The 142,306-nt window shown below is 53.6% G+C and overlaps 1 protein-coding gene across 2 annotated transcripts; it reads left to right on the forward strand.

Moving 5' to 3' along the window:
• Positions 1 to 42,628: 42,628 nt before the first annotated feature.
• Positions 42,629 to 87,941, forward strand: SIRPA (signal regulatory protein alpha). Of its 2 annotated transcripts, none has more exons than XM_056121401.1 (8): positions 42,629 to 42,822; positions 62,948 to 63,310; positions 69,354 to 69,674; positions 70,200 to 70,529; positions 73,007 to 73,117; positions 76,333 to 76,357; positions 82,697 to 82,748; positions 85,117 to 87,941. In XM_056121401.1, the coding sequence occupies exons 1-8, from the start codon at positions 42,744 to 42,746 to the stop codon at positions 85,381 to 85,383; spliced, it is 1,548 nt and encodes a 515-aa protein (XP_055977376.1). In that variant the 5' UTR covers positions 42,629 to 42,743; the 3' UTR covers positions 85,384 to 87,941. The 2 variants fall into 2 exon arrangements, with proteins under 2 accessions (XP_055977376.1, XP_055977377.1); XM_056121402.1 differs by having other exon boundaries at positions 82,697 to 82,736.
• Positions 87,942 to 142,306: the final 54,365 nt, after the last annotated feature.

A 142,306-nucleotide genomic window follows, 5' to 3' on the forward strand; every position in this document is an offset into this window, starting at 1 on the left:
TACTGACGGAGCAAACGGCTCTGTTTCCCAGGCCTAATGACTTGCAAGGAGTCTACAAACTTAGAGAAGAGTTTCCAAACTGGTTGGGGTGACTGCAACTCCCAGAGGCCTGGAGAACTGCCCATGTATCCCTGGAGGAAAGAAGGCTGACACCAGAGGATGAGTCTGGGGTAATACTGTAGCACTGATCTCAACATCACAGAGGAAGGCAGAGGAGGAGCTAAATTAGCAATATTCTGGTAGAAAATCATAGTGAAGTGTCAGACTGCCTGAGTTCAAATCCTACTTTGCTGTGGGACTTTGGGAGTTGTATGGACTTCTCTTTGCTCAGCATCTTTGTCTTTATTTATTTGGGTGCGGGGTGGGCTATACAGAGCTCTATTTAGGACTTACCTCTGGTTCTGTGCTTAGGAGTCACTCCTGGCAGGGCTCAGAAGATCATTTGTGATGCTGGAAATCAAACCCAAGTTGACTCCAAGCAAGGTAAGCACCTGAGTCCCTGTTCTATTTCTCTGTGAAAGCAGAATAGCATCCTTGCTGTTATAGCAGAACAGTAAGACTAAACTCATTACTTTATTGTAAGTTTACACGAATTAACATATGAGGGATTGGGGGCTGGAGTGATAGCACAGCCGGTAGGGCATTTGCCTTGCTTGTGGCCAACCTGGGTTTGAGTCCCAGCATCCCATATCGTCCCCTGAGCACCTCCAGGAGTAATTCCTGAGTGCAAAGCCAGGAGGTTACCTGTGAATTGCTGGGTGTGACCTTAAAAAGCAATATATATATATATATATGTATATATATATATATATATGAGGGATGTTTAGCAGAGTGTCTGGATCATGCTAAGTCTCTAAATCATTAACTCTTATTATTTTTTTTTTTGGCTTTTTTGGGTCACACCCAGCAATTCTCAGGACTTATTCCTGACTGTGCATTCAGAGAATTGGAGGTGCTCAGGGGACCATACGGGATGCCGGGGATTGAACCTGGGTTGACGGTGTACAAGGCAAACGCCCTACAAACTGAATTATCACTCTAGCCTCAAATCATTAACTCTTATTTTCAGACTTTTCATGAGCACAATTGAGCACAATTGAGCACACTGGTACAGACAAGGACCCAACCATCAGTGGAGACTGCACCATGGAGCCTTCCTTGATCACCGTCCACTCACTGTTCTCTTTACCAGACTGAAAATCATCTCACCAGACTAAGAAACGCTCCCCACCATTTTCTACCCACACCAGCTATATTCCTTGACCACGCATGCCTACAAGCTCTCTCTCATAACTATGCATATGTTTTCCTGGAAAAAAAAAACTACTTCATAGAGGTTGTTACATCACCCAACCTCTACCAGGCCTGAGACCAGAATCCCACTTCCTCTCTCTGAAGCTGCCTCTCTCGTCTGGGAAGCTCTGCCTACCCTACTAAAGTTGTTTTCTGGTAAAGCCATTCCCCTTGTGTTCTGCTGTCTCTGTGCTTTGGGAATGAAACTAATATGAAAAGCTCCCCCTAGAGTTGTCGAGGGTGGGGAACCCAGGAACCTGTCAAACCTGCCCCACCCCAAGAGAAACGGTCCAGCTTCAGACTGATCCCAGAGAGAGGTCAGCCGCAGAGTTATCCCAGAAAGGCCTGGCCACCATCAGGCCAAGATCTCTGGACCCTCAGCCAGATGGGGGCAGACGGAGTCTTTTCCCTGGCCAAGTTTACACCCACCCACATCGGGCTCCCACTGCTGCCAGAGAATCGGCCCAGCTTCAGGGCTGGTCTCAGAGAGGCCAGAGAGACCCCTGCAGTTGTCCCGGCTCCAAAGCCCCTGAAACATGCAGCCGCACATGTGATGGAGCACTCCAGGCTTCACAGAGCCGACAGCCCAGGGAAACCAAGAAAATGAGACGGGAACATTGAGCAGAAGCCCACTAAGCTCGTAAGTGAAAATAATAACCCAGAGGGCCCAGTTCGCATTCAACAGCTCAGTAAATCCTCAGACCATGACTTTAGCAACACCATTTCGAGATATATGTTGTAATAAGCAATATAAAGTCAATTAATTAGTGCCTATTGGGGGGGGGGGGTTGAAACTAGGGACCTTGGTGGAGGAAAGGGCACACTGGTAACAGGACTGGTATTGTGGTATTGAATACCTAAGGCAACTGTAGTGTGAACCACTTTGTTAAAATAAAGCCAAAAATTTTTTAAAGAAATACCTGCCTCCTCCCTGTCATGGTCTTCACACAACATCCAGGGCCTGTGGGAGACTGCAACCACCTCAGACGCTTCCTGCCGTGAGCCCCTGTCAGCTTCTCCAAACAAGAGCACTCGGCTGCCACCTTGGCCCCAGGAGACACTTGAGGTGAGGAGCTGCATGCTTGGGTGACAGAGAGGAGTGAGTTTGCCAAGGCCACCCTTCAATGAAAGGGCAAATTCCCTCTGGAGGTTGGAGGGGGTTTGTGACACCCCCCCCTCACTCCTCCCTTGCCAGAAAACACCAGCTGACCCCCAAACTGGGCCACAGAGGGACCTGGAGAGGCTTCTCAGAGCCACCCCATGTGCAGGGCCTCCCCCCTCCCCCCACAGAAACTGGCTTCAGGGGAAAGCTGTTGCCTGCAAGAGGAAGTGACCTTTAAAGAAGGAAAGAAAAGTGGATGCCAGCAAGGGGAAGTGATCTTTGAGGGAGGAATGAAGGGTGGTGGGACCCCTGTCTGCAGAGAGTAAGGGGGAAGTGGGCAATGTGGGCCAGAGCAGCGCGGGCCTCCCAGAGACAGAAACACCACTTCCCCCCACACAAACCCAGCACCAACCCCCAGGTTGGGGTGGGGGGTGGGGGGTGAGGAAGGGGAAGAAGCAACAAACCTGGAAGAAAAACCTTGAATTTGAAAAAAAACAAAAGTCCCCTCCCCACACACCCCCAGCTCTCACAGGGTAATTACTGGCCATTGGAGTGGGAAGCGTCTGCTGGACTTGTGACTCCCGCCACAGAGGACCAGGAGAGACCCTCAGGAGACAGAAGGGGCAGACACCCACTGAAGGGAGCTTTGGGTGGGACCAGACTGGGACCCCCTTAAGTAGGCTCTTCCTATGTTCCCTGGCCTTGAAACCCCTTCCCAGGTGGCACTGCTTGACCAGACCTTCCGAGCTGTAGCTCCTTTGTTAGAAAGAAAGAAAGAAAGAAAGAAAGAAAGAAAGAAAGAAAGAAAGAAAGAGAGAAAGAAAGAAAGAGAGAAAGAGTGAGGAAGGAAGGAAGGAAGGAAGGAAGGAAGGAAGGAAGGAAGGAAGGAAGGAAGGAAGCTCATTTTCCCAACTTTTTTTTTTTCACCTAGGAGTATCATGTGACCCTGATCTGGCTTGTGAGATGGAGGTAGACAGTAAAGCTTGTCCACCATGGCAAAGCATCTCTTTGGCCCTTATCCCTTCCCCATCCTCCTGCATGGAACAGAGATGCAATGCCTGAGGTCTGGCAGTCACCTTGCACCCACAAGGCACAAGGAAAAGGACAGAGAGACACAGACTTGAGATGGCAAAGATGCTGGCAGGCAAGTCCTGAGGCCAGCGGTGTGCTGAGAGCCTTCTTGGTCCTGCAGGTCAGACTGGTCCCCCTGCCCCCTGCTCACTAGCAGACATTAGGTGAACCCTGGTGAGGGCTTCTGGTGGAGGCGACTGTTTCCTGAAAGGTGGGAAGGAGAGGGAACCCTGGCCCGGCCTGCGCCCAAGTCAACACTTCCTCTGCAGAATCACCATCTTCCTGGTGCTCGCTCTGCCTCACTGGCTCTCCCCAAACCACTGCACAGCGCCAGGGCCAGAGCTCAGCAAGACTCCTGCACCAAGGACCCTCTGCCACATGGCCACCAGACACCACACCAGCCCATGAGGGTTGAGGGACATGTGGGGCTGGCCCTTAGTTCACGTTCCAGGAACATCCCAGGGTCACCCATGGTACAGCCCACAACTAGCTGCCAAGCACACTCATGCTTCATTTGACTATTAAACAAATATTCTCAGAGGGCTGCCGAGTTCCAGGTCCTCATAGGTGAACCAAATAGCCAACGTTCATGGGCCTGGAGAGACAGGACAGCAGGGAGGGTACTACCTGGCCTTATACATGGTTGACTCAGATTGAACCTTGGCATCCCATATGCCAAGCATCCCTGAGAGTGATTCCTGAATGCAGAACCAGGACTAAGCCCCGAGCACTGCCAGGGGAGGACCTAAAAACAATGACAACAACAAAACCAAACATCCCAAATCCCTGCCATGAGGAAGAGGGAGACAATAAGCAAGTAAGCTCACAGTTTCCTCTAGCCACCCCCTCCTGGCCTTGACCGAGCGCTTACGACTTACATTACCTTTCTCGGGCACTGTGGAGTTCACAGCACCCAGTCAGGTCACTTGATACTTTGCATGATCTTTGCCAGGCCCGTCGGGGGTCATATCACTTTTACCAGGCACTTTGCAGTTTCTATGAACTTTCCAAGACCCTTCACAGTGCATGTTGCCGAAGTTCATTTCCTCAAAGACCCTGCAGAGTCGAGGCCATTTTTTTTTTTTTTTTTTACAAAACAAGCACAGATGCCAATCAGGAGCTGAGAGGAAGGTGGCTCAACATCACGGTCATACTGCTGCAGCGCTAAGGGTCAGTGTGGCTGTGAGTGCCCAAAGGACCCTTCTGTCCACTGGAAACCATCGAGTCAGGTCAGAGGAGCTGTTGCTTGGAGTGCCACGGAAACAGCCGTGAGCTACAACGTCCTCTACCCCCAAACAGAGTCAGGCTGGGACACGGTATTGTCAGCGCCACAGCGGCCCCCTTGTCAAGCTGTTGGCGCCTGATGGTTCTTTAATTATTCATCCCTGCTGAACACGCAGGCTCGGGGCTTCAGCCATGCTTTTTGGAGCTCACCCATGGGGGGGGGGGGACCTGGTAATGAGTCCAGACCTGTCAAGAAGTTTGGAATCTGCCTACCCACAAAATGTTCCCTGGTCCTCCCACACCAGCCCCGTCAGGCACTGGAGGATGACAATGAGCCAGGAGGCTTCTGAGGCACCAGGAGCAGGCGGGGGGTGCACTTTCAATGGCTAAAACCTCTTGGCCCAATTTCCACTGGGTCCTGCCCAGGTCTTGCAGACTCTGAGGTCAGCAGAGACTTTGGCAAGTGGTAGGGGTCATCAGGGGTGAGGGTTGGCGGAGTCTTGTCTTCAGGACAATGGTGACTCAGAGAAGACACCCAAAGGGGAAAAGATCTCTCTGTTCAAGTTGTGCAGGGCTGAACAGGACAGGCATAAATCATTGCACTGTGGTCCCTAGCTATGCGTCCTTAGAGAAGTCACATGCCCTTTCTGATCACACACCTTGAATACACAATGGAGTTTTACTCATCCCCTAATAGAATTTGGAGCTCCTAATGGGCACCAAGCACTCGGGATTCAGCAATGAAAATAATAGACACGTCCCTGATCTCCTTGTGGGGCTTTTGTGACGATCGGGGTCAATACAGATAGAGCACTGTGCCCCACATATAGCGACTCCACACAGGGCTGCTTAATTCCCCTGGTTACTAGAAGAGAAGCTAGACTTGGGGCTGGAGAGATGGGTGAAGGGCTGGAGCATACTCTGCATGCAGGAGACTGAGGTTCGATCCCTGGCCCTGCAGGGTGCCCTGAGTAATGCCAGGCATGGCCCCCAAAACAAAACAAAACAATACAAAATAGAATAAAGAGAATTTAGGTTTTATCCCTAACAGTGATTTTCTACCACCCACCCTGTATGATAATTTTTACTACAGCAGAAAAGAAGCTTCCTAGGCCACACCCCTCCCATACACACACATGCATGCATACATACACACACTAACACACACATACTCACCTTCCCTGCACACGCACACATACAAACACAAGCACACACACATACTAATGCACATGTACACAGCATATATGCACACCTACATGCACACATATATACATGCAGGCACATACACACACTAATACACATACGCACATATTACTTGCACACATACAAACATGAATATAGACATATGCACCCATATTCACACGTATATGCACATACAACACACGTGTGCACACAAACACATGCACATATACAAACACGAACACACACAAACCCTCCACACACCATGCACACACAAACACATACACACACTAACACATACAAATACCCTACATGCATTCATGTGTGCACACACATGCACACACGCACAACCATGACATACACATACCCATACCCTACATGCACTCACAAGCACACACAAACACACGCACACATACACACACTAATTCACACATACACACATCCGTGCACACACACAGCATGCACCAACCGTTTTAAGGGAATGCAATTTCTCTTTCAGAGTTGCCTGTGACGTCCATTTTTTTCTGACCGGCAAGGCTTTTGTCTCATTCATTCTCTCCAGTCCTAGCCTGTCCAACCTACCCTGACCTCATCAGGCATCTGGCAGGGGCCCACGGGCGTCTTCTTCACCCGCCCCGCTCGCTCCCTCTCTCATTCATTTCCTCAGTAAACATTTATTAAGTCTTATATACAGTCTGCCAGCCCCACGGTGACAGAGACAAATAAAGGTCCTACCTCCCAGATTGATCTGCAAGGAAAGACAGACGACAGTCTGCCCAGGAGCACATCCACCTTGGCTCAGGCGAGAGGGGCCAGCAGAGGGGGCTGTTAGGAGGGACTGGCACCTCCATGACAGGGTGTTATGGAACCCTCAGACCCTGGCTGGGGTGTGGAGGCTGGTGAACTTCGGGGGAAGGAGCACTCCAGGCAGAGGGAATAGAGGGTGTGGAAGGAGGGAGGAAGAAGCCTGGCAAGGAAAAGGGAGTTCTTGGGGCAGCCTGCCCTGGGGTCTCTCTCTCCACCACGGGATCAGGCAGAGGCAGAGAGATGGGCTCTAAGAATAAGTAGCTCCACAGACCCCCAGAATAGAGACCTGAAGGGCTACTCCAGATTCCAAGTCCTCTCCAGGAACAGGGAGAATAGGAAATGGAGGGGAAAGGGGTATTGCAAGGACACGTGGGCGGGGTGGCAGGGCTGGACCCAGATGTCGGATCTTCTAACTCCAGACAGTGTTGTCTCAGCAAACCTCCTGCTCTGGGTATCAGATTAAGGGATCCAGGGAGACAGTTAGGGTCACGCAGAGTCAGACCAGAGAAACAGAAGCGCAAAGGCTCCCTTCACCCCGGCTGCTTTACCCTCGTGCAGAGAACCACGGGCGCCCGCCGTGAGCAAGCGCAGCCCCCATCCCGGCTCTGCATCTGGGAACCATGGTTACGGCGGCTGCTTGATTGGCAGGGGGTCCGCAACGCCTTCCAGCCACCCCCTGGTTCCTAGGGGTTGTGTCAGCAACAGAAGCAAAGTCCAGGAGACATACTGAGGGTCCCCGGTCCCCCCAGGGAGACCCCAACTTCACCATCCCCTCCCGAGCCGTCCATCCGGGCACCTCGCACCACCGCGAAATCCTTTTTTCGAGCTCTGAATTAAAAATAAATTTGCAAGCACATAACCAGATGTTACATGGGGAAAAGATAAATAACTCAGCCTGTCAAGGAACTGCCTCATCTCAGTCAACCCTCTCTCTTTCACAAGGTTTTAATTTTTAATTTCACAGCGGTAACTATAGCAACCTGCAAAAATAATATATTCCAAAGCAAAACAACTTTCTTGGCTCAGGCTTGGCGTCTCCATGTTCCCTCCTTCCCTCCTCTCTACCAACTTCATGCAGGTCCTCACACCCAGGGAAGGGACGTTCTCGGCTTCGAACTCCCTCATTCATTAAGGAATTCATTCATTCACGTTCAAGCTCCTCTCGAGACCCAAATCCACACCCCCCTCATGTTCAGGGTGCAAGTGCCTGGTCACGGGTTCAGAATGGGGAGCTGTGCCCTGATGGGTTTGGGCCCACAGCTCCCTGTAAATCTGAGCGGGAGTTTGGCCAACATGGGGTGGCTGGGTTCACGGGCAGCCTCGGTCATCCCAGGGGCAGTGTCCGGCACACTGGGACAATGTCACGCAGTGGGGTGACCGATGCAGCTGAGGATCGAGTCTGCCTGGGAGTCCATGGTCTGGAGCGTGGGAGACATTAGCACATGAACAGAATTACAATAAGGTAAGCTACTTGGAGAAAAGGCAGGAATCATGCATCCAGAGGGTCTGGAGTGGGGGGTGGGGGGAAGGAGGCATTGATACCTAGGGCAGAGGGTCTTCATGCTAGGGAGGATGTCTAGGAAAGCTTGAGACAGAGAGGTTCCTGAGATGGGTTTTGCTGGACGATTAGAAGTTTTCCGAGCACAGAGAAAGAGAGATGGGAGACAGAATAGGACGTGAGTGTGGGATGGAGGAGGGGTCCAATTGCAAGATGCTGGAAGGGCAGCCAGGTACAAACAGAGCCAGGGGCACTGGGCGGAGGACTTCTGCCTGGAGGCGGGGGAAGTGGAGCACATAGGAGGGGTGGGAAGTTTTAAAAAGGCAACTCCAGGCAGAAAGATAGTACAGGGGCTCGAGCATATGCCTCGCATATAGCCAACACAGGTTCAATATCCTGCACCCCATGTGGTCCCCCGAGTCCCACCAGGAGTGATAGATGAGCACAGAGCCAGGAGTAAGCCCTGAGCACCACCAGAGGTGGCCCAAAAGCAAGAAGGCAACTCTGGGGACAGCAGTGGGGAGAGTGGAGGTAGAGTCTCCGGCAGTGGATGTGGTTACAGAGAAGAAGGGGAGCCGGAGGGAGGAATCTTCATCGGGCTGACCTTGACCCAGAGATGCAGCCTCAGTGGGAAGAACTGGAGCTGATGGAGAAGTGAGAACGGCGAAAGCAGGAAGACAGCCAAGGTTTAGTAGCCAGTCCCGGGGGGCAAGCCCTGCTGCGGAGTGGTGGGTGTCTCCAGATCATGCTCCCCTCTGGAGAAGGAGAAAGCTGGAATATTTCATGTCTATTCTCTTAGCAGTTGACTAAGGGCTGCCCCTGGGAGCTAGCAGCTGCCTGGCACTGCTGACCCAGCAGACTTTGAAGCCGGCCAGCAGGTCAGCAGCCAGTTGGCCATGTGCTGGCAGCTGGACACAGGGCCCATGGGTCCTGAGCTAGGGAGGAAAAATCTCAGGGCCTGGAAGTCATGTTCCACAGGGTGGTGAACAGGGCTTCGAGAAGACACTGTCAGCTGGAAGGATGGACAGACACCTTTGGGTTTGAGACAGGGGCCAGGGCCACCAGACCCAAGAAGGGATAGACCCAAGGCCATCCCAGGCGGGGCAGTGGCACTGACCAACTTCTGCCATCAGGGCCTGTCCCTGGGACAAGGTGGTGAGGCTGGAGTACAGATCTGGCCTACAGAGAGCCCTGTCGGTGGGGAGCTACCCCCAGAGACATCAGCGTGGAGCGAGGAAAGGTGCCAAGTGAGGACCCGGAGGATGTGGCCAGGCAGAGGTGTGACACCCACAGGTACCTTGGAGCAAGGGATGTTGCTTCTGGCCTCAGTTTCCCCATCTGCCTCGAGCATATAGCACTGTTCTCCCGTTGTTCATCAATTTGCTCGAGCGGGCCCAGTAACACTGTGAGACTTGTTACTGTGTTTGGCATATCGAATATGTCGTGGGTAGCTTGCCAGGCTTTGCCGTGCGGGCGAGATACTCTCAGTAGCTTGCCGGGCTCTCCGAGAGGGGTGGAGGAATCGAACCTGGGCCAACCGGGTCGGCCGCATGCAAGGCAAACACCTTACCCACTGTGCTATCGCTGACATGGTTTGTTGGAAGATGAGACTGGACGATGCCTGGGAGGCCTGGAAGTCTCCTGCTGAACAGGACCTTAGTCGGAGGGGACCTTCAGCAAAGAGACACGAGGGAGAAGCAGTTGTCACACACCCTCCCCCACTGCCTCCAGCCTCAGGGACAGGCGGAAATGCTTTATATAGGCTCCGGGTGCAAGAGGGGTAGGAAATCATGCTCAAAGCACGATGCTAATTTTGTTTAAACACACACACACTCACACAGGCCCGAGGGATGGAGCACAACAAGGAACGGGAGTTAGCGGGAGACGCTGGTGCTGAAAGTGGTTTGCATTTGACAATCCTTTGCTGGGGCTTTCCCAGCCCCCCTCCCACCCTTGCATCCTCCCCCCCCCCCCATCCTCCTACCATCCCCCCTCAGGCTTTTAAATTTTCACAGTGGATTGCATTATTTGAATAGTTATTTTCCAAAAGAAAGGAAAACAAACATGCTTTCTTCACAGACTCCTGGGCCCCCCAACCCAACCCCTACTGCACAGCTCCTCTGTTTCCCTGGGAAGCAGGAGACCCTCCCTTTAGGGGACAGTGCCTGGTCTCTCGCAAAGCCCCCATCCCTGCCACCAACTCATGGTCTCTCCAGTGCACTGTGTTGGGTTGGGGGATAGTCTCCATAGTCCTGGGTGCCCACCTCATGCTGAGCAGGGTATGACCCTAGTCCTGGATCTTCACACAGGAAGGGGCGCCGTGCTTCCCTGGCCCGGGCAGGAGGTGCCTGGCTGATTGGGAGCTCAGTCAGAGCTGACCTCCAGACCCCAGTCACCTTCAGGTCAGAGCAATAGTACTGGGAGTTTGCTTTGCATGCCACTGACTTTGGTTCAATCCCTGGCATCCCATGGTTGCCAGGTTCTCTCTGGGTGCTGTGCTGGGGAGTCAGACCTGCCTTCTGGAGCCTGCCAGGAGTAACCTCTGAGTGCAGGGTCAGGAGTAAGCCCTGAGCACCACCGCTGTGGCCCCCAAACACTAACAACCACCCCCCCCCCCCCCAAGGCTTGTCTCTAAGCTAACCATTTGCCTTTTCACCCAACTCCTGAGGCTCTCTCTGAGCTGAAATGGGTGAAATGATTATACAGACTGTATTAAATCACATGATCCACACTTGACTTCTAGAAATTTCTTTAAAGAGGGACAGGGGGAATCTCCCAAGTGATGCTCAGGAGACCTTGGGTTCCCTCTTGATGACTCTCTGCCATACTCTGGGGAGGTTCAATACAAGGACCTAGGGGTTTTGTGGTGTTGTTGGAGGCCTGCAGGGAATTCTGGGCCCCTGGCACAGCTGGGGGACCATGTAGTAGAGGGCATCAAGCTGGGCCTGAGCCTTAACCCCTGTGCTAGGATGTCTCCATCCCCCCCAAATTTTTCTTTTCTTTTTGTTTGAAGCTATATCCAGCAGTGCACAGGGTTGAATCCTGGTTCTGTGCTCAGGGATCACTCTTGATAGATTTAGGGGACCATATAGAGTGCTGGGAACTGAATCAGGGCAATCTATATGCAAGACAAGTAGCTTACATGGTTTACTATCTCTCCAGCCCTAGACATTTATTTGTAATAAAGTCATCAGTCATCAGTCTTGCTCAAATTTCTCATCCCTTTTGGCAACTAGGATTACGTGACAGGCTCGATGTTCTTAGAAAGTTCTAGTAAGAGCCTCTGCTGTGGCCCTGATGGCATTATCATCCTGATCCTCTCGAGGAAAGCCCTTATGCCATGTAGGCATCTGTCGATAGAGATCACTCAAACCAGGGTGAACATGGGCGCCAGGCAGCATCAAAGTGACTTTCTGAGATTGATTTATGGACCTGAGCGTGGATCTGTGACACGCAGCCGACACAGACCCTTGCGGTGTGAGCTGATCCTGGAGCTCTGAGCCGGGCGTCCCCAGCAGAGGCCTTTTCCCTGGCCCCGGCGGCCGAGAGCCTGCCTGGAGGAGGGAACCATGCAGACATGTGGCATTGCTGAGCCCGCCGCCAGCCATTCTTAAGTCTGACTCCCCAGCACAGCACCCAGAGAGAACCTGTTTCCCTACGGGACTTGGAGTTTAACCCAAAAGCATCCTAACTAGTGAACCCAACACTTACTGGTCCAAACTGAACTTCCCAATTCACACTCCCTTCCTGAGCAGAGCCATTTTTAGGACATTCTCTCTCCCCCATTGAAAAAGCCTAGAGGAATTCTCTTTATGTCTTCTTCTTTTTTTCTTTCTTTCAGATAATTTTTTTTTAATTTAGGCACCATGATTTACAAATGAGTCCATAACAGAGTTCCAGGCACAAAATGTGCCACCACCAATCCACCACCAGTGTCCGCTTCCCTCCACCCTGTCCCCAGACTGCCTTCCCATCCCCAGCTTACCTCCTTAACAGGCACATTTCTAAGTTTAATTACTGTGGGTTTGGGTCCCCTGCTTATAGTATTGATGGCACCGTGGGAAGGAGGGAGGGAGGGAGCGGTAACCGGATAGGGGTGGGGTCAGGGGTCAGGGGCTCAGGACAGGGACTAGGGGTATCTGGAGGGGGGCTGTCTGCATCTATCTAAACTGTAGCACCTGCAATTTGAGCCTCAGACCCCCCCTCCCTCCTTCACTGCTGTGTCAGCTCTGAGATCCCCTCAGAGCTCAAGCGGATTGCCAGGCTGGATTGCATAAGCAACCACATGGTCCTCCAAGCCCTTTCTTCCTCCCCCTTCCCTGAGGGATGCAGAAGGTCCAGAGAACCAAAGACTCCAGAGATGACAGAGTGGTGGGACGGGGAGGGCTGGGTCATTGGAGGAACGTGAGGTGTTGACCCACAATGGGCTCTGCCAAGGGTGAGGCATAAAATGATTGAATTGAGCCTCTGGGAGTCGGGGTCTGTGTGTTACAGTGGTTCTCTGACCTGGTTAGTACCTTCGGGCTGGGAGGGCAGCACTTTGGCATGCACCCAGGCCTCTGTTATCCTGCGGGAGCCTCAGAATGTCTCATTCAAGCGCGGATCTTTATGGAGCTCTGTTCCCTGCTTGCAGAGGGCCCCTGCCTTCTCCACTTTCTCCGGCTCTGCCCGTGATCCCTGCTCTCCCCATCCACGCCTTCTCTCCCTGCACCACATGCACCACGTGTGGGTCTGGCCTCTTCCTGCATGCTGGGCCCTCCCGCCCCCGTTCCCTAGATTGGTGCCAGACGACACGTACTAAGTACTCGATCAATATTGATTGAAGGGCTTGGCCAAGGGGGCAGGTTTCACAAAATGGTCATGGGCGTGAGTGATGCTGCAAAGGGTCCGGTGGGTCCTTCGGAGTACAAAGAGCTCAGTCATGGGGCAGGAAAGGGAGAGGAGGATTTTAGCCCCGACTTCTCCCACCCCACACTGCTTCCAAAAACAGGTACCCTCTGTACCCCGACTGGCCCCACTTCATGCGTGAAGTGAGCCTGGCAAAGTGGGGGCAGGAGAAGGGCCCCTCGGAGGGAGCCCTACCTCTCCCGTGCTTGGGCCATGGTAGGGGTGAAGCGACATGGAGAAAACCACCTCCCAAAGGTTTCTGCTTCTGCTTGAAGCAGATGCCTCACCCCGGGCTGGGCGTGGGGGCGGGTGTGAGATGCTGCTTTGCTTCTGGGGCAGCATCTCACCAGGAAGCTGAGATCTCACCAGGAAACGTTAACTCCTCGTGCACCACCCTGCTGCTGCAGACAGGCTCCCAGGACTTGGGCCAAGACGCTAGGGAGAATATCTGAGCTGTGCCCTGGGCTGGGCAAGTGGAGGAGGGGGAGGGACAGTGCCTGAGATCTGGAGCCAGCAGGCCAGGGTCACATCCCCACTCTGCCTCTTTAGTCCTTAGGAGACTTTGGACCTTGGAGTTTATCCAAGTCTGTTTTCTCATCCACCAGATGCTGGGGCTAGAGCAATAGTACATTGGGTAGAGTGCCTGCCTTGCATGTGACTGATCTGGGTTCAATCCTTGGCACCTCATAGGGTCCCCCTGAGGACCACCCTGAGCACAGAGCCAGGAGTAAGCCCTGAGCACCATCAGGTGTGGCCCTAAGACAAAAACAAGTGGAAGGATGCTGATGAGAACAGGAGTATGGCTGGGAGGCTGGGATGGGTGAAGACATCCAGATGTTCTACCTCTGGGCTGGGCAGGCAGAGATGACCTAGCCTCTGCCGTCCTCACGACACAGTCTGACAGAAAGTTCACCACCCCATGAGCCCCCCATTCTTCATGGTACCCACAGGATATCAGGGAGGCCACTTGCCATGAGGAGGGGTGTTTGTTTGTTATTTTTGGGGTCTTCCAAATGTTGTTCAGGTCATCTTGGGGTCCCCTGAGACTCTTGACCAACTGGTCCCACGTCAATGCAAGCGCTGGAGGTTGTGGTGCTGCTCGAGCCCTGTGGTGCTGGGAATGATCCAGGACACCCGGCTGTGCTCTGGGGGGACCTTGAGTTGCTGGAAATGACGCCTGGCAAAGACTGAGTGTGCTGGACACCCTCACCTCTGTGTTCCCTCCTGGTCTCAACAAAGAGGGTATATCACGGCCAGAGTGATAGTACATGGATAGAGGGCTTGCCTTGTGTGTGGCCAACCCGAATTCGATCCCCAGCATCCCATATGGTCCTCTGAGCCCACCAAGAGTGATCCCTGAGCACAGAGCCTGGAGTAAGCCCTGAGTACTGCCAGGTGTGGCACCCCCAAAATCCAAGCAAAATAATAACAACACATGTATGTCATAAAAGAGTTTTATGTACAGCAAAAGTACAGCGGGTGAAGTGCTTGCTCTGCACAGAGCTGACCTGGGTTTGATCTCTGGCGTCCCATATGATCCCCCAAGCCCGCCAGGAGTGATTCCTGAGCACTGCCGGGTGAGGTCCTCACCACAAAAGGGGTTGTTCATAGTCTGTGATCATGCCCCAGCAAGGAGGTACAGGGCCTCTGCTTCTCAGGAGCCCAGACCTGGGCCTGAGCCGGCCTGTTGGAATCCACAAAGCGGGGAATGAGGGCAGGTCCGGCCGGGCTTCCCAGAAGAAGGGGCAAGGACTCAAGAGGAGAAAATAAGACACAAGGTGTCAAGACGGAAACGGAGTGGGAGGAAGGGTCAGAGAAGCCCAGCTCAGCAGTGGTCAGGCGGGTGTGAGGTTTGTGGGGGGGGAACTCGAGTGTTGAGCCCCTCTCGTCTTTGTCCCAGCTGTTCAGGGAATGAAAGTGAGGTCGTGCCCTCCTCGCTCCACCAGCTCCTCACGGCATGACAGGAAAACCAAAGCCCCAGCCTTGGGGCCTGGGAAGCCCTTCCTGCTGCCCTCGCTGCCTGCTGTCCCCCCCTCCGCCCACTGCCCGCTGCCCTGCCAGTCTCGCTGGGCTGCCCGGCTCCAGCTTTCCTCTCCTCCTTGGCCTCCTGCCCACGATACTGGCCTCTGGGTGGGACAGGAAGGTGGACACTGGCCTTGCCACACTCTTTGTTTTCCAGAGGCCCTTTCCGGGCATCTGTTTCTCGGGGCACTTCATCCTCACGGCCTCACCTCCTTTTGAAATCCGCAAGGTGGGGAATGGGGGCAGGGTGGACAGCTTCTGTATAGCTTCTCCTCCATCCCACCCCCCTGGGTGGGTCTGTTTGGTGTCTGGCCACCTCTTGGCTTCCTGTCACCTCCACCCATACTAGGATCTTGTTGGGGGTCAGGTTGCGGGGTTCACACTGGTCTCCGCACAGCCTCCTGCCAGGGTGGGCAGGCCCTGGGCACTCCGAGAGAGGACTCTTAGGAAGCACGTGCATCGCAGCCGCGCCCCCGCTGTGTGTCACGGCTCTCCGCCAGTCCCATTTTCCCCTTTTGCTGATGAGGAAGAAGGCAGGGAGACTTTCCAAGGTCACCCAGGAGCGAAGGAGCGTGGAGAGGACCCGGCGCCCGCACTCACTCAACTGCCCAGATGCTGGCATGTTGCAGCAGTTCACCGTCCAACCAGAGGCTGGGGACAGGGCAGGACTGGCTGTGCTAATGAACAACCAGAGCCATCCTGGAACTTCCCAAGGCCGAGGGAGTCCCGTGACTGACGGCTGGGTTTCTGGGTGCTTCCCAACAGCCAACATCCCAGTTCCGCTGCACATGCTCCCCCCTGGCCAGCGGCCCAGTAGGTTCCTGACCCCACAGCAACCTCACTCACAGACCCAGTGATGCCTCCACATGCAGGGGAGGGAACTGAGGGCCACATCCACAGGTCTGGTGGGGGAGGGAAAGCAGAAACGCCATCATCCACCACCACTGGCCCAGACTCCACCCTGGGGCGTCGGAGTCCACCCTAAGTTTGGGGGTGGCTGTTCCCCTGGATCGGAAGTCTGACTCTGCACCACTTTTCTGCTCTCTTCATGATGGCATTTGACTCGGAGGCAACTCTGCCCGGAGGTGCAACCCGAGCGCTCTCCTGGAGCCTAGAGTTCCCTGTGTTTTCCAGTCCTCAGTTTCTCCTCCAGGAAATGGGGCAATATGTCCTGACTCTCAGGGAAGCTATGAGGGGCTGCATTTTGGGTGGTGGTCCTGGCTGTGGCGGGCTGTTCCCTTACCTCTACAGGCATCTTCCTGGAGTCTCTGCTACGCTTCTCTGCTCCTCTTCTGAGGCCTGTCTGTCTCGCTTTGAAAAGTTTCTCTTAGCCTCTTTCCCACTTTCTCTGGGTCCTAAGCCTTAGCCCAGGGTTGACAAGCTGCTGAAACCCGATGTAAGTCTCCACGTCTCAAATCAGATGCTCCAGACCTTCAATCTCTGGAAAATTCTCTCAGGAGCAAGGGGCTCACTAAAGGCAGACTTCCGACACTATTCTGATTCTTAGAGGTTCAAGGCAAGGCCAACGAATCTCATTTTTATTTATTTTTATTTATTTGAAGGAACTGGAATAGCACAACAGGTAGGGCATTTGCCTTGCAAGCGGCCGACCCGAGTTCAATTCCTCCACCCCTCTCAAAGAGCCTGGTAAGCTGTCGAGAGTATCTCGCCCACACGGCAGAGCCTGGCAAGCTACCTGTGACGTATTCGATGTGCCAAACACAGTAACAACAAGTCTCACAATGAGACGTTTACTGGGACTGCTCCAGCAAATCGATGAACAATGGGGGGACAGTGCTATTTGAGGGGATAGAGGTTGGGGCCACTCCCAGCTCAGAGATTACTCTTGGCTCTGTGCTCAGGGATCACTCCTGGCAGGGTTGGGGGACCATATGGAATCCCAGGGATGGAATTCTGGATGACAGCATGCAAGGCAAGTGTGCTTTACTGCTGTACTATCATCATTCCGGCTGGGGATTCTGCATTTTCACCGGCACCCTCCCTTCTCCACCACCCAGAGGAGAAAGGCTGGCTCAGGAGAAACTTCTACACCTGCCCTCAGTGTCCCTACCCGGAAAACGGGAGGAAGCAGAACATCCAGTGTCAAATCCGGAGGGAAGGATTCTCTGCTGCTCTACTGGGTCTCTCTCTCTCTCTCTCTCTCTCTCTCTCTCTCTCTCTCTCTCTCTCTCTCTCTCTCCCCCCCCCCCTTCTCCCCCACCTCTGTCTCTCTCAGCCTCAGCTTTTGCACCGTCTCTTTTGTCTCTGTCTTCCTCCTCTGCCGCTTTCGGCATTTTCCTATCTCTCTGTTCTCCCCACTGCCCTCAACCTGAAAGTGAACCCCAGAGCCGAGATGGAAGAATTGCAAAGGGGGGAATCTTCCGTCAGGGCTGCCAGCCCAAGACCATCGCTGAGTCTGACCTTCTCCTTCCCAGTTGGCACCCGGCTGTCCCCCAAGACACCCCCCCCCCCACCCCGGGCCCGGCAGCCTCCTCCAGCGCTGCAAAGCAAAGCCCGGAGAAGATGGGGGGAATCCATTGTGCGGGGAATGGTCCTGCTGCCATGGAAACCGGCGCTGAGGCAACACTCAGGATGATCCATTCCAGGGAGCCGCCTGGCCTTGGGGGAGGGGGAGAGGCCAAACTGGGTGCCTTGGACTCTGCCCTCCCATTACCAGCCCTTGGGATGCTGGGCAAGTCACTTAACCTCTCCGAACCCTTGGTCCCTCCCGGCCCGGGAGCTGCAGCCCCCATTAGCAGTGGGCAATGACGGTCGCCAATGACTGAGCACCGCGCGGAGGCTTTCGAGCCTGAAGACACGCCAAATTGCCGTTTGCTTTCATTAAGCGAGCCCGAAATATTCTAGTGCCAGCTTGCTGCGCGACCCCGTGCCACCTGAGGGCCACCAAACCATTTCTATGATAGAATTCCTACTCGGAGGGGCATGGGTCTGCTCTGATTCAGAGCAGAGAGAGAAAGAGAGAGAGAGAGACAGACAGACAGACAGACAGACAGAGACAGAGACAGAGGAGACAGAGAGACAGAGAGATAGAGACAGAGACAGAGGAGAAAGTGTGTCTGAGTGTCTACGTGTGTCTGAGTGTGTGTGAATGTGAGTATGTATGAGTAAGGGCTTGTATGTACGTGTTTGTATGTGTGTGAGTGTGTGTATACGTCTATGTGTGTCTGAGTGTGTATGTGAGTGTGTGTATAAGTCTGTGTGTCTCTGAGTGTGTGCATGTGAGTGTACGTATATGTGAGTCTGTGTACTTATGTGTGTGAGGGTACCTGTATACATGTATGTGTGCCTGTGTATACCTGTGTACCTGTATACATGTATGTGTGTTTGTGTATGTACGAGTGTGTGCTTTTGTGCATATGTTGTACATTTGTTTGTGTGAATGTTTGTGTGAGAGTTTGCGGATGAGTTTTTGAGTAAGTGCATGTTTGCGTGCGTTTCTGTGTGAATGAGTGTGGGAGTGGGTGTGTCTGTGTGAGTGTGTGCATTTCTCTGTGAGTGCATGTGTGCACACACTGGCTGAGCTAAGCTTCTCAAACCCCCTCCTGACCTGACTTGGGAAATACTTGTGCTGTGGAAATTCTGCAAAAAAAGGGAAGGAGAAGTGGCCGAGGTCAGCTGATGACACCAGCTGTAATGCCCACAGTCAGGTGACTTCTGCCCCCCACCTCCCCAGAACCCTTAGGACTGCCCCTCCCCCTAGACCTGACTTTCCTCTCCTCTCAGCCCCCCAGGACCCCTAAGTCTCCAGACTCATCAGCCTGAACTTCAAGGCCCCCAGAACCGTTTTACAAGGTGTGCCTTGGATGCTGGGTTGGCTCATGGCCTCGAGTACAGGCTTCGTACGGGCAAGCCATGGGGTCTATTTCCAGCACCAAGAGCGACCCACGGCACTGTTGGACATGGCTACACATGAAAGCAGAGCTGGAGACAGGGCACAGGGGCTTAGGCGTTTGCCTTGCCTGTGGTTTACATGGGCTCGATCCCTGCTCCCACCTGTGGCACCCCCAGCACTGTCAGGAATGACCCTTGACCCCTGAGTGTAGCCTCCAAACCAGAACCCCAACCAACCAAGATGCCCACCTGCCTTCCTGCTCCATGTTCCTTGCCCCGAACTCTGGGCTTTATGAGGGGGCGGGAGGCACATGTGGCTGTTGCCTCCCCTTCCTCCTCACAAACAGACACGCGTCACACTCTGAAACTCCCAAACTCAACTCCCAGTTCCCAAGAAGGGCCAGCAAGGCAACTCTGTCCTGGCACCCGGGCTCTCGCTGACGAGGTCTCTCTCCCTAGCATCTGCTCTCACGTGTGTCCCCACTACCCTCCAGGGTCCCCGGTGCCCCCTCACAGCTCAATCTCCTTCACATTCACATGGAGCCACATTCAAGCTCCATGGACATGCAGTTGTGGTACCGGTGTTCGAACCCAGGCCTCAGGACACTGAGTCCAGCTGCTCCTGAGCGCCAACGTGTATTCCAGCCGCCAGCCGGGCATCTGCTTGTTTGTTTTCCCCACAAACATTTATTACACCCCAGGCAGGCCGCTTGGTGCTGGGGACCCAGCCATGAACAAGGCCAGCCGAGAATGAGCGCGCGCAGCCCAGAGAGGCAGACAGATGCTAAACAAGTAATTACAAGCCTGATGGATGCCACGGAGGAAAAGCAGAGCGAGCCCAGGGAGGGGAGGGGGGGTAGGGGAGGTGCCGTGACGCGGCCTTTCCTCACTCATGTGTGTCCTGGAGTTTGCAGCAGCCTCTGCCCAGCGGGGGTCCTCAGGCTGCTGCCGAACCTCCCAGGGAAAACCTGTCCAACACCCTGGGCCAGCCGGCAGCTGAGAATGAACAGGGGACCAGGGTTCAAGGCCTCGCGGGGGATAAGTAATGTGCGTGCGTGTGTGTGTGTGTGTGTGTGTTGTTGGTCACACCCAGCGGTGCTCAGGGCTGACTCCTGGTTCTGCACTCAGGATTCACTCCTGGCGGTGCTCAAGAGACCCTATACGGTGCATGGGCTTGAGCCTGGGTCAGCCACATTCAAGGCCAATGCCCTACCACTGTACTGTTGCTCCAGCCCATGGGGTAGGTATTTTCTAATACCTGCCCTGAGCTCATGGCCTCTACCCTTGAGACAAGTAACCTCAGTCCATGGACCAGCCAGGAAGCATAGAGGGGGGGGTCACAGTCAGGTGGAGGGACTCCAGTCACCATCCCCCTGCACCTCCCTCAAGAGAGACCCCAGAGAAGACCCAGCCCGTGAGTGCCACCAGCAAGCAACCCTGCTGACTATGGAAAGCCAAGTAGAGAAGGGGCACCAGAGAGCCCAGGTGAACTGGTGAAGGGGCCAGTGCCTTTCAGGAGAGTCTTCATGACGGGGTGAGAGAAGGTTCTGGCAACAGAAGTGATTGATTGGGGCCGGAGCTGTAGTATGGCAGGGAGGGTGCTCGCCCTGCACACGGTCAACCCCAGTTCCATTCCTGGCATCCCATATGGTCCCCTGAGCACCGCTGGGAATCATTCCTGAGTGCAGAGCCCGGAGTAAGACGTGAGCAATGCCAAGCGTGGCCCCCAAACCAAAAACCTAAATCAAAATAAAATCAAAATAAAAAGAAGAGGCTTCGAAGCCACGTCTCTCTCCCTTTCCCGCTGTGTGGCCCCAGGAAAGCTCTTTGAGCAGAGGTGATGGGGGGCAGGGCATGAGGGGCAAACACAGGCCAGCTGGTGAGACCTTGTCGCCTGCCTCCTCTCGCTGCATCCTCCATCCAGCCCCACTGACCTTCAAGCCCTTGGCCAGCAGACGGGCTCCTCCCCACACAGCCGGTCACTTGGCCGTGCCATTTTCTCTGTTCACGCGCGCTTCCTCCAACCACAAGTCTCTCTCACTCCCCCTCACACAGAGACCTTCCCACTTACCACCCTGGCAGAAATACACCCTCACTGGATGGTCCCCATCACCCGAGCCCACAGCACTGCCCTCTCTTCCCCCCACACACACCCTGCACCAGCTCCGGCGTTTGCTCCCTCCTCCCTATACAGGAGGGAACACAGGCTGCAAGAGGACAGACCTGGTTTGCCCCGACCAAGGCCTGAGACAAGGGCCACCCGGAGCCCGAAAGCACAGTGTCCCTGCAGACCCTAACAGCCAGGGGAGCGGGGTTATTGGGGGAGGGGCTGTCCTAAGCCTTCCTCCGCCTTGAGGCTGCAAAGCATCTGCAGACCTGCGTGGGCCTCCCAGCACAGCCTCTGCGCCCCGCAGTGAAGCCCTCCGGGCCCCTCCCTAGGGGCCCTGGAGGCGGCGGGTGGTGGGAAACCAGGCTGGGCTTGGCAGAGTCTGGGCAGAGGCTCTGTGCCGAGGGGCAAGGCCCTGCCAACCTCGCTCCCCCAAACAGCCACTGATTGTCCCAGCAGCCCTTCAGGCCCTTGAAGACCTCCCGGGGGCGGGGGGGGCGGGGTGTCGCTTTCACAGGGACAGTCACTCTCAGAGGGGGTTGGTGAGTTTGGCTGCTTTCTGCCCCTTTGGGCCAGGGTGGTCCCAGCCCCATAGGAGATGCTTCCGGCCCTTCTGTGGGGAACTTGCATCCTGGTGCGCTGGCGGAGGGCAGGCGGGGACAGATCCCGGGGGCTGCCCGTCCTCTTGGCATTTGTATGCAGGTGCAGGCCTCGATCATGAGCTGGAATCCATCACTGGAAAATAAAACACTCAGGCAGAGCAGGCCTCGGAAGACAAATGGCCGAGGCCGAAGGTAACAGCCGTCCTGGCTGGCAAAGTGTTCTCCGTGGCTCCCTTCTCGGGGCATCGGGCCCAGAACGGGGGCTTGGCCACCCCTCAGATCAGGGGCCAGGAGAGAACGGGGTCTTCTCTCCTCGGAAGGGGCAGGGAGATGGATGGGGCATGCAGAGGGGAAACTGGATTTTAACCCTGCCCCCCTGCCACAGTGGTCCACCTCAGGGATCATTTATCTAAGACCCAGCCTTCTGAGGTCCCGCCCCCGCACCACCCCCCCCAGAGCACCAAGGCTGAGTCTAAGAGCCTCCAGCCACCTCAGCCTGCAGCACAGAGCACTTGCTAGAGAGCTCCTTCTCAGCCCAGCCCCAACTCCAGGAGCTAGGCGTGGGCCAATTGTCTTCACCTCGGATCCGGGTTGGCTCTGTGCTCACCTGAGTTCTGAAACTGCTTTCTTGGACATAAGACTCACCTACACAGAATGAGGCTTCCGGTTTTGTTAAGGAAGACTAGACTTTTTATTTGTTTGTTTTTTGTTTGTTTGAATGTTTGGGGGCCACTCGCAACTGTGCTCAGGACTGACTCCTGGCTTGGTGCTCAGCTGGGGCTCAAGGGGACCCTAGGTGGTCCCTGAGATCGAGCCAAGATCAGCTGCATACAAGGGAAAATCCTTAATCCTATCCTACTCCTCTGGCTTGGGACTGGCCCTTTGGAAGAGCTGTTTGGGGGGACCCAGAAGGAGGCTGAGAAGACTGTCCAGGAGCATTACTGGGTACTAGGACCTCTAGTGTGACAAGCCCGTTTCATCCTCAAAACTGCCCCGCAGGGGAGGTAACACCATGGAATCCCATATTACAGGTGACAATGCTGAAGGGACAGTAGCTTAAGGTCCCTTGTACCAGATTGCACAGCTGAGGGTGGCAGAGACAGGACCATAAAGCCAAGGCCTTGAACAAGGGCCTCCAGAGCCCATATTATTGCTAACTTGAAGACAAGATCCTAAACCCCGGATTATTTTACTCATCTGTGGTATACAGGCACCACAAGGGAATATAAAATACTGAACAACGAAAGACCCTCGGCCTTAGATCCCTAAACTCAAATTACTCGGGCACATGGGTGGTGGTGGGGTGCAGTAACTTTGTGAGTGAACACCGTCCATGTGATAATCTTGTCGCCTAACACCAATGAAAAAGAAACTATCAATATTTTTAAAAGACAAAGTCCTGGGACCAGTCAAAAGACAGTGGGGAAGATGATTACTTTGCATAGAGTCTACCTGGGTTTGATCTGCAGCACCCATTTTTGGTCCGTTAAGCACCACCAGGAGTCAACCCTAAGTGCAAAGCCAGGAGTAATCCCTGAGCATGGTCACATGTGGCCCCCAAATAAAAACAAACAAACAAACAAAAAGCCAGGTCCTTCCTCCACCTGCCCTCTCTTCCTCCCATTTGTCCCAAAGGGGAGAGGAGGGAGCATTAAGCAGGGGTCATCATCTTCTTGGGACAATCACCAAGAGAGGACATGAATGGACTAGGGGAACTCAGAAGAGCAACTCATAGTCCAGAAGGGGGAGCTGCCTGGAAAAGTCTCTGGGACGGTCTGGAGTGCTGGGCTTTGATGGATGAGCAGGAGTTTGCAGAGCTGATGCAATAAGAAAAGTGCTCAAGTGACAGTCCCCTAGGGATGGGGAGCCCTTTGTGACCCAGAAAGCCCGGGATCCCTGGCCAAGGAGTTGTCCTGCACCCCGAGAGCTTCACATCAAGAAGCTGGAGCCAGGTTAGGGGTCCTCTTTCCTGGGTCAGAGGTGCATGGAAACTGCTGGGTGCTAGGAAGGCCCCCGCAGAGCATGGAGCAGAAGGCCCATGGGCTAGGTCCAGAGCTGACACTGGCAGCAAAAGGTATTTGCATCCAATCCTGGATGAAGCCTCCTGCTATTCTGTCAACGTGTGGCCGTGGTAGAGGAACTGTGGAAACCCTCAAAACGGAGAGGCCTGAGCTGGCTCACCAGCCACCAATCTGGATCTCCCAGGGCTCAGCCACCGGCTAGGAGCTTAGCGAGCGGCATTTTGGTGGAGATAAGTGAGTCAAGCTGAGCTTATTCGAGACTCTCAGCCTCAAGGTATGATGCTGAACTGGGGATGAAGGCTGGCCCCACCAGCCTTACCAGTCAGGGGCATCTCAGGAAGAGGAAACAGCTGGCTCTGAAGTCTGTTCCCATCCCACCCCCTGCCCCAGTAGACCTGACCCTCAAGTTCAAGACCAGGAAGGAGGCTGGGGAGGTCAAAGCTGAGCAAGCAGGAAAGAGGGTCCTATTCCAGGAGAGAGAGAGGGGAGAGGACAGTATAGGATGAAGGGGCGGGTCGAAGAGAGCTGTCGGCTGTGGAATATGAGCTTCAGTGCCATGGCAACCATGAGATCCAAAGGCAGGGGATGGGGCTAGGGGACAGTTCAAGGGCTGGAACACATGCTCTGCACGTAGGAGGCCTGGGTTCCAACCCGGGCACCACATGGTCCCCAGATACTCCTGGGAGTAGTCTCAGAGCACTGCTAGGTGTATTCAGAGCCAGAGAGAGAAAGAATAAGAAAGAGAGGAGGGGAGGAAGAAGGGAGGGAGAGAGGGAGGGAAGAAGGAAGGGAGGAAGGGAGGGAGGGAGAGAGGGAGGGAGGAGGGGAGGAAGGAAGGGAGGGAGGGAGAGAGGGAGGAAGGGAAGGACTTGGATTAGGCTACAGCATGTGCTTTTCATGGAGGAGCTCAGATTCCATCCCCAGCACCACATGGAGTAAAGGATCCATGACCACTAAGCTGGGGTACCCCCCATACACCACTAAGTATGGCCTTAAGCCCCCCAAAATAAATAAAAAACCAAGTGAAAGCAGGAGAGGGGTATGATGTACTTGAGCCATTCAAAGACTCCTGGTTGCTATCGGGGTGGATAGTAGGTCCCAGGGTATGGCCGCAGGAGAGATGAAAGGGGCTGGTGCAGAATGGACAGTCCGGCAGGGCAACGAGGCATGAGGCCGCAGAGATAGTACAGTGGTGAGTCACTCTCCATGTACACCACTGTCCAGTCTGAATCTCCGGCTCTCCACAGGGTCCCTGAGCAACACCATGATGGTCACTTCTGAGCACAGAGCCAGGAATAGCCCCTGAGCACTGTTGGCAGGTGCCCTGGTAGGGATTCCTTGAGGGCAGTGGCACTGCGTGGCCCAGACACCGCAAGTCCTGGGCCCCCGGGATGTGCAAAGTACCCCCGTCCCCGGGATAGCCTCAGCACCACCTCCTGTGTCACAGACTGGGAAACCCGCTCCCAAGGCTCTTTCCCACCCCTACTCTGGCCAGCCAGCCAACCTCCTGGCCTTGGCACCCGCTTTTCCCTCTTCCCGAACCTTCCCAGGACTGCCCACTGTGGCTGCCACATGTCACTTGGCCCCGCCCCAGCCCGGGCAGCAGTGGCCCCCACAGAGGTCAGCCAGGGGAGCAGGCAGCCTCCGCCCCAGCCCCAAGGCTTTCCCAGGACTGGGCAGCGTCCCCGATGGCCCCAACGGGCTGTTATTGCCCTTCCCTCCTCTCCCTCTGCACTCCTTTGGAGAGGCTCACGGTCCCTCTGCCAGGAGAGGCCGGCGGGGCTGCCAGCAGCCACTCCATGGCGCCACCGCCCCCAACGGCCACTGTCCCTGGCTCCCGGGGGGGGGGGGGGGTCAGGTCGCACAGGATAAACCCACCTTTCCTGCCGGGACGTGGCCCGGGCGGGTGGAATCCCCCTTCTTCCTTCTTGCCCAACTCGGATGTGAGTCAGAGAGGATCCCAGGGACTTTGTTCGGTTTCTCCTCTGACCCAACCCGCGAGGGTGTGAGCCGACTGGGTCCTGCACACAGGATGGAAGCAGGGTGGGGTGGGGGGAAGCCCACTGGAGCCGGACCTGCCCTCCAGGGCCTGGCTGGGCGTCCAATGGCGCAGAGCCAGGGGCACTGCTGCACCTGAGCTGAAGCCTCCTGTTGGCAGCTGTGCGCTGGCCCCAGACTCAGATTAGGAACCTTCGACTTAACCCTGCCACGGTCCCTGCTGCTCTCGGGGCCAAGTTCAAACGAGAGGCAATCAAGGGCCGTAAGTGTCTGCCAGAGGAAGACCAGCCGCCTGGTTATGAAATATTAAAGAGTGAGAACCTGGGAACGTGTACTTGCAAACGAGGCTTTGAAGCAGATGTTGCCAACAGCTTGGGACCGACGGGGGATTTCAAGTCACCACGCTGGGCTATGACAAGCGCCCCGCGTGGACTGGGCACCTGCTGGGCGCCGGGCGCTGAGCTGAAAGTGGCAGGTAGAAAGACGGAGCAGAAATGGGCTAGTTCCCGGGGGCTGGATTCTGGCGAAATTAAGGAATACAGAGGGCGGGGCATCTCCGAGAAACACCTGCCTGGGGCTGGGGCACGGGAGCATCTGAGAGTGGACGAGCTGAAGGACATGTCCACTCAGGGAGTCCTTCCACAAACAGGTCTGCGGAACCTACTATGTGCTTCACATGGTTACAGACTCCGAAGCTAAAGGATGAAAGAGTCCAGCTCTCCTCGTGGCTCTTAGAACAGGGAAGGAGGGCTGGAGCGACAGTACAGCAAGGGAGGGTGTTTTCCTTGCATGCGCCTGACCCAGGTTCAGCCTCCCGCAGCATCCTCTATGGTCCCCTGAGCATCATCAGGAATGATCCCTGAGTGCAGAGCCAGGAGTAAGTCCTGAGCACCCCTGGGCATGCCACCCCCCCCCCAAAAAAAAGCCCACGAGAAACAACAAACGAACAACAACAAAATCAGAGGGCCAGAGAGATAGTCCAGTGAGTGGGTAGGTTGTGTGACTTGCATGCAGCTGATCCGGGTTTGAGCCCCCAAACCACCTGTTATCCCCTGAACCCCACCAGGAATGACCCCGAGCGCAGAGCCAGGAGTCAGACTTGAGCACCACTGGGTGTGGTCACCAAACCAAACAAGTAGTGCAGAGCAAAGGGTGCTTGCATGTAGTCAGTCCCAATTTGATTCCTGGCACCACATGTAGCCCTCTGAGCACCATCAGGAGTGAGTCCTGAGCACAGCACCAATAGTAAACCTTGAATACCACCAGGAGTGATTCCTGAGAGCACAGCGCCAAGAGTAAGCTCTGAACACCACCTGGTGTGCACCCCCATCCCACCCCCAAACCAAGCCAAACTAAACAAAACCCAAAAACAAATACTTCTTTTTTCCCCCACATAGAAAACCCTCGCAATGCTTTGGAGGCATGAAGAAGTACAATACAGTGAAGGTGAGTAGAGTTCACTGTGGCTGGAGGCGTGTGGGAGGAATGGCAAGATGGAATCAGAAACAGCTAGAAAAGCTGCCAGCCTGGAAGGTTTCGGTGTGACCTGGAGGAGACCAAGGGTCAAGGGTCGTGCATGTCCTCATTTCTGAACAGCCCCTGGCTCCCAGGAGCCCTGGGATAAGACAGAGTCTGGTCTTATGTTTTTATGTTTTTTGCTTCAGCTGGTTTTTTTTTCTTTTTTTGGAAGGGAGTGTTTGATGTTGGTTTTGTGGCCACACCAGACAGTTCTCAGGGATGACTCCTAGCTCTGTGCTCAGGGATCACTCCTGGTAGTGCTCAGGGACCATATGGGGTGCCGGGGATAGAAGCTGGGTCAATCATGTGCAAGGCAAGCACCCTACTTGCTGTACCATGACTCTGGCCCTGTGGTAGTTCTTCTGTTATGGGGTTCCACCCAGAGATGCTCACAGGTTGCTCTCAGTGACGTTTGGGACCATGTTGTGCTGGGAATGGCCCCCAGCATGACACGCCAGCACTGGGCCCATTGAGCTCCCACAGTCTCAGGGCCCAGTCTTCTAGCTCCCATTCTGGAATATGTGATGAGGGAAGTCCCCAGCCCCACGCCCACAGGGGGCATCTTAAGGGCTAAGGCTCCTGGGTTAGCTCCCAGCCTACCCAATTTGGGGGGCTGAGTGTCCCCCACATGGAGGAACTCCCAGGAGCCCCGACCCTTGGCTCTCTCACACTTGCAACCTCTTGAACCTGGCTGAACCTGGCTGGGAACACATCCCCCCTTCTCTAGGGTCCACAAATGGCGGCTGAGGGGTGGGAGCCCCCAGACCCCTCAGGAGAGACGTCACAGGCCAGGGAGGCCAGGCTTAAGCTCCCTAAGAAAGGCTGAGTGTGGGGCTGGAGCCATAGCACAGTGGGTAGGGGGGCTTGCCTTGCACAAGGCTCACCCGGATTCGATCCTTGGCATCCCATAGGGTCCCCTGAGCACCATCAGGAGTGATCCCTGAATGCAGAATCAGGAGTGAGCCTTGAGCATCGCCAGATGTGACCCAAAACAAAACAAAAACAAAAGAAGGGCTGAGCAAGTGTCCTGGGCCCTTCTCTCTCTCCTGCCAAGTTAGAAAATGAAGCTGCCAGAGTCAAGGTCACTTCCGGCCGTGATTCCAGCCACAGCAAGGCGAGAGAACGGAGGTGGAGAGCCGGCCCAGGGCACTGCCGTCCCACGGGGATCAGCGCGCTTCCCGGAATAGGATTCCGAGAGTCTAGAGTTGCGCGGGGCGGAGATTCTAGACTCCTACAGATCGACATTTCTAAGATTCTAGAATCCAACCACTTAGGGGAGGGAACACCCAGCTGTCAGAATCTCTTAATAACACGCACGCCTCTGGGGGAGCCCCACACCCCAACTCCGAAGCCAGGCAGGATCATTCCCCCTCAACCTCCCCCCCCACCCCACATGCCGCCTTGAAATTGTCTTCTCACTCCTCGGTGTCTGCTCACCCGCACAGCCCCTGTGCCATCCCTCTTCTGAGCCTGGCAGCCACACATTTGCCATCTGCATAGAACCCAGTGATTAGCACAGCCCGAGCTGGAGAGGGGGTGCGGCACCCTCGTCGCCTGCCACTCCAGCGCCTTCACTCAACCAGGCTGCAGGGAGTCACTCTGGGCTCCCTAAAGGTGTGAACTGGGGAGGAAGCTCGCATGTGTGAGAGAACACACATGCACTCACGCATACATGCACACACACACACACACACACGCACACGCGCGCATGCACACAGAGCAAAGGAGACAAAGAAGGCTGGCCTCAGGCACACTGACTCACATAGGCATTGACAGAGCCACATACACGCCGCAGGGACTCTCAGACAGAATCCTGCACCCTGAGCCGCATTCACAGCCACACACACAAACCAGAGCAACGCTCCTGACACAGGGAGGGAAGACACATGGAGGAAGGCAGGCATAGCATGCAGGAGCCTTCACAGAATCGCACGCATGGACCTAGAGACTTGCCCCCACCAAACACACACACACACACACACACACACACACACACACACACACACGTGAGCCAGAGCACACCAAAGTCCCAGAGAAGCAGACACAGGCAGAAGGGACCAACCTGCCTCAGAGACGCAGCACTGAGTGATGCTCTCACCAGAGAATGGGTGAGAAGTCATCTGCAAATCACACACACACACACACACACACACACACACACCCCGCCTGCTCGCTGTACCTCTCCCCCGCATCGTCTCCCCCACCTTGGGACATAATTGCAGGCCCACTCTGCACTCAGCCAGGGCAGGACCCACAGCAGTGATATGGTGGAGTTGGGGAGTGGTTAGGCTGTGGGAACTCAGAAGTCGCTGGCACACGGGAAATGATGCTCTGGGAAACTGGTCCAGAGTGTTCCAGTGCCATACAAAACCCAAAGCCTAGAAGGTGGTGAGCTCCCCGTTGCTAGAGGCAATCTAGAGATGTCTGTGTGTGAAATGGAGATAAGAACATGGGGAAAACAGAAGCCTGAAAGATGATGTTTGAGCAAGAATGTCCTACTGGTTCCACTGGCTTCAGAAGACATTTTTTCTTATCTTATTCCCTTTCACTTTTTTGGAAATGAAGAAAGAGTCCAGGGGTTAAGGCAGAGGTTATGTATAAGGAACCAGGTTCAGTCCCCAGCATGGCTCTGAGCACTGCCCCCACAGCCCTGAGTCTCCAGTCCTGGGTCTCCGGTCCTGAGTGCACCCAGGGGCCCAAGCAGCACCACATCCTGGAGCCCCAGCTGGGGGGCCTGGGACTGCCCCAGGCCCTAGCCCGGGGGTCCTCCTGGGAGTCCCCCTAAAGCAGCATCTAAGGGCCGGCGATACGACTCTCTGAAACAGCTGCCTGGCTTGCATGAATCTCTGGGTTCAATCCCTGGGACCACAAATCAAAGAGTAAAACCAACACACACACACACACACACACACACACACACACAAAAAAAAAAAAAAAAAAAAAACGCGGGAAGGATATTCCCAAGGAGTCCGTGCATCTGTTGATTTCTCCGTGTACACTTTGGGGATGAGTGCACTGCATACTTCAGAGAACAGACACAGCGGGGAAAGTTAGGAATACGGAGATACACATACACGGGAGATTCCCTGAGAGGACAGAAGGGAGGGGAGACTGGGGCCGGGGAGGGGATGGGACCGTCTTCAAGAGCTTCTGAGTGCCAGGCTTGTAAGCATGGATCAGGGCTTCAGATCTTCCAGACAGTTCTGTAACTGCACGGCTGTGTGACTCTTCCGTCTCAGAGCTAAACAACCGAAACACGGGGGGATGGAGTCTCTCACCCAAAGTTGTGCCACCAGGAGCCACCAGGCTGGAATCTGGACCCGAGCAGGCTGGCTCTGAGGCCCAGGTCTGGCATCCCCATGACACAGGGAAGGAGTGAGGCTGGCATGGGGTAGACTTGTGGCACTGTGTCCAAGGAAGGAAGGGAGGAGGGGCATTCAGTGTTCAAGGCAGACAGGTGGTAATTTTTTTCTTTTGGTTTTTAGGTCACCCCTGGTGATTCTCAGGGTACCCTTGAATCTGCACTCAGGAATTACTTGTGGTGGTGCTCGGGGGACCAATGGGATGCAGGGGATAGAACTCAGATCCGCCACATGCAAGGCAAATGCTTTACCCACTGTACTATTGCTCTGATCCCAGGTGGTAATTTTTTTTTTGTTTGGGGCCACACCAGGCAGTGCTCAGGGATCACTTCTGGGGGGGTGGGGTGTTGGGGACCATATGGAGTGCCAGGGTTCAAACTCAGGTCAACAGCATGTAAGTCAAGCACCCTGCTTGCTGTACAATCACTCTGGCTTCAACAGGTGATAATATTAAGGACATTGCCCCAAAGCTCTTGGGCATTTTGGTGGTGTAGAGTTGAGGTAACTATGTATATTGAAACCATTAAGAGTTGGGCCTGAGAGATACGGGTAGGGCATTTGCCTTGCATGTGGCTAACCTGGGATCGATCCCCGGCATCCCATATGGTCCCCTGGTCCCCGCAAGGAGTGACCCTTGAGTGCAGAGCCAGGATTAAGCCTTGAGCAAAGCTGGGTGTGACCCAAACACTAAAAATAAAAATCTCTTAAGAATCAACACAAGTATAGACCTGTGACCCAAACTATGATGAATACAATTAAAAAGCAAAGAGGTTGCTAAAGACAGGAGAGGGAGGGAACCCTGAAGGGTCATTGGTGGAGGGACAGTGGCACTGGTATTGGGTTTGGAACTGGAACATTGCATGCCTGAAATTCTGTTATTAAATTACATTCATTATAAATCACAGTACTTACATTCAAAATTTAAAAACAACAACAAAGAACAACAAAATAATTTTTAAAAACAAATTTAAAAGAATTCTTTAAAGTGCATCTGTGTCTTTAACTGCTACGAGAGATTGTAATTCTTTGTGAGTATCAGGATCTTTTAATCTTGCGTTCCTGCACCATCCTGCCCCTGCCCAACTCCCAAATTGTACAAAAATGCCTGACCCACAATACATTTCTTTCCCTTCCTACAAGAGGACCTGATGTTCCAGGATGTTCTCAAAGGAGTAGGATGCAAAAAAAAAAAAATGAAAAGTTACATTCTGAAAAATAAATAACAACACTGTGGTCAGATTGGAAGGGAGGAGTCACAAACCTTATCAGAGCATACAATGAACCCTGAAGAATCTACTCAAAGGGACTTAGTATCAAAAGACCACCTTGCTATCACTCACCTTTACCTCCCCGGCAGGCAGTACACTGCCTGAAGCCTCAGTTGGCTCATCTGTACAAATGGGTTGATGCGGGTAGAATAACTGCACACTGGCGAGATGGTCCTCCCTGAAGCCAGCAGGGCCATGAGGTTCCTAGGCCACAGAGCTCTGGAAAACAGCTCTGGGGGACTTACTTATTCACCCACCACCCCTGAGTTCCTTGTGGTCTAGGTGTGTGTGTGTGTGTGTGTGTGTGTGTGTGTGTGTGTGTGTGATGGCTGGCAGAGACAGGTGTGGCCACCTGCGGCCCGGCTGTGAGCTGGAAGCAGAGAAAGTGGTGCATGAAGCTTCCCTTTCCCTGAAGCCACGCCAGTTCCTACAGGCACAGACGCTTCCTCTGGGAGCAGGAATGAGGCCCCAGCGGAAGCTCCAGCCGCCCTGCCAGGGAAGGAAATGTGTGTTCCACGCAGAGGACGTCTGTCTGCTCCTCGAGGAAACTCAGGCGGGGACAGGGGATAGGGCCCTGGGCAAGCCTTGGGGACCCAGCTGCTCTCTGCCCAGCTCCTTTGCTTGGTCTCGGGGTGGGGGGGGGGCTGTCCTTCTCTGAGCCCCCCTCGGGTGCTGGACAGAAGGCAGAGCTCAAAGAGCATGGGGAAGGGGGGAAGGTAGAGAGGGCAGTGGAGAAATACACGCAGAATGACTGCACTCATTTGTGGGATAAACAACAACAACAACGACAACAACAACAGTACGAGACTAACACCCAAGGACAGTAGAAACAAGGGCAGGAGGATTGGTCCACAGTTGGAAGCCTCAAGGGCTGGGGGAGAGGCAGTTGGGCTAGAGAAGGGACCATTATGACAGTGATGGTTGGAAGGGATCGCTCTGGATGGGAGATGAGTGCTGAAAGTAGGTAAGGGACCAAACATGATGGCCTCTCAGTGTTTGTATTGCAAACCAGAATGTCTAAAAGAGGAGAGAGAGAAAGAGAGAGAGAGAGAGAGAGAGAGAGAGAGAGAGAGAGAAAGAGAGAGAAGGAAGAAGGGAGGGTGGGAGAGAGGGAGGAAGAAGGGAGGTTGGAGGGAGAAAAAGAGACTGACAGAAAAAGAATGAGACAGAGAGAGAAGAAAAGTGCCTGCCAGAGGCAGGCTTGGGGTGGGGGTAGGGGGTTGCGGGAGGGATATGGGGGATATTGGTGGTGGGGAGTGTACACTGGTAGAGGGATGGGTGTTGGAACATCGTATGACTGAAACCTGATCACAAAAGCTTTGTAACTGTATCTGACAGTGATTCAATAAAAATAAATAAATAAACCCACAACAACCAAATTTTAAAAAAAAGAAGCTACTGGAATAGTATGTGTGTGTGTGTGGGGGGGGGGGCAGAGCACAGCCCTTCCCTGTGCAAGGCCCTGAGTTCAAGACCTATCTAGACCCCATTGTCATCAACACAGGGGGTGAGCCAGGTAGCCCCCAGCACCACCAGGTGTTGGCCTCCACCCCCCATCTCCCATTCATAAGTGCAGAAAGAGGACGAGAAATGACCAAGCCCCTTTGGACAGAGTGGTTGGTGCAGCAGGCTGGGGGCCCACTTTGCCCCCTTGGCATCGTTCTCCTCAGGCCTTCCCATTTGTACAGATGAGCCAACTGAGGGTCCAGGCATTGCCGTGCCTGCCTGCGAAATATAAGACCAGTGACCAGCAAGGTGAGACCTGAAAATAATCATATCATTTCAGCCTAAAGAAAGAGAGCCACAGGAAGAGAGGGGGGAGCTGGGCACCTATGTGGAAAGAGAGGAGCCGGCATGGGTGGCAGTAAGTGCAAAGGTCCTGAGGTGGACATTAGGGTGCACAAGCACAAGGAGTCTGAAGATGAGTATCCATGGAAGGGAGTGGGCCGGGAGGGGAGAGGGGAGGCCGGGTTAGTGCTGGGGCAGTGGATGGGATCTGATAGGTCTCAGGACCTTACTCAGCACAGAACAGAAGGATGGAGACAAGTCAAGTGAAGAAATAGGAGAAGTTTCTTGGGTGCGTTCCCGGGCAGACCCCAGAGACCTCCAGTGAGGCTGGAGTAGAGCCGAGCCCTGGGAGACTCAGGAAAGGTACAGACCAGTGCAGGTGGCAGGCCGGATGAGCAGGGAGCGTAGTCCGGGTACCAGGCTGGGGACGGGCCCTTGGGCAATCAGCCCTGGCTTCGGTGCCGGAGGGGGAGGGTGATCCTTGATTCCGGGAATGCCATTATTTCATCAGCCAGCCGCCAACTGGTTCCAAGTAAACCATCATGATTTATGGGCCACATTGAAAAGTTGGGGTTTCATCAAGGTATAGGGAGAAGGATAGAGAGTGGAGGGAAAGGTGGGGGGGATAGATAGATGTAAGAAGCAACGCAGGCAGGGGTCGAGGAAATTCAGGGACATCAGTGGTGTTAAAGAATAATGAAGCTAGGAGCTGGAGAGACAGCACAGCGGGTAGGGCGTTTGCCTTGTACGCAGCCGACCCGGGTTTGATTCCCAGCATCCCATATGGTCCCCCGAGCACTGCCAAGAGTAATTCCTGAGTGCATGAGCCAGGAGTAACCCCTGAGCATCACCGGGTGTGACCCAAAAAGCAAAAATAAAACAAAAGAATGACGAAGCTAAATATTCAAATCACAGGGTTCAACAAGATTGAAATCACGAGACCCAAACTTTAATAATCAAATTTGAAAAGGTAACTGTCAAGAGGGCAGGCTGGGGCTGGGGTGGGAGTAGGAGGGGGGGTCCTGGGACACGCGTGCGGGGAAGTTGACTCTGCTGGTGGTAATGGGTGGTGGAACACTTGATGTCCAATACTCAACGATGAGTACCTTTGTAACTCATGATGCTTTAATAAAATTGGGGGTAAAAAAAAAGACAGGTTGGGGTTTCATTCCATGAGTTGAAAGGGAAAGATCTCCAGGGAGGTCTTAACGAAAGAGGAAAGTGGGGGAACCAGCGAGGAGGTGCAGAGGAGAGAGGGGTGGGAGGGAGTCCAGGCTATGAGGTGGTCAAGAGTGGTCAGAATCTTTAGTGTGAGGTTCGCTCAGGACCAAATGGTGACCGGCTGATGAGACAGTGACATTCCCAGAAGCAAAGATCGCCCTGCCCCCTTCAGCGTTGAAGACAGGGCTTATGGCCCATCCTGAGCCTGCCAGAACCCAGGTTATATCCCCGGGCTTACCACCAGGAGGACCATTCCCACTGGTCTTTGTTACCTTCGCCCTCAAGACAATTTAAAATCCCGATTAGTCTTTTCCCAGGGCGTGGCTCTCTCTACTCTAGCCTCACCAGAGGTCAGTAGCTTCTGCCGGGAGCGGGAGCGCACCCCAATCAACTTCCTGTTTCTTCACTTACTTGCCTCCGTCCCTCTGTCTGTACTGGCCTGCCACTTAGAAGGGCCCACCCAGGGAACAGATAAACTGGGCCATGAGAGGGGAAAGAGAGACAGGAGGAAGGGGCAAGCCCTGGCATCTACAGAGCCCAGGAAGGCAGCGCAGCGACAAGACAGAAGCAGGAACCCACCACCGTGGTTCTCTGCCACTCTAGGCCCTTCCTGCCTCTCCCGCTCCCTCTCCCTCCCCCTCTCAGCGACTGACATTTTTATTCCATAAATCTTGCCCTCAGGGGTCAGAGCCTTCATACAAATGGGTAAGGCATTTTGCCTTGCACCCCTGACCTGGTTTTGATCCCATATGAAACCCTCTCCCCAACCCCAACACCTCCAGGAGTGACCACTGTGTGCAAATAAGCCTTAAGCACCACCAGGTGTGGCCCCCAAACAAACAAACGAACAAAAATCCTGCCCTCAACCTATTTCAAGACGAAGAAACTGCGGCTGAGACAGCCCCCCCCCTCCCCAGACCAGCTGTGAGTGAGGGGTCCCACCTGCAACGGGCCAACCTCTCAGCCCCTGGCCCGTGCTGCACACCCCAGGGCAAAAGGAATCTTCTGCTCACAACCCATTTCATCCCTCTGACCTGCGCAGACCAAGCTCTGAAATCATCCCGCCAGACTCTTGAGAGGACGGACACACAGGGGCCATTCTTGGAGGGGTGGGAGTGGGGGTTGGCTCATAAGACAAAAGTCTGAAGGTATAGAACTGGGCACAGGGGCCTGAGAGGCCATGAGTATACAATCCAGGTGCTCTTGTAGGCACCCCTAAGGGTCTTATGCCTGTTTCCTCACCTGGGGGCAGTGGGGATAAGAACTTTATTCACTGGCAAGCGCGAGGATCTTGACCTTTAGACCCTGACAAGGACTGGCTGGGGCAGAGTCAGCACTTGATTTCCGGGTCGCTGAGGTGATGGGTTCTTGCTCAGTCTTGACACCAGCCCTTGCATCACCAGCCTGCAGGGCCCCCGCCCAGAGGTGGGGGTGGGGGAAGGAGGGAGGGGAGGCTCCACACAGCTGGGCTCGGTGCAGCCAGATCCCGGGAGCCTGAGAACAGTGTTTAGGGCCTGACAGCCGCAGTCCCACCCCTGATGCACTCGGCAAGCCGCCTGCCTGCCTGCTTGCGAGTCACTTAGTCACTGACTTCCCCAGGAAAGCACTAATTACAGCACAGCTCCCCCAGGCCCTGGCTCTGGGATCTGTCACAGTCCCTCAGCTTGGGGCACTGGCTGTAAGTCTCTGGGCCAGCACTGCCAACCGACCCCCAATCCCTGCCTGGGCTGGGAGGAGGAGAGGAGACGGAAAACAACGGAGAGATAAACAGACCAACCAACAGGAACGCCGGGGCTGGGCTCACAGGCACTCCGGCCTGTCTCTTCAGAGCTTTTCAAAGTGTGGTCCCCGGACCAGCAGCATCAGTGTCACCCAGCTGGGGCCTCATTAAAAATGCACCTGCTCAGGCTGGAGAGCTAGAACAGGAGGTAAGGTGCTTGCCTTGCGCGTGGTGGTCACCCCCACTTCGGGACCCTGCTCCCCTGCACCAGATATGGTCCCCTCAGCTCCCTGCAGGAAAGATGCCAGATCATAGAGCCAGGAGTAAGCCTGGAATATCCCCCACTCCCCCCGTGGCCCCCAAAACAAACAAAAAGCACATTTTTGGGCGGGAGAGGCTAGTTCAAAGGGCTGGACCTTAGGCATCGTCTTTTTTTTTCCCTTCTTTTTGGGTCACACCCAAAGATGCTCAGGGCTTACTCCTGGCTCATGCACTCAGGAATTACTCCTGGCGGTGCTTGCGGAACCACATGGGATGCTAGGAATCGAATCCGGGTCGGTTGCATGCAAGGCAAATGGCCTACCCGCTGTGTTATCACTCCAGTCCCACCTTAGGCATCTCGTGTGGGAGCCCTGGGATTCAATGGCCTCTGGTCCCGGAGCACTTCAGGATATTGTCCCAAACAACCCCCCACTGGAAAAAAAAAAAGCCCACTTACCCACTGATCCAGCAACACAAGGGTGCGGCTGGCCCTGTGTGACTTACTCCCCCTGGTGAAGGGGTGCTGACTCCCAGATAGAGACCCAGGGCTGGGGTTTCCATGCAGTCGATGGAAGGATAAAGGGGTCATGAGGGGGTGATAAGGGGGGTGTGCAGAAGCCAAGCTCAAACCCAGGCTCTGCAGATCTCCTCCCCGAGCACTGAACTCCCCAAATGCCGCTGTTGTCGGGGGGAGGGCTTGGGAGAAAGCAGCAGGAGAGCTTCATCTTAGCTTCCATGAAGCCCGACCAGGATTCTCTTGGGGACAGTGCTCCTCTGCCGGATCTAGGCACAAAGGGGCCAGTAACTTGCCCCATGGCAAGGCTGGGACCTGCATCCCAGGATGTGCCTCCAGGGCCAGGCCCTGGGCCATCAGGCAGGCGGCCGACCAGGGAGGGTCAAGGAGGGCAAAAGCAGCATCACATCAAGAGGGACCATATGGAGGGCATGCCGCAGGCCACGGGGATGGGGCGGCCACGGCGGGGGCTGAGCACTGGAGGCTGTGGCCTGAGAGCAGAGGCTGTGGGAGAGTTTTTCTGGTAGGAGGAAGGACCTAGGCTCCTCCACCTCCCAGAAACCCTGCAAACGGCAAGAACGAGCCTCTCACGTGCAGTGAGCACATGGCAGTGTGTTGGAGGACGGAGTTGTTGGAGGACGGAGTTCAGATCTTGCCCGGAGCCTGGTAGGTCCTCCAGGCCTCCGAGCATCTGATGCTGCCTGTTATGTGGTGGCGGAGGGTATGAACCTCAGAGAGGGGAGTCACTGAGCAGGACCCAGGAGGACAGGCCCTCCACGGCCCCCTGGCCGCTCCCTCTCCAGCCAGTGTCGGGGGACGGGCCTTTTCCCAGGTCCCGGCTGCCCGGGAGTCCTCGCTGGTTTTATTTTTGTTGTTCTGGCTCCACAGCTGAGCCTCTAACTCCAAAGGACTCCTCTTGCCCAGAAAAATAGGTCGTTGGCAGCGCCAGCCTCCTGACGGCCCCACACAAAGGCCGCCTGGCGGGCCTGCCTGCCTGCCGCCCGCCAGCCTGGGGTGACTGGGAAGAGGGGGAGCCTGGACAGGGCCACTGCCAGCAGAGCTGGTCCCCCCACGGGGTCCCACAGACCCCCACAGCTCCTCTCTGCCTCACAGGCAGCTCCTGGCCACTGGGAACAGCAGAGATACAGGGTGTTGGGTGAGAGGACACTGCTCCAGCCTGGCCCACACAGAGGCCCATCCCCCCACAAAGGGGCCCATCCCTCCACACAGGGGCGCCATCCCCCCCCCCCACAGAAGCACCATCCCCCCCAGCCCTGGTGGCCAAACGGGCTCCCTCCTGGATGGGTACCCGAGATAGGCCCCCTTTCAGGGGGCAGACCCAGTTCTTCCTATTTTACAGATGCAGAGGCAGAGGCTTAGACAAACGTCCCCTCCCTGGTCACATCAGTCAAATTGGCAGAATCTTGACTCCCTCCTGGGGCTCATTCAAGATTGCTCTCCCTCCCGCAGGTCCCAGGGACAATAGGGAGGAATGTGGCCGGCTTCTGCAAATAGATCCCTCTGGTTGCAGAGCTGCCAGGCCAGCTTGGAGCCCCAGGAGCGGGCCCGAGGATGGAAAGAGGACACGGGAGGAGGCGAAGGTGACCAAGGCTCCGCAGAAAAGGGGTCGGGCTCTGGATGAGACAAGGGGTCCGCAGGGCGTGTTGACGGCCCAAGTACAGAAGAGTCCAGACACAAAGCAGATATGGGGAGGTCCCAGGACTGCCCCCCTATAACCTGATCCCAGCAGACAAAATATTTTCTCTCCCTCTGTTGGCATAGCCCCCCAAAAGTTTTGCTCCTTCTGAAAGGTTTTTTTTTGGTTTCCCACCTGCCTCACTGCTTTCTTTCCCCCAGTCCCCAGCACCCCAGGCCCTGACTGTCGATGCCGCAGAAATATTGTGGGGTACACGAGTGAATGGTTGCTGCACGAAGGCAATTTGGCTTTAATCCAGGGCAGCCCAGGACGGAGGCTGATTCACCTCAATTATCTGCTCTAATCTGTCGGTGTGACCTCAGGCAAATTGTTTCCCAACCTTGGGGTATTGGGTTCTCATTGGTCTTTGCTGTCGCCTAGCTCTGAGGGACAGCCCAGGGGATTTCTACATGAGCTGGACCATAGTCCACAGGGGACCGTGAAAGCATCCCCTGGATTGGAGGTTTACGTTGGGCGCCTTTGCAAATGGGGCTGTATATAAATAGCAGGTGCTTCGATTATCCCACCCTAATCCGCAGGTTCCTAATCCCAGGCTGTGTGTGTGTGTGTGTGTGTGTGTGTGTGTGTGTGTGTGTGTGCGCGCGCGCGCGCGCGCGCGCACGCGCGTGCTGGGGAACAACGTACAGCAGAGCCTTCTGGAAGCACAGGTCAGGGGAGATCCTGTCTCTGACCTTCACCAAAGGACCCTGTCACAGCAACCCTGGGGGACAGGGCAGGGGTCCGGTCTGGGGCAGGGCTGAATTTTCCCCAGGAGGCTCAGCAGGTGTTCTTGGTGGTCTCAGGCAGTAGCGGGTAAAGAACTGAAAACTCCTTATGCTCCATCTCAGATCCAGAACCCAACCCCCACCCCCCACCGAGACTCTGGACCCAGGCCTACTCCCTCCAGCCCGGTCTCCACTTGCAGCCACAGAGGCCTTTGAACAGGTGGGTTCCACAAATCCGACCACAGGGCTCCCCTGCTTAAACCACATCGGCGACGGGGCTGGAGCGATAATACAGCAGGCAGGGTGCTTGCCTTGCACAGGGATGACGTGGGTTTGATCCCCAACATCCCATATGGTCTCCAAACCCACATGGTCTCCCAAGCCTGGCCAGGAATGATCTCAGAGCACAGAGCCAGGAGTCAGGCCTGAGCATCACCAGTTGTGGCACCCAAACAAAACAAAACAAAACAAAACAATAATAGGCCAGCTGATTTCCGCTGAAGAGGAAAGGGAGTTTCTTCCCCAGGATCTCCAGGCCGGGCAGCTGAGCCCCCATCTTCCTTTCTCATTCTCACACCATGGCCAACAGGGCCTTTCCGTGTCTCTTCGGCTTCCTGCTCGCCTTGGGGAGCCTCACCCAGGGGCCCCTACTCCCTGCAGGGAGCCCTCACCCTTATCTCAATGCTCGCTCTCTTTGCGCAATCTTCTGTTGTTCATTAATTATTCCTGCCCGTCTACTTATCTGTCTCCCCACCAGAATGTCAATTGCTCACGGACAAGGAGCCCGATGAGGGTCTCAGCCAAAGGAAACAGAAGCCCCGGCCCCAGCCACTTCCCAGCCCCTCTGGAACCCTGCACCTCCCAGGACAGTGCTCAGGGGCTTCTCCCATGATTTCCCCCTGGCTCGGACAGCACACAGTACATGCCAGGTAGCTTTCGGAGTGTTGTACAAATATTAATTCATCTAATCCCCACACCAGCACTTCCAGAACGACACTTGCATGCTCCTCCGTTTCAGGCATGTAGCTGAGGGGCGGAGGCTAAGATATTTTTCTCCAGCCTACACAGTTGGTAGAAGGTGACTGGCAGGGTCCGAGCCCGGGAATGGGAATGTGGTTTGGTCAAATCCTGCCAGCAGGATCAGGCATTTGAGAGGGAGGCTGCAGGGGAGCAGGGGGGGGGGGGGGGGTGGAGGTGCTGGGAAGGGGGAGATTACTTTGCAGAAGCCTCTAGCCTGGGAATCGCGAGGATCAATCTCCTTTCTACTCCCAGAAATTGCTGTGTGTTCCTGACCCAAGCCCACTCCCTCTCTGGGTCTCAGCTCCCTGTGCAGTTCCAGGGCTGGCCCTTCTCCCTGGCCGTGCGTTTTTGTCTTCTGTTGACAAGCGTGGAGAAGCAAAAGCACTGCTTATTGCTGATTTCCAAAGGCAAACTCCAGCCCTTCCTATCAGCTGGGGGTCTTGGACGGCATTCCCAGAATGGATGGGAGGGGGGGCGGGGGGGGAAGAGGCAGAGGAGAGGAGAAGGGAGGGGGAAAGAGAGAGAAGAGAGGAGAGACAGCGAGAGGAGAGGGAGAGAGAGAGAGAGAGGGAGAGAGAGAGCGAGAGGGAGAGAGGAGAGTTGTTGTTTTCTTCAGCAGGAGGCTCCGCTCTCGCCCTCTCTGGCCCCAGCTCTCGCCTTCCCCGGCCCCCCGGTGCCCCCCACACCCCGCTAAGCCCCGCCTCATCCCCTCGCGCCGCCCCTGAGCCAGTGGGGCACCTGGCCGCGCGCGCCCACCTCCCCGGGGAGGCCCGGCCCCTTCCCCGCCGGTTCCCGGCCAGCGCCCCCTTGCTCCATCGCTCGCTCGCTCGCTCGCTCGCTCTCCTCCCTGCGCCTCTTTTCCAGGCGGCCCCGAAGTCCTTCCTACACACACGCTATTTTTGTACCATCGCTCTCCCCTTCCTCTCCCCCCCTTCCCCTACATTTCACTTACTTCCTGCTTTTTCCTTCACCTCGGCCCGGCGCGGAAAACCTCGGTGCCCACCCCCATCCCCCCCACCCCTCCAGCAGCCGGAGGCCTCGGGGTTCGGGGGGCCCGGAGGCGGGGACCCCGGGGAGCGGGGCTGGAGGCCGACCCCGCGCCGCCGGGGCCCCGGGCGCGCGCACTCGCGGCTCCCCGGCCTCGGGCCTCCGGCGGGCGGGCGGGCGGGCGAGCGCAACCGGGGCGCCTCCACTTCCCCCCGGCCTCCTCGGGCGCCGGGGACCCCGCGGCCGGCTCGCGGCGCCGGCCTTAGGAAAAACAAGTTTGCGCAAAGTGGAGCGCGGGGCCCGGGCCCCGGCAGCCCCCGGCGGCGGCGCAGCCCGCGCAGGTCCGAGCCCGGGCGGGCGGGCGGGGGCGCGCGGAGGGGGCCGCCGCCGCGGGGCGCGGGGTGCGGGGTGCCGGGTGCGGGGCGCAGGGCGGCGGGGCGGGGGCCGGACCCCCCCGCGCGCGCGCGCGAGCGAGCGAGCTGCTCCCCCAGGCCCCGCGGCGCGGGCGGCGGGCGCGCGGGGGGGCGGTCCCCGGCGGTCCCCGGCCCCGCGGCGGGGGCGGCCGGCCGCGCTGCCCCGCGCCCCTGCCCTCCCGCGCGCCTCTCCCGCGCCGTCTGCTCCGCGCGCCGCCTCGCGCACTTCCCCGCGCGCCCGCCCGCCGCCCGCCGCCCGCTCCCCCGCGCTCGCCTCTCGGCGGCGGCTCTCGGCCCGGTGCTCCGCCCGGCTCCCTCCCCCCGGCGCGGCGCCTCTCTTCCCCGGCCGGCCCCGGCTGGCTCTCGAGCGCTCCGCGGGGCGAGCACGGGGGTGCCGGGGCGAGCGGCGGGGGCTCCGGGCGCGGGCGCCGGGGGGGTGGGGGGAAGCCCGGCCGTGGGGGGGGCGGGGGGAGCGGAGCGCGCGGGGCGCGGGGGGGGGAGCCTTAGTCATTTCCCCGCTCCAGCCCGCGCCCGCCCGAGCGCGCACTCACGGCCGCTCTCCCTCCTTTGCTCCGCAGCCGCGGCCCATGGAGCCCGCCGGCCCGGCCCCCGGCCGCCTCGGGCCGCTGCTCTGCCTGCTGCTCGCCGCGTCCTGCGCCTGGACAGGTAAGCACCCCGCCCGGCCCGCCAACTGCGGCCGCCGGGAGCCGCGGGGAGAACGTCGGGCGGTCATGGGTGTGTGTGTGTGTGTGTGTGTTTGGGGGTGGGGGGGTGGGGATGGGGGGCAGAGATGCTTGAATTCGGGTTCCAGATGTGGAAGCCGAGGCCCAGAGAGGGCCAGCCACTTGCCCAAGGTCACACAGCCAAGGATGGAGCCCTAGCTCCCTAGTCCCTGCGTGCACAGCCTTGGGCCCGGGAACCGGGACTTAGGGGAGATGATGAGTTGCGTTCCGCCAGCCCCTGCCCACCAGCCTGCTGGCCGAGCGAGCCAGGGCAGCCTGGCAGAGGCTTTGGGAGCAAGGTGCCCGCGTGTCTGCAGAAGCGTCCCCCCCCCCCATGTTTTCCACATATTTGACTCCAGAGTCCGAGAGAGCGGGCTGCGGTGGGAACGAAGGAGGGGGCCTCGCGCAAGCAGGTCCTCCAGGTCGTGGCTGGGATGGACTGAGACGGGCTGTTGCAATGGGGCAGAGTGTGCTCAGCCAGGGGCCTCTCGCGCAGAGTGGAACCGTGTCCGTGTGTGTGAGGGCAGAGTGGAACCGTGTCCGTGTGTGTGAGGGCAGAGTGGAACCGTGTCCGTGTGTGTGAGGGAGCCGGGCCAGGGCGGCCGCCCGGAGCCTGGGGGTGAGCTGCTGCGATCAACAGATCCTGCTGTGAAAACACGACTGTCCTCGTGGTGGCCACAGCCTCCGGGCTGGACACTGGGGGGTGCTGCTCCAGCCGCCGGTCTCCCCGGGCAGGCCCCTGTTGCTCAGGTGTCTCAGAGGGGCTGTTACCTGCGGCTGCCAGGCTGGCTTGCTTTTTCACCTGGCTATCTCTGGCAGGTGGGCTCCGGAGACTCCCCCAGTGTTTTTGCCAAGGGGTGAGGTCACCGCTCAGGACTGCTGCTTCTTAAAGGGGACCACGAGTCTCCTGGGAGGGCCTGGGAACGGGGGGTGGGGGGCACGGGGGGGGTGCAGAGAAAGGGTATGAGCGGAGTTGGGGTGGGGGAGAAGAAGAAGCATCTTACTATGTTTCCAGCTCCTTGAAACTGTGTTCTCAGCATAGGGGTCCGGCACTTCCCTCCCCAGAGGAGGGAGGTAAAAGATGAGCTCAGGATCCACCCCCCCCCCCCTTCCTCCAGTGCCTTTGCGGAGAGACTGGTAACCATCTGATAGCTGGGAAAAAAGGAGAAGTAGCAAAGAGTGGGTGGAGGGAGGAGTGGGGGTGGGCAGCAGCTTCTCTCGCCCGCAGTTTCCCCTGAGCCCCTGGAATTCACGTAGGCAAGCTCCGACCCCACCCCTGGGTCTTTTGGAATCAGTAGGGGCTGCTCTCTGGGCGTCAGGGGGCAATGATGTGGTGCATGTCTCTGTGGAGCTTCCTCTCTAAGCTGCTTCCTCCCCAGCCAGCCCAGCGCCAGCAAAAGTCTGAGAGCCTGCCGGACTACAGCCTCCTTGGCCTGGAAAGGAGGAAGGAGAGTTTCTCCTCCTCCTCCTCCTCCTCCTCCTCCTCCTCCTCCTCCTCCTCTTCCTCCTCCTCCTCCTCCTCTCTTTCTCTCTCCCTCTTTCTCTCTCTTTATCCTCTCTCTCTTCTCTCTCCCTCTCTCTCCTCCCTCTCTCTCTCTCCTGTCTCTCCTCTCTCTCTCTCTCTCTCTCTCTCTCTCTCTCTCTCTCTCTCTCTCTGCCTCTCCTGAGCTTTGTTTCATTTTTTCCCCTACATTCTGCTTCATTTCATTTTCCTACATCAAGGAAGCATCCCAAGTTCGGTCCTAAATGCGGTCTTGTACACCCCTCTAGGCCGGGACGCTACCATCCTTGTGTGGGGCAGGGGAGCAGTGTTGCCGGTTAACCAGGACACAGATGGGTAATCTGCCTTTCCTGGGGTGCTGGCTGGGAAAACCAACACCCATCTTGGGAGCAAATCGTCCCCCTTTTGCCTATAAAAACAATCTATAAAATGGTAAAGATTAGGCCATAAAACTTCCGTTCCAATCCATTCAACATCAATAGCCTGAAAAAGTGGGAGCAACAGAGGGGCCAAGATTAACTTTGAGATAAATAAATCTCAGGTGTGTAAGAATGCGTGTCTTGGGGAAGGGATGGGGGTGTACCTCCCAAGATCCTTCACTCTGTCTGCCCTGGGGTCCTGGCCACGCACTGGGTTCTGGTACGCACCATTCAGCTGGTTTGCCAAAGGAAGGGGCTTTGGGTCCTTCCCTCAGCGGTGCCCTGCTTGGAATTTCTGATAAAGCAGACAAGAGGCAAGACAGAGGGTCCGAAGGTAGAAGGAGGCAGTTGTCCAATTTTCTAAGAAAATGGATTTGTTCGAGTGGGAAACTCAAATGTCAGTCTTAGGAGGGTGACTGTGGATTGAATGGATACTAGTGTCTCCAAGAAGACTGTCAGCCCGTGCTGCCACATGATCGTGGGGGCTCCCTGGGCTTGCTCTCAGAAGGGGGCTGGCCTTGCAGATCACCTTGGATGGCGGGGGTGGGGGGAGTGAGTGGAGGCAGGGGCTGTAGTTTCTTAAGATCGTGTTCCGTCTGCATGTTGCCTAAGGGAAATTCTAAAGAAGATGCCATGAAGTCACTACCCTGTGTTTTGTGGGGATGGTGGGGTTTGGGGGACTAGGGTTGGGGGCGGGGGTCAGCTGGGGCCTGCTCCCTGCAAGCACCTTCTCACCTTCTCGGGGGTGGTCCTGAGACTCAGACGGGCATAGGGACACCTGGGCAGCTGGTTTTAGCGGTATCAGCAGAGCCTGAGGCCGAAGTTATAGCTTCCTTGGGAGTCTGGGGTGGTGACCCTGGTGTTGGAGCCTCTGGGTATTGGGGATCAGGGGCAGGAGATGCCTCCTACGCTTCAGTTTCCTCCTAACTCAGGACCGGAGGAGTTCCGGCTCTGGGGGACAGCTGGGCCCTCTGCTGACCTCTGACCCCAGATGGAGAGGGTCAGGCTGGTGGCTGCTGTCCCTTTCTGTGAGTGACCAGGCTCCTCTCCCATCACCTTTCACCGGGGCCAGGAGGACTGTGGCCACTACGGACTCAAGCTGTTGGCAGATCCTGTAAAGCCAGGGTGTTCTCTGGGGACTTTCTGCCCTTAATGATCCCTTTACCCACCCTGTGGGGACTCCTGGCATGATTCATCCCTTTCCTTGTAGTGATTCAGCATGCATGAAGTCCTGATGTGAACCATGTGTTGAGAGAAGGGGACAGAACCAATGGTTGCTGGATGCGTGCAAAGTGGCCTCTCTGCAAGCAGCGTCTCCTTCAACCGTGCCAAGCTGGGCTTGGCCCGCGGTTCCCATTTTACAGATGAGGAAAATAGAGCCCCAAAGCAGGGAAGGCACTCGTCTGAGGCGTAGCTGGGGATGTTGGTGGTGGTGGTGGTGGTGGCTGCGGCAGGTGGCCTTGGAGGGGAGGAGTTCCCTGGCTTTGCCAAGTCCCGGTTCTGTGCCAGCCCAGGAAAGCACGGGGAGGCCCGCTGGGCAGTTTGTAGCAGGAAGGGGCTCCCTCCACGGCGACGGCTCTCACGGGGTCACAGCCGTGCTCTGGGACAGTGGCAGCCCCTTGGCCTGCCGGGTGATGACCTCATGGAGATCTGTGGGCTCCCAAAGAGGTCTCCTCCCAACCTGGGCTGCGGGTCCCCCAGAGCTGTAATATTCCTCCCGGCGTCTTCCCGGTGCCCTTTGCGACAGATGGCGAGGGGGTGTGTGAGAGGAAGAGTCTAAAACTGTCGTGTGCGGAGCCCGCACGCACTCGCTGGTGGCTCCCAGGGCTCCGTGCGACAGGTTATTTTCCTCTGTGGAGCTGCGGACTGATGGAAGGGCCCCCCCCACCCTTCACTAGGCCCAGATTTTGGGCCTGTCAACACAGCTTCAATCCTGTCACTCCCCTGTTGCAAACTGTTGAGTGGGTCCAAGTTTTCTTTGGGAAAAAAAATTATTATTTTTCTCTTTTAAATGAAAAGCTGCCTCTGGGCCTGGATTTCCTGCTCCTGGGCCTGCTCTGTCTGTCAAAGTGTTGACCTGTTGAGATGTGCGAACTAGCCAGGCTTCCTCCCTCCCTCCCTCCCTCCCTCCCTCCTTCCCCGCGAATGCTTTGCTGCTTCTAAAGTGCTCCGGAGCCCAAAAGCTGTAGAATCCCAAGTTGGACACTGTTTGTACTCCAGGGTTGCCCAGACATATGAATGGGGGCAGGTTTGGTCTGTGGAATGCACCTTTGCACACAGCCTGTCCCCTTAGGTACCAATCCCTTGCCTAAACTCGTTGTCCTGTGCCTTTGCTTATGCCGTTCCTGCCGTCAGACATGCCCTTCCGCGTCCCCGTCACCTTTAGGTGTCCACGTCCTCCTCATCTGCTGCCCGCTTGTGCTGCCCATCTCTTCTGAGAGAATCTCTCCTGAGCCCCCTCCGCCCCTGCCCTCAGGGTTCTCTCTACCTCCCGGCAGAGACTGTTGCCTGCTTTCTCGCTGTTGCTTCTCCTGTTCTGCATGTTTGACACCTGCGTCACATGGTGGTCTTGCCACCAAGCGATCGTTCCGCTTCTCCACGGAGGGCCACGGCGAAGCGGGCTGCAAAGTCTGTAGGCTGGGAGCCAGCCAGTGTCTCTCCCACCGTCATCCCCTCTCACCCCCACCCCCCCCCCCCACCCTCCACTCCCTCCACGTAGGGATGTGGCGTAGCCGGCTGCAAAGTCTGTAGGCTGGGAGCCAGCCAGTCCCTCATCCCCCCCCCCCCCCCAGTGGTGTCTCGAGGTCCCACCACCTCCCTGAACTGTGCACGGAACTTCTCTGGGTCTCGATTTTTCTCGTGTGCGTGTTAGAGATGACATCAACCCTTCTGGCTCAAGGATTAAGTCAATGAATGCACGCAGGCAGCTCGGAGCCGGGCGTTGCGCGTACACTCCGCACAGGGCGCACATTAGCCAGCCTCGGAATCATCATTGTTTTGTTCTGTTTTGGATCTCCTTGCCTGGGAGATTGGGACTGACTTTTTAATAAAGCGCCTCGCCTGGACAGCCCTCTGCATGCACGGGGGCCCTCACAAAAACAGCACGGAGCCCGGAGCCGGTCATTCAGCTGGAGGAGGTTTTGTTTTGTGTGTGTGTGTGTGTGTGTGTGTGTGTGTGCGTGCGTGCGCACGCTTCCCCTCCCCCCACCACCACCCCTGCTGCTTTTATGCCTGGACCCCCTTGAGCAGAAAGCCCCGGCTAGTGTGATCGAATCATCAGCGGCTGGGAAGGCGCCGTGGGCCCAGCCGGCCTCTAGGTGTCTCTGTCCCAGATCCACAGGTCTGGAATTGTGGCTTCTTGGACTGCAAACGCTGCAGGGGACCTGCAAGGAGGCCGGCCCAGCCAGCCTCTCCCCGGCGCTGCCGAGCAAAGGGCGGCCTGAGCACGGCTGGCCTGCCCAGCCTCCGACCCATGCTAAGCCTGGGGGAGACGCCAAGCCCTGGTCCTCCAGGCCAAGGCTTTGAAAAACTGGGCCGCGCAGGAAGTTTCCATCATCCGAGCTAGAAATCTGACAGGATCCTGAATTCCGTGGGAAAATGCTAAAGGAATAATAAAGGGAACCATTGTTTCCGGCCACTTCCTGTGCTCAGCACTTGGCATGTATGATTCCAGGGGACTCACAGTTTCCCTGCTGGGGCAGGGAGGGGTGGGGGGAACGGGAGGGTGGGGGGGCGGTGGCTACTGTCATCAGCCCCACTGGGCCAATGAGGAAAATGGACTCAGAGAGGAGGAGCAGTTTGTCCAGGCCACACAGCAGGAAGCTGGGTCAGGCAGGGTGGGGTGGCCAGGCTGGCCCAGTGCCTGCAGAGCCGCGTGGGCAGGTAGGGATGTCGAGGCTCATCACACTGGCCCTGCAGTCTCAGCGGTCCTCTCATGACTCTCCCCTCTCCGGGAGGCGGAGGTCACCCCTCTACCGTGTCCTGGAGAAGGAAGCGGCTATTTGCGCAGCTGAAAAACTTTCCTGTGTGCTCCGGGGCTGGCAGGACAGGTGTCCGTGCCCCGCCAGCCCTGCCCCGCGCCCCGCCGGCCAGCCCTTCCTTCCAGAGCCGCGCGGGACAGCTGAGGTGGAAGTGGGGAAGGACCCAGAATCAGTTCTTTGTGTCTGTAAGATTTCCGGGCAGAGCCGTCGGGGGGGCGCAGGGTGTCTGCGGGCTGCGGATTAGCTGGAGGATCGAGAGGGAGAGGGGGGAGCTGGGCACCAGGGATGAGGTTGCAGCTGGGAGAGAGGGACCTACGTAGCTGGTGCCCATGCCAGGGCCACTGCGGGGCCTCATGTCCACTCGGTACGATGACACCACGAAACCTTCATGGATTCCATCCACCCTCTGGCTTCCTGGACCTTCTCTTTTGGAACTTTTCCATCCAATGTGGGCACTGAGAGAGAGAGGGGTGGCGGGCGGGCGGGCGCACCCCCAGGCCAGCATCTGTCTGCCACTCCTGTTTCTTCAGCCCCCTCCACGGGGGCTAGGAGGGGGGCTGTGGGAATCCCTGGGGGCATCGCCTGTGGAGTTCTTAGTCCCTTTTCACAGATGAGGAAACCGAGGCTCTCGGGAGCACATCTGGATTCCTCCCCAGAGCCCTCGCCAGCGGGAGTTTTAGCAGGTCTCAGTCTCTACACTCCCGGTTGCCGTTGTTGAATTCACCACGCCCAGCAGTGCCCAGGGGACTGTGTCTACCCCGGAACCAACCCTGGGCCTCCCGCATGCAAAGCAGCCATCCTTTGAGCCGCCTCCTGGCCTTGTTTTGTTTCTTTTAACTGTAATTACTCATTCAGTGGATGTTCTTCGCTGTTTTGATTTTGGGTTCTTATTTATTATTTTTTTTTAATAAAGCAAACGTTACTGAGCGTTTCCTCTGTGTTGGGGAGGCACTAGGTATGGGGATTAGAGCAGGGACCAGACAGAAGCAGGTGCTCTGTGAAGGTGCAAAAAACAGGCCCAAGGCTACAATATGGAGAGAGGGGACCCGTGAAGGAGCTGAAGTGGGGACAGGGGCCAGGTGGTGGTCGAGGGGGTCAGAGTGGGCCTTGATGAGGAGCAAGGACTGAGTGAAAGAGAGAAGTAGCCAAGGTAGGGGGCATTCGGGGATGAGCATACCTCCTAGGGAGAACTGTAGGTGCAAAGGTCCTGAGGCTGGAAGGAGCTTGTTTGATTCTGGAGTAGCAGAGAAGCTCCCCATAGCATCTCTCACTCCCATCCCCCTGCACTCCAGTCTCATGGACAGCTGTGGGGAAGGTCATGGGGTGGGCTGTGGACAGGGGAAGACAACGGGTAGCAGGGCAGTAAGGAAACATTAGGGCTGGACCGTGGGGGCTCTGGTTTATGACTGTCAGACTTGCCCAGGCTCATGACTGGGCTATGATATCACTGAATTCTCACTGTCCCAGCTGGAGCGATAGCACAGCAGGTACGGCGTTTTCCTTGCACGCCGCCAACATGGCCAACTTGGGTTCGATTCCTCTGCGTATCTCGCCCCCATGGAAAAGCCTGGCAAGCTCCCCGTGACCTATTCAATATGCCAAAAACAGTAACAACAAGTCTCACACAATTGGTTGTGAGACGTTACTGGTGCCCACTTGAGCAAATTGATGAACAACGGGAGAACAGTGCTACAGTGCTACAGTGCTCACTGTCCTGAATTGGAATTATTAGTGTCTTCCTTGGTCTGAAGAGGAGACTGAGGCTCAGAGAGGTTCAGTGACTTGCCCAAGGTCACACAGCCTGTGCTTTCCTTACCCAAGGTCACACAGCCTGTGCTTTCCTTACAGAGCTAGGATTTGTGTCCGCCCCCCCCCCCCCGGGCTGCAGCATCCTCCTCTCCACTCTCCCACCTCCCCGCAGGCCCCTCTGCAGCCGCACCCCGCAGCTGGTGGAGGAATCGGATCCTCTTGGATTCCGACCCAGATCGTGCGTCAGGTCTCAGTCCCTGAGAATCCTGTCAGCCGCCACTCCTGCAGTCAGCTGCATGCACTCTCTGGCCATCTCTGCCTCGCTCTGGGCTCCACTTCCTCGGGTGTCAGCTGCACCTCGCCTCCTCATCGGCCCTTCCCAGCTGTCAGAAAGGCTCGCCGGTCACTTCCTGCCATCCTGGGACCTGACCCAAGAGCCGCCCCTCACGCCCCATCATTTCTGTGATGGTTTCCCAGGACCTAAGCTCCCTGAGGACAGGGCCCAAGTTCCTCTTTGTGCAAGGCCTTCTGGTTCCTCTGCACGTGGCCTGCCACCAGTAGGCTTGTGGGGTCACAAATGTGGCTCAGCAGTGCAACCTGGCCGGCGAGAGGCCCCAGATTCAGTCCCTGGCAATAAGGAAACCAAAATAACTCGCAGTGTGTTAATACTAGTTGCTTGAATGAGGGGACGGATGGGCGCAGAGACCCTCAGTTAGAGCCCCGAGGTCTCACGGGCAAGTAACCCCGGTCCCAGAGCAGGGCCCCACACCCCTTCTCTACGCTTGCCACCCCACAGCCCTGATGGTGCTGTCGTAGAGAGCCCCCAAAGACCAGGAAACACACAAGCCCAGTGCCAGCTGGGGTGGCGGAAGGCAGCCAGGAATCCTCAGAATTCGTACTTAAAATTCTGGCGACTCCGAACCGCCGGAGCCGGTGTAAGACGTGATGAACGAGCCGGCAGAGGCTGAGACGTGAGACAGTCAGAGCCAGGCGGGTGCGGGGGGAGGCACTCAGCCTCTGCACCCCCCCCCCATACTCCTCCACCCAGAGGCTGTCCGGGCAGAGGCTGACCCATGTGTTCGGCGGGAGGATGCAGGGGAACTGCTTGTCCGCACGTGTCCTTGGCCAGGTTCCTGTGCCCGCTGTGCCTTGTCCTCGGTGCAGCTGACCCTGAGGGGTCCCTGCCCAGCTCTGGGGAATCTCTTCTCACTGCTGGTGAACTTCGGGGGCTCGAGGCTCGTCAGCCACCTTCTCTCCCGGTTAACTGCGTGGATCACAGTTTTCTGGTTTGCAGCTTGAAAGAGCAGCTGGAAGGCGGGAGAGATAGTACAGTGGCACTTGCCTTGCAAAGCTGGTTTGATCCCCGGCATCCCATAGGGTCCCCTCCAGTCTGAGTCCCGCCAGGGGTGACCTTTGAGCACAGAGCCAGGAGTCAGCCCTGAGCACCTGTGCCACCAGGTGTGGCCCAAAGAAAAGAGGGAAAGAGGGAGGGAGGGAGGGAGGGAGGGAGGAGGGAGGAGGAACCGGTTGTGCCCACCCTCCTCTGTTTGCTAGACGAGAAGCCTGAGGCCCACACTTTCAGCCCCAGTGAGCCTCAGTTTCCCCACGGTGAGGTGGAGAGTTAGCTGGGTTACTTTCTGCAGGCCCCTCCCAGACCTGAAGCTCCTGCCTAGATGCCTGACTTGCCTTTTGCCTGGCAACCCCCTCCACCCCTTAGTCTCAGTGCCAGGAGGGGTGGTGGGAGGAGGGACCGCAGCCACAGGGCACATTCCTGCGTCCCAGCCTGGGCCAGCTACTTCCTGGCTGTGGGTACCGGAGCAAGTGTCTTTTCCCTCTGGAGACTCAGTTTCCCCTTTTGCAGATGGACGCACGTGCTCCCATCCTTGGCTCCCTCATGGGGACTGCGGAGGGTTAAGGGAATTAAGAGCCACGGAAAGTGCTTTTTTGAGCTGCAAAAAGAAAAAAAAAGTGCTATAAAAGGCATCAGTGAATAGTGTCAGCTTGGGGGAAAATCGCGTCCGGAGACTGCTGTCAGCCCGCTGCAGAGCGCACTGAAGCCTTGGCAAACGGTGCTTAATAAACGCGTGTCGCTTCCAGGGGGCCTTGCTCTCAGCTGGAGGAAGGTGTGCATCGCCTTGGCTGCCTGAGAACCGGGGGTAGGGGGAGGCACCCCCACCTGTGAGCACCTGGGGTGGGGGCATTTCTGCATTTGAGCCTCTGCCCTGCCGCCAGTCATAACCTCCTTGCAGACTGTCCTGGCAGTGACCTCAGGCTTTCTGTCTTGTGGCCTGTGAGGCCTGGAGGTTGGAGCTCCTTGGGCTCCTCTGGGCCTCAGTTTGTCCCTCTGAGAAATGGGGAGATGGGACAAAAGTCTTTAGGTGCAGAGGCAGGAAGCTCAGTGGGTGACCTGGGTCAGTGTCCCCTCCCCAGCCTCACCCTCATCCCCCACTCCCCACTGGGCATGGTGACTGCAAAGGCTAGTCACAGCTGCATTCTGATGGTGATGTCTCCGCTGCTTTGCTGACATGGCCCCCGGCCATTCCACGTCCAGTCTAAACCCTGACCAGGCTCCCCTCAGTTCTCCATTCTTCTGGCCCGGCTTTGCAGACTTGGATGTCCCTGCGAGAGGTCTGTGCCCACATCAGCGCAGAGAACCCTTAGTTGCTCAGGCTGACGCCTGTGATTGCCTGGGCATCCCACACCCCCCTGCCCAAGTCCCACTCAGTGCTCAGGGCCGCCCTGCACGGACGCCTATAAGTACGTCTTGTCCTAGGCCAGCTCTTGTGTTCCCATCATTGTCATCCCTTCCCTTCTGCACAGGGCGGTGCAGATGTGGCCGGGGCTCTCGGAAGGAACAGAGTCAGAGTCCAGACTCAAATAGATGTAGGGCAGGAGAAACGGTACGTGGGGCACTTGTCTTGCACGCGGATGATCCCATTTCACTCCCCGGTTATCTGGCATGCTGTGCCCCCAGCCCCGCCCGGAATGATTCCTGAGCACAGAGCCAGGAGTCAGCCCTCAGCACCACTCGATAGGGCCCTGAACCAAACCAGACCAATAATAGAACACACAGTTGGCCAACGCCGGGCTCTTCATGATGAGCTTTAGGCTGCTACAGGGGACAAGACCCTGTCCCTCACCTCAGCGGGCCCCTAGGTGCATGCCGACAGGTGGGTTTGGGATGGAGAGACGGCCACCAAGGAAATAAACACGCCGCTGCCCGGTGTGTGAGAGGAGCAAAAGAAAGCAGAGTGGGGCCATTGAGGCAGAGAGGATACAGGGGCCGTGGGGTGACCCCTCGGGGTGGCGGGAGAGCACCAGTCAAGGGCACTGCAGTGTGGCAGGCTGGAGTTGAGTGGAGAATCTCACGTGACCGAGGACCAGGTTCTGGGGCCCCCGCACCCTCGTGAACGACTCCGGCTCTCGCTCTGTGTGTGTGGTATGGCTGCGGAGGTTTGGCAGCCAAGCTTGGATGTCACCTGGCTTTAATTTTAGAGCTGCCCCTGGCGGCAGTCCGAGCGTGAGGGATGCGGACGAGCAGTGGAGACTGGCCGGGGCCCTGGAAAGGGTCTGAGGGGCAGGAGACGGGGGCAGGGGGGCTCAGAGTGAGCGGGTAGGATTCAGCTCCACAGATGGGTGTGGGACTCGGGGGTGGAGGGGCCATGTGCCCTCCTTCACCCAGCTCTTTCTCTGACTACCTGACCTCAGGGACAGAGAGGGTGGCACCCCTCGTTGACAGCTGACAACATGGAGGCTTGCAGGAAAGCAACTTTCCCAGGTCATCCCACTCTCCAGAGGCTGGTGGGGTTTTCTGTCCCCGAAGCCCGGCTTTGGCAGTTGAGGACTTTGAAAAAGCTGATAACTTTGTGGTGACACAGAGGGACAGCCCTGAAGGTGACCCAGTGCCCCAGTTTTCAACTGTCTTTGGGGTATTGGAGTTGAAGGGAGTAGAAGTGAACCCACCCCCCCACCCCCCACCCCCCGCCGCCAATTTGCAAGGCCCTGTGTGTCCCTTGATGCTGGCTTCCAAACAGAAGCTTCTTCCTTCCAAAGCACCACAGACCCTGCTGCCCAGCAGACGTGCCGCTGTCCCCCCAGACCGACTCTTCAGGTGGGAACTGAAGCCTGACCGTAGGGTTCCAGGAGAGGCCAGAACCACGCTCACCTCATCCCAGCTTGTTTACAGTTATAAGCATGTCCCTAGGACTTGGCCCCATTCCGTACCCTCCCCCTACTCTGCACCTTGCACACTTGTGAGATGCATCCTTCCTGGAATGCTTTCCCTTCTTCCTGGCCTCTGCCAGCCTTCAAGACCCTGCTCAGGGGCCACCACCTCCAGGAAGTCTTCCCAGATCCCACTTCTCTGCTGAGGCCCTCTCCCGCCCTCCTGCCTCTTCTGGCTCCCTGATTGCCTCCACAGGTGCTCATGGCCCATGCCTGGGACCCCTCCTGCCCACGAGGGCTGAGAGCTGCAAACCTAGCTGTGGTGTGTGGGATGTTGACATAAGGACAGAGGCTGGAGAGGGCAGGAATGAATCATTCCAGCTGGCGAGGGAAGTTTGTGCCTGGCCGTGACCACAGTGTCCCCATGGAGCTCTGAGCACCCCCACTGGGAGCTGCAGCATGCACACAGCCCCCCCCACCCCCCCGCCGCAGCCATGCAGACCCTCCTTGAATTGAGCCCCAGGGTCCATCCCTCAATGTGCCGGGGTATGAAATCCAGCAGGGCGGTCTGGGCTGGCCTCTCCCAGCTGAGTGTCGAACACACGGGAAGTCAGTGCTCACTTTAGTGAGAGTTCCCTCAAGACCTGGGGCTGCAAGAACTGAAGACTGGTTAAAGAAACTTTGGTACATCTACACAGTGGAATACTATGCAGCTGTTAGGAGAGATGAAGTCATGAAATCTGCCTATAAGTGGATGGACATGGAGAGTATCATGCTAAGTGAAATGAGTCAGAAAGAGAGGGACAGGCATAGAAGGACTGCATTCATTTGTGGAGTATAAAATAACTTAACACGAGGCTGACACCCAAGGACAGTAGATACAGGGCCAGGAAGATTGCTCCATAGCTGGAATCCTGCCTCATGAGCTGGGGGAGAAGGCAGCTGGAATAGAGAAGGGATCACTAAGAAAATGATGGTTGGAGGAATCAGTTGGGATGGGAGATGTGTGCTGAAAGTAGATAAAGGACCAAAGGTGATAGCCTTTCAGTGTCTGTATTGCAAACCATAATGCCCAAAAGTAGAGAGAGAGAGAGAGTATGGGGGAAATTGTCTGCCATGGAGGCAGTGGGAGGGTGGGAAAGGGGGGGTAGTATGCTGGGGAGATTGGTGGTGGGGAATGTACACTGGTGGAGGGATGGGTGTTTGATCATTGTGTGATTGTAACTCAAACGTGAAAACTTGTAACTGTATCTCACGGTGATTCAATTAAAAAAAAAAGACCTGGGGCTGGAGGGGTTAAGGTGTTTGCCCTACACGGCTAATAATGGCTCAGTCCTTGGCACTGTGTGTGGTTCCCTGAGCACTGCCAGGAGTGAGCCCATCAGTGTAGCCCAAAAGCCAAAAAAAAGGACAAAAACCTGGAGCCAAAAGATGCTAAGAGGCTTGAGGCGCTTGCTGGGGAAGTGCCAGGTCCTGAGCCCAAGCCCCAGAGAGGCAAGCCCAGGGGGTGACACAAAGGTCGCGCTTTGCATGTTTCAGCTGCAGTCCTCAGCACCACATGGGCCCTCGGGCACTGCCAAGACCCCTGAGCACTGAAACAGGAGTAAGCCCCCAGCACTCTTTGAGGTGGCTCCCACACAAACAGTAGACACCTTAGCGAGGCCATCCCAATGGTGCTGCTCTTAGAATCTCAGGCACAAGAGGTCCTGAGGATGACTCAGGGGCCTGGGAAGTGCCCAGGGCAGGGCTGTAGCCCGGAGCTGCGTAAGCCCAGGTGCCATGCAGGAGAAGAGAGGGGAGGGAAGAGGAGGGGAGAGGTGAGGCAAGGGGGAGGGGAGGGGAGGCAGGTTCAAGGGCCAGAGCCATGGTACAGCAGGCAGCATGGTACATGCACACCCTCATACTCAGACACACACACACACACACACTCACACACACTCCTATACACAGCCCTCCCTGCACCCACACACTCCTCCCAGGTGCCTGCCTGGCCCCAACACTTGCACCCACAGCCAGCACCCCTATTCCTATACTCACCCCTGCTGGCTGGTCCTCCCAAGCTGCATTGTCTGCCCATACATATGCACACACATGCATGCACGGGGGCACATACACACATGTACACACGCTCACGTACATGCACATTCATTCTTTGGTGAGCACACACATGTGTGCATCACTGGACACCCTAACTTGGGACACATTTGCATGTACACACATACTCTCCTACAGCACTCATGTACACACACATGCTTGTATGCACACAGGTGTGAATGCTGGTATGTACACACTAGCTTGTGCACCCTCCCACACCTGCCTTTGCACACCTGTGTACCAAACACCACATGTCACACTCTGGCCCCCACTTTAGGTGGCAGATGATGAGGTGCAGTGACGGGGTGGTGGTAACAACCCCACAGCCCCAGAAGGTGGGCAGTGATGCTCAGTGGTCTGGGAAGGAGGTACTGAGCCACGCAGGGGCTTGGTCATTCCCGCTGTTCCAGGAGGCACTGCAGATGCTCCCCCAGACCCGGGGTCCTGGGCGCTGAGAAGCCGGCAGCAAGCACCCACCCACATGGACAAGGCAGGCTCAAGGAGCAGGGTGGGGAGGTCAGGACTGCGCGGGCTTCTGGCGGGACCCGGGCAGGTGCCGCCTGACACTATTTCCCTTCCGGCAAGATCTGATTCGGCGCTGATTTGTGTTTTCCATTAGAAAAGCATCCATGCTTATTTTTTCACTTCTGATGGAAATTGTTTTCATCTTTTCTTAATCTCTAAAGCTACACATGAATGCCGTACCAAAAAAAAAATCCAAATGTATTTCTCCAAACCCCATGGTCATTCCTCAGCCCCCATCTCTGCAGCCTGACACCCTCCTTGGCCGAGTCAAGGATGACAGACGAATCAGAAATGGGGGCAGAGCAGCAGGGCATGGGGCAGTGTGGAGGGGAGGCCAGAGATAACCGTGCGTGTCACCTTCTGAGGGCTATTCCAGAAGTGACACGGCTCTTGCCTCGTATGTGTGAGACCCTGGATTCAAGTCAGCACTGAAAAAAATTATAATTATCCATGTTGTTTCCTTAAATTCTGACTTCTGCTCAGGGGCCAGCGTCATGAGGCCAGGACCAGCTGGTCCCTGCCCTGTGCTCAAGGACATGCATGCAAGAGATTCCACTGGTATCCCAGGACCTCTCTGGCCTCCTATGGGCTCCCAGCTCCTTCTCCAACTGGTCACAGTGCCAGGGGCCATGCACTGTTCACTCCTCCCACTCAAAACTCATTCATGGGTTTCAGTTCATTCATTCTCACCTCAAAGCAGCAAGTGTTCCCTGCAAAAATGAAATTAAAATGAAAGCTTTGGGGCCAGGGATATGGTGGTTAGAGATGGTTCAGTGGCAGGGATGGCTCGGTTGTTCAGGGATGGTCCCATGGCAGGGATGGTTCAGTGGTCAGGGATGGTTCAATGGTCAGGGATGGTTCAATGGCCAGGGATGATTCTATGACAGGGATGATTCCGTGACAGGGATGGTTCAATGGTCAGGTATGATTCCGTGGCAGGGATGGTTCAGTGGTCAGGTATGATTCCGTAGCAGGGATGGTTCAGTGATCAGGGATGATTCCGTGGTAGGGATGGTTCAGTGGTCAGGGATGGTTCCATGGCAGGGATGGTTCAGTGGTCAGGTAGTTCAGGGATGTGGCCAGGGATGGTTCTGTTCAGGGATGACTCAGTGGTCAGGGATGGTTCTGTGGCAGGGATTGTTCAGTGGTCAAAGATGCATACAGGGACCCAAGTTGTATCCTCAGTACCCCAATACCCACCCTTAGCAGAGCAGGAATGCTCCTGGATGTCTCTGTGTCCCAAAGTACCACAGGGTCTATAGTCACCACACCTTCAGGTTCTGGCATTGAACTTTCCAATGGTAAGTTCAATGGTCTGGTTCAGTGGTAAGTTCAAATGGTCTGGTTGACTGAGTATCACCGGGGGTGGCCCCCAGACCCTCAGAGCAGCAATTGGGAGGCCCCCAAAGTAAAACCTTCAATGCATTGTTTATTATAAAGCAAAGAAAAACTGTGTCTGTCTCTGCCCCTGCCAACCAGGGACCCATTACCCACACATGGTGCCTATCATTGTATACTTTTTCTCTGGATCTTCGACCCATTGGTCAATTAGCAAATACTTATTGAGCATCTGTTATTATGCAACCACTGTATCTGAGACTGGGAAAATAGGGAGACAGACAAAATTCCCAGGGTTGGGGGGTGGGCAGTAAACACAGTAAACATGGGCAAAACATACATATCATATGTACAGATGTCTCGTAAAATTTAGAATTCAAAAAACTGTGTTCTTTAACATACACTCCATTTATAAAATCTGAAAAATATCCAAAATAGAAAAAAAAAAGGAAAGATGTATCACTTTTGGATTCACGAGCCAGAAAAGAGTCACGGTTTTATAGCCCTGCACAGTACCTTGAAGTTGTTTATTTGTATATAGTTTTATTTTATTTTATAAAAGTCACGATAATCCCCAAAGCAGTTTTTCCTTCTTCTTTATGGCACAAGTAATGCAAACAGAAAACATAAAAGTGAAACCCTTATAAATCTGTGACTCACAATTAATCACTGGGAATATTTAACAGCACGTGTCCATTGTTTTCCACACGACCAGTTTGGGGCCACCCCGAATCTGTCCCTGAATAACTGACTCTCATCTCGAAGGTATTTCTGCATCAGGAATTGTCATTCTGCACCATCAGCTCTGTGGATGTGAACGTCCTTAGGGTTGGCCTTCGTGCCACCAAACAGACCTCTTTCTGCGGACGCTGGAAACTCTCCAGTTCCTTCTTTTTGACGAGATGTGTGCCCAGCTCCCTCGTGGTCTGAGCATGGCTTTACATTCTTTCTTCAGTTCCTCATGAACAATTTTTGATGGTCACCAGTGAAATGATGATTGTGCTTTGACTTTCTCATTTTCTCTTGATGCTGTGAGGAACGGGTGATTATTTGCATAGTCACGGTCTCCTTTGACATGATGCCATGCAGACGTGGCCAGATCTCTGCCATTTTCAGGGTCCTGCTTGTCTGTGGCTGCCTCTCATTCGATGGACGGGATCGACCATAATTCCCCTAACTTAGGAATCTCCCCAAAGCCGGGGAGATTCCTCAGAATATTCCGGATCTTTCTGCAGGAACTGTATTCCATCCTAGGGTTTCTGCCCCTGCCCAGGCGCCCACCCAGGGCTGCTTGGTCACTTTCACACCTTTGGTCCATCCTGCCCATCCTGCTTTTCTGGAAGGATTTTCCAATTGCACACTCCCACCAGCAGTGCGGGGGACGATCTGCCCAGCCGGCCTCCTGTCCCAGCGCCCACTGAGGCCCCTGGACAGCCACTGTCTCTGCCAGGAGGGCAGGAGAGAGCCAGGGATGGCTTTGTCAGCCAGGCCAGCACACTGTCCCCAGGCCCAGAACTGCAGGAGTGAGTTTTAACAAGCCCTATTCCCAGAACAGAACCTGCAGAGAAAAAGAAAAGCAAGTTGGGGGGGTGGGAGAAAAATTCTCTCTGCGGGAGAAATAAAAAGAAATACACACACACACACACACACACACACACACGGATTAAAATAATATTTGGCACTTACGTGGCACTTTTAAAATTCTTCAAACGCTTTATAAACACTAGCTAATTAATTAAGCTGCCTAAATCTGGCCACTGTTGGAGAAGAGAGCTCAAGAAAAACTTAAAAAAAAAAAAAAAGGAAAGGAAAGGAGGGGTGTAGCCGTCCCCCAGCTCGAGATTTTTACTGTCGCCTGCCCGGGGTGTGATTGCAGGCTGTTCCCCAAGAATAGTCCTGCTTCAACACGCCGCGCCCGGCTCCACTGCCCCCTCACCCGCTCACATGCTCCCCAACGACTGCTGACTCACAGCCCGGTGTGCCGGGATGGTGAAGGATAAGAATAACTCCCAGCTAGACCCTGCCGAGGGCCCTAGCACCAGGTTGGGCCCCGGCTTTGCCCGGCTCTACCTCTAGTGGCTTCTCCCCCACAGTCACAAGAAAATAAACTTGTTTCCTTCATGCTGGCGCCTGTAGCCAGGCTGCAGGACCAGGTGCTGGGCTAGGCTGGGATCGCTGACCAGGCCCCCTCAGAGCCTCCGTCCTGGTGGTGGGGAAACCGCCACCCCAGAAAGAACCATGTCTAGGGGCTGGAATGATAGCACAGCGGGTAGGGCATTTGCCTTGCACGTGGCCGACCCGGGTTTGATTCCCAGCATCCCATATGGTCCCCTGAGCACTGCCAGGAGTGATTCTTGAATACAAAGCCAGGAGTAACCCCTGAGCATCGCCAGGTGTGACCCAAAAAGCACCAGGTCCTGGTCTTATCAACACTGGGTCTTATCAGCACCAGGTCTTATCAGCACCAGGTCCTGGTCTTATCAACACTGGGTCCCGAGGTGATGAAAGGAGGAGGAAGTCGAGTCTAATTCTGCTTCTGGTCAACAGACGGGCCTCGTGCTGGTGGGGCGGGTGCCCTGTTTTATGGAGGGTGCAGTGGGGCTCAGGAGTGAGGCGCGGAGCCAGCTCAAGGGGAACCTTGATCCTGCCCGGGCTGGCCACTCCCTCCCCAATGCCCCCACAGGCGGCAGCATTTCCAGTTGGTCCAGCCTGCCTGGCCGCTGGCGTGCAGACCCACGGTGGGTGGCAGGGAACGTGTGTGGCCCCCTGGTGCTGGGCTTCATCCAGGCTGTCTTGGAGGTCCCTGGGCCCATGCTGCCTGGGGGGTGGGGCCCTCTGGGTGGGCCTGCCCAGCTGCCAGTGCCCACCCCGGAAGCATAAGGCCACCCACGTGCCACCAGCTCATCAGGCCTGGGACTGTGGACGGGTAGGGCTAACAGACTGCTCTGGGGGTGGCTTGCCCACAAGGCGAGTCATCAGCGAACTGGCCTTTCCCTTAGCGTGTCTGCCTCTGCCCGGGGGTGCTGCCAGGCTGGGGGCGGGGAGGAGGTACAATTTGACGGTCTCCTTCCCTGCTAGAGCTGAGCAGACCAGACCTGGTGACTGAGTGGTGGGGGACAGGATAGGATCCACCAAGGGTCAGTGGAGGGCCAGGAAGGGACCGGACAGCCACGAGCCCCCTATACCAGGCAGCCACCACTGTTCCTCTCGGTATTCTTAGTTGCTCTGTCTGTGTGGGGGGTCTGTGTGTGTGCTTGAGGCCTTTATGACCCCTGCACCCCCTCTTCCACCTCTACTCAGCCCCTGACTCATCCCCCTCCCCCCTGCCACTGTCCAGCTCAGGACTCAAGCCCTTCCTCCCTGACTTCTGTGACTCCTTTTCCTGCCCCGCTCAGGAGCCCTTGAAGCCAGGGCCCGTGTCCAGCCCCCGCGCATCTCCCGCACCCCTGCACCAAGCCTGTCTGAGGAGCAGACCCGGCCTTGTGCCCGGCTCGGTGCTGAGTCACCAGGGTGCCCTTCCCATCTCCTGAGTCAGGATCCTGAGCCCCCCAATCAGCAGGTGGACCCTGGCACAGAGCCGCATCTCAGACCAAGGCGGGAGGTTTGCATTAACGCAGACTCTCTTGGCTTGGTGAGACGACTCTGCGGGTTTTGCCATGCTGGGTGTCGTGAGTCCTGCCTGAGAACCCTCCAGGTGGGCAGGCTCCAAATGAGCAGCCAAGGCTGGGGAGTTGCGGGGGGACAGTTAAAGGGGCAGCCATTGCCCTTCACATATGAGAAGACCCCTGTGCCAGTCGCCTGAGCGCTGGCCAAGGTCGGACAGGAGTCAGGCCCCGAGCCAGGACTCTAAGCCAAGTGCTCCTGCTTTCCCGTTGGCAGCCTGGGCGGGCCCCAGATGCCGAGTTGGTCTTCTCTATTTGGGGCCTCCTTCCTGGGCCAGGCCCGAGACAGATCTGGTTGTCCCAGGCCCTCCCCTCCCCCCCAATAGGCTGGCCCCACCTATGAGCCTTTCCCCAGGCTGTTCCCTCAATCAGAAACACTGTTCCTGATGAGGTCAGATTTGGATTCGGAGCCCGGCTCAGACACCTCCAGGGATGCTCGGGCACTGCCTCGAGCCTTTGCCGCTCTGTGCAGCTGTTTCTTTGCTGGCAGTGGGCCTCCTTGAGTAGCCTGGGTGAGAGTTCTGTACAGTGCTTCCCACTAGGAGCTGAGCTCAAAGCCACCCTATGTGGTTGCTGATAGACACTTGGGAAAATCTCTCGGACCCCATGTGAAGAGCTGCTTGTGTTTTCCCCTCAGGAGTGGCCGGGACGGAGGTGCAGCTGCAGGTGATCCAGCCTGATAAGCTCGTGTCAGTGGCTGCAGGAGAGACGGCCACTCTGCGCTGCTCCATGACCTCCCTGCTTCCCGTGGGCTCTGTCAAGTGGTTCCGGGAGAGACTGGGTGTCCGGGATGAGATCTACAACTTTGGAAGCAAAGTACACAACCCCCGAGTGACCAATGTTTCAGATTCCACCAAGAGAGACAACATGAACTTTTCCATCCGCATCCGTGAAATCAGCCCGGCTGACATGGGCACCTACTACTGTGTGAAGTTCCGGAAGGCGAATGTGGAAGATGTGGAGTTCAAGTCTGGGTCAGGCACCCAGGTCACCGTGAGTGGTGAGTGCTCTGGTGGGGGCGGGGGAATGTCCTTCGTCCTGCTGTGTGACCATAGCCAGTCTGGCCTCTCCTCTGAAAGCAGTGACTCAGGGCAGTGTCACTGCTGGTGCTTGTCCTCACGTGGGCTTCGCGGCCACTCTACCCCCTACAGCAGGTCCAGGAAGGAGGCTGCAGAGATCAAGGCAGATCCCGGGGCAAAGTCTGGGACCCACCACCTTGATCCCAGCCCTGGTCTGTCCCATCCCTTTGGCTGCAGGGATGAGGGAGCTGAGGTCTGAGTGACTTGCCCAGTCACCCACCGGGCCTCACCCCTGCACCCCAAAAGGGTCCTCCTTAGTGTGGGGCTTCTCCTCTTGGCACCTACCAAGCACCCAGGCAAGCCCAGCTCTGCACTGGGCGTGGTGTAAGCAGCAGCCTCCATAGCCCACAAATGCTCTTCTCAGCTGATTTTCCATTATCAGCCTTACAGACAGGCGGCGGGGGAAAGGGTGCTTTTGCATGTAAGGGTGCTTTTGTGAGGAAAAGGTGCTTTCTCATGTATCTCTCACTACGAACGAATGTCCAAGAGGCAGGGGCTGCGGGATGCGGCAGGGTCAGGTGGAGGCATGCGCAGAGCTCGGGAGGGGGGTGGTGTCATTCCTGGGGACCAGGTCGCATGGCCTAGGAGGGCTTGAGCAGAACAGGAGCTGAGTCTCCCATGGGTGCCTATGTGGACCTGGGAAGCACATCCAGCTCAGACCTTGGCATGCGCGTGCACGTGTGTGTGTGTGTGTGTGTGTGTGTGTGTGTGTGTGTGTGTGCGCGCGTGCTGGGAAGTCCCCAAGCTTTATTGGAGGGATGAGGACCTGGCCCCTCTTCCTCTGGCCCAGCTGGGCCCCTCTTCCCCTGGCCCAGCTGGAAAAGGGATTGTTCCAGAATCCAGCCGGATCCCAGGCTCTTCCCTGCCCTGTGGAAGCACTGGGCACAGAGCAGGCATGAGTGAAGAAGGTCACAGATGTCGCCCGGGAGACAAGTGTCTCTCCTGCATCAGTTTAGCAAGGTTCAGGTCCCGTCCTGCCAGTCCCAATGTGGTCCCTGAAATCTAAGGTGGCGGGGATCCTTTGTTAGCATTTGGCCACATGAATTGCATGAGTCCCAGGAGCCACATGAGTGGCTGCCCAGGGTGGACACAGGACTGTTACTGTCAGTTTTTTGTGGCTGGGCAGAGGTTATCACCAGCCTCAGGCTGGTAGAATAGTGTGGCCGGGTAACGAGTCCACGTGCTCGTCTTCTCTGCAGGAGATACTCCTGCTGTAGCTCTGTTGAGCTTCATCTGTGTGGACACTGCCCCGATTCCCCCTCGGTGTAGGGCCTGGTCACCCAGACACAGGCGGGGAAGTTGGCTGCCCTGATGTTGTGGTGTCCCTGCAATTGCAGAGGTAACCCCCACACAGTCTTCTCTCTGCTGGTCCTGGAGGGCATCCTCTCCCCTTTCGTCTCCCTCCACCTTCCCAGGTGTTGGCCAGGTGAGTGCCCAGAGCCAGGGAGGATGGGGGAGGTAAGAGTCGAAGCTCAGCGAAAGCTGAGCATGTCCAGGTGCAGTCAGAGAGGGTCTTTCCCATCTCCAGATAAGGACACTGAGGCATGGAGGGGTCTGAGCAGGTATATGAGGCAGAATCTGAACCCCAAGCAGCCTCTTGGGCACCCCTACCTGCTCTGCCACCCCGACGGTGCTCTCGGGTCTGGAGGAAAGTCTAAAAGTCTTGCCCAGTTCTGTTCTTCAGTGAGAAGCATTTCAAGAACACTCAGCTGGCCAGGAAGGGCGCTTCCAGATCAGACGCTGCCACATTGAGCCTGCTCCTAACACACAGGGTTCACATCTGAGACCGCTGAAGTGCTTCCTGTGTGTGACCGTGCATGTGTGTGTGTGCATGTGTGTGTGCATGTGTGTGCACATGTGTGAGTCTGTATGTGCATATGCGTGTCTCTGTGTGCATGTGCATTGTGTGAGCACTTGTGTGTGGATGTGTCCGTTATGAGTGTGTGCTTGTGCACGTGTAAGCACATGTGTGTGCACATGTGTATGTGTGCATGCGTGAGTGTATGCACACATATGTTTGGATGTGTATGCATGTGTGTGCATGTGTGAATTGTGTATTATGTGCATGTGAAATGGGAGTACACATGTGAATGTACAGCGTGTATGTATTTGAACATGTGTGCACGTGTGTGAATGTATGCACATGTATATGTGTGCATGTGTGAGTATGTTGTGCATGCACACATGTACAGATGTATGTGTGCACATGTCAGTGTGTACACATGTATATGTGGGTGTATGTGTGTATGCTTGCACATGTGTATATATGTGAGTATATGCTTGTGAGCATGTGTGTGAGAAAGGGGTTGGTTGCTCTTTTACCTCAGGAGCTGCTCTGGGAAGTGTGGGTGGGGTAGGGGTCGGGGTGTCCTGCAAGCCCCAAGCCCACGTACCTCCCTTGCTCTAGCTAGAGGGGAGAGGGAAGTGCTCTTGAGGCACGGGGTAGCCAGAGTCCATGGGAGCCCGTGTCTCTGCCTTTGTTGCCTCAGGCTCAAGCAGCGACTCTGCCCTTTCCTTGCCTGAAGTCGGGCTCTCAGAGGGTGCAGGCCAGGTGGTCAGTGTCTGTCTGGTGAGGATGGAGCCCTGGCTCTGCTGGTTCTCCATGGACATGTGGGGGATTCAAGAGATGGTCCCTTCTTTTCTGTCGATTCCCTCTTCTCAGGACTCAAACAGGGGCCGTGATGGACTGTGAGCTTTTCAGGAAGTGGTGAGGTGCACTGAGCGGGTATCGGAGTGGATACTCCTGAGAAATGGTACTGTCTTCACAGAGCTGTGTGCACCTGGCTGTCTCAGTTCCCTGGTTCTCAGTTTCCCTGTCAGTGAAGTGTGGCTTTAGCTCAGGCCTATAAGGGATGGAGCCGGGTAGAAAGTTCCATGGCAGCATCACTAGAACCGCCTGTGCTCACCTCCCGACTTGCCACTTCCTGTCTCTGTGACCTCTGACCCATCACTCCTCTGACCCAGGTCCTCCTCTGTCAGTGATGCTTTCTCCTCACTCCTTACCTGCACCCAAAGGGGAGTGATGACCGCTGGGAATGTGTGAGCTGTGTGAGTTCAGGAAGCTGCCTGCCTGTCAGCCAGGATGTGCTGAAGCCAGAGGACCTCGGGCAGTCACTCTCCTCCTCAGCCTCAGGTAGTTGTGAGGTGAGGGCAAGAGGTGCTGTAAGCCCTGGCTGCTCATTAGAGCATTGCTGGGGACATTGATTAGCCTCCTCAGGTTCAGCTACACCTGGGCATTCTGACTGTACTAGTCAGGTATGGCCGGGAAGTTGAAATATCTGATCGCCAGAGGCTGCTCATCATAGCCAGGCTTGAGAAAGATAATTCTGTGGTCACTGAGAGAAAAAATGCATTATTGTTCCTTACCAGAGCAACTCTTTGTGCTTCAGGCCCTGAGAGAGGGTGGTGGGTCCTTTAGAATAGATTTGTGGGGCCCGAGCCATAGTAGAGCGGCGAGGTCACTTGCCTTGCACATGGCTGACCCGGGTTCCATCCCAGGCATCCCATGTGATCCCCTGAGAACCACCAGAAATAATTCCTGAGTGCAGAGCCAGGAGTAAGCCTTGAGTATCACCAGATATGACCCAAACACAAACACAAGAATTGCCTGTGAGGGGCTGGAGTGATAGCACAGTGGGTAGGGCATTTGCCTTGCATGTGGCCAACCCGGGTTTGATTCCCAGCATCCCATATGGTTCCCTGAGCACCGCCAGGAGTAATTCCTGACTGCAGAGCCAGAAGTAACCCCTGTGCATTGCTGGGTGTGACCCAAAAAGCAAAAAAAAAAAAAAAAAAAAAAAAAAGGAATTGCATGTGAATTGTTTGTGACAGCAAGCTGGGATCCCAAGTTATTAAGAAACCCCAGGAGTTGCTAGGAACCCCCTGCAGACACACTCACACACACACACGCACGCACACACACACACACACACACACACACATCCCACACCACCAGGAGCATGACTGGGGCTCCGAGTGGATTCCCTTCCCGAGGTCAGGCAGCCCAGACACCCCCACTGAGCCCCTTCCCACTAGCAGTTATGTGTGCGTTTCAGCGGGAGCTGGCTGTGCAGTGACTTCCAGGGCCCCGAAGCCCTCCCTGCTAACGTGCCTCCCTGCTTTCCACACGCCTCCGGCTTCTGTCCAGCACAGCCTGGAACTGGTGTGTATGTTGGAGTGGATCCATCACACTTGTTTCCTCAGAGGATTGTGGGGGATGGGGGCAGGCGGGGGGAAGCAAGTCTGAGGACCATGTTGGAGTTTCAGCTCCTTTCTTCACTGGGTTTTCTGTGGGTGCTGCTGCAGGCAGGGGGCTCTGAGACCCTGTGATGTTTTTGCTCTGGTTCTGCTTCCTGGTTCTTCTTGTCCTTGGTGATCATTAGGTTTTCACAACAAATAAGTTTCATCCCTAGAGATGACCGGATGTTTTGGTAGCCGTCACCAGCATCCTCTCTCAGGCTCTCTTGTCCAGGGATTCTGCTTCTCCCCTGGGCGAGGGTTCTGTCCACTCTGCACGGAAACAGCTGCTGAGGCTCCCGGGTGCAGATCAGAGACCCTGGGTCAGTCCCCCCATGTGTGGTCACTGCCCATGACCAGTCCCTACCATGTCCATACATGACATCCTCGGGGACCACTTCCCAGGCTGGTTAAGGTGTGAGAACCCTGGGGACATCAGCCCAGTGCCGGGCTCCCAGGACACCCCTAGGTAAATGGTTCCTGCCCGCACCCCCCACCCCATCTTTTCTCTTTTGAGAGGTTCAGGCTGCCGTGGCTCAATCAGTGACACCCGCCTCCCCGCCCCCCCCCACCACCACCAACAACTCAGTCATCAAAGTGCTGCCCGTGTGTTAGGAGACAATTATTTACAAAGGCAAATATTTGTCCTATTTGCCGCCTGGTGACCATGACAGGAGGTGTTACATAATAATGGACAGTTTGGAGGCGCCCGAGTGGAGCCCCCACAGGGAGGCCGGCCATCACCTTCCACTCACTGAGGCGTTTCAGGTCATGCAAGGCCTGTCAGCCCGTGTACAAGGCCTGCGTGCCTGCTGATTTAACAGTGATTAAGACAGGGGACGGCCTTGGGCGCTCTCAGCCAGCTTTGGTTTCAGCCCCAGATGGACCAAGACTGAACCCGGCCTCAGAGACAGACTTTTTGTTCCCTCCCATTTGGATCCCGGTTGGGCGCAGCTCAGGCCTGCAGGAGCTGTCGGAGAAGCGCCGAGGAGGGTTGTTTGTAGTACCTGCAGGGAAAGCTCTGGCCAGCCACAGACTGGAGCTGCGTGAGTTTGATGCAGTACCTTGAGCTTGACGCTGAGCAAAAACACTGCCGCTGCTTCCCCTCAACCCTCCAGGCCCTCCAGGAAGGCAAGTTCCGCCTTTCAGGGAGGAACTGGGGGCGCCAGGCCACCCCTCTGGGGGGTATGCTGGGTCAGCTCCTGGGTCCCATAGTGGTTCTGTCTCCCTTATGCTTACTTCCATACCTGGCTCCTCTGTCCTCGGGGGCAGCTGCTAGGAAGAGAAAATGCCCAGCTGGGGCTGAGCTATAGTACAGTGGGTAGGGCATTTGCACATGGCTGACCTGAGTTCGATCCCCAGCATCCCATAGGGTCCCCTGAGCACCGCCAGGAGTAATTCCTGAGTGCAGTGCCAGGAGTAACCCATGTGAATTGCCGGATGTGACCCCCCCCAAAAAAAAGAAAAAAAAAGAAAAGAAAATGCCCAGCCGCCCCCTATTCCTGGGGGTCTAAGGACGGCCCACGGAAAGTAAAGAAGGCCCACTCTGAGCTCAGCCTGGATTCCCGGCATCCCCGTGACTCGGCGCAGATGTGAGCTGAGGGTCTCCCCTGCAGTGAGTGAGGACACTGATCCCGTCCAGCCCTAGAGGAGGGACCATCAGGACCCGGGTGGCGGTGCTTATCCTTGGTGCCACACTCTCACTGTGTCCAAACACTCCTCTTGTAGCCAAACCTTCTCCTCCCGAGGTCTCGGGCCCCAAGACGAGGGCCCCGCCCGGGCACACAGTGAGCTTCACCTGCAAGTCCCACGGCTTCTCCCCCAGAAACATCAGCCTGCGGTGGTTCAAAAACGGGAAGGTACTCTCGGCCTTCCAGACCAGCGTGGACCCCCAGGGGGACAGCACCTCCTACAGCATCTCCAGCACAGCCAGGGTGCCGCTGACCTCGGGGGACGTGCGCTCCCAGGTCATCTGTGAGGTCACCCACATCACCCTGCCCAAGGGCTCTCCTCTCCGTGGGACGGCCAGCTTGGCTGAGAGCATCCGAGGTAGACACCCTCACCCCAGCCCCTGTGTCTCCTTGCCCATTCCTGCCCCCCAGCCCCGGTGTTTTGTTCTAACATCCGGAATCTAATTCCCATCCTCCTTTCCCGATTGCCAGCATGCTGGATGTGCCCGTCATTCATGCCTGTTGCCATGGAAGCTCCTATGTGCCCAGCACTGTGCTGGATTCCCTTACTTACTTTGCAGAAAAGCAGCCTTGCTTCCTAAGCACCCACTCACCTACTATTACCAGAGCCCGCATGGACAGTTCATTTATTTTGCTACAGTTATGGGGTCCTCATGGATGTAAGGGGCTGTAATTATTGATTTTGCTGGCTTTTGCCCCATAAGGAGCTACCAGTTCTCCTGAGCACCTTCTGTGTCCTGGGCACAGAGCTAACGATTCCGTTCCTGCATGCCTGGTGCTGTCGGGGTGACTCCATGCCATGGGTGGGAACTAAGCGCTGCATCCCAGCCCCTGTGACCTGTCTGTCCCCTGAGATCAGAGCTTCTGCCCTGTGCTGTTTCAGTTCCACCCACCCTGGAGGTCTCCCAGTACCCGGCAGTGGGCAACCAGGTGAACCTCACCTGCCAGGTGAAGAAGTTCTACCCCCAGAACCTACGGCTGACCTGGCTGGAGAACGGAAACGTGTCCCGGACAGAAACGACCTTCCTCCTCTTAGAGAACAAGGACGGGACCTTTAACCGAACCAGCTGGCTCCTGGTGAACTCCTCTGCCCACCGGGAGAACGTGCCATTCACCTGCCAGGTGGAGCACGATGGGCAGCCGGTGCTCACCAAATCACACACCCTGGAGGTGTCTGCGCCCCAGAAGGACCAAGGCTCAAATGACTCCTCTGGTGAGCCCTTCGTGCCAGTGGACCTGGTTCTTTTACTTCTCCTTTTCAATGTTGAAAATAATTCAGGGGCCAGGGAGATGGCCCAGTGGTTAGGCACTTTAGAATCTGAGTGTAAACCTTGGTGCTCTATGACTCCACCAAGCTGCATTGGGTATAGCCCTGGAGGCTCCAGAGCACTGCCTGGGTGGCCCATATAATCCCCAACACTACAGGGCCCAACCAGCTAAATATCTTTGGATCATTGGCCTGATTGGTTGACAATTGCTGGGAATGGTCCCCAGGACCCCAAGCCCTGCTTAAGATACCCCCACCCCTTAAAAAGTAGTGTGGAGGAGCTGGAGTGATAGCACAGCAGATAGGGTAGGGAGTTTGCCTTGCATGCAGCCAACCTGGGTTCGATTCCCAGCATCCCATATGGTCCCCTGAGCTACCGCCAAGAGTAATTCCTGAGTGCAGAGCCAGGAGTAACCCCTGTGCATCAACCTGTGCAGCCCAAAAAGCAAAAAAAAAAAAAAAAAAAAAAGTAGTATGGAATAATTTAGAAGTTTGCAAATATAAAGTCAAATTTTCAAATGGCTTCCACTACCGCAAGCCCTCTCCTCCCAGGGTGACCACTGGTAAGCATTGAGTGCATGTCGTTAAGGTTTTTACGTAAATAGTAAAGCAAGAAAGGAACAGGCCCAAAAGATGGTACAGTGGGTAGGGCACTTGCTGGCTTTGCATGCAGTCAACCCTGGTTCAATCCTCAGCTCCTATGGTCCCCCAAGCAATGCCAGGAATGATCCCTGGGTGCAGAGCCAGGAGTAAGCTCTGAGCACTGTCAGGCATGGCCCCCAAAAGAAAAGAAGAGAGAGGAGGGTGGAGAGCCTCCTGTGCTTCACATCCAGCCTCCTCCTTCCATCTAGCCCGTGATTCCATTTTCCATTCATTCCGAGACACCTTCCTCCTAGTTCCTCTACCCCAGGTGTCCTGCTCAGCCGCCACCACCAGCCTGTTCCCGCCAGGCATGGGGTGGGGCCTTGGTTGATTTGTCTTGGTGTTTCTCCACGGTATAGCCAAGGAAGCTGCTGTTCCATGAGCAGCTACTTCAGTGAGACCATTTCCTAAGGAGTGGGGGTAGGCACGGGGGACCCAGGGAAGACAGTGGGAATCCACTGGCATCCTCAGGGACAATCCGAGGGTCTCAGCCCCTGCCAGCCTATCATCTGTGTTCTCCCTCTTCTTTCTGTCATAATGCCATCCTCTCGCAGCATTTCTGTCCCCCCTGTGGAGTGTCTCAGGACCCACAGGCCTGGCCATGCCTGGAGCGGAGCACACTCTTGGGCTGACTAACACCAAGGCTATTTTTCTCCCGCTGGGGCAACAGGGATGCCCTGGAGAAATCTAACCCTGCAGAGCTGACCCTGTGGTGTCGCCTGTACTCTCCCAGATGGCCCTGAGCTGTGTGGAAGCAGATGACCACCAACACTTCTTAGCTTAGAGTCTCGGCTGCCAGGCCCACAGCTGCCCGGACCTGCTTCAGGATCTGGCACTGAATGTTTCAGGGAAATAGTTTTAGAAAGGAGGGGTTCAAAAGAAGGAAGGAAGGGAGGGAGGGAGGGAAGGAGGAAGGAAGGAAGGAAGGAAGGAAGGAAGGAAGGAAGGAAGGAAGGAAGGAAGGAAAAGAAAAAGGTGCTGGAGTGACAGAACAGTGGGTAGGGTTTTTAGCCTTGCTCACAGCCGACCCAGGTTCGATTCCCAGCATCCCATATGGTCCCCTGAGCACCACCAGGAGTAATTCCTGAGTGCATGAGCCAGGAGTAACCCCTGTGCATTGCCGGCTGTGACCCAAAAAATTAAAAAAAAAAAACGGAAAGGAGGGGAGAGTGGGTGGATGGACAGGTTGACCAGTCAGCCAGTGAGTTCATACTCGGGGCTGCCCAAGCTGTGGAAATTGCTGTTGCTTCCGTAACATAGGAGGAAGCCACTGTGTGGAGGGGCATTAAATGACTAGCTCCAAGTCACTCACATTTCAGTGGCCCAGAGCCCTGCTCCTGATTATGATGTTCCGAGTCTAGGCACCGCCTTGTGCCATGGGGCAGCCATGTTATCCCTGTTTCCATAGAGCTCTGGATACCCCATTGCAATTCAGAGTTTGTGGTGGGCTCTCGATGAGCAAAACATTGATCTTTGGTCCCCGGGAGTGAGACTTCTGCCTCCTCCCCTCCAGCTGGTCTTACCCAGCATTGCCTAGACACACATTTCCCTCCCAGTACCCTAGCGGGGCAGCTGCCTACCCATGCATGGGTCACCCATAAGGAAGTGGATACACAGACCACAGATGTGGCGACCTGGCTGGAAACATCTCAAGGCCCCCGCCAGATGTTCTGTGCATGGGTCCTGCTGACCATGAGAAGGGGCGGTGGGTGGCAATTCTCACTGTGTTCAGCTTGCATACACGAAGTTTCATTTCCTGTGCCTCCCCACCCCCCACTCAGATGCAACTCCCAGCTGGTACGGCATCTCCATTGCGGTGGGTGTAATTTGTGCCCTGCTGGTGGCCCTGCTCATCGCTGCCCTCTACCTCCTCCGAATCCGACAGAAAAAAGGTGAGTGGACCCCTCCTTTCCCCGCAAGAGTGTGCCCTGGGCTGTCGGTCCCGGAGAGAGGGGTCACAAGAGTGCTCTGTGGCTGTGGGCTCCTGATGCTCTAAGGATATCCAGCTACTTCCAGTGATACCATATGCACAAGCTTCCCCTGGTGGTCTCACTGAGGCTGACCCTGCTCACATCCTGCTGGGGGGGGGGAGGGGTAAGGAGCTGCCAGGGGCGGGGGAGGGGAGGGAGAGTGACAAGAGCAGTGCACGGGCTTTTCTCATCCTTGCCAGCCGGAAGCCTTGTCCCAGAGTTCCCTGACCAGTGTCTGATTTCTTCCCATACCCCCGGGTTCCATGACCAGCCATAGGAAGGAGGCTGGAGAGCGACAGCACTCAAGGCCAGCTTAGCACCAGGGCTCTGGGAGCCTTCGACCAGTGATGATGAGGTGCCAGGAAGGGGCCTGGCGCCTAGTAATGTTTACACTGGTTGTCGGGGTTGTAAGTGGGCCCAGGCCCATGAACCCCTCCCTGGGAAGTGCTCTACAGCTTGACAAGGTGGGCGGAAGCTCAAACCTGGGGTGTGGTCCCCTGCTTGTATGCTGCTGGTGCGTGAGTTAATTTATGCTTGAGTGTGTGCGGCTGTCTCTGTAGCAAGGTATATGACTTTGGCATCTGACAGACCAAGTCACAGACCCTTGTCATACCCTAGAGTTCAGGTTGGCTGCCACCCGCCTCTGTGTCCTCACCTGCTTAATGGGTAAGGGAATAAAGACCCACCCATTGTTACATTATTGTTACTGTTACTGTTACTGTTATTGTTAAAGACCCACCTCCTGGGCAATTCCTAACCACTAAAGTATCTACATTTTAACATTGTAACACATGTTACTGTGGTGTAATAGTGACAATGTTGGGAGGAGGGAGATTCTGAGCCTGAAGGCTTTTGTCAGTTATACAAATGTATCCAGTGTGAACAGCTGGGGTGTTGCTGTTTGCCTTAGCCCAGAAATGCTTCCTGTGACCCGTTGGCCAGCCTGACCAGCCTCTTTGTGCCTGTGCCTCTGGCTGCGCTCACATATGATTCCTGAAGCTCGTATGCAGCCCCTCCTCCTGGCCCCCAAGTTTCCCTCCCTCATCCTGAGTGGGTGGGCTGACCTGCAGGTTGGGAAGGTTGGAGCCAGGCCCCTTCCTTCTGGAATCTGGAAGCAATTCTGCCATCTGATTTACCTGGAGGGTCCTCCAAAGTTGCTAGCATCCCCCATACCCATCCACACATACGCCCCCCCCCAACACACACACAGACTCCTTCTAAGTGAAGAAAAGGGTCCATGGGCCAGGGCGTTCCTGGCCTCCAGCAGTGCGACCCCAGTGCCTTCTGGAGAAGGGGCTCTGCATGACAGTTTGGTTTCGTTTGGGGTGTTTGAGACACACATATTGGTGCTCAGGGACTGTGCCCAGCTCAGTGCTCAAGCATCACTTCCAGATCTGTTGACCGTGTGATAAAGCACGCACTGCACCCCTTCGAGCTGTCTGGCACAACAGGCTCATCTCTGGGTTGGTGCCAGTCGCCTGGCACATTGGAGCTCATGGTCGTGGCTTGGGCACTGGCAGCCCAAGAGCAGGGTGTCTCAGAGCAGGGTGGAGGGCTAGGAGGACTGTGGGCCCTGGTGAAGGCCGCAGGCAGCTTGTGTGCAGCGCCCAAGTCCCAAACAAACAGCAACCAGCCTCACTCAGTTCCTCAACTGCCCCGGGCACTGCTGCGCCACCCCCTACCACCTGCAGTGGCACGATGAACCCCATTTTACAGATGAGGAAACTGAGGCACACACGAATTATGAAATTTGTCCAAAGCTTCCCCACTGATAAATTGGGAGTCCAGGGGTTAGGACTCAAATTCAGGCAGTTGGGTCTCCGGAGACCACCTCTGGGCCCACCTTGCCTGTTTCCTCCACACTGATGTGATGTTCCTGCTTCCTGTTTCCATATGTCTGCTCTCTCAATACTCACTGTCCTGATTCCAGCTCTGAGCCCCTCAGAGACGGGCCTTTAAGGGGCTGAGGGACAGTACAGCGCTCGCATGTGGCTGACCTGGGTTTGATCTCTGGTTCCCCAAATGACCTCCTGAGCCTGCCAGGAGTGATCCCTGAGCACAGAGCCAGGAGTAAGTCCTGAGCTCTACCGGGTGTGTGGGCCAAAACCAAACAAAATTAAAAAAGAAAAAAAATGTTTTAAACCAGAGCCTGTAGTGGGCCACCCTGGGTGTCCCTGGGCTGCCCTGTGTCCCAGCCCTTGGCAACCCCACGGCCTCCACTCAGACATTCCATGCGGTGCTGCAGCCTTATGAACTATTACCCTGCTTACCTCCAGACCCTGTACCTGCTTGGGACCCGGCAGCACACATTTTCTTGCTGTGCCAGGCAGCCTGGCGCCTGCTGAAATGCTGTGCGAGCACATCTGAGCGTGCATGTTGCTTTTTAATTACAATTTTACAGCGAAATAGGAGTCAAATGGTGACTGAACCCTGGCAGTCTCTGTGTGTGAGTGTGTGTGTGTGTGTGGGCGGGGGGGTGGCCAGAGACCAGGTTTAAAATCTCTGAATCAGATGGACCATTTCTTTCCTCCCAAGATCCTTTGGTGGAAAGCAGTGACTGGGGAATAAATGGACATCCTGCCCCACCCTCTTGGGTCAGCAGGAGTCCTGGGTCCTGAGACTGAGGTCCCACTGGGAGGGACAGGTCACAGCAGTGGCACCCACTCCTGCTCCTCCCACTACACTCCACCTTGAAGAGCCTGGTCTGGGTATGGGTTACTGGGGCGTGGAGGGTGTCACAGGTCAGGTGTTGGGAAGAGTGTGGAGGCTAGTTGGCTGTGAAGAGCCTCACGAGGCTTTTTGTGGTTCCCCGGAAGCTGTCCTGGGATGAACGTGTCTGTGTGTGTTTGTGTGTACACACATGTCCATGTGTGTATGCATGCATGCATGCATGCATGTGTGTGCATGGGTGCGTGCATGTTTGTGTGTGTGTGTGTGTGTGTGTGTGTGTGTGTGTGTGTGTGTGTGTTGGGGAAGGAGGTCTGTGTCCACAGAATATACTAGATGCGTTCACAACAATTCCTTCGTCTGTCCCGGGATCGAGGGAGGGCTAAGGCCGGAGTTACTCCGAATCCCAACATAAAGCAAGTGTGTTTCTACATTAACTAAGTGAATTTTGGTTCTTTTTTCCCTTCCAGCCAAAGGCTCCACTTCTTCTACCAGGTAAGTCCTGCTGTGTGCTGTGGTGTTTTTGTTGTTGGTATCTGGTTGACCCCTAGCCTCCCCAGCCCCCCAGCTGCTGTGCAGAACCCACACCGCTGACCTCACCCTGGCGCCCGTCAGCGTTTCTGGTTCTTCTCTTTGCGGGCTCAGGACGCCGGGTCTGTTTTTAATTAAGGTCTCCAGCAAGGGGATTCTGAGCGCCCGCCCCCCACAGCCGATGCCCCACCTTCCTTCACACTCAGGCCCGGGCTCCAAGCTCTGCCCTCTGCTCTTACTGTTTATTCAGGAACTATTTATTGCTGACTTTGGCACATGGAAGCCTGGCACGCCCGGGGTGGGATGGGGAGAAGGCAGCTTTCCCTCCCCCTCCCCTAAGGCCAGGCTCCAGACTAAGGTGAACCTGTCGGGACACTGAGGAACGTATGTTAGGATGAAACATTTCCTTGGTGGATTCGCATCTTTGGGGTGTGTTTTTTACTGAGTCCCTGTGATACTTGGGCCTTGAGTGCTGAGGACACAGTAGCACACAGAAAGCCAGCCGGGCCTTCCGGAACTCCGACGGCAGAGAGAGAAGCAGATAATGAATGTCAGAATGGAATGAGAGGTGGCAGTGGGGGCAGGAGGTGACAAACAAAGGCATGTGAGTAGGGACATGAGCTGGGATGGGGAGTGTGCTGTGTAAGTGCTGGGGTGGGCCCTGCCAGCAGCAGGGTCTCTCAGCCGAAGCTCCTGCATGCAAACCGGTACTAGCCAAGCCACCTAGTTGTCTCCGCTTTCAGGAAGTCACCTGGTAAGACCCAGCAACGGAAGGCAGCACCCGAGTCTCCTTGTCACTGCGTCTTCTCAGCAAGGGCAGAAAACAGGAGCTCTTGGCCACTTCACTTGGCTGAGGGATTTGTTCCCGATAGGTTTTGCACAGCTTTGGGGGTTGGTTTGTTTTTATGGGTCTGGAGTGGAGGCCCCTGGGGGCCCCAGCTTGCGGCTGATCATAGGAATCCAGGTTTGATTCCAGAGAGACCAGAAGCCCCCTGAGGGTGAGGATGTGGCTTTGGCACGAGGGTCCTGATGAGTGAGTCAGGCCGGCCCGGGGAAGAGGCTGCTATTGGGGTCTGAGCAGATGTGGCCATGACCTGGGTGGGTCAGATATATTTCAGGGACAGAATCAGAGGACTGTGGCATTAGGGATGCCTGTGGCTGGGACTCAGTGTCCTGCACTGGGGCCTCAGGGGCGGGCTGTGATGGGAGAAGCTGATGTGTGACCAGAGCTCGCTCTCCCCTGGAGGCACCTGCACCCCCTCCAGCCACCTTGTTGTCCCATGTCACTGGGGAGAAAGCCTGGTCCCTGCTCTGCCCTCCACAGATAGCTATCCTGTCTGAACCCTGCTGTCTGTCCAGACCCCCAGTCTCCAACCAGCAGCAAAACTGGGCTCTTCCCTGCCCCGGGAGTGTATTTCCCTTTAACTCCCCACGCCTTCTTGAGGGCAAAACTCAACTTCCATCATTTGGAGGGTGGGAAGTTTGTTTGTTTGTTGGTTTGGTTTTTTGGACTGCACCTGGAGGTGCTCAGGGCTTACTCCTGGCTCTACACTCAGGGGTCACCCCTGGTGGCCTTGTGTGGGGGGGCACCCTATGGGATGCTGAAGGTCCAACCTGGGCCATCCGTGTGCAAGGAAAGTGCCCTTCCCACTGTCCTGTGGCTCTGGCCCCTCCATCCTTTGTCTGAAGCTTTCTGTGGACTCCCCCACTGCCCCTGCTTGGATGCCCTCAAGCCCTTCCTGGCCTGACCCTGCTGACATACACAGGTGCACCCAGCCCTGGAGCCTGTGACTTAGCTGCACCTCCTCCTCCTTCTCTGTGCCCCTCACCTGGACCCCCATCACACATCACCCCAAGTCCCCATGGGTTGGTACTCCCAGTGACTCTGGAATGGTGTGACATGGTTGCGAGAGTGGGCACCCCTTCTTTCTTTTTTAGGGGGGGACACCCCCAGGGATACCAAGTCAATGGACTGGCTGGTTGAATTCCTGGCACAGCTCAGACAAAGAGGCCAAAGGCCACCAGGGCCCCACCCGGAGGTGTCCGAAGCATGCGGTTCTAGGCCTAAACAGGTCTCCCAGCGCCTGACCCTCCTCCACCACTTGCTTCTTCCTCCTCCTTCTGTGCTTAGCAAGGGCAGTGCCTCCACCAGACACAGGGTCAGTCCCGTGAGTGTTCCTGGGGCTCTCCACTCACCTGCCTAGACCATCAAGGCGTCTTTGTGCCTGTCCCCACTCCAACCCACTCCTCCTGACCGTAGGAGCCTTTCTTCGTTGTCACTGCTAAAAGCTGCAAACCTTGGCCCTGGAATAGATTTTTCGAGAATGGCTGTTAAATGCGCAAATGCCGTCTCAAACCACAGAAGCGATTCCTCATCTCCTTTTGCCCACCTCTGATTTCCTGAAACTCGCCGTGGATCTCTTCTTTATTTAATTTTTTTCTACTGTCGTCATTACTTCTCGACTTGTCTTATTTCTCCCCCCCCCCCCCCGTTAGACCATACGTTTCTGGAAGGAAAGGGCAGTGCCAATAATAATCATGACCACGGCGTCAGCAGCTAGCATTTATGGAGCCCGTGCTGTGTTCCAGGAACCAATCTATGCTCTTACCTATATTAGCCCATTGGTGATTTTAATTAGAGCAAAAGCCCTATGATTTACAACCATCCCAGTTTAATTGAACAGCGGTTCCAGCTTGAGCACGGAGCAGAGAGGCTCACTGCAAGGATGGGTAAAATACAGATGACTGGACCCCCCTCCCCCATCCCTGCTGCCCCACACCCACCAGCGTTTCCGAGGCAGAATTTTTCTAACCCGTTCTCGGGGGCCACCACCGCTGCGGCTGTGTTTTTGAGCCAGACTTTGCGAACCCTCATTTTAGAGAATGATGATTGTCTCTCCGTATGGCTGCAGAAACTCGAGACTCAGAGAAGCGCTGGGACATCCCCGAGGTCCCACAGGTAGCACGAAGGGTCTCTCCAGCTCCGTCTGGACCTGCTCCGATGCTGCTAATTCCCTCCCCCTCCTCCAGTGCCTCTTGCTGCCCGGTTTTCCTTCCCCAAGAGAAGCCAAGCGATTTCTGCCTTTTTTTAAAATTTTTTTTTTATTTTTCCAGCATGAGCCTACCCAGGGAGCCGTGAGATCACTTGCTCCCTTTCATCTCTCTAAACCAAAGCGATGGCGAATGAGCGGTAATGGTGGCTCCCCTCGCCGGCGCCGGCTTCAGGCAGCCGACTGGGATCTGACGCTTTCAGGAGGATGTTGGTGTGGGCAGCCACCGAGCCCCTCGGGGAGGTGCTGCTGGGAGAGGGGGGGATGCCGCTGCTCTGAGCTCAAAGGCCCTTCAGGTTGCCAGGCTGGTGGAGGGACCGGCTATTTCTAACTCCCTGCGTTGGAAACATACATGCAGAACATTGTAATCTTCCCTGGCTCAGATGAGAGAAAAATGTGTCTCTGCTCTCTTAATTGGGCACCGGGGTGCGGGCGTCTGGCCGTTTGTTCACTTGTCAGACATTTGCTTCCGTTTATTCTCAGAATATTTAGGGTTTCCCCGACTTTTTCGTTTAGTCACTAGCATGAGCCCTGGCTCCGTGCAGTGGAGGGAGAGGGGGGACGGGGTGGGGTGCAGAGGGAAGCGAAAACAGACTTAAGCTGGTTTTGTGTATCTCTGCTCAGAGGGCAGGGATGATCCTTCATTCAGTTTTCTTGGCTATTGATGGCTTCCAGACAACTGGCTGCCCGTGCGTGTCTGGGCATCAGGGACCAGGGACGGCCCCATGAGCTTGCGGTCCCATGAGCTTGCGGTCCCTGGGGAGGCAACTAACCAAATCAGCCACCAAACAAGCTGGGAGGCAAGTAAATGAGGTGGGGGGATGACAATTAAGCCAGGCCGAGCTGGGGAAGGCGTGGGGGGAGGGGCTACGGTTTAGGAAGGGCCATTTAGAAGGTAGCTGAGGGCTGGGAAGGAACCAGCTGTGCTGTTCTGGGCCAAGGGCTGCACCTGGCAGAAGGAAGGGACAGCTCCTGGAGCCCAGGGCAGCAGCAGCTGGACCTTTTTTGAGAAATACAGGGAAGGCCAGGGCAGGGCTGAGGCAAAGGGGGGGATGGAAGCCCCAGGGGTCAGGGGAAACACACCAGCCTCGCCAGTTAAGGGACACAGGTGACTGTCACTGGGTGATAGTTTTGCACACAAAATGAGGTGGTCACACTGTGGGTCCCACATCTGACCTGCAGGGAAGGGGCGCAGAAAAGGAGGGGGTCCCGGCAGGAGGCTGCTCGGGAATAGGGCGGTGGACCCAGAGAGGGCCTGGTTTGTCAGACTATTGTTCTGTGTATTGGGGGTGGGGGGTAGGCCACACGCAACAGTGCTCGGGGCAGACTCCTGGCTCCGTGCTGAGGGATCACACCTGGTGGTTGCTCAGGGAACTCGCTTATGGTTTCCAGGTTTGAACTGGGATCTGCCGTGCAAGGCAAGTGCCTGACCGACCCTCTGGACTCTCTGTCCAGCCTCTGGTTGGAAGAGGATCTGGAGGCAGCGTCCCTGGCCTTGTGGAGTGGACAGGGCTGGGGAGGCATGGTGGAGAGAGCAGAATTGAGCAGTATTGGTGTGTGAGTGCAGTGCAGGGGGGAGGGGAGCAGGACCCGCCCGGGAGAGAGGCGGCAGTGAGAGCGCACCCACCCCTGCTTCTTCCAGGCTCCCCTACCTGGGGCTCTGAGAAGGGAGTTTGGGGCGCAGTGACGGTCTTCCTGAGGAAGGACCATTTAAAACAAGAGCTGGGGTCGGGAAGCGAAGGAAGAGGACTGGGAGCAAAGGCCCACCAGGCTGGCCGGTCTTCCTCCCAGCCACAACAGAGCATCTCCCTGGCAGGGAGGAAGCCTGACAGACAGAGACAAACAGACGCATAAGCCAGATGGGAAACACACCAGGCTCAGCGCAGCACGGCCAGCAAAGCCTTCCTGGAGCCAGGGAGCTACAAAGGTCGACCAAGAGCAAGTGTCCTCAGGAGGGTCAGCAAGACTGTCACTGACCCATAACTTCCGGAGCATCAGGAACCTTCTGGAAGTTGTGGGGGAGTACATAAGGACAGGGGAATGGAACAGCTGGGGGTCATGAGCAGTAGCCAGGCCACCTGGGGCTGGAAGGAGGCGTGAAGCTGCATTGAACTAGAGCCCCAGCCCCATGTCTTCCTTACCAGCCTGTGTTCCTGCCCCCCCGGGGGGCGAGTCCTGTGGCCACATGGGGCCCGTCATGTCCCTGAATGATTTCCTGCACCAGGCACCCATGACAAGTCCATTAATAACCCCGCTGCCAAGCCCCATTGCTCATTTCTGACATTATCCAAGCCTGCATCCCCCGAGTTGCCGGCTGGAGAACTCACACAGTAGCTCCCTGTAGAATGGGTGTCTCTGGCGTGACCGCTAGCTTGACCGTGACCCGCCGTGAACCAGGCTCTAGTGCGTGAACACCACCTTTGATGAGCCAGGATGCCCGGTTGGGCTCCTTGTTTCCAATGATCACACCTAGATGTGTCTAATAGAGAACATTTGGAGAGCCTGGGAGACTAGAAAGAAGAAAGAAATATCACCCAAAGACCATTGCTTCTCGCATTTGACAGTCGCCTCCCACGGTTACCCACACGTTTTTCATAATTGAGAGAGTTCCGCAGAGACTCTAGCCTTTTCGTTTACCATTTTAATGTAATCATTCGTAATAAAAACAGAATAGCATAAACCTTTTACATCTTTATCTAGGATTCTATTCTGATTGCCTTAACCAGCCCCAACTGGCAGGGCTGTAAAATATAGCCACCCCACCACTATCTCCCCCAGCCCCCGCCACCACCAACCACCCTATGACAAATGCCTTGGTACATAAAGCATTTTCTATATTTTTAAATTTAAAAAAAAAGATGCGCAATTATGAGTCAAAAGACAAGGACACCTTCCAAGCTCTTGATTTTGCCAACTTGAATGTACCGCTTTGCCGTTCCTTCTGACAATGCACAGAATTGCCAGTTTCCCCATGCCTGTTCCAGCACCGGGTGTTAGCATTTTTTAAAGACCCTCGTCTTCAGAGTGAATGAATCCAGTGATAGCATGAGGAAGGAGGCTCCAAAGCCCCTCTTTCATTGGACAGAGATCCATGGTCCAAACATCTGATAAACAGTTGCATTTCTCTGGGGAAGGGCTCATCCTGGGCCTCCACCCAGAGGAAGTGGATCCTAAATGTTACTCTTAGTGATTTGCATGAGCGCTGGAGATAGTGAGGGGGATATTTTTATCCCTGTGTCTCTTTCCTTTTTAGGTTGCATGAGCCCGAGAAGAATGCCAGAGAAATAACCCAGGTACAGTCCTTGGTGAGATGCCCTTCCTGGGGAACTGGATGGTGTGATTTCCTCGCATCGGCAGAGTTGCAGATTCAGTTCTAAATTAAGACTCCTTCCCGGGGGGGTGTCGTTGGGGGGGGGGGGGGAGGAGTCTGACATTCCTTACTTTCCCGTCCTCTGCACATTCCCATCGCGGCTTCAGCCTGGAGTCTGGCCCAGCCTCAGGGACGCACACCTCAGGGCACAGCACAGGGACAGGTCGTGAGGACGCTGGCATTGAAAACGTTCCACCCTCCCCCACCTCATGGCCAGCTTGCAACCTCCCCTCCTGCCCTCCTGGCATCTGGGCTCTTGGCCCACGCCCGTCCCTCTCCCCCCGGGTGCCCTCCCTGCATCCCCGCCCGCCTCCCCACCGCCTCCTTCCAGCCCCTGTGCCTCTCACACAGAGCAGCACCGCCCAGCCCGTGGAAAAACCCCGTGTCACAGATTCCCTCACACACAGGCACGCTGCGCGGCTCCAGCTGGCCGCAGCCCCTGCACATTGTTGAGAGCTCTCGGGCGACCACGTGCTTGGCCACGGGCCGAGAATCCCAGCCCTGTCCTCCTCCCGGCACTGTCAGGCCTGGGGGAGCAGATGGCTGCTTTCCTGTCTTGTACGGAGCCGGCCCTGGTGCTTGACAGCGCTCCTGACTGGGCCCTTCAGGACACCAGCCTTGGGGTCATTAGAAAAAGAAGGTGATTTCTAGTCACGGGAGAGGGCAGAACTCCTCCCCTGGCCTGCTACCTCGGGACTGCCTTCTGGAACTTTCCAGGAAACAGTGGTGGTGAGCAGAGCTGGTCACTGAAACCTGTACAAGACTCACCATCAGCCCAGACTCACCACCCACTTGTGTGCCAGTCCCTCAGGCGTGGGCTCAGCAGCCACCAACCCAGCTTCGTGTCTGAGCTCCCCAGGGCCCAGCATCAACTGTTACAAGGAGGCAAGGGGATGGAGGAGGGAAGGGCTTCTTGAGTTCAGTGCAGGCTTCTGGACAGAGGGGCCGTGTGGTCAAACCACTGGAGGGGTCCTTTCCAGCGAGGCAACTCTGATCACATTATTTCACCTCCCTGGGTCTCTTTTTCTTTCCCTGTCAAATGGAGTCGAGAAATCTTAGCAAGCAAGGCTGTGATGGGGGGAAGGGGTGGGGGTGGGCACTAAGCCTGGATAACCAAGATGGCAGCAATGGCGTGCCCATTGTCCATACACTTTCCTGGGGTCTTCTGCGTAGTTGCCAGATAAGTGATGCTAAAGGAACATCATTTGTCATTGTGGTGGGGAAGGAGTTGGCCTTTTTGTTGTTGGAGTTGGGGGAGAGGATCATACCCAGAGATGGCTTGGTGGTCCGTGTGGTGACTAGGATCGACCCCAGGGTTCCCGTATGCAAAGTATGTGACTCAGTCCTTTGAGCCGCTGGCCTGCTCTGGTTGAGGAAGTTTAAAGCAACAGGCAAAGGGTAAGACCAGCTCACAGGTTTTAAGTGTGCCCAGGCATGGTGCCAAACTCCATTGTAAGAGCTTGTCCAGACAGCCAGTCTGAGTCTCCATGGCAAATCCCGTGATTGGCCACGCTGGAGAGAGGAACTGAGCCGAGAGACTTCATGCCTCTCCCAAAGTCCCTCGGTAAAGTGAGGGAGATACCCCAGCCTCCTCCTACCTGGAGCACTTCCCCCACTCCAGCCCCTTGCTAACTGGGGGTGCCTGGGTGAGACTGGAGTCATTCCAGTTGTCTTCTCCACCAGCCTTTCACTGATTCATCCATGCCTGGTGGATGATTGTTAAATCAAAGAATAAATGAATGAACCCCCCTCCCCCTCGACACACACACACCGTTACCCTGAGAGATCGGCCCCTCCTCAGGCTACCACACAGACAAAATCGTGGGTTGGTGAGCTGTCATGGGGAACACTGGCCAAGGAGCCCAGAGCAGTACCCTGGGCCAAGCCGAGGACAGTCTCAAAGTAATGAACCCTAGGCCAGTAGAGCAGGTAGGCATTTGCCATGCCTGCACACGGGTTCCGCTCCCAGCATCCCATACAGTCCCCTGAGCCCACCAGAAGTAATTCCTGAGCACAGAGCCAGGAGTCAGCCCTGAGCACAGCCAGGCGTTGCCCAAAGGCCAAAAAGGAAAATAAGAACGAATAAACCCAGCCTTGTGTGAGGATCTTGGGGCCCGTTAGGTGCCCGAGATGGGATGGGCCCCTGGCGGGAGTGGCAGGGAAGCAGGGCAGTGAGGGGTGCCCGCGGAGGGTCGGGCAAAGCCTTTAAAGGAGATGGAGCCTCCTGACTCAGTGCTGGTGGGCTGGGTGGACAGCTGGGGGGGGCACCCTCCAAATGACCACGTCTTGGGGCCCCCATTTAGATCCAGGAAACCAACGACGCCAACAACGACATCACCTACGCCGACCTGAACCTGCCCAAGGGGAAGAAGCCGGCCCCGCGGGCCGCCGAGCCCAACAACCACACGGAGTACGCCAGCATCCAGACGGGCCCGGCGTCCGGCCCCGAGGACACACTCACCTACGCCGACCTGGACATGGTCCACCTCAACCGGGGCACCAAGCAGCCCGCGCCCAAGCCTGAGCCGTCCTGCTCAGAGTACGCCAGCGTCCAGGTGCAGAGGAAGTGAAGGGTGGGACGGTCAGCTCCGGGCACCGTCCCCACAGGCTCTCTGCCCACCACGGGCAGCCGTGATAAGGACTGCCCCCCCGCTCAAGGGTCAGGGGGCGCAGGCCCTGGAACCCCAAGGGTGAGGGTGGCTCTCGCCTGTCCCCCGCCCACCTGGCATGTCCAGGGCAGCCTCACCCCCCCAGCATTGCCAGACCAGCCGGAGGCCTGAGCTGGGAGGCAGCCGGAGCCCTGGGGAGGGGGGACTGAGTAGCCTTGTGCTGCTTCTCCCTCCACCTCGGACCTTGGTCACGGTCTGAGGAATCGGCCTCCCTGTGCGCCACAGTCTCATCTTCCAAGACCTGGAGGGCAGAATTCCCATCCGCTCCCCCCGACCACCACCACACAAATGCATCTCTGGGGGAAGCATTTTCCCTTTACGTCGGACTGCCCTGTCCTCTGGGGAAAGCTGGAGACGAAGCCTATGGGATTTGCACTCCGAGACTTGGTGACAGAAATCGCTGCCAATGTCCCTGGGCTGAGGAGCCACGCACCCTGGGGGAGGAGCAAACCTCCAAGGCTCCTCCCTCCTGCCCCACCCCTCATCCTCTCAGAGGCCCCCCCTGAGACTCCTGGAGGACCCGTCACCCCAACTGTGATTCCGCGTGGCCCCAGCTCCTCTCTCGCCCTGAGCTTGCTTCCTCCAGCTCGCACTAACTCAGCACCATCCCGCTGTGGACGCCGCCTGTAAATTATTGACAAACGTGAGACGTGCAATCTTGAAACTGAGGTGTTAGAAAATTTGATCTGTGATGTTTCGTTTTCGTTTGTTTTTTTTTTCTTTTTGTTTTTTTTTCTTTCTTTTTCTTAAAACAACAGCAACGTTCTCTTGGCTCTTTGTCATGTGTTGAAGTACATGGTCGGGTCTTGTGCAGTCTAAGGTTTAACCGTTGGTTGCCCTGGAAGGATCTTTTCTTCCAGCAGAAACTGGACTCCTCCAGATCCCTGAGGAGGGGGAGGAAGGTGCCAGGGGGGCCTTAGTGCTGAGCTCCAGGACCGTCGGCCAAATCTCCGCCAAGCCTTGTGGCTGCCCCGCTGCCTCCTGTGACCCCCAGCGTGGTTCTTCCCCGCGCCTAGCCCCCGCGCTCTCCCCGGGCTGCTGTTCCCGCACGTCTGCCGGCCTCTCATCCAGAGAAAGGGGACCCCAGTGTCTTCCCACCACCTCTCAGCACTTTAGGGCCAAACAGGGTTTGAAAGTGCTGCTCGTCTCTTCCCCACTTGGACCCCTCCGCCCCGTCTTCAGTGACCTTCCCTCAAATGCCCAGCTCCCAACTGACCCCCTGCAGGAGACTTCTCCCGCTGCTCCTTTCAAACCCTTTTAGGATCAAACTGGAATCCGTCCTACATAGTCAGAAGCACTGAGCAGCCAGGAAGCCCCAACCGGTCCTCCTTCTGTCCCTCTGCCTCAGGAGGTTGGGCATTGGCTGGACCCTCAGACCCCGCCACACTTCCAACTCACAGTGGAGGGCTGTTCAGCGCCCCCCTGGGGCAAGCCCACGTGGCACGCCTCGTTTATTCAGTCTTCACGTGTCATCGTCAGCTCGTAGGTTGAGGCACTAATCTTCTCTGACCCCTGAGTCTGGCATAGGCGTCCAGGGCAACCCCGGCTTAGAACCAGAAACCCTCACAACCTTCCCGACCAGCTTTGCAGGTGAACTTGAGAAGCTCAGCGTGCACAGACACACAGGCGCAGACACACACGTACACACAGGCACACATAGACACACACATACAAACACATACACAGACACACAGACATATACACACACACACAGACACATAGACACATGGACACACCATACAGACACATTGACACACAGAAACACACAGACACACACATACACATACATACACATACATACATTCGCACAGACCCACATACACATAGACACACACAGACACACACACACATTCAGACACATACACAGACAGACACGCACACGTATACACTCACACACACACACATACCACGTGGGAGTGATTTGGCATTTGATGTGATGGCATCCAGGAATGCGTCATGCCAACAGGCCATGTGGGCAGCCCTGGCTCGCTGAGTCAGGCTTTCTCTGTGACATCTGGGAGCACAGGACCCAGCCACCTGGCTTGGGTTATTTCCAAACTCCAGAAGCTTGTTGGCTTGTGGGTCTGCGTCTCTCCCCTGACCCAGAGAGTGCACTCAGCACTGCTCTCTTCTCCCACACATGCAGACCCGCTCCCAGGCTGGTCAGAGGGCTCTCGGGCACCGACTGGATTTCCTTTGGCTTGGGAAAGGGAGTCAGTAGTCGGGGTCAAGGAAGTGGTGCCGCTTCCCTCCAGCCTGGTGGCCTGGCGGTCCCCGTTCCATGTCTATGGAACCCCAGGAAAAGGAAGAGGTCGTGTCAATAGTGCAGAAGAAGCGTGGTTTGGGGAGTTTATTTTAAGACTGCTGGCAAGGAAACAGGCCCCCTTTTTGTATATAGTTGCAACTTAAACTTTTTGGCTTGCAAAATATTTTTGTAATAAAGATTTCTGGGTAACAACAACCCCTGTGGGTGCTGAGTGTCTTTCTCTCTGTGAGTGAGTCACCCCGAATCTGGGAGTCTGCCTGTGGCCTCCCAGACTCAGGGATGGAAGGCCACCCGCCTCCCCTTCTTTCTCTCTCTTGGGTTTTATAGAAACAGACTTTGTTTCCCCTGGCTCGAATGAGTCTGGGCACGGCTGCGCCTCAGCACCTGTGTAAACAGAATGTGAGCGGACAACTGCATCTGAATCCAGCTCGGCCACATCCAAGCTCCCAGCATTCCAACAGCCCACCTCTCTGGGCCTCAGCCAGGATTGAGAGGGACAGAAAGGCCCCTCTGCAGGGCGGTGGGGTGGGGGGGGATGGAGCCCCCCAAGCTAGGCATGTGGCAGATCTTGGCTCAGTCCCTGGGTCTTTCCTTTCTGCCCTCAGCATTGCACATGCCCGCCCTTGGGGGTCTCCAACACGCAGGACGCCCCCTCGGTCAGCTCACTTTCCTTCACCAAACCTGGGAGGTTGATGCTTGCCCTGGAATCGCATCAGGTGGTTCATGTTCAGTGCTAGTGTACGAGTTTTCTTGCCTCCCCTCCATGATGATATGAATAAAGTAAATGCAATCATAAAATGATGGCCACGTGCTAGTGATAATACCTAGTGCTTGTTGTGTATTAGTGCCTGACATCCATCAACTCCTTTATACCTCACCTCATGAGGCAGGTAATACTACTGACTGTCCTGGGGCAAGACACAGAGAGGGAGTGTAAGTTTTACAGAGTCACACACTACTGAGTGCTGTTACTGCTGCTCCCAATTCCAGAGCTTTTGGGCCAGAGAGATAGTCCAGGGATTAAACCAGGTGCCTTGCACATGACCCAATCCATCAGGATCCCCAGCAACACAAATAGGTTCCTGAACACTATTAGGAGTGATTCCTCAGCATCACTGAGTAAAAGTAAGTAAAGTAAAGGCCCTCCCGTTGATCATTGATTGCTCGAGCGAGCCCAGTAACATCTCCATTGGAGACTTTGTTGTTACTGTGTTTGGCATATCGAATACGTCACAGGGAGCTTGCCAGGCTCTGCCGTGCGGGTAAGATACTCTCAGTAGCTTGCCGGGCTCTCCAAGAGGGGCGAAGGAATCGAACTCAGGTCGGCCATGTTGGCTGCGTGCAAGGCAAACGCCCTACCGCTGTGCTATCGCTCCAGCAATTTAAGGGCTGGAGAGATAGGACAGTGGGTAGGGTGTTTGCCTTACACGCGGCTGACCCGGGTTCGATTCCCAGCATCCCATGTGGTCCTCTGAGCACTGCCAGGAGTGACTTCTGAGTGCAGAGCCAGGAGTAACCCCTGTGCATCGCCGGGTGTGACCCAAAAAGCAAAAATAAATAAAAATAAATTTAAAAAACAAGGGGCTGGAGCAATAGTACAGTGGGTAGGATGCTTGCCTTGAATGTGGTCAACCCAGGTTTGGTCCCTGGCACCCCATGCAGTTCCCAGAGCACCACCACAAGTAATCCCTGAGCACTTAGGTATAGCACAAAAACAAAACACCAAAATTTGGGGGTCAGTGTGATATAGTACAGGAGGTAAGGCATTTGCCTTGCATGCAGTCAACCTGGATTTGGTCCCCGGCACCTCATATATTCCCTGAGTCCCACCAGAAGTGCTCACTGAGCCAGGAGTAAGCCTCAGCCCAGCCGGGTGTGGCCACAAACAACAAACCCCTTCCAGCTGTGTGACTTCAGTGCCCCACCACTGAGTCAATAATTGGCACATCATGCACTAGCATTCTCCATGTAAAAGGATTTGCATAGCCTGGCACTAAGCAATGCCACCTCAAATGCCAGGTGACATGTAAGTGCTTTCAGGTATTCACTCACTTAAGCCCCCTGCCATTGTGAGGTGGAAACTCTGGTTATCTCTATTTTACAGATGAGTAGGTACCCGATGTCCCACTACCGAACTAGAGTGTGACCCAAGGAGTGTAACTGGCCAGCCACACTGCACTGTCTCTGTTTGAACTTAACCTTGGGGCGAGGGAGGTGGAGCCGGTGGTAGAGCACAGGCCTCTCCTGGGCAAGGCCCTGACTCTGATTCCCAGCACCACACGCCCCACCCCCATGCCCAGCACTGCCAGAATTGGCCCTAGTGGCCCAAGCACTGTCAGCCTCCTGGGCTGAGCCCTGCCATGGGTGACCCCAGCATCCAGACCATGACAGTGTGGCTCATAAAAACGGAGCTGGACAGTAAGCATAGTATGGGGGTAGGGGGCTTGCCTTGTATATGGCCAATGGGGTTGGATCCCCAGCATTCCATAGGGTCCCCTGAGCCCCACCCAGGAGTGCTCCCTGAGCATAGAGCCAGGAGTAAGCTCTAAGCACTCCCAATGTGGTCCCAAGACCAATCAAAAATCTATAAAAAGCAGATTTCATAATAAGTAGGTAGTTGTGTCCATTTTGCAGAGAAGGAAAAATGGAGGGTTAGCTAAAACCTGGGAGTTGGTCAGCCTCACACAATCTTCCGTAGAATAGCACTTGCCTTGGATCCTTAAGGTCCCCCAAAGTCCACCCCAAGTTGTTGACCTGGACCATTTGATCCTTAAGGTCCTCCCCTGGGGCTCAGGGCACCTGCCAAGCCAGGCCCAGGGCTCTGATGAAAGACTCAGGCCTCAGGCTCCCTCAGGGCCAGCCCTGAGACATGTATGCTACCGCTGAGCAAAGCATTGCAGGCTGAGGGGCCCGGGACGTGCCTTCTCCCTGGAGGGATGATGGGAGGTGACAGACTGTGGCACACCTGCAAGGACACTTGGGGGACATATTTCATGCCATACCAGCCTCGACTCTACATCGGCCACATGCCCAGAATGGCAGGCTGGCTGGTGGAATGGACGCGGGAAAGCCAAGTGACTCTCTCTCTCCCCAGCAGAAAACTAGCCGAGCACTTGCAGATACCTCTCTGGGTTGCCTGGCACACAGAGGAGAAAGATTGAGTCTTGGCCCATGCCCCAGCTCACCGGGATGCCCCCCAAGCCCTGGCTCCTGGCTTCTATAAGCGTTGCCCACTGTGTGCAGTGGCATGGCACCGCCCCACGGGATGGATGTGTCCTCATCAGCCAAGAGTGGATCAGGGATTGTTTATCTTCCTTAACTTTTACAGAGGCACTTACTACATGCCAGACAGCCTCCTGAACTCTGGGCAAATATTAACTTGCTTCACAAACCTCTCAGGCACATCTCTGATTCACCTCGTTTCATAGAAAAATAGGGACCCCGGGAGCCATGGCTCTTCTTGGTAAAGGGCCAGCATCTGGGGGGTGTTGCTGTGAGAGGAGCCCTGGGGAGGTTTGATTTTGCTGGAGAGATGGGGTTGGGGGCGCTGCAGGCTGTGTTGGGGTGCACTGGGGTTTGCTGGGAGCCAGGAAATACCAGGTGGTCTCGCCCCTCAAGACCATCAAGTGTCAAGGTGTCCTGCTCACCAGGACTGGAGACTTGGACCTCCCTGGGGTGTGGCTGACCATCACACAGGAGCCCCACGTTCCCCCACATTGACCCTCCGCACTGCACTTGCCTGGAGTCCGCTCTCCTCCCCTAAATAGGCATGATGGCCTTGAAGATGCTTTCCAACAGAATAGCATGGTACTCACGAAAGGTCAGAGGAGGGAGCTATCCCAGGAGGGGACCAGAGCCCACAAAGCCTGGGAGGTACTGGCTCCAGTCCCCGCTGAGTCTGGCTCACAGGGGCTCGGCCAATAGAAAGATCTGTCAGGACTGTGTGTTGGTACTTCACTCTCCCCAAGACCTGCTCTGGAAAGACGGGACCCTTGGCCTCCGCAAATTCAATGTTTCTTTTTCAGTTTGGGGTCCCCCACCCATTGGTGCTCAGGGATTTCTCCTGGCTCTGCGCTGAGGGGTCTCTCCTGGCAGGCTCAGGGGATATGGGATGCCAGAGATTGAACCCGGGTCAACTGCATACAAGGCAAACACCCTGCCCGCTGCACTATTGCTTTGGCCCTGTCAATCAGGTTCTTAAAGGTGGTGCCAGGGTCCTGAGCCCCCCAAGAGGGCACAGAGAACATCCCTGCATTCATTTGGAAGATGGCCTCCCGGGCACTTACCCAGCACAGGAAATGGTGAAAGCAAGAGGTCAGAGCCGGGCATGAGAGGTGAAGCGGCCGCAAGGATGAACCACTTCTGTCATCGCATTATCTACCAGGACTCTAACCACAGCCCCTTCCCAATCCCTGCCCCCCTCGCCCTGCAGACCTCACACACACACACATCCTACATGCTGCCACACACAGTCACCTCACACACACATTCTAGACGCCCTATAGACACTCACATCCCCTACACTCGCCCCACACACACACCCTACACGCTCCCACACATACAGCCCCCACACTCACCCCACACACACATCCTACACACTCCCAAACACGTTCACACCCCCCACACTTACCCCACACACATATCCTACACACCCCATACACACTCACAGCCCCACACTCATCCCCCACACACATCCTACACGCTCCCAAACACACTCACACCCCCCACACTCACCCACACACACACATCCTACACGCTCCCACACACTCTCACACCCCCCACACCCACACACACATCCTAGATGCCCCACAGACACTCACCCCCCACACGCACCCACACACATCCTACATGCTCCCACACACTCTCACACCCCCACATTCACCCCCCACACACAAATCCTACATGCTCCCACACACGCTCACACCCCTCCACACTCACCCCACACACATCCTGTACATTCCCACACTTACATCCATCCACACTCAACTCCCTCCCCCTCATTCATTCTCACAGATCAAGCACACACATGCCAATACAGCCTACACATATTCCCACACACTCCATAAGTCACATACTGCACACACTCGTTCACATTGACATACTTGCACACACAGATTCTTGTTTACATTCACACACTTGCACACGTTCATCCCATACACATTGTGACACTTGCGTATTCACACACACACACACACACCTACACACACTCACATATCTCACATACATACATGTTGACTGAAAAATACAAGTTTATACCCACACGTCTTCCTCCACTTGCATGCAGATGCACTCACACACACACACACACACAACCGGTCTCTCAGAGGCACTGAGGAACGGGGGTCCCTCCCATCACCAAAGTCACTGTATTGGGCCCCTCTACCTCATGAATCTGGTTGGTTCCCTCTTGCCCTGGAGATCCCAGTCTGCCTGGCTTCAGGGCCTTATTTCTTACACCCACGAATCTCTTAAAGGGTGTTTCCTCTTCCTCCCTCCCCCAGACTGGACTCCCGCCAAGCTGCTCTCTCTGTCCCACCAAATAAATACCAAGTGACCTGCCTTTGACAGCACTGACCGCACAATAAGCCTTGCCCAGCCCCTCGAGGCACTGACTCCTCATCAACCAGACCTTTGAGGAGTGTGGGGGGTGGGGTAGGGAGAGGGAATGTATAGGATATAGATGTGTGTGAATGGATGTGAGAGTGTGTGAGAATGCATTGGGGGGACGGAGGGGGTTGCATGTAGATGGGTGTGAGTGTGTAGGGTGTGAACCATCACTCCAATGCCCAGATCATAGCCAGAAGCACAGACAGGTGAGGAGATCACCCCACAGTCACTCACTCGGCAACAAATCACTCCCGGCTCCTCTGGGAGTCTTGTGTGGCATGAAATTCTGAGAAAGCACGTTGGCTCAAACGCAAACCCCACTCTCGTGAGCTCACAGGGTCCAAGGGAGTAACTGACAGTCCCAGCAAACAGACAAGTGAAATGACAAAGGGGTATCAGCCAACACAACCCAGGAGGGTCTTGAACATGAGCCGTCCAAGAACAAAGCCCCCTGCATGGGCGTGCAACAGGAGGGAAAGGCTGGGTCCAGGAGCCAAAGGGTATTGGTGAGCTTTCCACAGAGGACCATGGTAGGAAGTTGCCACCAAGAGAAGGGACCACTATGACAGTGAGAATTGGAAATTATCACTCTGGACAAGAACTGAGTGCTGAACAGAGGGAAAGGGTAACAGTATTGCAAAAATCAGTATTGCAAAGCACAGTGCCTAAAAGGAGCAGGGAAAGGGAGAGAGAGAGGGAGGGAGAGAAGTGTCTACCGTAGAGGTAGTCGGGGGAGCAGAGGAAAAGGAGGGAAAAGGGACATTGGACATTGGTGGTGGGAAATGTATATTAGTGAAGTCTTGGGTTCTGGAACATTGTATGACTGAAACATGAGCAGCTTTATAGTGGTGTTTCTTCGGTGATTTAATTTAAAAAATTTCTAAAGAGGGACAGGAGAATTCTGTGAGAATTAGCTTCATAGAAAGTGAGTTCACACCTTAGTGGAACCACACCTTTAGAGGTGTCTCTCCTACCGACAGATGTCATTTATATTCCAGTGAGGTGAAAATTGACAAGTTAGCTAGGAATTGTACAAATCTTGGCACTAATCAAGCAACAAAGCCAAACTCAGAGTCTCCACAAAATTAACTAATCTTTAATGGCCCTTGTGTGTTTGTGTGTGTGTGTGTGTGTGTGTGTGTGTGTGTGTGCCAGCTACACCTGGTGATGCTCAGAGGTTACTCCTGACTCTGCACTCAGGGAGTGCCCGGCAGTGCTCAGAGGACCAAATAGGATGCGAGGGACCAAACCTGAGTTGGTCACATGCAAAGCAAGGGCCCTATCTATAACTCTGGGTCCTAATGCCCTAGAGTAACAATAAAGAACTGTATCACTTTCTTTGATTCATTTCCATATTTTGGGTTCTTTTTGAGGGGAAGGCAGGACAGTCCCCCAAACAATGCTCAGGAGGGCCCAGGGGCCATTCCCAGCAGGACTACACCCAGCCACGATCTGGGGGCCTCCAGGGCTACACCCAGTGATGTTCAGGGAGTCAGGTGGTGCCAGGGATGGAACTCAGGGCCTGCCATTTGCAAGGCCAGAGGTCAGCAATCTCCCAGGCCCCTGGTTATTCTTTTGTCTTGGACTTTGGGGTCACACCTGGCATTGCTCAGGGACCAGCTTGGTGGTTGTTCCCAGCACTGCCCAGGGGGACACATGGTGCCAGGGATGGAATCCGGGCTTCCTGCGTGGTCTAGCCCTCTAGGCTGTCTCCCAGTCCCTGGATACTTTTCCTTCCAAAGGGGAAAGTACATGATCCCCCTCAGCCTACATGGGGCAAAAGAGGCTTTCTGCAGTAGAACCCCTGACTGGAGGGTCTGAGGGGGCTGTGCCAGCAGAGGCCAGCCTCCCCTGTTCCCAGTGTGAGCTGCCCCTCCCCCCAGCCCTGTAGCCCTGCAACCCTCTCTCATCACTCTCTGCATTGGCAACACCAGCCTTCTGACAGTTCTGAAGTGAACCACAGGACCTTGGCACTTGCTGCTTCCTCAATTGGCAACATTTGCTGAGTCTTTCCTGCTTGACCTCCAAGCCTTTGTCCAAGACATCTTGTCACAATATAGCAGGCTACATTTGTCCATAGTCTCCTCCACCGCCCAGGGGCGACCTGGGATCCAGGGGGTCTTGGCCAGGCTCACCCGTGTAACTCCTGTGACCAGGCCACAGCACTCCGGAAATAGAGTGGCTGACTGCATGGGAGGAGGGTCGGAGGGGAGGAAGAAGGGGTGGAAGATGGATGAAAGAGAAGGGAGAGAGGATGAATGAATTGGGTAGGAGCAAGGGAAGGAGGAGCTATGGGTGGATGGAAGGAAGAAGAAGGGAGAAAGGAAAGAGAAAAGGAGGGTAGGGAGGGAAGAGAAAGGAAGAGCTTATTTTACAAGTCTAGACTTTTCTTTTTTTTTTTTTTTTTTTTTTTTTTGCTTTTTGGGTCACACCCAGCGATGCACAGGGGTTACTCCTGGCTCATGCACTAAGGAATTACTCCTGGCAGTGCTTGGGGGACCATATGGGATGCTGGGAATTGAACCTGGGTCGGCCGTGTGCAAGACAAATGCCCTACCTGCTGTGCTATGGCTCCAGCCCCAAGTCTAGACATTTCGAGTGATAATACAATGGGTAAAATGCATTCCTTACACACACCTGCTCTGAGCTCTATCCCTGGTACACCATATGATCTCCTGAACCCCACTAGGGGTGATCGCTGAGTGCAGAGGCAGGCATTAGCCCTAAGCACTGCGGGTACGCACACACTCCCCCCGCAAAAAAAAGTTGCCTAGAAGTTGAGGAGCACTTGGCACCTGAGAGGACCTGAAAATGCCCAGCTGACCGGTTTAGAACTAGGATTCAAATTCATCAGCTGATGCTCCCTGAGCCATGGTGCCTGTCACCCTGGCTCGGCTCAGAGCCACGGCTCTTTGAAAAATTGATGCAGACCCTCAGCTAGCTCAGAACCCGTGACCCCGGTCTGAGTCTTTGATGCCACCGCTGGGGAGACGAGGTCGCTGCATAGAAAGCAGGACGCGCACTTGCAAACTCCGGCTCCAGACGGACACTTCTCAGTGCGTGCCCCTGGCATGGCTGGTGGATGGCCGGGCCCGGCAGACGCGTCCTTCTGGCCCGACATCAAGGACAACAGGCCAAGCCCTCGTGGCAGAGGGTGCCCTTCCCAGCCACCCTCTGCCTCCACGGGCCGCCCCCGGGCAGGGTCAGCTGGTGCGGCAGCCGGTGATATGGCAGCAGTCCTGTCCCCAGATGGAGGCCGGGTGAGAGTTTAATGGCGAGAGGCTCCCTCGTGCCAGCCAGCACCCCGAGCACATGCAGATTAGCGCATTAGAGGAGGCAAAGGCGTGGGGCGGCTGGGCTGGGAGCTGCCATTACTGCAGGACCTTTCGCTGGAAAACTCTTCTTGGGCCAATTAAATCTTCAGCTGTCTCCTTGCGGGAGTGCCAGCTTGCATTTTAATTATCACGAAAAGAGGGAAGTAGGGGAAAGGACAGGAGGCGAAGGATTAAAAAACAACAATCTGCCGGATAAACACGGCCTCTGGCCCTCCTCTCCGCCCTGGGCAGCCACCCAGAAGCTGCCTCCCCTCCCCCCACCGCCCCTGCACCCTGCCCTTGACCCCGGGGCTCCTAGCTGCAGTGAGCACAGAAAGCACCAAGGTCTCTGCAGAAACTGGGGAGTCTGCCCCCCCTTCATGTGTTCTTTGCAGTCTATGAGGTGGAAACTGTTCACCGCTTACGGATGAGGAAACGGAGCCGAGACAGTAATGGGAGAGCACAGGAGTCACGGCAGTTAAAAAGGAACAAACGGCTGACCCGAGCAGCCACAAGGAAGGTTCTGGAACAAAAGGACACACTGAGCCCAAGCAAGACTCAGTTTTTACGAAGTGCGAGAAGCAATGAGACGAATCTGCTGGCACAGGACAGAGGCGGGGGTGGAGGGAGCGTTGGGAGAGATGAGAATGTCTTTTATGTTGATGGTTCACTTTGGTCTTTATTTAGGGGTCACACTTGGCTCTGTGCTCAGGAATTACTCCTGGAGGTGCTCAGGGGACTATATTGGGTGCCATGATTGAACCCAGGTTGGCCATGTGCAAGGCTTTGCTATTGCTCTGGTCCTCTATGTTGATGGTTTCAAGTTAGCGCATGTTCTTGCTTGTATGTTATACCTTCCGAAGGTTGATGACATCATTGCCATTGAGTTCATAGTTACACAGACCCACCCTGAGCCAAATTCTGACTCAAAGCCCTTTCCATGACCCGCACCAGCTTTACTCAACCTGGGGCCATAAGGTCCCTCATGGACCCCCAGAATAGTCCAAGGGAGTCGTGGGTGAAGATCACATAAACAGGGGCCACACATGGCCTGAGTCTAAGGGTCCCACAGGGGGTAGCACAGGAAGGAAATGAGGTGGGAAGAGGGCAGAAAGAGATGGAGAGAGGCTAGAGCTGTAGTAAAGTGGGTAGGGCTTGCCTTTCAAGTAGTTGACCTGGGTTTGATCTCTGGCATTCCATATGGTCCCCTGAGTACCACCAGGAGTGATTCCTGAGGTGGAGCCAGGAGTAATCCCTGAGCATGTCTGGGTGTAGCCAAAAAACAAAAACAAAATAAGAAAGAAAGAAAGAAAGAAAGAAAGAAAGAAAGAAAGAAAGAAAGAAAGAAAGGAAAGAAGGAAGGAAAGAAGGAAGAAGGGAGGGAGGGAGAGAAGGAAGGAGAGAAAGAAAAAAGAGAGAATGAAAGAGAAAGATAGAAAAAAGAGAAAGAAAAAAGAAAGAGAAAGAAGGAAGGAGAGAAAGAATGAAAGAAGAAAGAAAAAGAAAGAATGGAAGGAAGAAAAAGAGAGAAAGGAGAAAGAAGAAAGAAAAAGAAAGAAAGAAAGAAAGAAAGAAAGAAAGAAAGAAAGAAGAAAGAAAGTCAGAGGAGAAACACAGGGCTGTGCATCCCTTCCTCCTCCGTGCCAGTCTGCAACATCAGCACTCGAGGGCCTGTTTCCCACGGGAGGAAATTGAGGCACAGGAAAGTTCAGAAGCTTCCTTGACTTGATGATGCAGCTTAGAAAGAGCATCAGAGGCAGCTTTCATCCAGACAGGATTCTGAGAGCCTTAAAAGCCGAGTTCAAAGTCACCCAACATCTTGGTCCTGGCCTTTCCCACATGGCCACGCTGGCAGAGGCGGAGATGCAGAAGAAGAGTTTCTTGGACGCTGGTTGTTCTGGGGACACGCAGGGAGCCACGGTCCCAGGTCCATGGGAAGGGGTGGAGGGGACATCGCCAGATGGTTGCCAAAATGAATGTGCAGTTATGCATGGTGATGAGCTTACATGGCACAGGCAGGAGCTGCCCCCGCCTGCCCCACATGCTCCACATTCCTGAACCACCCATTTCATTCTCCTCTGAAGCCCTGAGACTGGCTGTGGCAGGGCCTGTTTATCAGCTCCTCTTTCAAGAGATGCGGCCAAAGTCCTTTGAAGTCACTGGCCCTGCTCTTGCCTTGGCCCAGAGCACAGTTATCTGGAGAATGTGGAGCCCTGGGCGTTCCCTGGGCTAGGCTGTCCCGGAAGCCACATTCCAGCATCCGTGGTGACAGCTGGGCACACTTGGGCACCTCCCTGTGCCCAGCACCAGGACTTTGAAGACCCCTACAGAGATGTCCGTTCTTAGGGGTCAGTGTTAAGGACTTTAGTAAATTACCTGGTTTATTCCTCCCCATGATTTGGCACCACCCACGCTCTTCCAGCTGACACACAAGGAGGGCAGTGTCCTACTGGAGATCACACAGTGCTCTCTGACAGAAGGAACAGCTGACACCCTTCCCCCCACACCCAGGCCCCCTTGACTCTCATCCCCACCCCTCTCAAGTTTGCTTCACCATCCATCCAGTGACTGTCACTCTGGAAGTCACATACAATGGGTTCATTTGCTACCTGCCTTCCTGCTGTGTGACCTGGGGCAAACACCAGAATCTCTCTGTGTCAGTGGTTTCCTCTGCAGAACTGTGCCTGGAACTGCATGGAGTTCCCCCTTGGGGGTTGCTTCAGAGAACCCATGAGACAAGATGGTGTAGGTAACTGTGGTGAGTGAGAAGGGGGTCCAGGAAATGGGGCACGATCCCGAACTGGGGGCTTTCTGTTGTGTAGAATCTTAAGATCTCTCTCACACACATGGTCTCCTTCATCAGTTTGCAGCACTTTTCTGAGGAAGACCTGGAAATGGATCTCACTCTTCTCACCCATTTCCTAGAATCCTTCCTTCCATCCATCCATCCATCCATCCATACACCAAGTGTGTCCAATGGCAGCTTCTGTACATTCGGTAAAGAGCAGGAGGCACCAGGCCCTTGTTCTTGGGCCTGAAGAAGCTGGAAATGGGGCTGGAGCGATAGCACAGCGGGTAGGATGTTTGCCTTGAATGCGGCTGACCTGGCTTTGATTCCCAGCATCCCCTATGTTTCCCCAAGCACCACCAGGAGTGATTCCTGAGTGCAGAGCCAGGAGTAACCCGTGAGCATCCCCAGGTGAGCTCACAGCCCTGCTCTCCCCTGGTGCTGAGCGCTGTAAAGGCCTGGGGAAGGGGAGGGAGAGAGGGCATGGGGGAGGGGAAGCAGCTCAGGCTCTTTGTTCTTGCCCCCCGCCCCCCTTGATCCTGCCACCAGCAAAAAAGAGGGGAACAGGTAAGGCAGGGACCTGAGCTACATAGTCCAAGGCACAGCCATGGCTGAGTGGGGCGTGGCAGTGGCCAGTGTAGGGAAGGGGTGTTTTTTGCATTGATGGTAGGGACCTGTGAGCTGGAGGTCACACAGGAATTCTGCTTTGATCCTGAGAGAGAATGGAAGCCAGAGGGGGTGGGGAGCAGGGGAGCACCCACTCTCATGTGCATTTTTGCAAACTATTCTGAGGGTCCCCCAGAAGACATGGGGGAGATCCTGGGGTGGCTAGGCCTTGACACCTTGGGGGAACATGCCAGAGACCATGAATGCAGGGATGGGGGGCAGCCCCTGTAGCAGGGGGGAGCCCCATAGAACCAGTGGCTGGAGGGAGAAGGAACTGCCAAGAAAGGGAGACGCAGGCCAGGATGCCATCCTGAGCAGTTAACGAGCGAATCCCACAGACGTTGGCCCAGGCAGTTCCCATTGCTCCTTCGCTGGTACACAGTTGTTCAATCAACATCACTGTGCAGAAATTCCTAGAAGTGGGCTGGTTGGAGCACGCAAAGCTATTTTTTTTTTTTAAATCATGTCCATATGGCCTTCCATTTCATTCCCACCATGCTGACGGGAGTTCCTGCTTCCACGCTAAACTTTCTCTACCTGCCTTCCTCCTGGAAACACTCTCTACCCACACCCCCCACAGAGCCCCCTCCCCCCACGCTTGACTTCTGGTGTAACACAAGGCCTCAAAGGTGTGAGTCCTTCTTGCTGCAATCTGGAATTGCATGTTGTAAGGAAGAAAAATCTCAAACTCTAGCTAAAATAGCTCCAACAACTGCCCAGAAATGGTCTTTCCCCGTGGGAGCCCCAGAGAGGCTTCCAGCACCCCCTCCAAAGAGGCCAATTGAACCATATTCTTCTAGCCACTGAAAATTGGTTTTTCTCTTGAGGTGGCATGAAAATAAGGCACGGCACTGAGATGGCAGGAAAAACAGGCCCTGCACTTACAGGTGATGGCGAGCCAGTCAGAAGACCCTCGGCCCCTCTCCTGCCTGAGAACCAGCAATGGGTAGCAGCTTGCCCTACATGACCTACCCCCCTCCAGTCCTGGGATCCCCCATACCCTGACAGCGCCCCTGGTGGTGGCCACCTCCTCCTAGCTGCCGGTCACCCAGCCTCCCACCCACACCCTCCCCTTTTTCCTAAGTGGCCTTTTTCAAGAAAGCATTTTCTTTTCATCAGCAGCCGCAGCATCTGCAGCAGCGTGGCAGCATAATCTTTCTATTTTCTCATCGCTCAGGGTTTATTTGCGTTGTTTATTTTGGGGAAGGGGAAGGGCTGCTAAGATTTCAGCGATTCATAATGCGTGTGCAGGCGGGGCCCTAGTCTCGTCTTGGCACTGGGAAGGCTTTATCGGAGGGTTGGTGTTATCTTCCCGAGACTGACCCGGTGAGTCGCTTAATTGAGAGAGGATTTTGCGACACACTGCTTCTTAATATTTTATCTTTTAAGACAAGTGACTTCTTTCTCTCCGTCGCGAGAGAGACGGCTAGCAAAGTCTCTCTGCACAGAGTAATTATTATTCATTAACTGCTGATGAGATGCCAGCTGCCAGATTGAGTGCACGTCTCATTTTCTCAGGGGCTCTATCAGGGAGGCCTGGGGGGTGCTTGCAATTTACAGGTGAGGAAACTGAGGCACTCAGGAGTTCATGGAGCCAAGGTCCCAGGGCTAGTCGAGGGCAGAACTGGGGAGCAAACCCCATCTCACAGGGTCCTTCCTTGGTGGCTGGGTTTGACCAGCACAAACTGTGTCAACCTGGAGTTTCACATCCCAGAATTCCTTTCCCTGTAGGTTCTGGGTCTACACTGGCCTTGGGCGGGATTTCACTCCAAGATCCCCAAGGGAGTAGGGGCCGGAGAGGCAGTAAAGTGGATAGGGCACTTGCCTTGCACACAGCCAACCTAGGTTCAATCTCCGGCACCCCATATTATCCCCTGAGAACAATAGGAGCGATTCCTGAGTGCAGAGCCAGGAGAAGCCCTTGAGCATCACTGGGTGTGACCCAAAAACCAAAAAAGATCTCTAAGGAAGGGAGGGAGGGATAGTACAGGCATTAAGGTGGATTATGTTCAATCCCCGGCACCATGTATGGTCCCCTGAGCTCCTCTAGGAGTAAACCTTGAGCACAGACCAGGAGCCAGACCCTGGGAACAGGATGTGGCCCACTTCCTTCTCTCCAAGAGATCTCCCAGGCAGGAGTCACTGTACCACCATCCTCTGTCTGGGGGTCTGGGTGGAGGTCTGCGCTATTTGCCGATAGGGGGCGTTGCACAGACACACAGACCCTCCATCTCCCACCAGATCTCCACCCACTCCTCAGAGTCCTGCTGTGGCAGCTCCTGGGGCCCCTACAGCCTCTCTGAAGGAGGGAGGCTGGAGAAGGTTCCAGTCCTCACTCTCGTCCACAGCTGCTCTCCTCTCTGACCGCTGACCTATGCGCTGAGCCCTAGAACCTGGGGCTTACCCCGAGGTGCCAGCTAACCTGCCCTCACACTTTGGCTGGGCAAGAGGCCACTGCCCACTGCTGAATCCTTCCTTCCAGATCATTCGCCTGGACTCTGAAGGACCCTGGCAGATGTGGGGAGAAGGGGGTGGGGGTGTGCAGGCAGGAGGGGGGGCAGTGAATTTTATTTGGAAAGTGGCCTGTTTCCCTCCACCTCGCTTTGACAGACTTAGCACATAAAAATACCAGACGCCCAATTAAACTTGAATTTCACACAAATAATGAACACTATTTTAGTTCGTCTTATGCAATATTTGGGGCACGCTGATAATAAAAATTATGTGTTGTTTCTCTGAAATTCCAATTAAACTGGGCATGAGCATGCTGCGTCTTACCCGGAAACCCCGGCTCGGTGCCCCCCAGGTGCCCTGAGAGGAGTCGCGTGTCGCTGAGCCTGTTTCTTCAGCCAGGCAGGACGCGCCCATCAGCGTCGCCCGTGCCCATCACAGGATAGACTGGTCTGGCAGCACTCCCTGCCCCCGAAACCTTCGACCTCTCCGGCAGCGCTCCAGAGCGACCTCCAGTTCAGTGCTCACGGGTGACTCCGGTGGTGATCCGGGGAGACAGAGTAGATGTCAGGGCAGGAACCCTGCCTACAGCCCCTACAGCCCCACCGTGGGGTACATTATCAAGACAAGACGTTTCCATGGAAGGCTGTGTGCACGTGGCTATAAAGGTCTTCGGAATAAAGTGAGACGTTCAGGAATTCCACCATCACCTGGCCTCAGCCGGCCCAGCTCACACGCCACCAAGAATTTGATGCCCTCCTCACCCCTTCAACCCACACACACTCACACACACACATACTCACACACGCACACACACGCACACACACTCACATACACGCACACACTCACACACGCACACACATGCACACACACTCACACACACTCACACACACGCACACTCACACACACACATACTCACACACGCACACACACGCACACACACTCACATACACACATGCACTCACACACGCACACACACGCACACACATGCACACACACACTCACACACACGCACACTCACAGATGCACAAACTCACATGCACACACACGCACACACTCACACACACGCACACACATGCACACACTCACACACACTCACACACGCACATACACACACTCACATACATACACACATGCACACACGCACACACATGCACACACTCACACACACTCACACACGCACATACACACACACACAGTCTCTTCTCACAGGACTTGGCCTCACTTCCTCTCCTTGCCCAGAATGTCCCTCTCTCCGCTGTGTGTCCTTCACACACCTAGTTGCCCTTTATCCCTTAAAGGTCACGTCTCCTCCCAGACACCGTCCCTGCCCGGCAGACAGGCACCTGTCTTCACTTCCCTGTCTCTGGGCACCTCTTCCAAGCTTTGTTTGTAAGAGAAGCGCAGCTCCTGGGGCTTAGCAGAGGGAAAGGAGGGAAAGGAGAGCTGGGAAGGGGGCTCGGAGGCACAGGGGAGGCCCTGGGGTCGGCTTCCAGCACTGAGACAGAGGAGGGAGGGACAAAGGGAATCGGGAATCAGGGCTCAGGGGCACCGCCTACCCCAGAGGGGAACTGAGATACATGGCACTGCTCCCCCCACAAGTGCCTGCATTGCAGCTGAGGTGGTGAAAGTCGAGTTAGTGGAGGGTTGAGGTTGGGGGTTAGCAAGACAAATGCCCCTACACTCAGCATCCAGCTCCACCGCTTGGACCTTGGGCGTCCTGGTCTGTACAATGGGTACAGAAAGCAGCCCGGTTCCAGAGGGCCACAGGGCCTCCTGACAGGTGCATCCCACCCTAAGCAGGGTCCCTGAGCTCCAGGGATGGAGCAAAGCCCAGCCCAGGCCGAGCTGCCTGACTGCCCAAGAGGAAGGAGCGGGTGCTCTGCTTGCAAACTGCCTTCTCCTCAACTGTGTCAAGTGGCTTTTCTTTTTTAGGCTTTATTTTTGCTTTCAAAGCTGACTCCTCTGAATCCCATCCTCAGAGCAAGAGCTCCAGCAGCTGGTCCCCATTCTGCCATTTCTAGTTTTGTGACCTTGTGCCAGTCACGTCCACCTGGACTAGTTGGGAGCCCCGCCCGGGAGAGCTGAGAGGACGAGTGCTCCTGCGGAAGGCCCCACTGCCCGCTGCGGTCACCACGGAGCCCTCAGACTGCTGGGAGCACGGGAGCTGCGTTGCCTGGCTAGGTGTGGGTCTCCCCTCAGGGCTGGGAGCCCTGAAAGCAGTGATTAGCTATGAGTCACCCTGGGCAGCTTCCCATAGTCAGTGCTGTGCTCACAACCAAGGAGGCATCTGAACACGGGGAGGATGGGGTGGGGAGGGGATGGGAGGGGAAGGGAAAATAAAAGGGAGGGGAGGTGAAGAAGGGGGAGGGAAAGAAAGAGAAGGGAAGGGGAAGAGAAGGGGGAAGGAAGGGAGGTGGAGGGGAGAGAAAGGGAGGGAAGGGAAGGAGGAAAGAAGAGAAGGAAGGAGGGAGAGGAGGAAGGAAGAGAGAAAAGGAAGGAAGGAGAGGAGAAAGGAGAGAGGAAGTAGTGAACAGAGGGATGGGAGTAAGGAAGGGAGAGAAGGAGGGGAGGAAGGAGGTAGAGGAGGAAGGAAGGGAGGGAAGGAGGGAATGAAGGAGGGATGAAATAAGGGAGAGAAGAGGAAGAAAGAAGGGAGGGGAGGAAGGAAGGGAGGGGAGGAAGGTGGGAAGAGAGGAAGGAAGGACGAACGAAAGGCAGGCGGAAGTGGAGGGGGAAGGGAGGGCCTTTTCTCCTTTGGCCCCCGCCATGTCTGTCAAGGTTCTAATCAGAAGAATGGATCAACAGCTCCTGTTCATTTTCATATCTCTTTCTGGAATCACAACTTAGGTTTGTAGCTGTCTAATTTATTATTATATGGTGCAGTGCAGGGTAATTATACACTGTGGTATAATTTGTTATAACTTGGGCTGAGGCCTATAACTGTATAATTTATTATTATACAGTGCAGGGCTGAATAATACCAAGAGTATATAATTTATTTCAGGCTTCCAGGCCTAACCTGTAATCCAAGTGCAGCGAGCAGCCTCTGTGGATGAGTTAATGCTCCTACAAACCTCAGTGTGGAGATTGCGTTTCCAACTTCTTTCCTTGAGCTGCCCGGAAGTGCTTCCTGCCCCACAGGTTGTTGGCATTCTGGGATGCCCGGGCTGCGCAGAGCGTGCACGTAGGGGCCGGCCAGAGAAGGGCCCGAGTTCGTCTCCCTGTCTGGCCAGTGAGCATCAGGCAGCCCCAGTGCAGAGGAGATGCGACCGCAGCAGGTGCAGAGCCTGTCGCTGACCTGCTCTCTGCAGTTCCTAGCTGCAGTTCCAGCCGGCCGCACCTGCAGACATTTGCCAGTATTGACTTTGTGCTCAGTGCCGGGAACACAGCAGCAGGGCAGGAAAGGTTCCCTCTCATGGTGCTTACATCTGGGAGTTACAAACTCTAAGAACTCACCTCTCCTTCTCTCTCTCTCTCCACCCCCTCTCCTCTCTCTCTCTCTCTCTCTCTCTCTCTCTCTCTCTCTCTCTCTCTCTCTCTCTCTCTCTCGCTCTCACTCTCGCTCTCTCCCTCCATGGTTCCTTAGTTCTCAAACCGTGGGACCCGGAGCGGCACCATCTGGGAAATGCAGCCTTACAGCCACCTTTCCTGGCTGACTCGGGCATCTGCATGGGAACAGGAGGAGCGGCTGGTGATTGATACACACCTGAGCGCTCGATGACTTGGGGAAATCACCCCCTTCTGTAGGCCCACTACCTGCAGTTACCCACCTGCTGGGCTTGAAAGCAGTTTCTTCTCCATGGAAACTTTCGTTCTTCTTTTCTGTCTTCAAGAGCAACTTTCTTTCTGTTCTTAGATATCCTCTGTAAAACTTTATAAAATTTCCCCCCCAAAAAATCTATATCTATATCTATATCCATATCTATATCTATATCTATATCTATCATCAGGACTTCAGGTCAGAGGGCCTAAGAAGGAGCATTTCTGGGGCCAGAGAGATAGCACAATGGGTAGGGCACTTCCTTGCATTATATATATATATATATATATGTATATATATATATATTAAGGAAGAAAATCAAGGTAAGATAGAAACCTACTCTTCATAAATATACTCTTAGTATCTAACAACTAATTCATTGGACTGTTTTTTAAGTATATATTTGGGGTCACATCCAGTGATTGTCAGGGGCTCCCACTGGCCCAGACCTTAGGGGACCATGCAGTGTTAGGAACTAAACCCAGACTTCCTGCTTTCTGGCCTTGGAGCTATCTTTCTCTGGCCCTCATCAGACATTTTATTTTTTATAGATACTAGACTTCCTTTTCTTAAACTAGACTTCCGGAAGGGGCGGATGGGGTGGAGGGTGGTTCTGCAAACTCAGCATGCTCACTTCCAGAAGCTCTCTTCAACAGGATTTGCTGGGCCACATCCTCAGGACTTCAGGTCAGAGGGCCTAAAAAAGCACATTTCTGAGGCCAGAGAAATAACACAGTGAGTAGGGCACTTGCCTTGCATGATGCCAATCTGGGCCCAATCCCCTGAGTCCCACCAAGAGTGATCCCTGAGCAGAGAGTCGGAGTATGTGCTGAACACTGCAGAAGAATGAGTGTTTCTAACAGATTCCAGGAGGAGTGGCTGCTAACTCGGGGATTAGGCTCTAGGAACTGCTGGTGTAGACCATGAGGTCTACACTGGGGCTAACTGTCAGGGTCAGAATCAGGCCTCTCGCACCAGCCACCTGGCTCCCCGACATCTGCCTCTCCATTCTCCTGCTTCCAGATCCATCAGGGAGTGACCAGCTGTTTGGAATATGTTGTTGTTGTTGTTCTTGTTTGGGAGGATACTCTCGGCAGTGCTTTGGGGGCCATTGGGTCTATGCCTGCTGGTGCTTAGGGGGTCACTCAGGCCCAGGGATTGATTTCAGGGCCTTCTGCTTCCATGATATGCTCTCTACCACTGAGTTCCATCCCCGGCCCCTTGCACAATTGTCCTAAGGATGAAATGAATTCATTAAAGAAAGTCCACAGGAAGTATTCATGATGATTAATATGCAAATAATTTTATAACTGAGCTCTCTTATCTCAATCATTGTTCATAAACATTGCTCTGTCACACTCTGCATATTTGTTTTTCAAAGCTGTGGGGGTTGCCGTTGGAATTGATGCATGTATCAAGTCCCTGGTTCTCAACTAATATAAATAGAGCCGCAACCAGCAGTCTCATGGATAAATCATGGTGCACCTGTCCGATTATCTCCTTAGGATAGAATGTTCTAGGTGTGAAATTGCTGAGTCAAGTGGTAAGAGCATATTTAAGGCTTTTGATAAGCTTTGCTAAATGGCCTTCCCAAGAAATAATACTGATTTATGACGCCATGTCTACCATAGGAGGGTACCTTCTTCTTATATTTCCTCAATGCCTCTGTGTTTGTAATTATGCTAATATTTTGTTTGCTGATTTGAATTTTTTCTGCTGATGACTGAAGTTGAATATCCCCTCCTCGAACATCTTAGAACTTGAATTTTTTTTTCCAAGAAAGCAAATTCTCCCAGGGAGTGTTTGCATGATACCAGGCAGCCCTTTTCCCCTCTAATGAACCAGCTCAGTATTGGCATCACTCCACGCTGTTCAGCCGGGGGAGCAGAGGTGCCACCTCCCAGGTAACAGCTGCCTGTTTAAATCCCACCTGTGCGACGGTGACACACCTCCAGCTTAATAGACAGGTGTGGACTAGAGAAGGCACGCAGCCAGGAGAGGGCAATCCAAAGGAAGCAGTCATTAGTGCCATCAAAATACCGCATCGTCTGCCACAGGTCAGAGCTTCTGACCAAGCCCAGAGAGAGGGTTACACAGACAGGAAGTTGCAAAGTCTAGGGGAGAGAAGGAAGAAGCCAGCTTGGTTACGCCGTAGAGCGATGGTGCAGACTAGGGCCAGGCAGTAGAGGCTCCGTGGAAGGCTTGACACTGGTTTTGATGTCAGAGAGAACCTGGCTTCAAATCCTGTCTCTCCAAACTCATAACTTGGGGTAGCACCCACGGGAAAGGAAAATGATCTGTTCTGCAGTTTAACCTATTTCTTTTGGTTCTTTAGGTTTTAGGAACATACCTGGAAGTCCGTGGGCTAACTCTGGACTCTGTGGTCAGGGGTCACTCCTTGCTGGGGCTCAGGTTCATATACTAGGGATTAAACTGTGCAAGGCCAATCCACTACACTATCTCTCTGGACCCTGAAAGAAAGTCTTGTTTGGTGAATAGAGCAGTTTTGTGTGTCACGTGTGTGCACGTTTGTCCTGGGGCCTCTCCTGAAATTACTCAGCCCAACTGTGTGGCTGGATGATTCAGGGGCTACACTTGGGGACCCCCCGCAGCTCACCCCATAGTTCTAGAGGTGGAGACACATACCAGAATCAAACTTGGGACCTCTGCAAGCAAAATACGTGCTCCAGCCATTTGAGCTACCTTCCTGGTCCTGATCTAGCCAATATTTGGGGGTAAAAACTTTTAAAGGAAGTTAGAATGGCTAGACAAGGCCCCCATCCTCACTCCCTAATAGAAACACCCAGAGATATGCTGGTTTCCTAAAAGAAGTCAGTCAGAAGGGGAGGGATAGATATGGGATGATTCCTCTCATCTGCTGGGTATAAAGAAGCACAGTAAGGTAACAACATTTCCCAAAGGCAACAGAACCTGAGAGTTAGTCTACAGAACCGAGCGTATGTGGCAGAGAAACAGTGGGAGTGGGGTGACTTGGGAAAGGGCTGAGACCATGGAAAGACAAAGGGCACTGGTGAGGGTGTGGGGCTGGGGCTGTATGGCTGAAATGCTGCCATTGACAGCATTGTAAATCAGGGGGACTAAAATAAAATCTGGGCTCACATTCTCTTTCCTTCTGGTCAAGAAGGAGTGGCCGGGCATAAGTTCATCCTTTCATCTGAAGCCAAAATGGGGAGAGGGCAGAAAATGGAAAACAACCCCCCCCCCCCAAAGCTAAGTCTTAGATACAGAAGCAGATTGGTAGTTACTGGATAGGAAGTGGGTGGAAGGGTGGGAGGTGGAAGATCCGTTGTGTAGAGAGCAGTGGAAACTTGACTTTGGGTGGTCATGATAATGTGCAGATGACAAATGACAGATGCTATAGCCTAAACTCAATGAATAAAAAATGTATACAGGAGTTGGAAATATTGTACAGAGGGTCGGATGCTTGCTTTGCACATGACCAATTTCCAGCACTCCATATGGTCCCTTGAGCACTGCCAGGAGTAATTTCTCAGTGCAGAGCAAGGAGTAAGGCCTAAGAATTACTGGATGTGTCCCACGAAAAGCAAAGCATATATATATATATATATATATATATATATATATATATATATATATACACACATATATATATGTATATATATATACAACTTTTATTTAAAAAGTCTTTAGAACAATTCTGTGATGAAGCCATGCTAGTAAGAATAAAGAAAGAAACATATGAAACAGTATCTCAAAAGACTCTGAACACCAGACAAAAAGGTAGTGACCCTGAGGTCAGAAACAAAAGGTTCCCCCCTTCCTGAGCATCCCTCTGGACATTGCCTCCAAGCTTGCCATATGGAGAGGGTTTTCAGGCCATGGTGTAGAGTGGGGGTGGGATGGGGAACCTCAAGGAATTCCCCTGGTCTCCCCAAGCTGTCCACAGGTGAGCCGGTCACTGAGAGCAGCACTGTGAGGAAGGAGAGGGAGCGAGAAGGCTCTGGGGAGGACCCCTCGAGTGTTTGGAATACTGATGAGAACATCTGCAGGAGCCAGGCACTCCTGAAAAACAGCTGAAGGATATACGTGTACCTGGGAGAAGCAGGGATTTCTGTGCAGGCTGAGAAGTCCCACCATCTGCTCTCTGCAAGCCGGAAACCAGAAGGACGGATTGTGTAATTCAGTTTAAGGCGAGTGGCCTGACAACCAATGGTGTAAATCCAACCCGTGTCTAAACACCTGAGAGCTCTGAGCACCTATGGCTGACGGCAAGAGACGAGATGTCTCAGCTCAGGCAAAGAGCATATTGACCTTCCTCCACCCTTGCTCTGTGCTGGTTCGAATGAAACCCCTCACACTGGTGGAGTGGATCATCGTCCCTCCGTCTCACTCAAATGCCAGTCTCTCCAGAAGCACTCTGGACTCACTTCCAGAAACACCGTCTCGCCAGCTGCCCAGCCTGCCCTTCTGGTGTCAAGATGATATAAACCATCACATGTTCACATACGTATGTGTCAGTTTGGATCACAAATATATCTCCTTCAACCCACAGAGTCTCCAAATAAAGACCCTTAAAAGATCATCATTTCATCTCACCTGGCAAAATCACTCCATGGACTAAATGTGCACGAATTCCTTCCCCCACAAAGAGGAGACAATGTCCCAAAGTGGTTTGCTCTCCTCCTGATGTCTGGTAGGTACCTTATGGAGCATGGTGTAAAACTAACAGTATTTAAAACAGATACACAGCCAACTCATCTTTTTTTTTTTTTTATTAGTGAAACACCATGAGGTACAGTTGTAGATTTACAAATTTTTGTGCTTGGATCTCGGTCATACCACGATCAAATACCCATCCCTCCACCAGTGCCCATTTTCCACCACCAGGATAATATCCCTCCCCCCCCCATCTTCCCATCCCCCCATCCCCCCCTGCCACTGTGGCAGGGCATTCCCTTTTGTTCTCTCTCTCCTTTTGGGCGTTGTGATCAGCAAAAGAGGCATTGAGTGGCGAACATGTTCAGTCCAGTCTACTTTCAACCTGCATCTCCCCTCCTGGGAGGATCCTCCAAACACCCTCCACTTGGTGTTACCCTTTCTATCTGAATTGTCCTTTCCCCTAGAATACCTGACAGCCAACTCATCTTATGTTAGGGAAGGGTATGGGAGAAGAAAGAAGGCGAATGTGTTTACTGAATACATACTTATATACACACACATTCGCCGTAACATCAGGAGAAAACACTCAGGGCAATGACATCCTCTCTGCAGGGGTGTGGTGGGAATGGGGGTGAGAGTCTGAGGTCAGGACAGAACATCCCAAGACCCTCAATCAAGGGCACCTGAAAACCACCTTCAACACGGCATGGAAGCTGCTCCCTGCCCCCTGGATGTTGTCAGGTTGAGAGGAAATTATGACCTTTTCTGGAAAAGGATAAGTCAGTCCACACCTTTGTGATGACTACCTGGATTCTTTTGTTGCAGAAAAGATTTTCAGTAGACAGAGGAGTGACAGAGTTTTACTAAGGGAGGACACCAATTCTTAGTCGTACACAGGCTTCTCCAGAGAGACGAGAGACGATCTAACATAAAAGAACTTATGCGTCCTAAATAAAGGGGTGATGGGCTAGAGAGATGGCACCAGGGCTAAGGGGCTTGCCTTGCACATGGCCACCCCCACGTTGATCCCCAGCACCCCGTAGGGTTTCTCAAGCACCTCCAGATACAATCCATGAGTGCAGAGCTAGGAGTAAGCCTGATGAGCACTGCCAGGTGTGGCTCCCAAACCAAACCAAACCAAACCAAATAAAATAAAACAAAACAAAAAACACAGAAAAGTGTGGGAGTGTGTGTGGGGCCTGGGGTGAGTGGAGGAGCAACTCCAAAATGGAGTTCTATAAAGTAAGAGGGAAAGAGATTATGGATCTAGAGAGAGGGCACAGATACTATATAGAGTAGCCCGAGCTTCTTCAGGATACTGATCACACAGGGTTCCTTCCCAGTTGCTTCAGCTTAGCTTAGCTAAGGAGCATTGCTAAGGAGTGGCCAAGTAGGACTGTGACTCTAGTGGCCTCTTCATTGTCTCAGTATTATCAGGGCGTCATTCCTGTCTGTGAGTGACCCCTGCTCAGGGGCTGGCATCCTCCCCAGCACACAGCAATCCTGAGTCCTTTCATAAGAGTTCTTGTCTCCCCAAACCTATCTTGGGGCCATGGCTCCCTAAAATTTTCTGCCAAGCGGTCTCCTCCCTGCCTCCCTGCCTCAGCAGGCTCTGCTGGTCCTGTGCCATGGGAGAAAGCAGCCTGGAAGCCCCCAGAACCTTCCCTTAGCCTGGGCCCTGCTCAGAACCACCAGCTTGCCAAGTCTCTCCTCCACTGGGTGAAGCAATATATCCAAAGGAGGTATTTTTGACCCCCCCAAAAAAAAAACACAGAGGCCCCCTTGGGCACTGTGCCTTTTTCTGGGTTGTCGGAGGGGCCCTATGCACCCGGATCCTTCCCCTGTACAGGGGACATCTTGCAGGTCTCTCTCCCCAAGATACCCCTAGAGATGTCCCTTGGAGTGAAAACCCTTACACCTGTGTTAGGTTTCCTTCCACCCTCTGACACCGAGCATCTTAATGGCAGCTTGGTGGTCCTTTCTGCTCACTGACTCTCGAGTCCCTGCAGGAGGCGACCACACAATGGGTCCTGCATGACGTGGAGAGGAGAGGGAAAGCGCTCAAGGCCCCTGATTGCTAAGTGATGACTTGGGCCTGGAGCGAGGGTCTATGTGAGGCAAGAGAGGGGGTGCGTGTGGCTGCCCTGGCAGGAGACAGCTGACTGCTCCAGCGGGAACGTCTGGACGTGGATGGACATGGGTCACTAGCATGTGGCGGCACCAGGAGGCATCTTCGTGTGCTCCAGGCAGGAAGCCCTGCAGGTCCTATAGCAGCTGCTAGTAGTTAGCGCCTGGTGGGATGTTGGATGACCCACTGTTACTCTCTGAGACCCAGAAGTGACTGGAGTCACTCTCGAATCTCTCCAGTCTCCTTGGTGACAAATGACTCTGCCCTGCTTTCATGCTTTCATTTTATTATTATTATTATTTTCTTTTTTGGGTCCCACCCAGCGATGCTCAGGAGTTACTCCTGGCTCTGCACTCAGGAATTACTCCTAGCAGTGCTCGGGGGACCATATGGGATGCTGGGAATCAAGCCCAGGTCGGCCACATGCAAGGCAAACACCCTACCCGCTGTGCTATCTCTCCAGCCCTCCCCTGTTTTCAGTGTTCCTCAGTGGAGATTGTTCCAGTGGCCTTTTCCCACATCATAACTAGAGAACACAGCTCCTGCTGGCTCCTAAGTATGTCTGTTCCAAAGGCACATTTGTAGAACTGGTGAAACTCCAGGTGATGACTCTAGGGACCCCCGTGACATGGGTCTGAGTTGAACCAGCTTCACTAATCAGCCTCTACTCTCCTGCCCCCAAATACGAAGGCTCTGTCGGAATGAGTGGCAGCTCCTAGGTGTCTCCAGCTGGTCTGATTATTTTCCCTCTTTCTTTTCTTTCCTTTTTTTTTTTTTAATTAACCCATTTACTATAGGCTAGCAATGTTTCATTTGGCAGATCTACTGTCTTTCAATTCCTTCAGTCATCTGCCGGTAGATTTGACTGTGACAGCAGAAGTATTGTAGGTCCAGGTGCCCTCCGCGATGGTTTTCACGCAGGAACCACAGCGCCAGATGCCCACGGCCCGTCTCTTCTCTTGCCGCAAGAGGAGCACGTGTACTTGGCATGTGGCTGATTTCAATTTTCTTCACCATCTTCCATAAAATGTCCCACATTTACCCTCAATCCCCACCTTCTCGGTGCATTCAGCCATCTCGCCGCCAACCAGCTCAGGATGCAGAGAGGCTTTTTCATTTTTTTAAAAAATTATATTTTCCTTTTTCTCATGTACATTTTTTTTCTGGGAAGATATTGTAGATGGCCTTTAGAGAAAGTAGGGAGAAAGATGGAAGTGTAGATTTTCCACTGGATGGGGGCACTTTCTTAAGGGGACCTTAGCCCTTTTATTCAAGGAGTTCAGGTCTGGGAATTAATGCAGGGGCTATGACTGTTTTTATGATTTAAAAGAGATCTCAGCTCACTTGATTTAGATTTCTTCTGTTCGCAAAGAGGAAGAAGCAGACCTCTGATCTCGTTTGCGTCCAGTGACACCCTGATTAACTAGCCATGCCAGAGGTCAGCATAAGGTCCGTTCCGGCTGCTATTCCGGCTCTGCTGTCCATTGTGATGGCTCCACCTCACCTAGAATGGCTGAATGCACCCGCCTGGCCTTGTGCCACGCCAGGATTCAATTATTTCCCTTGTATTTGGGTTTTACAGCTGAGCGGGTTCGGTTCCCACGGTGTGGTTCAACCTAGAGAGAGGAGCCATCAAAGCTCCTTTAGGATGCTGAGACAACGCTCCACCAACACACACACACACACACACACACACACACACACACTCACACACACACACACCCTGATTTCTCCAAGCGTTGGTGAAAGCTCAGGCTTGTAAATCCTGTAGGTGTGGAGGAATAACTCCTAAACTCTAACCCTGTTCTTCTGATCGCTGGGAACCTGTGGATCCCCCTCCATATAAGGCATGTGGGGTGATTCCAAGTCACTCGCAGAGGTTCGCCCGCACAAACAAATCTTCTTCCTTATCTCTGTTTGTTTGCTTGTTTTGGAACCTCATCCAGTGGTACTCAAGGCTTACTCCTGGCTCTGCAGGCAGGCATCACTCCAAGTGGGTTTGGGAGACCTTATGGGATGCCAGGGATGGAACCCGGTAGGCCAGGTACAAGGCAAGCTCCTCACCGGCTGTGCTATCGCTCCAGCCCATAAAGCCCTTCTTTTTTTCTTTTTCTTTTTTTCTTTTTCGGGGGAAGAAGGAGGGCAGCCCCCACAGTGCCCTGGAGATGGGTATTATACCCAGCATGCTTCCCCCTGCAGTGCCGCCCCGTGCCCTAGGTGCTCTCACTCAGAGTGCTGGGAGCCACCATGGCTACCCCAGCGGTGTTGGAGGGGTCACGTGGGACTAGGGCTGATAAGGCCTGGGGCAGGCCAGGCTTGTGGCCCGCCCTCTGTGCTACCTCCCCAGTCCTTTCCTAACTCCTCCAGCAACAGTGCTCAGCGCACACTCCCCCTTCATGAGCCCATGTCAGCAACCCCTGGCCTGACCCCACTTGGTCTTCCTTCCACTTGGAACCCAGGCCCACTCCGGTCACAGGATTCTAGTTTCTGTAGAAACTAGAAAAACTGTGCTGTTCTTTTGGAGGCTAGCTCAGCTTCCTTCCAGAATGATGCAGGGGTTGGTCCACTTCCCTTCCTAAGAGGAAACTGGGAAAGAAATGGCACAGGCAAATGTCTCAAAGTCTTCTCTTCTTGTATCATGTTTTAAATTTTATTTTTTTAAAACTTATTTATTTTGTGTTTGTTTTGTGGGGATCCACGCCTAGTGGTGCTCAGGGGTTACTCCTAGCTCTGCACTGTCACTGTCCTCCCATTGTTCATCGATTTGCTCGAGCGGGCACCAGTAACGTCTCCATTGTGACACTTGTTACTGTGTTTGGCATGTTGAATACATCACAGGTAGCTTGCCAGGCTTTGCCGTGCAAGCGAGATACTCTCGGTAGCTTGCCGGGCTCTCCGAGAGGGGCGGAGGAATTGAACTCAGGTCAGCCATGTTGGCTGCGTGCAAGGCAAATGCCCTACCCGCTGTGCTATCACTGCAGCCTGGCTCTGAACTCAGGAAACCATATGAGATAACCATATGGGGATAGAACCCAGGTCAGCCGAATGCAAGGTAAGCTCCCTAACCACTGTCCTATTACTCTAATCCCCAAACTGGCTCTTTTCTGGGGATGGAGAGATAGTACAGCTGGTAAGAGGCTCACCTTGCATGCTCCTGACCTGGGTTCGATCCTTGGCATCCCATATTGTCCCCTGAGCATCACCAAGGGGGTAATTCCTACATGCAGAGCCAGGCGTCACCCCTGAGCATTGCTGGGTGTGGCCCTAAAAAACACCCCCCCCCAAATAAATACAAACCAAAACTGAAGATTCTGCTCCTGTATTCACTGCCCTGAACTAGCAGCCTTGGGGGTCAACGATTCCATCAAGCCCCCGGGCTGACTACACTCGTCCCTCCCACTCAGGGGCCTACTGGGATCTGAATCGAGTGGTGGGTATAGAAACCAAGAGGGGTGCCAGGGATGGGTCTGGGACAGACAGAACCAGCGTGGTTTGGCATGGCAGCTGCCCAGGGCACTGAGCGTTTTCTCAGGCAGTGCAGGGCTAATGCCACAAAGAGGGAGTGGGGAGGCCGGGTCAGCCAAGGAGGGGGCAGAGTAAGCCGCTTCCCCTGGCAAAGCAGACTCATTGGAACTTGGGCTTCCGGAGACCCATCTTCATCCAGGCCTTCCCTCAGAGCCTCAGCCAAACCTGTCAACCCGTGTCCTGCCCATGTGCTCATACTAATACCCGGCCAGCTGCAGGGGGCTAGGACCGTCCAGTCCAGGCAGGATGTGGTTCTGGATGTACCGTTCTGCCATGTCAGTTCAGGGCGGCAGGAAAGGATTCGCCCTCCATTGCCCCTGCTTCCCCCTTTCCTTCCTTCGGGGCTCCAGAGTCGCACTGGGCCAGAGATGTACAGAGACCTGGAGCTGGGAACTGGGATCCCTGCACTCATTCTTTTCCTTCACCGTTTGGTTTGGCGAGATTGTCACGGGAGCCAGCTGAGCTCCGGGAAGAGACCCTGACCTGATGGTTATGGTCAACTCAGCAGCAGGATGTCGGTCCAGCCCCTGCCTGCCCCTTATCTCGAACAGCCCCGTCCGAAGGAAGGAGCTGAGCGGTGCATGCCCTGAGCAATGCATCTTGGAGGAACCAAGGGCAGAAGAGAGGAAGTCCAACAGAAACAGAGTTAACGAACTTGTGCTAAGACAGACTCCGGTGCTGGCTGCCTGACATGTGTCCCCTCGTTTTATTTGTTTACTTGTGGGTTGGAGCAATAGCACAGCGGGTAGGGCATTTGCCTTGCACGTGGCCGACCTGGGTTTGATTTCTCTGCTCCTCTTGGACTGCCCAGCAAGCTACTGAGAGTATCCCGCACACACAACAGAGCCTGGCAAGCTCCCTATGGCATATGTGATATGCCAAAAGCAGTAATAAGTCTCACAATGGAGACGTTACTGGTGCCTGCTCGAGCAAATCAATGAACAACAGGACAACAGTGCTACAGTGCAGTGCTACTTGCTTATTTGCGGGGGATGTTCTCAGGTCACACACTGCAGAGCTCAGGACTGTTCCTGGCTTTGTGCTTGGGAGAGATCCCTGGGAGTGCTGGGGGAACTCTAACTCTGACTGATGCCCGAGGCTTGAACCAGAATTGGTGCATGCAAGGAAGGGACCTTAACTTCTGTACTATCTCTCCAGCCCCAACTTGTCCCCTCTATTTAATACTAAAATCCATTCCCAAGAGATGGAGAGATATTGCAGTGGGTAGGGCACTTGCTTTGCATGCTGCAAGTTGGGTTCAATCCCAGCACAGTGTAGATCCCCCAAACACCTCCAGGAATGATGTCTGAGCACAGAGCCAGGAGTAAGCCCTGAGCACAGCCAGGCGTGGCCCCCAAACAAAAAAAAAACAAACAAAAATTATACCCAGGGCCAGAGAAACAGGGCAGAGGATAAGGTGCTTGCAAGTGGCCAACACTACTTCCAGTCCTGCACCTCATGTGGTTCACGAAATACCACCAACAATTACCCCTGAACACAGAACCACAAGAGTAAGCTCTGAGCATGGCCAGGTGTGGCCCCCCCAAAAAAGAAAAGAACTAAGAACATCATGCTCAGTGACCAGAGTCTGCTTAGGCACCAAGACCCCCAAGCCTTGCATGTGTAGGACCCCAGACCGCATCACCTCCCCCTTCCAATATCAGCAGTTACAGCTCTGGAGGTCCCTGAATGTGGTCTCAGTGACCCCACCCCGCCCCCCAGCACCACCAGGTCCTAGGTGGTGCCACATCATCCAGCCCCAGAATTGGACCCTCTCTCCTAGATGGGTGACTATCCCCAGGAGTGGCCCCCAAACTCTGAGCACTGCTTGGGAACCTTCCCAACCAAAATCATCAATTAAAAATCATGGGGCTGGAGCAGATAGTACAATGGGTAAGGCACTTGCCTTGCACATGACCGACTGGGGTCCAATCTCTGGCACCTCAAAAAGTCCCCTGAACCCTCCAGGAGTGATCCCTGAGCACAGAGCCAGCAGTAAGCCCTGACTACAGCCCCCAAACAAAACAAAATCACACACAGGGGTGGAGATCTAACATGCTGATGAGGCACACACTCGTGTTAGGACATGATTCCATGCTAAGCATGTGCCAGAGGAAGACAGTGCCCCTGCACATGAAGTCCGGTGGGGTGGCCATGCTGCTCATGGTGCTTGTGAGTGAGATCTCTGTGTCTGGGCTTGTGAGAGAGATATCTGTGAATGAGCTTGTGAGACATATCTCTGTGTCTGAGCTTGAGAGAGAGATATCTGTGTCTGAGCTTGTGAGAGAGATCTCTGTGTCTGCGCATTGTGAGACAGGTCTCTGTGTCTGAGCTTGAGAGAGAGATATCTGTGTCTGAGCTTGTGAGAGAGATCTCTGTGTCTGCGCATTGTGAGACAGGTCTCTGTGTCTGAGCTTGAGAGAGAGATATCTGTGTCTGAGCTTGTGAGAGAGATCTCTGTGTCTGCGCATTGTGAGACAGGTCTCTGTGTCTGAGCTTGAGAGAGAGATATCTGTGTCTGAGCTTGTGAGAGAGATCTCTGTGTCTGCGCATTGTGAGACAGGTCTCTGTGTCTGAGCTTGAGAGAGAGATATCTGTGTCTGAGCTTGTGAGAGAGATCTCTGTGTCTGCGCATTGTGAGACAGGTCTCTGTGTCTGAGCTTATGAGAGACATCTCTGTGCCTGAGCATTGTGAGAGAGGTCTCTGTGTCTGAGCATGTGAGAGGGGCCTCTCTGTCTGAGCGTGTGAGAGAGATCTCAGCGTCTCTCCTGCCTCTCTCCCGCTGTGCCCTGACAGGGGCAGTTTCACTCCTATCTGCTGACTCCCAAGCTAATCTCCCCCAGACACCCCCAGAAAGGACGTCTTAGCCGTATCTGGGCATCCTTGAGCACAATCAAGCTGAAACATAAAATTAGTCGTTGCGACACACATATGCGGAGACCGCCCTGAGTCAGCCAAGAACCACATGAAAGATCAGAGGGACAACCCCAGGAGCCCTCCCAGGGATGGGGACAGGTGCCTGATCCCAGGTCAAGACTCTCATGATACACACGGCCACCAGCGAAGAACACCTGAGCTTCATGCCTCAGTACTGGGGCAAAATTCAAGCCAAGTTCAACACATCTTGGGTCAATCCTATGAAGCTTAAAAGCAAAGAAGAAATTGATTCTAAGTAATGTGCGTCCAGAGAAAAGCTCCAAAAATGGGGTGGGGGGGCTGGAGCGATAGTACAGCAGGGAGGGCACTTCCCTTGTATGCTGCTGACCTGAGTTTGGTCCCGGCAACCCAGATGATCCCCAAAATACCACCAGGAGTGAATCCTGAGTCTATCGTCAGGAGTATGCCCTGAGCATTGCTGGATATGGCCCCCAAAACAAAACAAAAACAAAAAAAGCTCAAAATGTGAGTGCCCACACATTCATACATGTAACATCCAAGAAGGTCAAATTCACAGTGTCTGGTGTATAATAAAAACAATTACCAACTGCCAGGGGTGTGGCTCAGCAATAGTAGAGACTTTATTTTTTGTTTTGTTTTGCTTTTGGGGTGATACTTGGTGGTGATCTGTCCTTACTTCGGACTCTACACTCAGAGATCATTCCTGGCAGGTTTAGGGAACCTATGTGGTGCTGGGGATCAAACCTGGGTAGGCTGCATGCAAGGGCAAAGCCTACATCCTGTACTCTCTCGCTCTAGTCTTCAGTTAGTTTGGTTTTTGCTTTTTGACAGTGGAGGCTTTAAATGCACGAGTTTCAGGGTTTGGTCCCCGACACTGCAAAATAAAACAATTGAATTATTTTCCAGACATGCAGGAGAGTGGGGGAAATTCAGCCCACTAATGAGGAGAAAATTCAGTCATCTGAAACTGACCCAGAAAAGACAGAGAGGGTCGAATTTATGGGCAGAGACATTAAAACTGTGATTATAGATGATTTCATATATTCATGAAGTTGGAGAAATATTGAACATGTTAAATGATGACAAGGAAGATATTAAAAGGACACAAATCATAAGGATTAATAAACTTAAAGAAATAGAAACCATCCAAGATGAAATAGGGGAGGGCTGAAGAGTAAAAGCGCAGATTACCCAGGCGCCGAGGGACTAGTCCAGCCTCACAGATGAGATCAATAGACAGAGATGGACGAGGACCCGGCCGCATAGATCATTGGGAGCTCTGGAAGAGGGGTTTGTGTTTGACGTTTTTTCCCCAAATATGATGAGAACGACAGTCACACAGAACCCAAGAAGCTCGAAGCATTGAACTCAGCAGCGCCTTCATGAGCGTTCCATGGAATTTGTGATGCGACCCCTTACAGGTGGCAGGTGGCAGATGGGGTCCCATGTGTGCTGTAGGATGCTGGGAGTCGAGGGTCTCAGTTCACCTTGGAAGCAGCTGCCAGCACCTTTGAATGACTCTTTCCCTTCCCTCTCCGCCCCACACTCCATACCCCATCACACCGCCCCACACACACCTGAAGGCCCTCCAGCTGGTCCTGGAGTCCCAACGAGGGACCTTCAGCGCCAGGTAATGTGGGTGACCCACCCTCAGGACATCAAGATGCCAGACGGCCCCACAGACAAGGTCTCTCTGAGAAGGCAATCGCCCATACCAAAGCCAGATTGCCTTGGCCTGCTCAGGAGATGTGACTCAGAGCTCTGACCAAGGCCCACCCAGCACGAAGCCAAGACAGATGGCTCGGCCAGATGTGAGTCCCAGAGAACCCAGAAGAGTGACAGGGTCAAAGGCGGAGCCCGGAGCTCTATGGTTCTCAGGCCGGCCCTGACCCTGTGGGGGCTGAGGGACACCACACGAGGCGCAGAGTTGAGAAGGAGGCTGGGGGAAATTTGGGCAGACATAACGCGGACTGAGTCAGGTCTGAGTGAGTCAGGACTGGGTCAGGTCTCTCACTCATTCATTCGCTCCTCCCTGAAGGATTGACTTGAGGCCCTGGCACGCTCAAGGCACTGCTCTGGGCCCGAAGGGTGCAGGAGCCTTGAAAGAGCCTCCCCGGGGCTCCCCATGTGACAGAGGGAGGAGATGGGAGGTGGACAGCAACACAGGGTGGTGGCCAGTGACAGGGCACACGAGCATGGGTCTTCCAGGGACCTGGAGCGGAAACTGGCAGAGCAAAGGGCCAGTGGTGTAAGAGTGGGATTTGCTGGGATGCATAGAAGCGGGGTGTGCTGGGGTGCGTAGGGGTGGGATGTTCTAGGGGTGCATAGGGGTGGGGTGTGCTGGGGGTGCATAGGAGCGGGGCATGCTCTGCTAGGCACAGCGGGTACCTGCTAAACGGACGTTAAAGGTCTTGGCAGGAGGATTGGAACAGAGTGTCCCTGAGGAGTTTGGCAGAGGTGCAGGAGGGTGGAGGTGCAGATGCTGGCCCTGACCCTGTGGGGGCTGAGGGACACCACACGAGGCGCAGAGTTGAGAGGGAGGCTGGGGGAGATTCGGGCAGAGATAACGCGGACTGAGTCAGGTCTGAGTGGGTCTGGCTGAGCAGGAGTGGGGAGGCCTTTGGATGGAAAAGATATTTCTCAGCCTGGAGCATTATCACAGACAAGATAAAAGGCAGGAGAAGCCACCGCTCTGACAGCCTCAGGAGAGCTGTCACCGAGCTCCCTGTCCAGCAGGGTGACCAGAGGGGCATCAAAGCAGGCAGAGGGGTCGGCAACAGAGAAAGGACTGTGGCCCCAGGCAGAAGCCCCCAGGCACCTCCCTGCCCTTCCCTCTGTTTCTAAGTTTCCAGTCTTACCTGCTAACTGTCTGTCATCCCATAGCAACTCAGCCTCCAAGCATGAATAATGTTATTCCTTGGCCCTGGGGTTCCTCAGGGTTTTTTTTTTTATTATACTTCCCTGAGAACTTGGCCACCAGTTCCCCCTCGTGCTCATCCGGCTCACCCACGCAGCAAATTCAGGGTCCCTTTCTGTTCCATGGATCCCTGTCCCAATGAACTGGTGGCTTCTGTCCCTAACTCAGCACCACCGAAGTGTCTCACAGGTCAGAGTTGGGTTTTATCTACTTCTTAATGTTCAGGGTCCACACGGAGCCTGAAAGGATGGTGGAGGGGGGATGCAGGCTGGATGCCTGTCAGCAGGGATTGCTGGAGACAGGGTCAGGACAGGGATCAAGGATGGTGGGTGGGTGGGTGGGATGGGGGAATAAATATTTAGGGAAGAGATGAGTAAATGTACGAGAATAATGGGAGGGGGAGAGAAAGAACAAATTATCAGAGGCAAATAAATAAACGCATGAGTAACTGATTATAAAGACGAATGAGGGAAATGATGGCTAGGTGGATGAGGGAATAACTGAGGAAATCGGGGATTGAAAGAGCACACGAGGAAACAAGCACTAGGCAAACACAAGTAAAGCAAGCAGAGAGGAGGATGGATTGATGAAATATATGAGATACCAAGATCACTCAAGCCATCAGATCAAGGTCACTCAAGCCATCAGAAACTCAAGCATCTCGGGCATTTAATAAACGTCTTTGGAATGAGGGCGCCAGTGAACCATGAACATGAATAGATTCCAGTGCTCAACTTTTTTATTATGTTACTCTAAGTTCATTTTTTCCCCTTCTCTGGCCCATTTCCTCATCTGTAAAATGGGATGATTGCTATTATTTGTGAAGTCTGTGATACCAAGCATGAAGACGCCATATAAGTAAGAGAGATGGTCAATTCACCAATTGCTCTCCTTCCCTTCAGCCCCCACTCTCTCTGCACTGTTTGAAACACCTTCTGGAACCTCCAGAATTCAACTGCTGCCATGCTCATGGCCACTCTCCACACACTCGGGCCGAGCCTCACCCACAAGTGAATGTATTCCTGGACCATGCGGCTGCATCATACCTCACACCACCCATACGCCAAGAGTACTGCATCACATTGGATGGGGTTTAAAGTAGGAAGCAACCAATCGTAGAGGGAAATATATATTTTTTTACCGATACATACATACGTATACATACATACATATACACATATGTACATATATATAAGCACACAAGGCGCAGCCTTTAACAACATGCTAGTAATCTCCTATAGAAGGACTTAATGTCCCTGGGTGAAATACAACAATGTTCACACTCTTTCCCCTAAGGAAACTTTTTTGGAGCATTTTCAGCGGTTTTTCATAACAAACAATACAAAATAAATTATTTCGGCTCTGCTTTGGGGCAGGGGTTGGGGTTTGGATGGAAATTTCTAAACTATGGTGATGGGAAGGTGTAATGGTGGTGGGATTGGTACTCGAATATTGAATGTAATCAAATATTGTGAACTACTTTAAAAAATAATAATAATAAAAAGAAACACCTTCTGGATATAGCTCTTTAATATTACAAGGCTCCTTTTCTGTCCCCACTTTCGACTTTACATGTACAGCAGCTAAGCTGGACCCTGCTCATTTGCCTGGATTCTGCTCCATGCCCAGGAAACACAAGTTTGTCCACTCAGGCATTTTAATCCTGTTGAGAGCTCTTAGCATTGATAGTGTTATTGTTGCTTTTATCATCATCATCATCATTGTTACTGGTCAAAAATTTCCCCCCAAAGATTTAGGCAGGTCTAAGAGGACAAAAGTAAGTTCAGCCTGTTTTTAATCTTCATTTTAAATTTCCAGGGGAGAAAGAATGCTATGAGTGGAAGAAGAAAAAGTGCTTTGTTCTCCAGTGAGACTTAAATTTCCGAAAGCCATTGCCCCAGCTCACTCTCCGTCAATACAGACAGAGTGGGCAAACCTTATTTCCTTTTCTTTGCAATGAGGAAATTGCTTAATCATTTGCCTACAAAAAGAAAAGACAGCACCGAACACCAGCCTATTTTAATAGGAAGCACAAAGACTTCTCATCTTAAAGCTAACGACCTCACATTTATATTAAATAGGCCCCCGAGCTCCCTCCTTAAATCCTCATTTTCTTCTTGTCTCCTGGAGTTTTAACCACAAGACCCGTGATGGTGGTGGTGGGAGTGGTGGTGGGGGGAAGAGGAGGTGGTGTGGAGGGGGGGGAGGGGGCGGGGAATCTGCCTCAAAATGTATTTCTCGATCTGTCCACGAGGGGGCGCTCCCAGATCAGACACCGGGGGCTGCGGGCCACCTGCCTCGAGGCTGCCACCTCCTGTAGATGCAGCATCTGGGCCGACCTGAGTAGGGCTGGACCAGTGAGCAGTTCAAGGCCTCCTTGAAGACCAGCTGAGGCCCTAGAGGCGGAGTCAGGGCGCTATGGAGGGAAAAGGTGGCCCTTGAAACCTCCCTGCAGCTCGGCCGAAGAAGCTGTTCTTCTGGGAGGTTGGGCATAACCTCACAGCCGGTTATGTTCCTGGAGGCCTTCTGTGAAGACCAGAGGACACCAGGGGCCCTGGGAAAAGGCCATCCAGGGCGGGGAAGAGGCAGAGGGCCAAAGAGGATGCATCTCAGGGCTGGAGCCATAACACAGTGGGTAGGGTGTTTACCTTGCACGCGGCTGACCCGGGTTCAATTCCCAGCATCCCATACGGTCCCCCGAACTCTGCCAGGAATAACTACTGAGTACAGAGCCAGGAGTAGCCCCTGTGCATCGCCGGGTGTGACCCAAAAAGCAAAAAAAAAAAATGAGGATGCATCTCTCTCAATCGGGTTGGTGGGTGGCCAGTGTCCACCCATGATGCCAAGTAAGGAAGCCGTTTTCCAGGTGTGCAGGCTTCACCCCTGCTCCCTGCGGTTCAGTTGCACTGGCTAGAAGGGAGGGAGTGCTCTCATGCACCCCGACTCGGGAGGGTGGGTAGCGGCAGGGACAAGGACGGTTTTCTGGAGAAGCCTGATTACCAGGGAAGGGGTGCAGCCCCTGGGATGGGGGATCCAGGTGCCAACTGCACAAGTGTACAGTGCCTGTTTGGGGGTGTTTGCAGAGTGAGGGGATGGCTCTTAGGGGTCCCTTTCTCCCAGGGCCCGATGTCCTCCAAGACCCCTGGCCTCTCTCCAGAAGAGTCTAGGGAAGATCGCTGTGAAATCTGGGGTGGCAGAGCTGACTACAGGGCGCTGGGATTGAGGGCAGATAGAGAGGTAGTGAGTTTTCTAGAAAATAATAAAGAAATTGCCCCTCGCTAAAGTGGCCCAGGGGCATGATATCCTACCCCTTTGAGATCAAATACTGAGCTCCTTAGAAATGGAGAGATGGAGGCACTACCGGGAGAATGGGTGCCCTCAGAACAGGAGGAGCTTCAGGAGAGACTAAAGGTCTGAGAAAAACACAGCCAACTCTATAAAGGCCGTGTGAGGGTCCTTCTATCTGGGGACCGGCTGCCTCTCAGCCTGAGAGCTGCACTCTCTGCTTTTCCCTCTGGAGAGATTGTGTTCTCTCTTGAACACTTATCTCTGTGTGTGTGTGTGTGTGTGTGTGTGTGTGTGTGTGTGTGTGTCTGATTTTTCTAAGCAAATCTAACCAAATTTATTTTGTGGTTTTGGGGGCCACATCTGGCGTTGCTCAAGGTTTACTCCTGCCTCTGAACTCAGAAATCACTCATCATAGTGCTGGGGCGGGGGGGGGGTTGGGGGACCATATCAGGTGCCTGGAATCAAACCCGGGTTGGCCACAGGCAAGGCAAACACTCTATCCTCTGTTATCACTCTGGCCCTGGCCCCTAAATGAATGTCTAATGTCTCTTTTTTTTGCTTTTTGGGGTCACACCCGGTGGTGCACAGGGGTTCCTCCTGGCTCTGCACTCAGAAATTACCCCTGGCGGCACTCAGGGGACCATATGGGATGCTGGGAATCGAACCCGGGTTAGCCACATGCAAGGCAAACGCCCTACCCACTGTGCTATCACTCCAGCCTGTAAATTAATGTCTTTAAATAAAACTTTTTTACTTTGTGATTTCATCTTCTCCTGAAATTCCATTCTGCGAGGGAATGTTTCTGGAAAACCTATGCTGTGATTAAGACATAGTTTTCTCTTACTGCCAGGAGAAATTTCTTACTCTAAGCCCAAGTCCGCAGCTCCCTGGAAACTTGTGGTAGGGCTTGCACCTGCGCTGTGCAGATCAAGTGGGCAGCAAGCGTGGTGTGGCGGCTGGTGGGGTGCCAGCACCTGAGCCTCGTGGGTGTTTGGAGCTGACTCTACCAGCCCTGACCCTTGCTTAGCCCAGTGGTGGGGGTGGACTGGAGCAGGCTGGGAGTTAGGGGAACCCCAGAGATGGAATTTGAAGAAGTTACTCTGTCACCAGTCTCAAGGCTGCCAGGACCCACCTTGTGGACACAGGAACTAAGGCCTGATAAGACAGTCTCCTGGCGCCAGCACAGACCAGAGAAGGCTGAACCCCCCTCCGAGAGAGGCTCCAGCCGGAACAAAAGGCCAGGAAAGGAATGTGGAACAGGACCATCACCTGCTCCCCATCCTTCCTCTGTCAACAGGACTCTTGCCTAGGTAGAAAGTCCATAGGGAGAAACCCAGTAAACAAGGGAAGCACGCACATGTGTTGCCTGAGCCTGTGGGCCTGCATCTCCCATCGCTGTGTACTGGGGCTCTCTCCACTCTGCAAAAGCCCGCCTTCTCTCCTTTTCTCTCTGTCTCTCTCTCTGTCTCTGTCTGTCTCTGTCTGTCTGTCTGTCTGTCTGTCTGTCTCTCTCTCTCTCTCTCTCCTCTCTCTTCTTCCCCTTCCTCAAAACTTCCAAGTAAAACCTGTGTTTACTCCACTGCTTGTCTCCCACTGAAAATTCTTTTTTTCTGTAAGGGCAGGACCATGGGCCTGAGAGACCCCCGGGGAAATCTAGGGCTGCCGTGTCTGCAAGCGAGCACGGTGAGCTAGGCACAGGTCACGCTTAGGAGTCCTAGATGCCCCCAGGTGACCTGGAGAGCAGAGGTGGACCGAGAGGAAGCTGCCAATCCCCTTCACTGCCACCTCTCCCCTCCCTACTTCACAGAAGCCACCCAGAGACCCCCGTGGCAGCAGAAACACTCCTCTCAAGCTCCCCCCTGGCCGGTCCCCTGCTTCACCCAAGTCACCTGCAGCTCTTGGGGAGACAGCCAGGAGTCAGGACACCTGGAACTGTATTTGTGAGCTGACTCTGAAAAACCTGCTTCTGGGGGGAGGCAGCTCTCCCTCCTGTAAGGGGCTGGGGGGCGCACAGCACACTCTCCTCGCCCGCCTGTAGGCACTTGCTCCTCCCTGCCTCCCCCTACCCACCCCTCATCCACTGAGGCCAGGGCACCACCTTCACACAAGCAGGTCAATTCTGCGCTAGCAAAACTTTTTGGGATCTTTCCAAAACTCAAATTCAGCTCTAGAAAAAGCTAAGACATGTCAGCATGGGGAAGGTTCTTTGGACACCAAACAAAGTTTCTTGTAAGTGCCTGTTATTTAATTAATACTTGATGCCTTACAGTAGCTTTAAAACTCTTCTTAAGTTCAATTTACAAACCATTCTTCTGTTTCTATGCCGTCACTTTCAAGGGGCATTTGATTAATGGTCAGCCTCCTTGTACTCCGTTAAATGATCCGTCCCATTTGCCAACTTGGTTAATTAAATTATCTCCCACATTTTACACAGCACTTACTAATTTAACACATTCCATTTCCTTTTTCAAACACTTCCCGTTGCCTGACCTGACAAGCAAAACTTTCTAAAGGACTTGAAGCCACTTTGGGAAATCTAATTTACAAAACCTAGACATACAGCAAGATCTCAATATCTCTTATACCTGCTGGTGGCATTTTTAAATTTGGTCTAAGAAGATATGTGTGTGCTTCTTGACAGAAGAAACACAAGTCTAAAATCAATTACACATTTTAAATTGGAGTCGCAAGGCTAATTGGTTCGTATCCTAATATGCCTAAAAAGGGACCGGTTCTTCAATGCTATGAAAACCTTAAACAACAAAGACTGAGGGAGAGAGTCTGACTTCTAAACCTTTGCTGGGTGACAGACAGGGACCATCTCCAGCCTACAGTAGCTGAAGCATCTTCCTTCAATATAACATGCCATCCCTAGGCCAAGAGCCTTCTACAGTGGTCACCCCAGATCATATGACCTTCCTTCTTCAAAACAGAACCTCAGAGAGGCCGGAGCGATAGAGCGCCTGCCTTACATGTAGATGACCCAGTTAGATCCCCAATATTCTAAATAGTGCCCCCAAGCCTGCCCTGAGCACATAACCAGGAGTAAGCCCTGGGCATCACTGGGTGCAACCAAAACAAACAAACAAACAAAAACAGAACCTCAACTTCTGGATGGGCTTTGTCACCTCGTATAAATACAGTATCTACCTTGCATGGGCTGGAGCCATAGCACAGCAGGTAGGGCGTTTGCCTTGCACGTGGCCAACCCAGGTTCGATTCCTCCGTCCCTCTCAGAGAGCCCGGCAAGCTACAAGAGTATCCTGCCTGCATGGCAAAGCCTGGCAAGCTACCCATGATGTATTTGATATCCAAAAACAGTAACAAGTCTCACAATGGAGACGTTACTGGTGCCCGCTCGAGCAAATCGATGAACAAGGGGAGGACAGTGCTACAGTTCAGTGCTACCTTGCATCCAAGCATGTCTACATGATTGGAGAGAGGGAATGAAGCAAAAACACACCATGTGGTCACTTCCAGGAACCTTGCTGAAGAGAGAGGGCGAATTGCTTCTCCCTCTATTTTTGTGGGTTCCTCCATCTTGCTGTCTTGGCCATGCGGCCAAGGAGAGGGATTCTGGGCCTCGTCTAGTTCCTACTTGTACCTGGGGAACAAGCCCTACTTGGACCATCTGATGGCCTGTGAGAAGTCTGGGGAAACAGACTCCGTGGGTCAGTCCGAGGGGGCCGAGACCACACTGGGTGAATCCTGCTGTGGTTTGCTAGGCTGCAAAGTTTGCACAAGTGCCCACTTAGGATGATGCCAGCCTGGAGCACCCCGACTGGGTGAGTGATGGACCCTTCTGACCTGGACCAGGCCCCAGCTGACAGCTCCCCGAGTGAGGCAGCCCAGAAATGCCTCAACAGTACGGAGAGGAGAAACTCGATTCTTGGTGGCAGGGAAGGCAAGGGCCATGTGTTTCTGCAGCAAAGTCTCGATCAAGCTCAGCCCTGGGCTGCCCACTCTGACCGGCTCATCAGACAGACACTGATCTTGCTCAAACTCCTACGCATGTAGGATAGTGGGAGCCTGTGGGCCAGAGAGGCCTGCTGGGTTGGGCCATGTCAGGGCCTCGGGTGATTGTCTCTGGCTCTTGATGGACAGGCAGGGACCCTTTTTAATTGGTTGCCATGACAATAAGGGACTCCATTTCCTCTATAAAGAGATTGGTATCCTAGGCAATTAGATTCTGGCCATAGCTTTACTTAATTTTTCTGTCTTCTGAAATTATATTCCCCAGTGCTACGTGTGTGTGCGCGGGCGTGCGCGGGCGTGCGCGCGCGCGCGCGCGCGCGCGCGCACACACACACACACACACACACACACACACACTCCCCATCTTCCCACCCTCTGACCAAGAGGTCAAAGCCCGCTTCTTTTCTTCTTTGGCTAATCTCCTTATGACCTAATTGAATTCTGGGGCTGTTTTGCGCCCACGCTGTCTCCCCAGACTGTCCTCTGATGCTGAGACTTCCTATAGGAGGCCACCGTCTCACTCTGTCATTGGTGTGTGATTCTGTCCTGAGGTGGAGTTAGCTGCAACTATTCTTCTCTGCACCCTGGACTTCTGACCTGCAAAGGGAGAAGGTGTCACCGCCCTGGGTGGTGGCAGTGGGGGAGACCTGGCATATTCTAGGCAGGCACACTGCAGTTCTCAGCCCCTTAGTGCCTCACTCCCAGGCCCTGATGTCCAGGTGCTCGGGAACCCTGGAGTCTGTCCAGCTGCTCCACACCAACCAGCCCCTGACTTCTCACCACCAACTTGGCCCCAAATTCTTCTCTTTAGCTCTTTGGGGGTGGCTTTCCCCCAATCTTCACATGTTATTTTAAAAAGTCCAGCCCTTCCAGGAGTGTTCCTGAGCACAGAACCAGGGTTAAACCCTGAACACAGCTGGATGAGGCCCCCAATCAACACAAAAGGTAGATCATGTGGGGGTTAAGGCTCTTGCCTAGCTCTTGGCGAGCTCTGGCTGAATCTCAGGCAACACATGTGGTCCCCTGAGCACCTCCAGGGGTGACTCCTTGGCACAGAGTCAGAATTAGCCCCATTAGCACTGCCAGACGTGACCCAAACCCCTCTCCCCTCCCTTTCCGCCAAACCCCGTAAAAGCCATCTCTCCTAATGAAGAAAGATAAAACTTGATCACTGTTTAATACCCTACACAAAAAGCTCACTCCAAATGAATGAACACAAGACTTTAATATCAGATCTGAAAGCATAAAACACATAGGAGAAAACACAGCTGATGCATCCCAGGGTCTCAACATCAGGAACGTGTTCAATGCAAATGCCAAGAAAAACCAAGGCAAAACTAAACTCACAGTGCCATATCAGAGGAAAAGACTTTACGCAGCAAAAGGACCAGTCAAAGCCAAAGACAGTTGAGCGATTGGACAAAGATATTTGCACATCATGATTCCGACAGGGCATCAATGCCCAAAATACATCAGGAAGACACCGAACTCATAAAAGTATTCAGCCCAAATTCAAAATGGGCAAAAGACAGAAGTGGACACTCCTTCAAAGAAGACCTACAAATGGTCCCCAGACACTTGGAAATGCTAAATACCACTTCCTAAGGGAAAGCTAATGATCCAATGAGAGAGCACTTCACACCTGTAAGAATGAGCTGGGTCTACACATGCTAGGGGAAAAGGCAGCTCAGATAGAGAAGGGAGCACCAAATAAAGGTTGTTTGGAGGATCCTCCCAGGATGGGAGAAGCATGCTGAATGTAGACTATAGACCAAACATGACTGCTACTCAATGCCTCTTTTGCAAACCGCAACACCCAAAAGGAGAGAAAGAACAAAAGGGAATACCCTGTCACAGAGGCAGGGTGGGATGGGGGATGGGGGATGGGAGGGATACTGGGATCCGTGGTGGTGGAAAATGGGCACTGGTGGAGGGATGGGTGTTTGATCATTGTATAACTGAAACCCAAGCACAAAAATATGTAAGTCTACAACTGTATCTCATGGTGTTCCACTAATAAAGGTAAAGGTAAAGGTAAAGGCCCTCCCGTTGATCGTCGATTTGCTCGAGCGGGCCCAGTAACGTCTCCATTAGAGACTTTGTTGTTACTGTGTCTGGCATATCGAATACTCTCGGTAGCTTGCCGGGCTCTCCGAGAGGGGCGGAGGAATCGAACTCGGGTCGGCCATGTTGGCCGCTTGTAAGGCGAACGCCCTACCGCTGTGCTATCGCTCCAGCCCCACTAATAAAAATTTAAAAAAAAAGAATGAGTGGGTCAAAAAGATGGGAAAGAACAGGTGTTGGAGAGACCGTGGAGAGAAGGGAGCCCTGGCACAAGATAGGTGGATGGTTATTATATATTAGGGGAGAGGGTAAAGTTACATATTAATTACATGTATCACATATTGGTGGGAATGGAAATAAGTGCACTCTTGATGGAAAATAGTATGGAAATTCCTTTTTTTTTAAAAAAATGGAAATTCCTTATTATTCAGTAATAGTTCTCCTAAGCATTTACCCAAAGGATATAAAAGCACTCACTCACAAGGATATTTGTACCTCTTAATTCTCAGCATCATTATTCACAAGCATCACATCGATCTAAATGTCAAAAGACAGGTGGTTCCATACGAAATGGGGTACATGTGCCCAGTGGGGCTCTGTTCTGCCATCTTTGCAGGTGAACGCTTGTCTTTTGCAACCACATGAGTGGAACATAGTGAGATGACTAAAAGGAATAAGCGAAGAGGGGAAGGACAATGGCCAGAGGGTTTCACTCCTATGTAAAAGACAACTAATGGTAGCAAACAAAGTGACAAACAATCAAATTAACCTGAGACTTGGTGAGCTCCAGTGATTACTGAAAGAAAGGGGAAGTGGATACCGGGGAAAAATGGTAGAGGGGTCTTTTTGGTGGTGAGATGGTCCAGAAACTTTGGCGATGGGGGGTAGTGATGGTTCCACACTAGAAGAAAAAAATTGATAATATGACTTTTAAAAATTACATTGCCGGGGATTGGAATGATAGTACAGTGGTAGTGTTTTTGCCTTGCATGTGGCCTACCTGGGTTCAATTCCTGACATCCCATATGGTCCCCCAAGCACTATCAGGAGTAATTCCTGAGTGCAGAGCCAGGAGTAACCCCTGAGCATCGCTTTTTGGGTGTGATCCAAAAAGAAAAAATATATATTACATTGCCAGAGAGATTCTCCCTGACTCTCTATGTTGTTTGGTTGTTTATTTGTTTGGGAGCCATACCCTGATGTGCTCAGGGGTCACTTCTGGCTCTCCACTCAGGAATCATTCCTGGCAGTGCTCAGGGACCACATGGGATCCCACCTGGTCAGCTGCATGCTAGTCAAGCACCTTACCCCCTGTACTATCTCTCCCTCTCTATTCTTGAGAATCAAGGCAGCTTTTCTATCCCTCCCACCAAAGGTTGTAAAGGGAACTTTAATGATGGAAAGATAACTTAGAGAAAAAAACAAAGCTCTTTGCTGAAAAGTCACATCCAAACTCAAGCCTGCATGAATCTTGATAACAATTTTATTCATTATTGCTCAAAGTTGGAAGCAACCAAGACCTGTTTCAGTAGATGAACTGAGAGCCAGACAATGGGCTATCATTCAAAATATTGAGAAGAAAAAAGTGTGTCAAGCTCTGAAAAGACATGGATATCTCTAAGTGAAGGAACTCCTGCTCCAAAGGCCGCTCTGTTTGGTCCAACAATCTGACATTCTGGGAAAAGCCAAACTATGGGGACAGTGAAAAAGACCATGGAGAAGGGGACCCTGATGAGCTCATAAGGAGAGCACTTGCCTGGAGTCTGTGAGGACCTGGGGGACCCCCAACTCCAGAAAAGAAAGAAAGAAGGAAAGGAAGGAAGGAAGGAAGGAAGGAAGGAAGGAAGGAAGGAAGGAAGGAAGGAAAAAAGAAGGAAGGAGAGAAACAAGGAAAGAAAGAAAGAGAGAAAGAAAGAAAGAAAGAGAAAGGGAAAGAAAGAAAGGGAAAGGAAGAAAGAAAGAAAGAAAGAAAGAAAGAAAGAAAGAAAGAAAGAGAAGGAAGAAGAAAAACAAAGAAGAAAAGAGAAGGAAAGAAGGAGAGGGAAGGAAGGAAGGAAGGAAGGAAGGAAGGAAGGAAGGAAGGAAGGAAGGAAAAAAGAAGGAAGGAGAGAAACAAGGAAAGAAAGAAAGAGAGAAAGAAAGAGAGAAAGAAAGAAAGAAAGAAAGAAAGAAAGAAAGAAAGAGAGAGAGAGAAAGAAAGAGAAAGGGAAAGAAAGGGAAAGGAAGAAAGAAAGAAAGAAAGAAAGAAAGAAAGAAAGAAAGAAAGAAAGAGAAGGAAGAAGAAAAACAAAGAAGAAAAGAAAGAAGAAAAGAGAAGGAAAGAAGGAGAGGAAAGGAAGGAAGGAAGGAAGGAAGGAAGGAAGGGAAGGAAGAAGGAAGGAGAGAAAGGAAGGAATGAAGGATGGATGGCAGGAAGGGAGAAAATGAAGGAAGAAGAAAGGAGAGAGAAAGGCCATTGGTTGGGGAAAGAAAAAGGGATGAAAAAATATGGATTCTAAATTATAAAGAAAAAACAGGATTTTAAGCAGTGAAATGATTATTCCATATGGTACTGTATTTCATGTTTTCACATATTTGTAAAAACTCATCAAATAATCAGCTTGAAGAATGAACTCAAATAAGAGTATATGAGTATTGATTCATCAATTGCAACAAATGTAAATATAAACGAAGAAGTTAATAGTAAGGGAAGTTGAGCCAAGAGATGGTGCAAAGGGGCAGGCCTTGCCCAGTGACCTGCTGCAGCCTGACCCTGGCTCCAACCCTAGCACCCAGGTGGCTCACTCGCAGCCCCTGAGCACCCCTGTCTGTGACCCCAAAATGAGACAAAATAAAAAGAAAAGGGGGTGGTGGTTATGTATTGGAGGGGTTAAGGACTATAAAGTTTTTTTTTCTTTTTTTAAATAAAACCACTTAGAACACTTAATTTATGTAAAGTTCAAACAGGGCTCTGTTTGTTTATTGCTGTCTCCTTTGAAACATCGGGTTCAACCTTTGTGCATCTGCAAAGTGGTAAAAATAGGAGAAATATTTCATGGACTGCTAAGGCAGAAATAGAAGCCATTATTTGTAATAAGAATATTTATATATCTCTATATATATACTGATATTTATAACAGAGCTGCTCCATGATCTGGACAGACCGTGTGTTAATTGGCTGGAACTTTTCACGGAAATCTCTGAACCAGATCAGCCCGCTGAGCCATCTTTGAAGCCCCCTGCATGAAGGCAGGAAGATCTGTAAGCCGAAGGGTCCCTGACACCAATGGGTGAAAAACCCAATAGATGGACTTGGCAGAGAGCAGCAGCATCTTCTATGCAGACCCAGGGTCCAGCCCCACTCCGCTCACCACAAAACCCTCAGAATGAATTCCAAGGTCATTGCCACAGGCAATGAGCCACGAGCTAAAGTGGGCACAGTCCTCCAGGAATTCAGTTCCCCAGAGATTTTTGAACCACTGTTGCCACCGGCAACCCCAGAGAGAGGAGTAATTGTGGGAGAGGTTTGGGGCCATACCTGGAAGGGCTGGGGGCCTCCTTAATGCTCAGGGGACAATGCAGTGCTGGGGATTGAACCTAGGCTCCTGCATGCAAAGCACGTACCACGGCCCTTTGGGCCATCTCCCCAGCCCCAGAAAAATGCTTGTAGGGGGTCTCTGGTTCAAACCTAACTTTCTGATTTTGTTCAAGAGAGACTCCAGCTGAGTGTCTTTGTTAATACCCTCTGTGGCCATAAAGGTTTCCTTCTCTGTCAGTCTGCCCATCTCTCTTTCTCTCTCTTTTTCCCTCTCTCTCTTTCTCTCTCAGTTTCTGTTTCTCTCTGTCTCTATCTCTCTGTCTCCGTCAGTCTTTCTCTGTGTTTCTCTGTTTCTCTCTGTTTCTCTCTATATATCTTTCTGCCTCTCTGTCTGTTGCTCTTTGTTTCTCTGTTTCTTTCTGTCTCTCTCTGTGTCTGTCTCTCTCCATCTCTGTCTCTGTCTCTCTCTGTCTCCATCTCTGTCTCTCTCTGCAACTCAGAACAGGTTCTTCACAATAATATTCTCGTAGGGCTGGAGCAATAGTACAGTGGGGCGGGTGTTTGCCTTGCATGCAGCCAACTCAGGTTCAGTCCCCAGCAACCCATATGAGCACTGTGAGCACTACTAGGTGTAATTTCTGAGTGCGAAGCCAGGAATATCCCCTGAGTATTGCCAGATGTGACCCAAAAAGAAAAAAAAATAATAGTGTTCTCAAATTCACTGTGATGGCACATTCTATTAACAGAACAGAATCGTAGTCTTCACTCTCAAGCTAGTAACAGTTTTCTCCTTTAATCAGCTCACTCGCCAGAGCTTTTGCAAAGGAAGTTGAATTAAAGAAAGACATTAAGGGCTAGGGACATAGTTCAGCAGCAAAGTTCATGTCTTGTCTGCATGATACCTGAGTTTGATTTCCAGGACTGAAAAGGAAAGAAAAGAAAATAGAGGGACTGAAGTGAGAGTCCAGTAGGGAGGATGCTTGCTTTGCATGCAGTTGACCTAGGTTCAATTCCTGGTGTCCCATATGATGCCCCGAACACTGCCAGGAGTGATTCCTGAATGCAGAGCCAGGAGAGCGGGCATTACTCTGTATGGCCCCCAAATAAAAACAAACAAACAGACAAACAAGACAGAAAGTGCAGCCTAAATGGGTAGTGTGTGTCTGTGGCATATTGTGAGTATCTGAGGTTTCAGAAGCACAGAGAGAGTTCTACAGTCCTTCCAGCAAGAAGTGGTTGTGGCCATATGGTTTGTCTAAGTTGATTGGCTGAGATACATTGATTGTGGAATCACAGCAGTGATAATAAGAGTATTAATAATGAAGCAAGCAACTCAAATGTTTACCCCATAAGGAGGATGGATGATTTTCCACCCAAAACACTTTTAAAAGCGAAAAAGTGGGGGCTGGAGAGATCGCACAGCGGTGAAGGTGCTTACCTTGCATGCAGCCAATCAGGTTTTGATCCCTGGCACCTTATAGGCTCTCCCAAGTCCCTCCAGGAGCTATCACTGAGCCCAGAGCCAGGGGAAGCCCTGAGCACTGCTGGAGGTGGTCCCAACCTCAACCCCCAATCTAAAAGAGGACCTGGGAGATAGTGCCAAGGGCTGCAGCACCTGTGGTATGAGGGAACTCTGGATTCTATCCCTGTGTGGCACCATCACCAAAGCACCAAATAAATAAAGCTCCAAAATAAACAAATATGCAAACAAACACAGTGGAAAAGATGCTGTTGATAATGACACCAAAAAAAAAAAAAAAAGACATAATCTTGGCAAAGTCCCAGGCCAGCAGGTAGGTCTTCCTTCTCCCAGTTAGGAATACTGAAGGAAATGATGGCCTATGCCAGCTGTGAGCTACTATGACTGTGTAGACATGTAAATGACACTCCTGAGGGATGTACAAGAAACATTTAAACACTAATGATAAGGAAAGCAGTAAAGCATCGCTTCGGGGCATCAAAGATGAGCCGAGAACCGCTGTGGGAGGAGATAGACCCAAATACTCATGGCAGCGGCCGCTGAGAGACAGTATCAAAGGTAGTATTTCTTATTTCTTCGCTGTAATTGTGTGTTTAAATATTTATGCCTCCCATGGTTCTCTGATGTAGGCACCTCTATCCCTGTCACTCCTCCGCTTGAAATCCTCTACTTGCTTTCCCTGCTCCAAAAACAGAGCTCACTCACCATGGGATGGCCTGCAGGTGTGGCATGATCAAGCTTCCTCTCTATGTTCCTGGTTTTCCTCCATCCTGAGGCATGCAGTGCCTCCTCCCTGCCTGGACCTCTGCCCCTGTGCTTATTGGACATAGACTTCTTCGGCCCATGAGCTTTGTTCTTTTGAAAGCTACCCTGAATTTAACACACTCACACTGATTTAACTTCCTCTTTCTCCTCTCAGCTTCATTATCACATCCTCAATCTCCTGTCTTCACCAGGCCACACCCGCTCTCTTCTCCCATCCCTCCCTTTGTTCCATACTTTCTCCTCCGATAGTACTGTCTTTTATGTTTCATAGTTACTAGAGAATGAGGTCTCTCCACTAAACTCTATCTCCTGAGGGCAAAAATCAATGCGTGGCAGGATCCCCATTGGGCCTTGGCGTGAGGGCAGGAGCTCTCCCCGTTTGATATATTCCTTCAGAGCATTTGCGGCTCTTCTGAGTTACTCAAATGTTCCTGAATAGGCAAGAGGCACTGCTGCAATGTGTAAAATCAATAAGGAAATTGAATAGCAATCGTCCCTAGTGCATTAAAGTACAATTCGATGTGCAAAATTTTGATTATACTCATTCTAATGGTGCATCTTTTATGTAAAGCAAGTTCCAGTTCAGGAGCCTTCCCTCTCCCTAAGCTCCAGAGTTGAACCACCAAAGCTCCATTAGTCAATGCGGAGACAGGAGGGGGGTGGAGGGCAGGGCTGCGGGCGGGGTGGGCTGAGGTCTTTATTTCTGTGCCTGATGTGTTTTCTCCTGCCCGCTTGGTTGCAGTGCTTGCCAGGAGTGCTCACCCCTACTCTGACTGCAGGGCTGACTAGGGATCACTGTGGTCCTAACACGAAGATCTCTGGGGTCACACTCGGGACTGCAGTGCCCCCGCTGAAATGCACCCTGCCAAAATCTAAGAGCAGAATTTTATATTAGAAATCAGAAAACTCATCTGGTTTCTTCCCCTTTTCTCCTACCCCCCCCCCCCCCATTCAAGGAAAGGATAGGTCTGCTTAACTTGGCCTTCCCCCCAAAGCCCAAGCCCCAGTTTGGAGTGATAGTACAGTAGGCAGGACATTTGCCTTGCAAGTGGCTGACCCAGGTTCAATTCCCAGCATTCCATATGGTCCCCTGAGCACTGCCAGGAGTAATTCCTGAGTGCAAAGCCAGGAGTAACCCCCGTGCATCGCCAGGTGTGACCCAAAAAGCAAAAAAAAAAAAAAAAAAAAGACAAAGCCCTTCCCTTGTTTCCCCTTTGCAGGTAAGATCTATTTGTGTCTCCGGAGAGCAGTCAAAGAGGGAAGTTGGTCAATCTGCACCCCATCTTCCCTAACACTTGCTGCCCTATTCTCTTTCTCTATAAACAGCCCTTTTTGGGACCATGCAGACAGGACAGTCTCTTTGAGGATGCGCCCTCCCATCTCCCACCCTTCCAGCCCATCTTCCACCAAGCTCTTTCTCCATCTGTCCCGCAGGCTCTGGTTTGGCCTCCAAGCTGCTGAGCAGTTGCACCTGAGCTGTTATAAACCATTTCTGGTTGCAGCACTGCCTTGACTCGCATGCTCCATCTTTTATACCTGTCTATGGTCCAATGTTCCCTGATTCAGAGGTGTTCGGTGAACACCTCTGCCAACAAATGTTCTGTGCAATTATCTTTTTCCTAATCTAATTTGGTTTTTAAATAGGGTGGTTTCTTTTTTCAATTATTTTTTGGAGGTTTTGTTTGTATTATACAGGAAATCAAGTCCAGGGCCTACTCAGTGCAACACAAATCCTCTGCTCTTCAAATATATCCCTAACCCCTGTTCTATACAAATTTTTGATTTGATGTAGTTTCATTTGTAGTTTATAGTTTACTTTTGCTTTTGTTTCCCTACACGTTGGAGTTGTCTCCAAAAACATTTCTGGTTTGAAGTGCAACTGTGTATCACCTGTGTTTTCTTTAATGTATTTTATGGTCTCTAGGCTTATATTTGATCCATTTGGAGTTAAGTTATGCACACCAGGCAGTGATCTAGTTTTATTTTGTGGTTGAAACTGGCAGTTCAGTTTTCCTAACACCAATTGTTGAAGAGACTTTCTTCTCTTTATTACACGGTCTTTGGAACTTTGTTTTAAATTAAATGTCCTCTATGGAGTTTATTTCTAGACTCTTCTTCCAATTCCACTGGTCAGTGTGTCTAGTTTTGTTCCATAATACTTGGCTTAGGATTGCATTGTAATGTAGTTTGAAGTCAGGAAGTATGTTGACTCCATTTTTCTTCTTTTTTGTCAGGATTGCTTTGACAGTTCATGATCTTCTGTCTTTCCAATCAGATTTAAGTATTTTTGCTCAGTTTTCTTGAAAAATGTTTGGGGGGTTTGATGAGGATTAAATTGGACCTATAGATTTTTTGAAGATATGAAATTTTTAACAATGCTATTTCTTCAGATCCATGAACATGGAATATATTTTAATTTTGATGTCTTCTAAGTTTTTAAAGAATATCTTATCGGGTTCCGTGTATAGGCCTTTCAGCTCCTTTGTTAGGTGAACTCCCAGGTACTCGAGAATTTTAATGTAATTATAAATGTACTTATTTTCTTAATTTCTTTTCCCTCTAATTCATTGTTTGTGTATAGAAATGCGATATATTTCTGTAGATTTTTTTATCCTGTTACATTGCTATTTTATTTATAATTTCTAGTTGGCTTTTTAAAGGAACCCTTAGAATTTTCTGTGTATGTTATCATGTCATGTGCAAATGGTGATAGTTCTACATCATTTTTTCCAAGTCGAATCCCTTTTAGATCCTTTTTTCTACTTGATTACTCTGGCTAGCACTTCCTAAACTGTATTGAATATAAATGTTAAGCATGAACATCTCAGTCTTGCTCCTGATTTTAGGAGAAGATATTTCAGTATATCTGAAAAACATTTCAGTATAGATGGAAAACATTAAGTACGATGTTAGCTGTGGGTTTGTCATAAACACCTTCATTATGTTGAGTTATGCTTCTTCTATTCACAGTTTGAGTGTTTTTAATTATAAACATGTTGAATATTGTTGATTCTTTAGCATCTATTGATATGATCATGTATTTTTAATCTTCCTTATTGTTGATGTGGCATATTACATTAATTTGTTAGCACATATTAAGCCATCTTTGCAAGCCTAGAATGAATTCTACTTGGTCATGGTTATGATCCTTTTGATGTATTGCTGAATTTGTTTTCTTGAGAACTTTGCATTTATGTTCATCAGAGATATTGGTGTATAGTTTTATATTTCTTGTCTGTTACTGAAACTGTCAGTTTGGGGATCAAAGTAATTTTATTCTTCCAAGGTATGTATGGGATGTCCCCTTTTTAAATCTTTTGTAGTCTTTGAGAAGAATAAGTATTATATTTTCTTGGAAAGTTTGGTAGAATTTGCTATTGAAATACTAAGCATTTTTTATTGGAGAGACTTATTTTATCACACATATATATATTTTGTTTTGAGGGGCCATACCCAGTGGTGCTCAGGGATTACTCCTGGCATGCTTTAGGAACCATATGTGGTGCCAGGATTGAACTAGGAAAGTTCGTGTGCAAGGCGAAACTTAACCCCTGTACTATCTCTCCAGCCTTTTATATTATTTTAATTTTTTCCTATTCCTTCTCTTTGTTGTTTTTGTGTTGCCATTACGGCCAAGTATCACACCCTTGGGTACTGTGCTTAACTTCTTGGTTGTGGTGCTTGCACGGTTTTTTCTGAGGTGTGCTAGCAGTTGTGCATTTATTATGCTAATAAGGATTGCAAGGCAGTGCCAAGGATGATAAAGAGACAGTGCTGAGAATCAAATTCACGGCCTCATGTAGGCAAGACAGGTGTTCTATCACTGAGCCATGGCCCCAGACCCCAGCTTAGGGAATTTTTCCTTATTGATTTTATTTCTTTGGGGGGAAAACCTAAAATTGGTTTATCTGTTCCAGCTATCTATTTCTCCAGGTTCCACTTTTAAAGATTCTAAATATGTGTCCATTTCTTCTAGCTTGTCGTATTTATTTTCATATAGATATCCCTAATATTCTCTCAAGGTCTTTTGCATTTGTGCAAAACATCTGTTGTCATTTTACCTTTTACCTTTCTGATTCTTTTAATTAGAACTTTGTGTCTTCTTGTTTCTTAAAAAGTCAGGTTTAACAACTCTTTGTTTTAAATAAATAGCTCTTGGTTTTGCTGAACTTCTGTAGTTTTTCTGGTTTCTATTTCATTTATTTCTGTTCTTTTTTAAAACTGACTTTAAATTTGTTTGTTCTTTTTTCTATTTTCTTTAAATGTAATGTTAGAATGGTTATTTGAAACTTCTTTGCTGATTTGCGCAAAATTGCTATGAACTTCCCTCTTAACACTTTTGAGTCCCAGAGGATCTGATAGCTTATCTCTTCATTTTGATTGACTCCAGATAAATTTTTTATTTACCTTTGATCAACTGTTCAGATCATGTTATTTAGTATCCACATTAAATTTTTTTTTCTGGTTTGACTCTTTGTGGTTTATTTTCAGTTTCATACCATTGTGATCAGGAATTATGCTTGACGCAATTTTGATCTTACATATATTTATTGAGGCTTCTTTTGTGGCCCAACATTTAGTCCATCCTTAAGGATTTTCCATGTGTATTTGAGAAGTCTATATAGGTTTTTATCAGTGGATGGAAACTTCTGTGTACGTCTAGAAAGGCCAATTGATCACTTATTTTATGTAAAGTCACTAATTCCTAGTTACTGCCCTGATGATACAGACATTAATACAATAGCCATTGAAAGCAATAGCCCCTATTAT

This window comes from Sorex fumeus, unplaced genomic scaffold (genome assembly GCF_029834395.1).
Source record: "Sorex fumeus unplaced genomic scaffold, SorFum_2.1 ptg000044l, whole genome shotgun sequence".
In the NCBI taxonomy this organism is placed as follows: Eukaryota; Metazoa; Chordata; class Mammalia; order Eulipotyphla; family Soricidae; genus Sorex; species Sorex fumeus.

Excerpts from the sequence above, each read along its gene's own strand:
- SIRPA (XM_056121401.1), top strand. The coding sequence starts at position 42,744 with ATGGAGCCCGCCGGCCCGGCCCCCGGCCGCCTCGGGCCGCTGCTCTGC. Across the intron at positions 70,530-73,006 it reads AGGCTCAAATGACTCCTCTG|ATGCAACTCCCAGCTGGTAC; the intron begins GTGAGCCCTTCG and ends CCCCCCACTCAG. Across the intron at positions 76,358-82,696 it reads GGCTCCACTTCTTCTACCAG|GTTGCATGAGCCCGAGAAGA; the intron begins GTAAGTCCTGCT and ends TTTCCTTTTTAG.